At 42.3% G+C, this 144,179-nt stretch overlaps 3 protein-coding genes across 9 annotated transcripts in view; 2 read left to right on the top strand and 1 right to left on the bottom strand.

Moving 5' to 3' along the window:
• Positions 1-2,901, top strand: part of TMEM272 (transmembrane protein 272) — an 18,573-nt gene extending 15,672 nt beyond the window's left edge. The window contains exon 4 of the mRNA XM_074861005.1: positions 2,532-2,901. Coding sequence (XP_074717106.1) covers positions 2,532-2,894 — 363 coding nt within the window. The 3' untranslated portion in view covers positions 2,895-2,901. The remainder of the gene's footprint in view (positions 1-2,531) is intronic.
• An 11,537-nt stretch (positions 2,902-14,438) lies between these two features.
• DHRS12 (dehydrogenase/reductase 12) lies at positions 14,439-46,276 on the top strand. Of its 4 annotated transcripts, none has more exons than XM_074859745.1 (10): positions 14,439-14,578; positions 15,044-15,177; positions 18,838-18,920; positions 25,700-25,792; positions 27,198-27,279; positions 39,668-39,729; positions 40,448-40,552; positions 41,091-41,181; positions 43,119-43,253; positions 45,875-46,276. In XM_074859745.1, exons 1-10 carry the CDS (start codon positions 14,523-14,525, stop codon positions 46,000-46,002), a joined length of 969 nt encoding a protein of 322 aa, XP_074715846.1. In that variant the 5' UTR covers positions 14,439-14,522; the 3' UTR covers positions 46,003-46,276. The 4 variants fall into 4 exon arrangements, with proteins under 4 accessions (XP_074715846.1, XP_074715845.1, XP_074715849.1 ...); XM_074859744.1 differs by having other exon boundaries at positions 14,445-14,578; positions 43,116-43,253; XM_074859748.1 differs by lacking the exon at positions 15,044-15,177 and having other exon boundaries at positions 14,562-14,578; positions 43,116-43,253.
• Positions 46,277-50,428: 4,152 nt separating this feature from the next.
• Positions 50,429-125,471, bottom strand: WDFY2 (WD repeat and FYVE domain containing 2). 4 transcript variants are annotated; one of them, XR_012627673.1, is made up of 13 exons: positions 125,270-125,470; positions 90,937-91,004; positions 84,190-84,263; positions 76,239-76,293; positions 68,661-68,811; positions 65,834-65,946; positions 64,779-64,905; positions 62,767-62,872; positions 59,329-59,430; positions 57,449-57,579; positions 56,999-57,107; positions 56,312-56,551; positions 50,429-54,650 (listed from the first exon to the last, which is right to left on the bottom strand). XR_012627673.1 is itself a non-coding variant. In XM_074859742.1 (12 exons), exons 1-12 carry the CDS (start codon positions 125,404-125,406, stop codon positions 56,522-56,524), a joined length of 1,203 nt encoding a protein of 400 aa, XP_074715843.1. In that variant the 5' UTR covers positions 125,407-125,470; the 3' UTR covers positions 55,427-56,521. The 4 variants fall into 4 exon arrangements, 2 of the variants coding, with proteins under 2 accessions (XP_074715843.1, XP_074715844.1); XR_012627674.1 differs by having other exon boundaries at positions 50,429-54,646; XM_074859742.1 differs by lacking the exon at positions 50,429-54,650 and having other exon boundaries at positions 55,427-56,551.
• Positions 125,472-144,179: the final 18,708 nt, after the last annotated feature.

Below are 144,179 nucleotides of genomic sequence, written 5' to 3'. Positions count from 1 at the left end.
AGTTCGTTTAATAATAGTTTAGAAAAGGTTAGAGAAGAACTGAAAGAAAATCTTCATGCTAATGAATTGAAGCCTTCATCAAAAATGTTGACTGTTTCTTAGCTATAAAGTCAGTTTTTCTCACCCTAAATAAGGTGGTGAGTCAGTTAATATTCCTGCTGACGTCAAATAATGGCTTGAATTTGGCTTCAGTTGACAGCAAGACTACCTATTGTGCAGTCTGGCAATACATTTGGTCAGAATTAGATTGGCCTAATTCATGTGTCATCTCATAGTGCTTGACCTGCAGCCAAATTCCACCTGTTTCAACTCTGCCTTCTGTTATGTTTATCAGACTGCACCGACTTCACTGAGCAGTACATTTGCTTGACCTCTGAAAGTTAAAAGATCAGAGAAGGGGTACAAGATGAAGTCTGAATGAACACTGTCCTGTGATGGACATCATTTAATGGCAGATCATTCTGGCCCAGATCTGTACAGATTTGTAGGCTCCTCATCTATTTCTTTACCACCTCCAGTCTTTAAAAGGCAATGGTAACCTACAGATGTTCACCAAGCAACTGAACCATTTTACAGCATCCGGAGAGGCCAGCTGAATTCATCTCATGCTGCTCCATAAATGTATATTCAGCAATTATTAACAATGTGAGCAACTGCCAGAATTTGCTTCAATCACAGTTTGGCAAGGCAATATCCATAAGAATTAAATGCACTTTCCAAGAACTGGTGAGATGCAGTTGAGATCTATAAATCCACCTGGGAGGTTTCTCTGACTTCCTCAAAACCAATGTTCATCTGCCATTTAACCCCATTTGCATTGCTGAGCTTTTTGAAGCTTGAGTACAGGCAGCTGCCTATGTGCTGAGCTCACCTCAAAGCTAATGAACTGCGCAGAACTTCAGGTCAAGCCACAGGTCCCCATGTGGAAACCTCAGACCCACTGGCCAAGTAGGTTTATCCCTCCTGTGTGTCGTGAGCCTGCCTTAAATAAATGTTAACCTGAGAAGATGTTCTGCTGGTTTGAACAAGTCTACCAGTTTGAGAGTTCAGCTGGATGTGAAGCATCCAGTGGAAACACCATTTTTTTGCCTATGTTGGTGCTGGGACTTTAATCTCTGTTTTTCACAAACTGATGCCAACATCTGGGCTAGACAAACAGCTGGCTTTGTGAACAATTATTTAATCACTTATACATAATTGAACAGTTTTACAGGGAAGAGCAAGAGAATCCTCTTCCCAAGATGTCCTGGATCTTCTTGCTAAGCCTTGCCTCTAGAAAATGGGGTACACGGACTAAAATCTGAACCACACAGAACATAGACCCAAATGGGTTTTCCTTAGCCAGTGTTCTCACCATTAATCACTGACTAATGGAGAAGGGAGGGTGTAAAACAACAGGTGCTCTTCTCTCTCATTTCAAGCAGAAAAATGAGCACAGAATGTAAGTTTGGGAAAGAGAACATGGCTGAGAACCCCTGCTTGGACAGTAAATCGCTCCTCATAGACACTTGTAAATCCGCATCTTTTGCCTTTCCCTCTGAATTTCATTCCTGGTTGGACAAGGCAGCTTCCTGATCAGTTGGTTTCTTAGAGTCCCTTTCCCAAAGACACAGCTCGCTGCAGGGAGGCTTGCACAGGAACCTGAGTACCTAAAAATGGGGGTTGCGATTACAACAGCTAGTACCTTGAGGACTGGGACAAGTGTTTCAGGTGTAGCAAGATAACACAGGTTTCACAAAGTTTGGCCTTGTTGGGCCCTGTATATATGTCTCCTATAAATCTACCAAAATTAAGAAAGTCATTTAGGGGACAGAAATTTGAAAGCTTCTCTACACTGCAGTCAACCTACCTACAGACTTTGTATTGCCAAGACTAAACTAGAAATCTACGTTTTGCTGATGTTCTACTGCATTTCCCTGTAGACCAGACCTTCCTAACCTCACAGTATCATGGTATTCCACCTATTTCTCTGCCAGTTCTGACTGAAGACAGGAATGGAGCAATCTATCTGTGAAAATGATGCTTAACTGAAGAAAACTTGACAGAATCATTCCGAGTATCTGAAGCAATTTATTTGGGGTTTAGGTCAAAGTCTAGATCCTTCATAATTTTATTTATGCTGATTCACCTATATAGACATGGAAAAAAGAGTTAGGAGAGACAAATCCACCCACTACAAGGACGGAACTACTCTACTTAACTCATTTAGCAGTTACACTAATCTGTTCTTAAAAGTCTCCAGTGTGGGAGCTGCTGCCATCTCCCTACACAATCTGTTCTCATGCCTTTCCACCCTTACCATTGTCAAGTTTTTTCCAATGTCTGGCCTAAATCTCACTGGTGAATAAACTGTAGGGAAAAAATGCATTATTTTCCAGCAGGATCTGCCTCATTTGTAGCTCCTCAGCTTTCTCTTACATGATTTTCCCACACTCGGTTTTAATTTGGCCCAAAGGCTGGCAGTGGCCAGAAGGTGTTCAGACTTTCCACAGCCAATTAACTTATTCCCTTTCCTCCCTCAATGCCTCCAGGTGACTCTCCTGCTGTACGACTCAACCAGGATGAGGCAGCTGCTTTCCAAGTCTGTTGTGATTGATGATGATGATGACGATGAATATCCCTGGAGGCAGAATGCTCACAAGTACTACATCCATCTAACCCTCAGCCTTTTCCTCTTTCTCTGGTTCATTCTTGGGAACTACTGGGTTTTTTCTGTGTACCTGCCGAATTTCATCCCACCTTTCCATCAGCCTCAGGATTACTGTGACAAAACCTTGTACATTTTTGCTGTTGGTGTTCTCATTATTAGCCATACTGTTCTCTTTCTCCTTATCTTTTGTAGCTGCTGCATATATTGTTTTTCCAGGCAAAGATACTCTTCTGAGGAAGACTAAATGCCACATAAATAAAGCCCCAGATGTCTGGGAAAGAGTGTACAACAAAGAAGAGGCAATAATTCACCCTTGTGTACATCTTTGTTGTACTTTATATATGTATGATAGCAGTCAACTGCAAGATGAAATTGTAAAATACAGTGACAACTGGCAATAGCTAAACTGGAATACAGCATAGTCAATGTAAAATTGCTGCTACAGATGCCAGGGTGCACTCTTGCTAACTTCTACATCCCTTTTTTAACTCTTGGATATTCTGTCTGGATTAAGCTCTTGCAGATGCCAAACTCCTACAAAACCAGGTCCCCTTATGTTGCTTCAGCATAGTACATCTTTGTCTATAAAAGTAGCCATGTTATCCTCTTCACTGGGATCTGAACATCTCCGTAGCCTTGCTGAGGTATGTTATAGTCCCTGCATTACAGATGAGGGAGCTGAGAAAAAAAGATAAAGGGATGTATTCAGACCACCTTGCATGGCGCATGGACTTTGACAGTAACTTAGATACTCACTAAGGAGCTATTCAGGCCACTGTTAGTGTAGCTATGATAGCAATACGAGCATATGTAAAAGGCAGCCTGAATATGGCCCCCAGGTCTCTTCTGAACTTGGATTAGAAAGCATCTATATCTACCTTTGGTACTAAAACAGATAGTCTGAATATATCCATATATATCCAATACATCCAAACTGAGTCAAGGCCACTTTGCAAGTCTTCGGCAGAAGAAGGAACTGAGCTACTGAGTATCAGATCAGTGCTTTAACCAGGGCTCAGCATTCCCCAATCTGGGGAGACTTCTCTTCTCCACTTTTTGTATAGCAGTAATTTGTCAGTACCACATCAACACAAAGATGGTTGTCAAACCACTGTGATCAAGTTCATAGAAAAACTGATGATGCTATGTTGGTATTTTAAATATAAAACATGATAATAAGATATGGGCAGGATGTGAGAATTGCAGGCGGATGTGTTCACTACAGAAGTTCTCTGGTTGTCGTGTGAGTGTACATTTGATTTATTCACCTTGGTGCTGTACATATGGAAATCTCTACTTAATGGACAGACGTGGCACAACCAGTTTTTAAGTCAATGGCAGTGTCAGCTTTAAAAGCACCAGCATGCACAGAGACAATTGTTTTGTGACATGTAATGGAACAAGCCTATAACTAGTCTTGATAGATTGTTTTTTTCATGTGTTGATGAATGCAGTGTTAAAGTGCTCCTTCTGCTTTTGCTTTTTATGCACTTCTGTCAATATGGTCAAAATGAAGGGGCTCCTCTCTGTACAAGCATGAAGGTGGCCCCAGGCACAGGAAGAGGATGTGTGTTTTGGGTATTTTTTCTGTTAAAACCCACACAGCTGAAACCTATGTTTTAAGGAAACCTAAAAGTTATACAATGCCTGTTGAAGGGTGAGATCTGTAAAAGAACCTCAGCAATATGTCACAGCTGAACAGGCTCTGCTCAACCATCCTTCCTGGAACTGAGGCTGAACACAGTGTAACATCTGTGGGAACCACCCGTCTTCAACCGTGAACGTTTATCTCAGGGGCTATTGTATAGGTAACTACAGGTGCATTTGGACCATAGGGATTTTAATTCAGGCCTGGGCTTTAAGAATTGTTTATTTTCAGAAAACTAATTTTAGAAAGAAGGTAGAATAAAGGGTGAAATAATCTGACAAGAGGGCAGCATCAGTGTAGCATTCCCCTGCTCTGCAGCAGCCACTCAGAAGTCACAGCCGGGCTGTCCTTGCTCAGAAGTCCATGGAATAGGAATTACTAACACTGCTGGCTGACTTTGGCCATGCACAGTTGTATGTAGGGAGATACAGCCAATGGAAATCTTTCCATTTATTTGTGGGCCTCAGGTTGTGTCTGGGAGAAATCACAGATTGTGTTTTCCCAAGAGCTGCTCCACTCCACACTCTCCACTGCCTCTCTAAAGGTACTACACATTTCTGAAACATAACTGTTGCCAATGGTGGAATGCTAGAATTCCTCCTTCCCACCCCAAATACTTCACTAGGCTCCTGGATTTGAGTGTTCAGTTCTGAACTGATCTAAATGATTTCACTTCCAGTGGAGAGCATCTTTCATTCATTAAGATGCCGAAGTGTTTAAGAAATTGCTTATCAGCAGGCATAACTCCATCCATCACTCGAATGCAACAAAGCAGCTGTTTATCATTACACATGAACTTTACACAAAAGCTTGGAACAGGCATAAAAAAGAAAATTATACTCAGTTGATAATGCAAAAGAAATTTAACAGGAAAGTAGCTACATACACTCCACCCATAGGACTCCAGTACAAACTTCCCTGCTCTTGCAAAATGCTGCTAGAATCATTCTTGGTCACAAAGAATTAAGGGCTCATACTCCTGATTAAGTCCGAATTGATTCCCATGTCACTGTGCATCCAGTGATCTTGCAGCAAGTTATGATGTGTGTGCTCCTACCTGAGCAAATATAAGGTGATTTTAGTTCAGCCTGGGGAAGAGATGTAAGCTAAGTCACATTGCCTTGTGTCTTCTGTGTGCCTGTGTGAGTATAGTTACAGCAGCTGAGCAGATGTGCAATGATTTATCAAACTTCAGCCACACAACAGTAAGCCTGAGGCCTATGTCTCATTCATGGGAGGCTAAGACTGACTGATTCTCTACAGTTTACCATGGAGGCTTAATTCTTCAGGTATGAGAACCTGGTGCATTCACTGATATCTTGGGGAAGTGCTGCCAAATCACAGAGCTAGTGTTCAGCACATGGTTGGCACAAACGCAAAATGACAGAGGAGGTACTAATGAAACAAAAGGCATTTGTGAAACACTTTGAAGTTATACAGAGTAAACAAGAAGGTTTGTTAAGACTGGGAGAGGAAAATTCTGAATTGATAGTATTTACCTTTACTTGTGTACATCAGTAAGCTATGGCACATGCAAATCTGAATATCAACACCTCCAAAATTGTTGGAGCCATCAATTCTGTATCCAGCTAGATCTGAGCATGCCTTCTGCACTTTCACTGCTACTGCCTCCTTTGGCAGGCTGGAGCCATGCAGGTGTGGAGCACGGACACCTGGTTTTGGGCATATGATTAAATACAACTGCATACAGTGGTTTACTAAGTTACCACTCTTTTCCTGGCCCCCTATCAGCAGCACAGTTGCTCTTGGGTTGCTCCAATGGCTAAATGAAGCACTCAGCTTAAACACAAATGAAAGCGGTTTAATTGAAGGCACTTCATCTCACTTTGGGGTAAGCTAGGAACATGTGCATGGTCCACAGCACCTTAACTTGCAAGCAGCAACTTTTTAAATTGTCACAAACTGATGGTGTCCCAGACATATGCTCAGTGCCTGTAGAAGTAGGCACATTTCCTCAGCAAATAGCTGTGGGGAAATTAAGTCATTACAGCCCAAAGGTCAAATGGCTGAAAATACAATCTACACCTTGGTATTAAAATGCTTAATATTTTGCCACTAGACTAAAATTACAAATTGAAAGTGTTCTTCCCCCCTCCCCCCCCCCCCGCCCCCAGTAATATAAATGTCTTCTGGAAATTGAACAAAATTCACCCTTAAGCTAATTATTATGAACTCAGAAATGTGTTGACTACAATGCAGGAAACCAGCTGTAACTGTTCCAGTTAAATCATCTCCCTTCTTGAGAAACAAAGGTCTATTTCTAGCTTTTACAGGAAAAAATATACATGATTTCAATGGATAGACAGCCTGCTCACTGCTAGTAGTGGGTACTACAAAAATATAATAATATAAAGACACAAAGACATTTCTGCATGCACACACAGACTCTAGACATATACATATCATAAATGCAATGGTAGCAGACATGAAATAAATCACATTTATTACAGTTTATTGCCCACAGTATCTTTCTCCTCCCACTACTCCACCTTCTTTAGCAATGAGCATAATATTCCAAAGCTCTAGGGAACAGCTTCCCACAGCTATTTTAAAAGCTGCAGCCAGACAGGCAAATGCTTTGTTCCTTCATTCCAAATGTTGAACACAGACAGCTCCTACCTGCTGACCCAAAGAAGAGAGGAAACATGAGCATCAGATGTATCACAGACCTCATCTCCTCAGGAGTAGAAACAGGAACACTGTGCTGCTATTGGAGAAGAGAAGTAGATCTCTCACACAGCACTCGTTCTGAGCCTTATGAGGTCCCAAGACATCAGACTTTAAAACTACAAGGTGACTGTGCAGAAAAAAATAAAGAAGCAGAAGCTATTCTAGGTTATGTCAAGAGCTGTTTTGAATGTCTTAGATTCTGAAATGTGAACAGTTGGTGTAAACGAGCCTAAATGCTTTGACTTTACAGGCAAAGGGCTACCAAGATTAAACTGGTGATAACTTGCATACATTGTACAACACTCTAAACCAGATCAGTTTCTGTAAGTTATCTTGAATCTTATCTCCGATTATCCATCTTCCACAGATTCTAATTGATAGATTTTGATTGACTTTGATAGATTTTGATTGACAAATTGATAGATTTTGATCTAATTGATTGACTTTGCATCACAATTAGGACCCATGTTTGTTCTACATATAGTTTAGAAAGGATCATTACACCAGCACTGCAATATGAAATTGTTGCTTCTTAGCTTATGTTTCTTGAGGTTCCTGTTCACTGCTGGAGTACATGAAAGTCCCACAGGTGATAGCCAGAAGAGGAAAAAGAAAACATTTTTAGAAAGTATAATATTTTGAGGGAAAATAAAAAAGGCTGACAAGTGCCACCTGATATTTCATAGTACAAGAAAAAAAAGTACAAGAAAACTGCTAAAAAGAAAAATGTTATATTGCAAGAACAGGTTTCTGAGAAAATTTTATGAAGTTCTGAAAAATCACATACATATGTTTGTAACAGTGAATTTCTACCAAATGTCTCATTTGAATAAAAATGCAGGGAGGAAGATATTGACCAGTGTAAGTGCATGAGCCTATGTGATCAGAGTTTAAAAATTGAGGTACTTTACATTTACCAGTCATGCTAATTATAATCAACCCTGCTCCAATTTCATGGAGATGAATAGTTATAACAGAAAGTGATTTCGCCCACAGATCTGAATCTAAGCCATACTGACTCTTCTTCTGTATGATCATTAATACTCAAGCAAAGGGGGAATCTGCGACACCTTTCCTGGTGCTGCAGTATAGCAGCTCAAATGTGACAGATGCTCTGAGATGCAAACTGTGGGCCTTTTTTTAACAAGGTCCTCTTGATGTCCATGTGAGTTAGGTACTTGCATATCTTATGGATTTGATTCTCAGTCCTTTGGATAAAAATGTTAAGCCTTTCAGCATCAATATGAAACTAGTACACAGAGTGCAAACAGTGGAGGAAAAAAATCTGCTGCATACTTATTCACAATTTACTATACACAGCACTTTTTTATTATCACTGCTTATTTTTGCTCTTTGTACTGTTATTCTACTTCTGCATGGATTTCACATTAGTAGTTCATAAATTCTATTTATTTTCAAAATATATCAGAAAGAGTTGCTTCATTATTTTTAATGGAATTCTAAAAAATCTTGTCCAACAACAGGTGAAATAAGACTTTTAATAAACAGGTCTGGTGGTTATTTGCAGGGGACGGTTTGGCTCCATAGCTTTACGTGGATAAGTTTTACATATCTCTGTGGGTTCTTTTAGCACAGCACGTGACTGCTCACAGACACAAAACTTCAGTCCATTCCTTTGGCATTTGAACACAACACAGAGCAACCATATAAGCTGAGGTGCTCTGTGGGTTCTATTAGCACAGCATGTGGACTGCTCACAGACAAAAAACTTCAGTCCATTCCTTTAGCAGTTGAACACAATGTAGAGCAACCATATAAGCTGAGGTGTGTCTGTTGCCCTGCTTGTAGATATCTCTTGGTGGCTAGATACTAGTAGATAGGATCTGCAATTTGGTAACAACTGTGCTAGAATAAACAATGCTAATAAGCTGTAAGATTTGCAGAAAAAGAAAAATAAGAGAAAAGAACGGAGTATAGCAGAATTCACCTGAGTCAATAAACCCATGAGCATCCCTGTTCAATGGCTGGTAGTAAGAACAGTAAGATCCAGTAGAAGGGCAGCAAGAAGAGAAACAGGTAGCTGAAGAAAATATTAGTACAGATAACTGCATTACTCTCACAGCCTAGTTACAACCATGTGCATTCAAGCATGTTGCCTACTGTAAGGCCATAAAGATACTTTTTCAGTCATTGGAATCATAAAATTGATCTTTTATTGACTACAAATTTTATTTTCTAAGATGAAAATCAACTATAAAGCTCCTATTATTTTTAAAAGTTATATACTAAAGAATGAATAAACTAATTGATACATAGGAGATTAGTTATATTAGCAGCAGGTTTAGCTACTGCTCCCAGTGAATTCTTTTCACTTTGGGAGGACAATCAGTGGTCCTTCTCCTTGCCAGGACATGCCTGTCCCTGGGAGGCCCTGAGGGCTCTCAGAGACCAGGGCCCTTAGCAATTGATGGAGCAAACCTATACTTCTGCTAAGGCAAAGTAAGATTCGTTTTACTGGCTCCCGAGTAAAAAGGATTGATTGAGCTGAGCTGATGACATATTGCCACATTTGTTTCTCAAGAACAAAAGGCTATTTGGTCCGGGGAAAGCCTGACTGCTCATTGGAAACAACGCTGCTGATGACAGCGGTTGGCAAACTTACTGATGACTTGGGTTATAAGAGCACACAACAAAGAAAATACCCTACTGTTCATAAAAACACCACACATGCCAGAACTTTGACCACTCCCCGCATTCAGGATGAGCAGCTTTTGCTTTTCTTGCCCTGCTACTAGCAGAAGCACTTCAGACATGCCCCTGAGACCTCAGGGCCTGGATGTTCCTCTTCAACCACTCACCAAACCCTCTGCTTCAGATGGGCAAAAGGAAGAGTGCCAACTGCCTCTCCCCAGGCTGCTGACAGCTCTTAATTGCTATTACACTCACTGGGGCAGCGATAGTTTCTAAAGCTGGATTTTAGTGTTTTTCAAGTGTTCTGCACCCAGAGCTGAGGCCAGCGTAGCAAATGCAGGGCTGGGAGTGGCTACCACAGCAACAGTGGCTTGCACGTGGTTGTGACTTCCTTTGAAAACCTGGCCCCAATTATAGACGCTGAGCTTTTCTGCAAATCTGGCCCTTAAAGCCTGCTCCTGTTCCCATTGCAATCAGTGGCGATGTTCTGATTGATTTAATGGGGACAGGCACAGAGACTTAATTAGAAAATTGGTAACTGCAAGGAAAGGAGGGAATGAACAACAGCCTGCCAGATCTCTAGTAGGAAGCAAGCAAAGGAGCCAGTTGTCCTTAAGACAGATTTTAGTCTCTCTCTCTCTCAAAAAAAAAAGGGTAATAAAAGAGATTGGCAAGATGGCCTTGAAGCTGCTCTTAGACATCTTGTATAATATATAATTGCTTTTCAGATCTTGAGTACTCTATCTACCTTTTAGATCTGTCCCCTAGGAAGAAAATACAAAACATCCTGAAACATGCAGCCCTTAACAGCAATTGGTTCTTTCAACTTTTCTGTTGGGAGGCCATTAAAACTTTGCTTAAAACTCCTTGCTATTTGACAGATACAAAGACGGATCAAGTCAAAGGTGTGTTTTTCATGTGAGTCCAGCTGGAGGCCAGAGAGGCATTTTTCACCAGCTCTTGTGTTTTAAGAAAACATTGTTGAGGTTCTCAATTCATTACTGTATGAAAAACCCTAACATCTGGAGGCTCACAGTCACAACACTCCAGAATTTTTATTTGCTTTGAGGATTATCTGCATTCATGGAGGGCCTGCATAACAGACTTGGGGGCTAGTTCTACACTGATAAATGCATCTATCTGAAGGCGGGATCACCAGTGCTAAGACAAGCCGTGCAGTGTTAACCCTGGCGCAGTCTCATCCACGGTGCTTAGGAACGAATTATACCCTGAGGAAACTATCCCCCCTGACCATGTTTGAGCTTGTTTTGGACAGAAGTTTGCTTGGACATGCTATGAGTTATTTGATAGTGTAAATATACCTGAAGTATTGCTGTCCTCAAAGGGAACAGTTTACTTGGGTGCACTTTACCAAGGCTAAACACTGGCTTGTGTTTAGCCAGGGTGAAGCCATTTTGTTCTGTGCTCAAATGAGGGAAATGTCAAGAGCTCAACAGGCTCTCTTGATCCCCCCCTTCCAGTGGGGGAGCCAGGCTACACAGACATATCAGTTGCTGGCTGTGATAACTATCTGAGATGTTAGCTGCCAATCAAGGAGAAGAATTCCTTGTCTAAAAACCCCCCACATTCAGAGCAGTGTCCTATCAGAGTTTAATGCTAAGCTAGTAGCAGTCATGAAAGAAACCAAAAGCTATAACTTTCCAAATTTCCAAATCTCCAGAATGGATTCTAATTCAGCTAACAAGGTGTATCAACCTAGAATTCAGTACAAAAGGCAACATGCAGCCAACAGAAATTGGGAAGAAATTTTGCCTGTGAGAGTACTGCGAGGCAGGCCCTTCATTAGCACCAGCCAACTCCTGACAAAACAATGTCTTGCCTTTCTCCTGCACACAATCAACATTGCCTCATCACTGCAGTGGCTGGGTTAGCAGAGAGCAATCATACAATCTCTACAGTCTCCTGCCTCTGGAACAATACGAAAGCAAAACATCACAGAGGTAGCAGAAATATCTAGGTGTCAGGACAGCGTGCAAGAGCTTGCTTCTGATGTGAAAGCTGTTCAGACTGAGTGCTGCGACGACTCCTTTCTGGGTGCAAGCTTAGGCCCTTGTTATGGAAAAAGCAAGTGTTTCTAAGCAGAAATCTCTCAGCTGAGTGCGCTCAGGGATTGTTGCACTCTGGCAAGGGTATCATTTCTTGGCGTTTACAAAATCTCCTGAAAATGGCATTTGTTAGAAGGGTATGGCTATCATCATTGTAGTGGTGCTACAGTGTTTATGTAATATCCTCAGAGAATTTTGTGTGCATACCAGGGTGACACTGATTTCCAACTCTACATTCAAATGTCTTCCTAACAATCTTATCTCGTCTAATGTTAATAAGAGTAATATGCTGCAATTGCCCATTACTGCTCAAACCCCAAAATATTACGAGCTGCTCCCATTGTCCGGCTGCCATAATGTATTTTTGTATTTGACTCACTGACAGCTTCTGCCATGCATACTCACATTGGTTAGTTCCTCAGGGCTGCATCATCCAGCATCTTGCTGATTACAGTCCACATGGTTTAGCCTGCAAGGAATTCCGTGTATCTGCATACACCCCATTCACTTTTCAGACTGCAGGGTTGTATCCCCCAATTTATGAGAGCATAGACTGAAACTACAAACGAAACACATCAGAGCCATCATCTAGTTTTGCTTGTACTATGCCATAGTCTCAGTGCTTAAGAAATAAACATGGTAAACAAAGAAATGACAAGGTAATAAGCACAATGTGGCTTATTGCATTTACGCACAGAAGCTTCCACAGGGTTTTTGTTTTGTTTGGGGTTTGCTAATGTTTTTCAAACTGAAGCTGTATTTCCTGCAAAGAACGGAGCTAATTCTGTAGCATAAGCAACCGTGTAACATTATTATTCTCCTAACAGCACAGTGAGGTGCACCGATGGTTACAAAGCCCAAGGTGAGACATTCTCTAACTAGGATAAACATGTGGGGCAGCACTGCAGTTTTCTGCCTGGATATTCATAACAGCAGGCATGCTCACGTAATTCTTTGGTTTTCCCCTGCTGTGTATTTTCCCTGAGCCAGGGTTCAAGGAAAGTAACCAGGCAGACTTGTACAGGCTGTGAGGGGAAGGGAGAAGCTGAAGGGCTAGCAGGGCAAGGGATTCAAAGTAGGAAGAGAGGCCATTATCTCAGCCTGTACGCAAGACTTGCACAAGCCTAACAGCTGCTCTGTTCACAGCGAGTGTGATTATCTAACATCATTATAGCAGTCTAGGCTGTACAGTTTTGGTTGCTAATTGCACGTTGTGGGTGATGATCACAAAACTACTTCCATATAGCTCACAATTATATACTTACAGACATCATAGTATGTATCTGTATCTCAGGCTGCCATTCATTTTCCATTATAGGAAATAATGTTCTGCCTCTCACACTATTGCCAAGCTGTTCCTTTCTGGGCCAGAAGTCTCCATTTCAAGCATCAGAATCAGGATGAATTGTTTAGGAACACTTCAGTCAAAAACTCCTAGCCATTTCGAAGAACAAAATCAGTTAAAACTGACTCAGGCTGCTGGTTTTAAATAAATTCTTTCAACTGTTTTAATAAGAACAAGCATTTTCAGATTTCAGGCAAAGGTATGACATTTAGCTGGATGATCTCTGAATGGAAAAAAGTATCACTGTGAAAATGTGTCTTTTTGCCCTCTGAAAACTCTTATTTCACACACAATACCTAGTACAAGCGGACAGTGCTGAGTTCAAAAGTTTTAACTTCATGGTGGGAAGTACCTTTTGTGTGAGCCTAATACTCACACAACATGCTGAGAAAGTGGAAGACTTTAGTATGAGGCCTTTGCCAGAGTGAAGAGATTTAGAAAAAGAAGTACCAAGCTATCACACAGGGTCAAAAAAGACAGAATATTCTCATTCCTCCCCTATCTCTGCTATTGAAACCAGGTAACTTAAGCTCTTGAAAACTTAGATAGGGTTCCCAAAGTAGCATCTCTGCGTGTGGCCCTGCATACCACATAAAATATGTGCATTTATTTAACTTGCACACTGAACTTTGTAAGTGCATAGTCCTTTAATGTACTTAAAAACACAATCATACCCAAAATGACAATTTCTTTATGGCTAACATGGGCTGTGCAGATGTGCAACACCAACTAATTCTCTTGGGCTTCATAGCTCCAATGCACATACCCGATGAACTGAAAACACATTTTAAATTTCACTCCTACTGCAAGAGCCACTTGTGTACCCTTTCCTATTGGTGTAGGAGCTGCGAATTTCATGGGTTTGTTACATAAAATGCTACTTGGTGTGGCACAACATGGTTGTTTATGTTTCTGCAAGAGTGTCCCTTTGACAGCTTTCCAAGGCAGAGGATGCAGGCTCAGGTCCTGTAGCACTGCTCCCCATTCCCAAAACATGACACCCCAGTTTCCAGCCCCAGTTTGATTGACAGTAGCCTCTGTCCCGAGCAGGAGCCCTATGAAACTCTTCTTCCTCCCTCCCTCACCGCCTTCATCAGGCACTGCAGCCTCCAGTGTGGTACGGGCTAAGTGCGGTACTCACCACAATGCCCGGCGAGCTGCAAGCACCCAGGTCGGGTGGCTAAAAGTCACCTTGCTTGCTGACTGATGAAGGAGGGAGGGGAAATGGAAGGGATATGAAGAAACAATCCACAAGCCGCTGTGGGGGAGGAAGGGAACACCCCCACCCCCACCCCCCCCAAGACACACACCACCCTCCCTCGCACCCAGCCGAGTGCCAGTGAGTCATGGCGGGCAGGGCCAGGCAGGGCGGCCCCTCGGCCCTGACCCGACGGCGGGCAGGGCACGGCACGGCCGGGCCGGGCCGGGCGCCCTATATGAGGCAGAGGCGGGGCCGGCGCCAGCAGCGCCATGTCCTGGTACCGCGGCGCCGTGTGGTTCGTGAAGGGGCTGCGGGAGTACACGAGGTACGGGCGGCGGCTGCGCGGGGCGGGCGCTGCGGCCAGGCTGGGGGCGTTCCTGGGCCTCTGCGGGCGCTTAACCATTTCGAGGTGGTGGTGTTTTTTATATTTGTAATCGAAGCCTCTCCACCCCCGTCAGAGTGGACAAATTTCAACTCTGTGAATGCTGCCGGCGGCGCTGCCCGGGCACTCTCCGGCACCCGCCCCGGGGCAGCAGCCGGGCCGCCTCCCCAGCTCAAGCTTTGGGCTGTGTGGCTTGTGGCGGTCAAAGGCCTTGAGTTGTTGCTACATCACTCCTGGTAGTGTTACTGGGGCTATACGTGGCCTGTCCCAGGAGCACGGAGAGTAATGGGGTTGGGGGGGCATTTAGCGTATGTGGAGCTGTGAGGGGATAGTGCTTTTCAACCCTCCCCTGTGTTTTTTTCTAAGTACTTGCTTCTAGTTTCTCACAGGTGTCTCTGTTTTATTCAGGAGCGGCTATGAGGCTGCTTCCAAGCACTTCTGTCCAGCTGACGTGGAGGTGAATGTGGCTGGAAGATCCTTTCTGGTCACTGGTGCAAACAGTGGCATTGGCAAGGCCACAGCCAAAGAGATAGCAAGGAGAGGTGAGCTGGGCTGCAGTGAGGGGCCCTGAGGGGCCATCACAGGGAAGATGGAAGGAAGCAGGTTTGGCCTTCCAGTGCAAACACAATGACACAACTCCCTGTGGTGAGGGATCAGGTGTGTTATTTTACAGGGCTGTTAGTGTGGGTTAGAGGTTTAAGCCTGATGGGTGCTGTGAAAACTGGAAAAATGAAATAAAATTAGTGGAGAGGATCTGCAAAGTGTTTCTCAAGTACATGTTTACTGAAACTATCCGTGGTGACGGATCAAGGTCTAAGAATGATTCAGTACGAGTAGCAGCATGGCTGATTTTGAACTGTTTTGCAAATGTGTCATATGATGAAAGAAAACAATTGGTTTTGCTAAGTTGAGATGGCAGAGTATAAAATAACCAACGTTGCTGTGCTTGATCTTAGTGATAATAACCTGGAGTTTGTGCGCTTTAAGTGATTACATGCAACCATTTTTTCTGTTGCTCTTTGTAAGTAAGGAGATGGTATGAACTGGAACTAGCTACTGTTGAAGGATAGACCTAATCTCTTTCAGAGCTGACAAACAAAATAATTCCTGTTGTGCGTGAGTGATAGGAGTTTTGGCATGTAGAATAAAAGGGAGGAGCTTGCAACTCTTTGCTTTCTCTTTGTCTGCTTAGATTTCGTAATTATCTTACGAAGGAAAGTGGCAACTTGGTTAAATTACACTAATTCAAAATTATTAGCATCAAATAGCCTTCAGGTTAAAGATCCCCATCAGTGCCAGTATGTGATTGATTTCAAGTTCCCACTACTGCCATTACGTATAATAGCCTTATGTAAGTATTGCTTTGTCTGGTGACTGATTTGCTCACAAATGGATATGCCTGCCAGGTTTTGCAAGCTGTCAAGCTGACTGGATCTGCATAGGATTTGGCCACCATGTCTAGTATTTGGAGTCCAAAGAACAACCTTGGGCCCAGACTGCTTGTCTAATAGCAGTGTGGATGTTGCTGTGCATATGAAATTAAAATGTCTTAACAGTGTCTTCCTGATCCTATCCTTGCACGTGTTGCTCTGAAACTCGATGTCAGCTGTTGGGGCTCTGACTTCTAGTTGAATCTCATCAAGTACACCATGACAAGAAAATAAGGAATTAGGACTCAGCAAAAGAATAACCAAGCTATGTTGTCTTTACCTTTGTAAATAATGACGGTCTTGATGACAGTTTCTTCAGCCTGAATTCAGCTTTTCTCTGAATCGGTGTCTTGTGGGTATTGCAGATTTGGGCTTTCCTGTATGTCTTGTGAACTGCACTTCCAGTTTGATGCAGTCTTTTCCCAACCACTTTGGCAATTTCCATGTGTTAAGTTTGGATAATTTCAGTCTTCACCATGGAAAATATATTTAAATCCCTTCCCTAGCCCATAGGTCACACCAAAACTTCCCTCTCCTTAACAGCAAGAAAAGTTCATATTCAAAGCCCTTAAAATCTATCTCTATTTTCATTGAATGTTTTCTGTTGTAGACTATGAGAATGTTCCTGATCAGCTTGAAGGCCAGCTACTTCTTCCATGCGTTTAATTTGCATATATTACTTGTGTTTTAGGAAGAACTCCTTAAACATCTGCAATTAACTGCCTTCAGATCTGTAATTAAAACCCTCCTTTGCAGGGAAGCCCTCAGTCACTGTGAGAATGGCCAAAGAATTGAGCATCGGACACTGCTCCTTCTGATTGCCTGTTCTCTCACTCATGAAATCTGTTCTCCTTGGGGCTAAGACTGTTTTTCATTCTGATCTGAATATATTCCATGTCTGTGTGCATAGTCTCTTCCATGCATGGTATATGTGTAACACAAACTGAAGATGAAACTGTATTAAACATCAGTTAGTGTCATTTGTACGGTTATCCCAGATTTGGGAGTTTCCCACTGCTTGGTAAAAGTAGCCCAACCAACTCTGGTAGTGCAGTGAAGGAATCAGACCCTGTTAGAAGATATCAGAAGAACCTTGAGGCTTGTTGCCTGCATCAGCTATGTGACAAGTATACTTGCTGTAGTGGTGCTCAGTAGAAAAACCTCTCTTGCAGACAGAAAGTTTCATTATCAGACCCCAAACTGGGCTGTGCAGTGTATGACTGCTCTATCCCTAGGGTAGACTTGGTATCTTGCATTTGGGTTCTGGGCACTGGAAGAGTGACCTGGCACCGTTCTTTCTATTATCGATCCTTTGGGATTACGTTCCTTGAGCCTACTAGTAGTGGACTGCTAGCAACCCCTAAAACACCATTAACAATAGGCAGAAGTAAAGAGTGCAGATACTCCTGTGACTGAGATTAACACATTATTTGTAATGATCAGAGAAAACAAAGCATAAAAATAAAAAAGAACTATGCCTACCTGTACTTCAGTCCTCTTTTAGAAGGCTTTTATGAGGTCATGATAAGTATCAAGGCATTTGAGAGGAGCCTTGCCCTGCACATTCCTGTCATAGAAATGTTGGTTGGAAGGCATCTTTAGAGGTCATCGTGTCCAGCATCCCACTTGAAGCAAGACTGTTGTCAACAGTAGATCAAAGCAGCCATTGCTTTGTCTTGCTGGATCTTGAAACCCTCAAGAATGGGTATTACGCATCCTCTTGGGACAACCTGGTCTATTTAGAAGAAAACTAGTGAAAACTCTTTGCTTAATGCCTGACCTGAGCCTCCTAAGCTGCAATTTGTGGCTGTGGTCCTTGTCATACCCACTGCTGAGAATAATTCTGATATCTGTCATTTTTATTTCCTTTTCACAGAGCAATTCCAATCACTTGTGTTGTTCAAGCCCTTTCCTGAACTTTCTAAGGCATGTGTCAAAAGAAGCATTTATGATACAGATGCCTTAGCTTCAATTTCTAGTGTAGCTCTGACATTTTATCAACACTAAACATAATGTGCAGACTTGACAGAAAATGGTTTGAGGAGACAGTACCTAGAGTGCAGTGGCCTTTTCCATACATGCAGCCTTGCACAAAGACCTTGTTGCTGCATTATACTTTCTCCTTCCTGCCTGCCTTCATAGGGACCAAGCAGAAATCTTCCAGCTCTCTTATATCCACTCTTTGTGTCCCAAACCTTTTGTTTGAAGGACCTTTACCTCTGTTTTTTGACAGACCCTGTTGGGGTACTTGATGTGCCTGGTCTGCCAAATGGTACTGCTGGGTCCGTGCCATTTGTAGGGAATTTGACCCTGAGAATGGCCCAAGGCTGGTGGACTTGGGACTGCTATGGGGTGCTATGGCCCTAATCCTCTTCCTGCTGCCAGCTCATCAGCAAGTGTCACGGAAGCCCCGAGAGCTTCATGGACCTGAGCTTCAGCAGCATCGATGAAAAGCCACCGCTCAGCTCTTGGCAGCAGAGAAGTGGGACTGTTGGATCTGCTCAGCTCAGGAACATTCTGCCTGCTGGGAAGCTCCCGTGATATTTCGGTGACTGTCTGACCAGTATTGCCACTGCTACTAGCAGGCTATAGGTTTCCCACAAACTGGAATGTAATCACAAAAGGGTTTTTGTTCCATTTGGATTGTATCAAAAACTAACCCCAAACAAGGACTGCAAATTGCATATCACTTCCTGGCCCTCCCTCTGCTGATGCCTCCCAAACACAGTTAGTAATTAATTATCAAATGTGTTTCTTGCCGAAATCCACTAGGTGGCACAGTTCATCTGGTTTGCCGAAATAAGGAGCGGGCTGAGGTCGCCAAAGGAGAAATAGTGACAGAAACAGGTAATCAGGTGAGTTGTTTTTCAGTCTTGTGTTTACTCTTAGAAAGATTGTTAATATTAAAGACCTCATAGGTCTTGACATATTCTGTTTTGTCATTTTGGTGTTGTGTTTTTAATAGTATTTTCATATGGATATGGAAACATCTAGTAGTTCATCATCCATATGGTTTGAAGTGATTTAATTTCACTAGGTGATGTTTTCTGTGATTAATAGCATCACCAGCAGCATGCTGTTTTGTTTAATGTTTGTTGTCAATATGTTTTGTGATGTCCTACTTACTATTCCTAACTATGTGGCCAAGGCTTTTAAAAGTTAATGCATTGCAACACTCTTGCAACAACATTTATGAGTTTACAGCATTGGATCTGAAGGTTTTATGTGTCTGAATAACATGCTCTTGATTTGCTAAGGTTGGCTGCTCTGTGAAGTCCTGTGTGTGGTCCTAGTTCCATGCTCTACATACTTCTCCATCTCCTTTTCTTATAATATCTCTTCCTTACCTCCTCCCTTCTCTTACATATTATTCTTGCTTCTGCATATATCACTCTACAGTATACTCCTGTAGCTGTCAGTGTTGCTTTTGCCAATTATTCAGGCGGGTGTGCTTATGAAGAAGTGCAGTCATTGTCTTTCTATCTTGCTGTAGTGGTTTTGGCTGGGATAGAGTTAATTTTCTTCATAGCACCTCCCTATGGTGCTATGTTTTGGGTTTGTGACCAAAGCAGTGTTGACAACCCATGTTTTACTTACTGCTGAGCTGACTTACTGAGTACTTGCACAGCATCAGGGCCTTTTCTGGTTCTTATGTGGCCCCACCAGTGAGCTGGCTGGGGGTGCACAAGAAGTTGGGAGGGGACACACTGGGACAGCTGACCAAAGGGATATCCCAGACCATAGGATGTCAAGCTCAGCAATAAAAGCTGTGGGAAGAAGGAGGGACACTTGCAGTTATGGTGTTTTTCTTTCCAAATCACTGTTGCATGTGATGAAGCCCTGCTCTCCTGGGGATTGCTAAACACCTGCCTGACAATGGGAAGTAGTGAAGGAATTCCTTATTTTGCTTTGTTTGCACACACAGCTCTGCTTCACTTATTAAACTGTCTTTATCTTAACCCACAAGTTTTGCCTGTTTTATCCTTCCAGTTCTCTCCCCCATCCCACTGGGATGGGAGTGAGCAAGTAGTTGTATGGGGCTTAACTGCCAACTGGGGATTAACCCACAACACTTGGATGGAGAACTATCTTAATTTCAAATAGTGACTTGGCTCTTGAACACAGTGTTTGAATTCCAGTAATATTTTTTAATGTGGAACAAAAATTCTGAAAACTTTTTATGGTTAGAGATACCATATTGGCTAAATTTCTGCTCTTTGATTTTAGCTCCCTAGTGTGACACAAGCAGCATTACACTTCAGTTCTTTAATGGAGGTGAATTAGATCAGTCCTTATGTAGAAATAAATACTTTCCAGCTGTCTATAACTGTGTAATCCCATGGCTATAGTAAGGCTGGTGATTATCCGTGTTACCTCCTTTTCTAACTCTAGTCAGACAGCCTGGGAAGAGGGGTGAGTTTGATGACCTCTGAAGGTTCCTTCATGTTCTGTTTTCTGTCATTTGGTGAAACAAAAGTTGAGGCAAATAATGTTCTTCCTCTGAAAGCAGCACAATTACTGTGTTCCCACTTTTTGGTAGGCTGCAAACATGTAGTTTCTGTAGTCATGAAGGAGTATGAGGGCACTGCAGAGCTTGTTCATGACCCTGGGGACAGGGCACTTGTATAGAAAGCAGCATTCAGTGAAGTGTTAGATGAGCTGTACAAGAGGCCCTGTGGGACATGTGACTGCACTGGGAAGAGTCATTTTAATAAGGAGTCCACAAGAACATCCTTCTTTATAAGCACTCATTCAGAAGCCATCCAGGGAGATAATAAAATCCTTTATCTGCAACTTGACAAGCTGTATACAGACTTAACTTGCTCTTCCTGATTAACTGGATGGATATCCTGTTGTAGTATACGCCAAAGATTTTTTCTGTCTTCCACAGCAACACATGTCAGAGTTTGGTGCTGAAATGGAGTTATTATTCATCAGGGACCTCCACCTAGACCTGGGAACTGGAAAATTCTCCTAATCTGTTAAAGTAGATCTAGTCACAGAGATTAGGTTTCACTTTGAAAATGGCTTTGCTACCATCAAGGACTTTTATAGGGAACAGGCTTGTAGGTCCTTTTTCTGAGACAGTGTGGCAGTCTTCAGCAGATAGGTGTGGATTTAGATCTTTTTCAGTCTCTGGAATCATTTGTAATATTGAACATCTGCCCAAAAAACTTCAGCTCTTCTGCACCAGTAGATAATGGTAGTAGCTTTAAAAGTAGAAAGCCTTTAGAGAGGTATCCAGTTAGTAGAGCAGTGTCAAGTTTTTGGTCAGAAATGAACGTTACGATGAGAAAATTCTGACCTAACTCAACTAAGGAGCTGAAATCAAATGGCTAAAGAGAAAAAATGAGGTGTTTTTTTTATCTTGAGGGAAGCAGAACTGTAGGCAGGGAATAATGCCTTATAATTTTCTCAGCTTCTTCACTTACCTCATTTGCTTGTATAATGAGTATTTAAAGAAACAGCTTGGAAAGAGAGGAGGCCCTTTAATGATTATTTGTTGTTTTGCATGAGAACACATCCTTTGCATAATTATTTTAAAACTGCCTTTTCCTGGGATATGTCATAAGACTACTTGTGGTGCGTCTTTGAGACTAAGTGCTATCTGGAAGAAGAGTAGGAGCTGACATGCCTTTTGTATGCTGATAAATGCCACTGTGCTTGTACTAGGTAGAGCACAAATCTGCAAAAAGCAAAAGAATTGCCTGTAACAAACAGTAAAAGGTTTTTGATGTTTTGAAGAGAGGAAATATTTCTAGCTTTAGTGGTTTAGAAAATTACAACTTTTCTCTACGTCGAGCTTTTAGGTTTTTAGGGTTGGTTTTTTTTTTTATTCTATTACATTCACATTCCTGGCTGTAGCATTTCAAAACATCGCAAGACTATTGTGTCATGGGGTGGCTAACAAGGACTTAGCAGTTAACATGGAAGGGGGTGCAGAAGGCGCCTGACACTCTGAAGCAGCTGGAGTGGGCGCAGTGATGCACTTGAAAGTGTGCTCTGCTGCCCTGGTTGGAGCGACTGCGCCTGGCACGTGGGAGGCTGGCCCGGGCAGCGCTCCAGAGGAACGATGTGGCAGATGTCGGGCTGCAGGGAGTGACTGGTACTTTTCCCTGAGCCTGGGGCAGAGCGTGATGATGCCCTCATCTTTTGGTCCTGCTGTGGTCAAGGTGCTGGGCTGCCAGGTGAAGTGACTGCAGGAGATGAGCAGGCTGCATGGCTGTAAGGAACAGAAACAGGAGATTGACAGGGTCTTTGTGAGAGAAGAAGAGCACAAACCCCACATTGCGTGAAAGGAGGGACAGCTGGAAGCTATACTCAAATAGGAGGTGGATAGAGACTCCAAAGATGGGGAGGAATGGAAGCTTGTGACTGCTGGCAACAGAAGGCAAGCTTGTTCTCTGCCTGCAGATGTGCATTTATAGGATAAGTATAGTGCCATGGTAACAGATGAGGAAGAACAAGCTCTGTCAGGGGAGGTGTTGGAGACAGATGAGCCTGAACTGTTGTCGGCATTGGGAGGAAGTGGTGGGTGATACTGGCTGGAGGCTCCCGCCTGTTGGGGGTGGAGGCATCCATCTGCAGTCTTGGCTTGATGTCTTGAGAGGTTTGTCACTTGCAGGGGACTCAGACCTAGGGTAATTGTGGAGAGTCTGCTGAGGCTCATCTGGACCTTGGACTAGTACCTCTTGTTGCCCAACCACATGGGGCACCCATGACATTATGAGGGGTGACCTTGAGTTCATCAAGAGTGCTTATAGAGGGTGAAGGGCAGGGGGGCATGAGTAGTGCTATCCTAAATCCTGCCAGTGAAAGGGAAGGGCTTGGGTAGGAGCTTACGCACCCTGCAGGTCAACATCTGAATGTGCAGCTGGTGTCACTTTGACCTTTGTCACTTGTCTTTAGCCTTTATGATCTCTTTGACCTTCTCTGAGAAATGATTGCTCAGCGTTGCTGAGCAGGAATGACAAAATGGAGCAATGCATCTTTGCCAACAGGTTTGCTAAGCTAGTGAGGAGGTCTTTAAATTGGTTTCAAAACAAACTGGACCAAACCCAGAAGAGTAGTGGAGTCATGGGGACAGCAAGTATGTGTCTAGGGGACAGCCTCCAACAAACTGGAGGAGGGTCTCACAGTTCTTATGTAAAAACAACATGACTGGGAGCCCATCTCGGATGCCTGTACAAAATACACATGGCATAGGAAACACAGAAGTCCATGCATGGTTGTGGAGCTGTGATCTCACTGGGATTAGAGAGATATGGTTGGCATGACTAGGGTGCTGGAATGGATGTATATAGGCCCTTTTAGAAAGGCAGGCTGTGAAGACGAGGAGAAGTTGTGCTTTATGCAAAGGAGTGGCTTGAATGCATGGAGCTTTGCTCTGAAATGGGTAATGAGCCTGTTGAGAGCTCACGGGTAAGGCAGAGAGCTCAGATCAGTGTGGATGACATCATGGTGGGTGTCTGCTACACACTGCCTGATGAAGTAGAGGAAGTAGATGGAGCCTTTTTCAGAGTGCTAGGGAAGCCCCATGATCACAGATCCTGGTACTCATGGAGCACTTGAACAACCCTGATACCTGCTGGCAACACATCAGGGCATAAACAATTCAGAGGATTTCTGGAAAGCATCAATGACAGGTTTTTTTATGCAAGTGTTGGACAAGCCAGCTAAGGGTGATCTCTGCTGGACTTGCTATAAATAGCAGTCTTGAATAGCTGCCTTGGAAGTGGCCATGAAGTTGTGGAATTTAAGATCAAGACAGATAAGAAGGATGAGTATTAGAATTACAATCTTTGGTATTAGGAAAGCAGATTTTGTCTTCGTTATGGACCTGGTTGGGAGGATCCCATGGGAGACATCCATACAGAGCAAAAGGCCTTGGGAAAGCTGGTTGATCTTCAAGGGAAACTTCCTCAAAGAAGGAGATGCTTCCTGTTAACTGAAGAAGGCAAACCACTCATCTTCAAAAAAAGGCAAGCAAGATTTGGGGGACTACAGGCCAGTCAGCCTCACCTTGCTCTACGGGAAAACTATGGAGCAAATCCTCATAGAAGCCATGAAAGACAGGAAGGTGATTGAGAAAAAACAGTGTAGATTTGTCAAGGGAAAACCTGGCCTACCGTCCCGATCACTGCCTTTGGTGAGATGACTCTGCCTGTGGACAAGAGGAGAGCAGTGCTTTACACTTTCCTTAACTTTGCCAAAGCTTTTTACATGGTCTACCATAGTATCCTTTGAGCCAATTTGGAGAGATGTAGTTTGAACTGGTGGATGACAAGTTGGGTGGAAAACTGAAACGTTTGGCTCAGAAAGTAGCAATCAACAGTACAAAGCTGATCTATTAACAATTTTTTAGTGGCGTTCCCGGTGAGTCAATCCAGGGGCAAAAACTGTTTAATGTCTCTTTTAGCAACTTGGACAGTGAAGTGCAGCCTTTGTCAGATTGCAGATGATCTCCAATGATGTGGGGGGGAGCTGGAGATCAGAGCTGCTATTCAGAGGGATTTAACACATGAGGAAGTGGGCGGACATGAACCCTATGAAGTTCACCAAGAGAAGATGCACAGTCCTGCCCTGGGATGGAGTAACCCCATGGAGCAGTACAGGCTGGGACTAGCTGGAAAGCAGCTTTGCAGAAAAGGACCTGGGGGTGACAAGTTGTCCCTGAGTGAGTAGTATGCCATGGGGCAAGGAAGGCCAAGCACACCCTGAGTGTAGCCAGCAGGCTGAGGGAAGTGCATCTTCCTCTCTGCTAAGCCTTTGTGAGACCACAGCAGGAGTTGGTGCCAGTTTTGGGTTCCCCAGGACGACTCATCTATGTCCTGGAGCGAGTCCAATGGAGGGCTGCCAAGGTGATTAGGCAGATGTGACATGTGATGTGCAAGGAGAGGCTGAGAGGGCTGGTTTTGCTCAGTGTTAAGAAGGCTGAGTTGGGTCTTACTGTAGTCTACAGCAACATGATGGGTGGGTGTAGGGAAGGCAGTGCCGTGCTTCTGTTGGAGGTCTGCAGGAAAGGACAAGAGGCAGCAGATAGATTGTAAAAGGGAAAAATTTTGGCTAGATAATAGGACAGTTTTTCTTCACCGTGAGGGTGGTCAAACACTGGAGCAGGGTGCTCAGAGAGGCTGGTTTCCTGGACAACCTGATCTCGGTTACCTACCTTGAGACAGCAGTGGGACCAAGTGGCCTCCAGAAGTCCCTTCCAACCTGAATTATTCTTTAACACTGTGACCTTCAGCACTGCTTTGGAAACTTGATTCCAGCTAAAGAGGAAGATGCTGTCTGAATTGTTTAAACAGAAATTTTGCAAGCTCTGCAATATTTTTCTAGTTCTCTTCTATGCCTGACTATCTGTCACATATATTTGTCTGAGTAGGGCTCTCTTTTAATGAATTTTGCATTAAAAAACTATGGCTCAGAAACAACTGAATCAAGTGACTGTGCATGTTTTAAGGACTAGAAGTAGATTTCCCAGTTATGCATGTTAACCTAAGTGTTTCAGTTGTGTTCTGGAGATACTATTTTTTCATACTGCTTAAATACCTTTTTACCTAGACAGGTCGTAATAGTGAACAGGGTCTCTTCACTGTCCCTGTTGATTGTAACTTACTTTTTTTCCCTTTAGAATATCTTCTTGCATATTGTGGATATATCTCATCCCAAGGAAATCTGGAAGTTTGCTGAAAAATTCAAAAATGAACATAAATTAAATGTGTTGGTAAGTTTGCATACTTAAATCATGTGTCTGTCTTTGGAGTGTGTAGCCTATGAATTTGTCCAACAGGTAGTGTAGATTTCACAAATTTGGCCCACAATTCTCTGCTTAATTTTCTCTGAATGCTTTTGCAGTAGTCTCCATGGTCTGTTTGCTCTTGTCCATTCTTAGTTCATATACAGAGATATGCTACAAAAAAGAGAGAAAAGCAGTAATTTTTTAGCTGTATCTTTTGAGGTTCTTACCACACATTTTCTGTTTGACTTTCATTACTATATAGCCTCCTCCCTGTTAAAGTTAGTCCTTCTTAAAGATTAAACTTTTACAGAAAGTCTAGTTAGAGCAGTCTAAAACAGAGCCAGGGAGAGAACGAACAGTTAATTATCATGGCTGGTAAGGGGTTCAGTACACTTCCCCTTTATTTAGAAGTAAAAATTTGCTCTGGGGGCTGTACTGAAACTGAGGCACCTGAAGCAGTTGTTTTGGTGCTTACTAGATGAGGAAATTCTCACAGAAATGGGAAAATAGGTTTTTGAGGAGTGGCAGTGAATGAGCTGGAAGGTATGTAGGGGCAGATCTCTTTTTGAGGTGGGAAAGAAAAGCTCGAGCTTCCTCTGGAAGATAAGGCAGAGAAAGAAGTGTGTGTGAGAATATGCTAGCTGCACACAACTTGCAAGCTTCTGACTGTTCATGATTTTACCTTACAGTGCATCCATGCTGTGTGGTGCAGCGCTGTTTTAGCAATGTGTGAGTCAGGTGGGGTATCTGTGCAGGATTGCCTGGCAGAGAGAAAAGCTGAGGTCCTACAACCGGGGCACAGAGTCAGTATGAAGCACCTCCGCTGATAAGCTCTGCTCTTCTTAGGGATAATGAGGATGCAGCAATCTGCTGACCTAGCTAATCTGCCAAATTTGGAGCTAATTCTTTTAATTTGCTGAGGGTGGGAGTTCCTGCGGGCCACTCCACTGCATGTTGTGCAGCTTTCCGTAGTGAATTTTCCCCTGATGGAGAATACATCATAGCGTGGATGGTGTGGGGTCAGTGTGGTCTCTCAGATGAGACTAACAAACTATACTGCATGTTTATGTTCTAATATCTGCTCTACAACTTGCATATTACTTCCTGTGAGGAGAGAGCTTAAAAACATGGAGTAAGGCACTAAGAGGACTTTTGGCTCTTAGTGTGATACATCTGTGGTGAGCCATTTCTCCGAAGATCCTTTCTTTTGTGCAGAACCTTCATGATCAGTGACAGAGTAGTGTGACTTGGAATAGCGTGGTTTACTGAAACAGTTTGTAGGTTTGTGTTGCAGTGTGAAGACAGCAAACTAATATAGACTGCTTGTATGTGTGGTTTTGTTTGTAGATATTTGTATAGATCATTTGTGTTTACAGGAGTTGTCTTACAGATCAACAATGCAGGATGTATGGTGAATAACAGAGAGTTAACTGAAGATGGACTTGAAAAAAACTTTGCAACAAACACTTTGGGTCAGTATTGAAGGCTTAGTTCTGAAATATGCTTACTCTGGATACAGAAGTGTGTTTTTACAGCTGGGTTCATGAGGTATGTATTCCTGCTCAAAGAGAGATCATAACATTGCTATGCCAGAGAAGAAGCAGGAAAGGAAAAGAAGAAATATTACAGCTTATTTGGAGTGTCATTTTTTAATTTCTCCATTTTCTGTTGTTCTCTTATCAGTGCCTTTATTTGTCATAGCAGCAGTAGACAAATGCAGATACAATTTAATTAAATTGATTCTGAAATTTGCTAGGAAACTTTGTTCCAAGCAGTGCTGCTAATGATACTCTTTATAAGTGTGCTCCTGTGGCTTGGATAGAGCTTGGAGTGCATTCAGACATTTAAAAAGACATTCAAATGTTTCAGTAGGCTTGAACAGCCCTGTTTGATGTGGAAGTAGGAAGACTGTGCCTTATATAGTGCCCTGGACACTCTCAAACAGATGCAACATCAGGTCAAGTGATTGAGCAGTACTGATTAAGTCTTAGGCACTCCACATATAAGGAGTGTATCCCATGAACTGTGTGGTGGAGGTATCAGAGGGACAAACTAAAGGAAGCAAATAAAGGGGGAAAGGGGAGATGTGGATGAGTAGGGAAGACAGTGAGCAAAGTGGAAAGTTCCCCCATAAAAGCCTTGGAAAAGATGTGAGCAAACAGCCAGCCAGCAGAGAGAAGAGTTCTCTGCTGCCACTGATATCTGTAGGGCTGAAAGCTGCCCTTCTTGCAAAGAGAGATGTGGTACTTGCATCAACCAACAGGCCTGACTGTCTTTTCCCTCTGCTTCCATTCAGTGTAGGTGGCTTTCTCAAAAGACTGTCCTTAATATATACAGAACTGACACATTAAGGAGGAGCTGTGGTGCTTTGTTTCTGTGTTTTCCTCCTGTTCATCAGTATCTGGGACGAGGAAGGGAGAAGCTTAGGCTATAGAGATCAGGCATTTGTAGAACTCGTATAGTCTGGAAACCACTATTGGGTTTTATTTTTAGCCTTTTTCCTGTGTTACTCCTATTTACTTTTGAAAACTAACATCTGAGGTATAAAATGCTTGTGCTTAGCTGATATGGTGCATACAACTTGTAGTCAGACTTCCAGAAAAAACATTAAACTGACAGTTAATTCAAGTATAAAGGCACAGACTAATTTTCCTCAAATTAATCTTCTGCTAACATTCTTCTGTTTCTCATGGTCACAATCCAAAAGGAATTTTATTTTGCCATCAAATTTCCTCTGGCTGCAAAAGTACAAGAACTTCTACCTTGAGAAATTTATTCACCTTAAATTAGTTTAGTCCTCTTGTGGTCTTTCAGACAAAAATCCAGCAATGTGCAAAGGTGCAGTTCTTCCAGAGAAAAGCAGAGTGAAACAAATGCAACAGTCTGGACATGAAAGCATGTTTTGGTTTAGTTTTAAACATTTAGGAAATTAATTGCTTAGGAACTGTATTAGTGCATCACTTGAATTAGAATTTATCACACAAGTCTAAGCAGCAAGTTCTGCTTTCCCAGCTGTTAATCAGCATCACTAGAGATATACAGCTGCACAGAGGAAGCTGAATTACGATTGTAGTGAACTAGGAAAATGCCTGTATTATATCCTATGAATGTTATCTCCTTTATTAATTTTGTATCACTTGCTGCATGACTGTATAAGAAGGTCAAAGAGGTGATTGCACATCTGAGCAGATAAGGGAAAACAGGTAAGTCATCCTCTGTTGTCCAACTTCGGCAGACTTCAGACAAGGACTGGGTTGTTTGCTCAGACTGATTCTTTCTAAGCAACAATAAGGACTAAATTTTGAAGCTTTTAGAACAAAGTGGGACTTGGTTGGGCTAGAAGAGGCTGTCTATGCAAGAGAAAGCTTCTGTGTTTGCAGGTCAGACACACCTGAAGGACCAATGCTATCAACAGTGCAGGTATTTTCCTTCAAAGTCAGAAATGGGGTAATAAATCATATCTGCTGGAGTCATAGTAGGAGAAAGCTGTATGGAGAAATGTCTGTCAAAATAGATGCTGAGTTAAGTCATTTCCCTAAGCACTAGGGTGTGCTTTACTTTGGGGAAGTTATTTCTGTATCAGTAACTATCTGTGGTTATAGGTTCCCAGAGAAAAACTAACCCTAAATTAGTTGTGGCTGATACATAGATTGGCTGTAAACTAGAATGTGGTTTGAGAGAACAAACTAAATTCACCCTTCTGCCTCTTTCCCCAGAAAAGCTAAAACCTGAAGGGTGACATGGGCTCAGGGCCTCTGTTTTGAAAATCCACAGTTGTCCCCCTCATCAGCAGCAAGGAGTCAATAACTTATTTCTGCAGAAATCAGGCAGTCATAACATAGAATAATTTTTTTTTTTTCCCAGATCTTCACATGCAGAGTGTTCCTTCTATCTTTCTTTTCCAGTTTGTTTCTACCCTGGATCATAGCTCTGGTCTAGTAAAGGAGTGTGTAGGTTGTAACTGTCTAAGAATGCAAGACTCTGAACTATTACATGCTTTAAATGCCAGGCAAAGTCTTTGAATTCTGTATCCGATACCTAATTAACATTTATATAAGCTGTAGAATTGCTCATTTAGGTGTCTAAAATGCTGTGGAGCCTTTAGTTCCAGGCTAGGAATATTTTCCTCTTGACCGACTTGTTAATCTGTTTTCAAGCATAATGGATGTTAGAGTTCAGTTCTAATTGATCATCTGACTTGTGAAACATAGTTTATAACCTGATCCTTTCTTGGACATATATGGGACAAAAATGAATGCAGAAGTCCTCTGGTAGGTAAGACGAATATGTACAAGAACAGAAAGTAAACTTCCCTTAATGTGAAACACCACTGACTGGCTAATTGAGGACAGCTCATGAAATAGGAGGTGCAGAGTCCTCTGTGGCGTTGTCAGAATATACAGGTGGGTGAGGATCATGAGAATGCAAAATGCACGTTGATAGTTCAGGCTTTGTATGATTTGTCTAATATTCAAGTTCAAACTGTAAACTGCTTTAAGCAGGCAGCGGCAGCCATATCTGTGCTGGTGCCTAGTGTCCTTAAAATGGGGCTCAGACACAAATGCTGTGTAGCTTGTTGTGGTTCTGTTGTTGCTGTCACATGAAATATCTTACGTTTTTTCCCTGATAGATCCCTGAGAATTGTTGCTCTGATTGCTGGAGCTCAGTGAAGGTGTAGAGAGCAGAATAGCTGTGGAGCACTTACACTGTAATGTGGGAGCACTAGCCAGACACGAGTCTGAAATGGCACATTGCTGATTGAATCACACCTTCAGTATGAAACTGAGCGACTGACTGGCTTGGGGTAATGTGGGCAGATTTCCTGGGGAGCTGCCAATACTGATGGGCAGATTTTATTTGTGTATCTTTTAGCTTTTGTGTTGCCCTTTTTTCCTCCTGTGGGCTGGCCTTGTACTCAGAGTTGTATCCAGGAACTGGGCAGTGACAAGCAATCATTTCTGCTGACAAGACTTGCAGACTTCTGAGTCAACACTTCTTTTTCTTTTTTTTTTTTTTTTTCCAAATTTAATTTTATTTTGCTTGTTTTAGTAAAACTCCCAACAAAGACTATTCAAACTGGTAGTATTCGGTCATTTTGGAAAAAATCTGTCACCATTGGCAAGCAAGTGGAGGCAAAAGCAACATGTTCTTATTGAAGCACTAGACACTTAGTTGAAACAACCTCTGTTCCTCTCTTTTATAGCCTGCCTCACTTTACTTTTACTCAACACATCTTCTTGCTTGTCATGGAAAAATGGCATATATGTTACATTTTTATTGCTACTTACCAGCCAAGGGGATGCTAAAACACACTCAGAGATAAATAAGTGATGCTTCCAGTATGCATCTTTTCTTCAGCCTAAGTGCTCTCATGTTTTAATAATATAGCCATATACATTTACTCTCTGTGCAAGGAGGGGTAGGGCCAGAGGAAATAAGATGCTTTTCTACCGCAGTAACAGCATGGCAAATTGCCTAACCTGTATAGATATTTGCCAGTCCCTTCCCCACACATAAACCATATCTATCTGGTGTTTCACAGAAGCCAGCATGGCCTGGTGTATTGTGTTCTGAACTACTTGGAAGTCAGGCAGCTTGGATACCAGCTGTCAGTCTGCCATAAGGTCAGTGCCTGATCTTTGGCACGACAACCTTACCTGTGAAAAGGAGACTATGGTACCAGTTTTCTTTCCAAAGAGCTTTGAGACTTATGGATGAGAGGTGCTATGTGAAAGGATGAGTATAATTGCAAATCATCTAGCTCTACTGCAGCCTAGGTTCCCAGGACACAGACAAACCCTTATTGAGCTGAGCTTTGTAATTCAAGGGAAATATAAACCTTTGTTTTGCCTTTCATGTTCATTAGCTCTTCCCATACACTCTCAGTTACTGCTAGCGTGGTGGAATTGGCCCTCGGAGACAGCACACTAAAATTTTCATTCCTTATCGTGTACTCAGGGATGTCCCTTGGAACTGCATGAATTGAAGGCTTGAAAAGATAACCAGGTCAAGGAAGAATGTTAGTTTGTTTTTGGTGTGTTGGGTTTTTTTGAAGACTTGGACATAAGAAAAGCAAGCCAGTTAGCTGATTTTTACCAGATGAATGAGCCATTGAAATCTGTACAATAAAAGTTTGTTGTTTTTTTTTTCTGTTCCCACTTTTTTCACAGTTGAAATAACACTGCTCCTAATAATACTGCAAAGCTCAGGCAGATGGAAAACTTCACTGAATGTGGTGCTGGCTGCCTGCCCTTATCTGAATGTTAGCAGATTAAAAACCTCACCAACAATTTACCACTAATTGCCAAATAGAACATCAAGCAAAAACTATTCTAGAATCCACCAAGACACTTGGGTCTGCAATAATTGCATCATCAATTTGATGTTGTAAACAGGTAGTGGCTTTACAATATTACTTCTGCTGAAACCATAATTTTCTTCATAAATCAGTTTTAAAGTACAGGTTTTTGGGGTCACTTGAAATCTGTAAAGCAGATAGAAGTATGTGTTCATGTACTATTATTATATGTGATATCCTGTTGATTTCCAAATCTGAAATAGATGAATCCTAAGGTTTTTAGCAGGCTAAAGCTGAGTTACAACACCAGCATTTTGGAAATCTGCCTTCACGGTGTTTGCTTATATTTTCTGTTAGGGCTGTTCTATGTTTTGCTTAGTTTCATGTTCTAGTACAGAAAGATTTGTAGCTTTCTGTGGGAAAGACCAGTGTCTAATACACTGTAGACTTCTGTCCCTTGCATGGGGATAGTTTTCATCTTGGTTATGCTGTGATTGAGATGGTGAGATCCACGGTCAACTAACTGTTGCAAGAACGTGCAGAGCTACCTTCCCACAAGACCGAACAATAGTGTTTTCAATAGAGTCCCCTTGGCTTCTACTTCGGGTTGTGAGACAGGTAGCCCAGTTTTATTTAGGAGTTTATCATAGAATCATTCAGGTTGGAAAAGACCCTTGGCATCATCGAGTCCAACCATCAGCCCTACTCTACAAAGTTCTCCCCTACACCATATCCCCCAACATCTCATCTAAACGACCCTTAAACACATCCAGGGATGGTGACTCCACCACCTCCCTGGGCAGCCTATTCCACTGTCTGACCACTCTTCCTGTGAAAAATTTTTTCCTAATGTCCAGTCTAAACCTCCCCTCTTGTTCTGTCACTAATTACCTGTGAGAAGAGACCAGCACCAACCTCTCTACAATGTCCTTTCAGGTAGTTGTAGAGAGTGATGAGGTCTCTCTCAGCCTTCTCTTCCTCAAACTGAACAGTCCCAGCTCCCTCAATCTCTCCTCATAGGATTTGTTCTCCAGCCCTTCACCAACTTTGTTGCCCTCCTCTGCACTCACTCCAGCACCTCGATATCCCTCTTGTATTGAGGTGCCCAAAACTGGACACAATACTCCAGGTGTGGCCTCACCAGTGCAGAGTACAGGGGGACTATCACCTCCCTACTTCTGCCGGTCACACTATTTCTAATACAAGCCAGGATGCCGTTGGCTTTCTTGGCCACCTGGGCACACTGCTGGCTCATGTTCAGTTGCTTGTCAATTAGAACCCCCAGATCCTTCTCTTCCAGACAGCTCTCCAGCCACTCCTCCCCAAGCCTGTAGTGATGCGTGGGGTTGTTGTGGCCCAACTGCAGGACCTGGCACTTGGCCTTGTTGAAGGTCATCCTGTTAACGGCCCACTGATCCAATCTATCCAAGTCTCTCTGCAGAGCCTCCCTGTCTTCATGCAGATCAACACTCCAGCTTAACTTGGCATCATCTGCGAACTTACTGATGATACACTCTATGTCCTTATCAAGATCATCAATACAGATGTTGAACAGAAATGGTCCCAACACCGAGCCCTGAGGAACACCACTTGTGACCGGCCGCCAGCTGGATTTAGCTCCATTGACCACCACTCCCTGGGACCGTCCATCCAGCCAGTGCTTGACCCAGCAGACTGTTCGCTCATCCAGGCCATCGGCAGCCAGTTTTTCTATGAGAATCCTATGGGGAACTGTGTTGAATGCTTTTCGAAAATCTAGGTAGATAATATCCACAGCTTTTCCCTTGTCCAATAGTCGGGTCATTTTGTCATAGAAGGAGATCAGGTTTGTCAGGCAGGACCTGCCTTTCATAAACCCATGCTGACTAGGCCTGATCCCCTGGTTGTCCATTATATGACTTTTAATGGCACTCGAGATGACCTGCTCCATGACCTTCCCTGGCACCGAGATCAGACTGACAGGTCTATAGTTTCCTGGATTGTCCTTTCTGCCTTTCTTGTAGATGAGTGTTACATTTGCTACCCTCCAGTCCAATGGGACCTCCCCAGTTAGCCATGATTTCAGGTAAATCATGGAAAGCGGCTTGGCGAGCACATCTGCCAACTCTTTCAGCACCCTTGGGTGTAACCCATCCGGTCCCACAGACTTGTGTGCATCCAAGTGGTGTAGCAGGTCTCTGACCACCTCCTCTTCAACTGTGCTGACCTCATTCTGCTTCCCCTCCCCATCTCCCAGCTCATGAGGCTGGGTGTCCAGGGAACAGCCAGTTCCACTGCTAAAGACTGAGGCAAAGTAGGCGTTGAGCACCTCAGCCTTTTCCTCATCCTTAGTTACCATGTTTCCCTCTGCATCCAGTAAAGGAGGGAGATTTTCCCTAACCCTCCTTTTGCTGTTAATGACTTTATAGAAACATTTTTTGTTATCCTTAACAGCTGTAGCCAGGTTGACTCTAGCTGTGCCTTGGCTCTCCTTATGTTCTCCCTGCATAACTTCACTACATCTTTATAGTCTTCATGAGAGACCTGCCCCCTCTTCCAAAGGTGATAGATTCTCCTCTTGTTCTTGAGGTCCAGCCAAAGGTCCCTGTTTAGCCAGGCTGGTCTCCTTCCCTGCCTGCTTGTTTTTCGGGACACAGGAACAGCCTGCTCCTGTGCCTTTAAGACTTCGCTCTTGAAGGATGTCCAGCCTTCCTGGACTCCCATATTCTTCAAGGCAGCCTCCCAAGGGATTTTGTTAATCTGTCTTTTGAACAGGTCAAAGTCTGCCCTCCGGAAGTCTAAGGTGACAGTTTTACTAACCCCTCTCTTTGTTTCTCCAAGGATCAAAAACTCAATCATCTCATGATCACTGCACCCTAGACAGCCTCCAACCTTTACTTCCCCCACAAGCTCTTCCATGTTCACAAGAAGCAGGTCCAGGAGGGCACCTTCCCTGCTCGGCTCACTCACCAGCTGTGTGAGGAAGTTATCCTCCACACATTCCAGGAACCTCCTGGATTGTTCCCTCTCTGCTGAAGCAGACGGGCTGATTTTTGCAGGTGTTTTTATTTAAAAAAAAAAGTTAGTGTAGTATTTATTTATCTCCATAACAGCTCCTCATTTTCCACACTTGCATGATTAAAGTTTCATTCTGTGATTGTGAAACTGCTGAATTACGGGTCATCCAGGTTGACAGAGGAGTTCACTGTATGGAGTTAAAAATGGGAGTTATTAATTAGAGCATAATATCAGATTACTCAACTAAGTTGAGAAGATTTTTGGATCAAGTGGAGCAATTACAAAACCGGCCATGAGGGAATGCATGGTGATTCAATTTTGTTTTTTGGGGAGGCAAGTAAACATGAAACTTGAGAAAACATTAATGTGATAAGCACTTGAGAGGGAGTGTGTATGAACAAAGTGTGTTCTCATTAAGTGCCATGCTCATTGCTTTTACTGAAATTACCATGTGTAATGCACAGACTGACAACCCACACTGTCTAATCTACCATATGATAGAGCTGGTTGAATGGTGTGTAATGGTGGAGTTGCTGTATCCTTATAGGAAGATTTTAATTACATGGTATTATACATGATTTCCTATTATGTGAGCTCAGCTTCAAGATATAAAACTTACAGGAATTTTTCCAAAGAAAAGCAAATGTTGAGAGGATGTTTATCTTTAAAAGAAATTGTGCATCAATCCCAGGAGCCTCTTTAACTGGACAAAACATGGCCAGCAAGTACTGTGTCAAACTTCATTACACAGAACAGGGCTGTAGTTTGTCCAGTAGGTTTCTCCAGTCAACTTTTCACCTCAGCAGAGTTCAGCAAGGGCAAGATGAAATCCTGTATGTGGGGGTGATAGACTGGATGGTTACTTGCCCCCTTCTGCATTCCTGCTGCTTCTGAGCAAAATCCTGAATTCATCTTGCTGGACTCCTTTGTGGCACAGCAAATACTCCTTTTCAAAGGGAAGCGTTATATACCATTTCACTGCAATTTATTATTTTTTTTCCCCCACCATTACACCAGTGGGATTCAAGGTTTCAGGCCATGTAGACAGTATACCTTTCAGTGGCAGAAAAAAGTGATGTGTAAGAGTCTGGCCTGTCACACAGTCACAGATGCAGGTAGTACAGCTGTATGTCCAGCACTGCCTTGTAGGTGTACTCATAGCTCCCTGCCTCCTGGGTCTGAGATGAGTGTGAGAGAGAGGCTGCTGCTCAAGTTTCTGCTGTGTGAGTAATTCAAAGTAGTCTGCTTTTTTCCACAGGCACTCAGACCTGTGCAAGAAATGGACCATAGTCCAGGAGAACTGTTCAGGCAGAAACATCCTGCTCCCAGTGCGATCTGTCCCAGAGGGCTCTCTGTTCCTCCTGTGTCATGGGTGCAACTGCTGTGGAACAGGCACTGGGAAACTGGTGGCCTCAAGGCTGAGCATCTCCATTGACAAAGTATCTGCTTGAGACAAGGACATGCTTCCTCCAGAATCCCACCAGAGTAGTGGCAGTTCTTGTTTTCTTGGAAGAAGGGTCTTCCTTTGCTTCTGGCAGAATCCTCCTAGGTCCTCTCAGAGGAGGGTCAGGATCACCACGATACCTTAATGTTTTCAGTGCAAGGCACATCACTGTTGATCATTGCTTTTCCCTCCATGCACCTTTGTGTTCTCTTGTGTTCTCTTTAAACAATTAAAAGAAACCTCCAAAAATCTGTACAGTTTGAACACAGTGATAATTAAACATTGATCATATTTGATATGCTTTATCATTTTTAACTAAGCTCTATGGAAGGAGGTTTCTCCTTTAACAGACAAAAATTATTTTTGTGTCAAGGAAATGTACTAGAATGCTGAAGTGTTCATTTTGGAAAGGCAGCTGTCTAGTACACTGATATTAGTAATAAATTATTGGCAAAAAGGTATGCAATTTAGATGTTATTTTGATTTCCTTAAGTGCGGGGAGAGGGGACTGTAGTTTTTTCTATCAAATCAGTCTTAGTTTTCCTTGCAAAATTTTTTTTACTAAAAATAAAATTTTCCCTTTTTGTTTTTATACTGTTAATACAATTCATGTTTTTATAAGGACTGTGGCAGGCAGTGCATTCATTTGTAGCTTCCCCTTTTAGTTAGAAATTAATTTTTGTATTATTGCATGCTGCAATACAGCTGTGCTTGGCAAACTACATGCCATGAGGTACGTGGCTGTGCCAGGCCTCTACACTGGCTGTACTTAGCATTCTTCCTATTTGTTTGATCACAACTATCAAACTGTGTGCCAGCCTTTATGTGAATAAAAATGTGAAGGTTTCAGTTGATGATGATGTATTCCAGCCAACACTATACCTTATTAATAAGGCATATCTATTCTACTATTATTGTACTAAATTTCTTGTCCAGGCTGTTTTGCCTGACAGACCAGCTCATGCAAATAAGAATGTATAATATTCAGGTATATTTGTTAAAGGAGTTTGTGTTCAAACACTTAAAATGGGCAATAGTTGGTGAAATATTTAGTAGTGGGAGAGATGAAATGCTGCAGTCTTAATGCCTGATCCATTGCATCTGTGTGTGTTTTGAGATACTAGTGCTTACCATAGGAAGCTGGGATTAAAACTAGTCTTTTTGTGTTGTGTCAAAACAAATGAGCAAGTGGTTTTGTGGGGCAAAAAGATGGAGTGCTCTGACTCTGTGGGATTTACTGAATTCTTAATAAACTTGAGGAAGAGAGGAGACTCTGGCTTTGCAGTTAGTTTGTGGTTTTAAATAAGCGCATAAACTTCTGACAAGCTGTAGTTGCTATAAGCAGGATTTTTGACATTGAACATTTCTCTCATCCTGCTGGAAAACAAAACAAAATGTTAATAAGGCAATGTTAGTGCATTCATCTCTGCATCCCTTTAGAATTAACAAATCAACATGAAGCCCCTTAAATCTGTAAATTAATCTGTGGGACAGTAAAATCAAGCATTGTCATAGCTGGTGCATTGCAGCTCTGCCTTTAGGAGATGCAGTTTATTTAACCAAGACATGATGTGACTTTGCATTTAAAGAATCCATAGCAAATCAAAATTTAATCCAGGCTCTCAGCTTGTACTGAAGTGATTTTTTTATTTTTTAATTTTTTTTTACATCGTGGCAGTCTCCCATGACAATCAGCAGTAGTTCTTGTCCTAATGATGTCATCGTTCAGTCTCCCCGCCACTACCAGGGGAGATGTACGGACTCTTGTTATTCACTGGCAACTGCCTTTGCTTGCATTTTCTGCTGAAGGCAGGCTGCATTTACTCATCTGCTGTGCATTCGCTTTGTTTGATTTGCCAAGGTTTTAAATATATTGTGTGCATATGGGTGTCCCTCTGATTATATAGAGAAAATGAAGACTGCTGTGACTGACGGGGGAACTGAACAGTTTGTTCACCAAGCATGTAACACGTTTGTTTTTGGTAGCATATTTATAAACATGCTGTATTTTAACTGGGTGATCTCATTGCCGCGTGGAAGAGAGGTTATAAAGACACATGCTGAAGTCTTCATGTCTAGTGAAAAACATGGCCTCGGTAGCTCATGGAAAAAATATGTTTATCGCTGACATAGAATTGTTGAACTAAAGCCATTTGTGAAGAGATGAGAGGGAAGTATTATACTCAGTGCAGAAACACTAGACTAAATGGGGCTAAAATAATTTTGAATTAAACAAATTTTAAAATACAGTTTAAAGAGAAAAACCAAAAAATATTTCTGAAGAGATAAAAACAAACAAAAATCCCCGTGTTGCAGTTGAGCGGGTGAAACATCACTAGGTGTGTCTGAATCAAATACACTAGCAGTTGAACAGTGTTTTGAATAACAAACTTTGCTGGTCATGGTAACAGCTGTAAGGGAATATATTTGTGCAGTGTGTACACATCTATGCTAAATGGATGTGATAAAAGTGGGGAAGGACACAGTTACGTTTCCCCAAGTAATCTTAGCTCAGCCTTGGGCACGCAACATTAATATTTTTCCCTGCAAGGTTCCTTTATCTTCTGTAATAGTCATGCTGGGGGTTTAAGAGGCAGTCTTTGTGTGCAACACGAAAGTGTCAGTGTACTCTGAGTGGTTTCACAATGAGAAGGCAAAAATGGATGAGTTTTAAGTGCATGTGTAAGGGCCTAAGAAACACAAAAGTGTTGAAGCACGGTTTCCTTCTCTTGTTCGTGACCTGGCATAGATATGCCACACATGGAGGGGAAACGCATTCTGGGTTTCTTCACTGGCATCACCTCACCCCCAAGGAAATCCATACCTGAGCCATTTTGCCTTCAGAGTCATAGCTGAATGTAATGGGCAGTTTTCTCTGTAGGTACAATTCATAAAAGTCTATTGAATAACTGGTGTGCCTTTTGGTAAGTATGCAGCCACGTGGACCGCTACAAGTTGAGTTGGCATATTGCAGATAAAGCAGCAAAAAAACCCCATCATTAAATTCAGATCAAGTTTCAGAAATAAAGAGACTTTGGGTTTTGAGTTGTTGTAGAGGGTGGGGAGAGAAGAAAGCTGGTTTGAAAATAAAAGTTAATATTGGTGCTTGTCTGTCTTTTAGGTACCTACATTCTGACAACTGCCCTGCTGCCCCTCCTGGAAAAAGAAGCTGATGCCAGAGTGGTGAGTCTGCGATGCTGTTGAAAAGTGATGTTTTACTATTCTCACTTTCTGGTTTGTGACAGCATTTCTTTGACTGTGCTAGCAATGCAGGATTAGTTATAATGCTGTAAGTATCTCTAGAATCCTCTTGGATTTTGCTAACAACCTCCTTCTCCAAGGCAAAGCTTGTGCTTGCTACTCTCATCCCTTCGTTGGAAATCAGAGTAAAACACTTCCTTTGGAAACTTCCCCTTCTGCTTTCCCTGGGGCAAATTATCTCATGCAGCATAGTGCAAAATACCTATACAGGAATATAGGCTTAAAAGAACCTTACAGATCTTGGTGTAAAATAGAACAGCACATACATTTTTTTAAATTAAATTTCCCAAGTTTATTACAGCCTCTTGTTTTCTAATTAGCTGCTATAAATGCTAAGCATACAAAATACAAACAGTGCTATTTTCTTTCTCTCAATTACTTTTCAAAAGGAAGAAGCACAAAGTTCCCTGAAGGAGGCAACACCACTTTGAATGAAAATCACTTTCTAAAAAAAAATTCTGTTTCTTCCACCTCATCTCCAGGTATGCTCTACACATGAGCACAAGCATAGTGCAAAGAGTATGTAGAGGAATCCTGCTCCCGAGGGACTTCCAGATGTGGCCTGAGGACCACATTACATCCATGAGTGCAATTGTGGGGAGTTCCTGGTTTTGTTAATTTGCTTTTCATTCAATTACAGATAACTGTCTCTTCTGGGGGCATGCTAGTTCAAAAATTAAACATATCTGACTTGCAGTCGGGAAACGGGACATTTGATGGAACTATGGTGTATGCACAAAACAAGGTACAGTCCATGGTTTTGAAAACAAAGCCCAGCACTTGTTTGCTAGGCAGCTTATACCATCTGCTTTGCAAAAGGCCTGTTGTTCACTGTTGTTTTCCTATTTCATCCAGCCTGTGCAGAGACTCACAGGCAATAATCTCCAGGAGTATGATAGCGTGCACTTACAAGTGCATACCATCTTGCACAGAGAGCATGGCTAGACTTTCATTTGACTTGATGTAAGTCTCAAGGGGGAAGACTGTCTTTAGCTGACAAATCCTCTCTGCCCGCTTAGTTCTTACATGTAGATGTGGTCAGTAAAAGCAGTGTAACTGCTTTAAAAGAAAGCTTGTGGCCAGGATATGGATTGCAATGACCATGGTGGTGTCTGACAAAATTATCCAGTAAATCCAGTCAGGATGAGCAAGGGTATATTTCTGCTATACATAAATGCCTTGGTATTTACAGCATATTTGATCTAGTTTATCTCCCTGGGAACTAACTTGGTGGACAGGCTATTGAACTTGATGCTAGTCTGGCTCTTTTTGCTCTACCCTAGAGACAGCAAGTTGTCTTGACAGAACAATGGGCAAAAGCTCACAGAAACATCCATTTCTCTGTTATGCATCCTGGCTGGGCAGACACTCCAGGTAACATCTGCTTGATACTGACTATATTTTTTTTTTTTTCAGGATTAGTCTAAAAGCAAAGATAAATGAAACTTTCTGGTAGATTTCTCCAACAGGTGCAGTGATTTCTTGGCTTCAAACTGGTGTCTGAAGTTGTTTTGTACCCCCTTGGTAGCTCTGTTCTGCAGTGTCTGCTATCTGTGTATATCTGGAGAATAATAATGTGCAATGAATGGTTCCAGCCCCACACAAATGCGCAGCAGAGCCATAATGCTTTAAGCTAACTTTGAAGTTACATTTGTAGTGGGACTGTTAAATACACAGATAGAGCTTATGCCTCTGTAAGTACCAACATGCAGACATTGGGAATTGGTGAAGACATATAGGAAAATGGAGCACACACCATTGTGCAAGACCTGTTCCTCTGCTCTTCCTCTAAACATTTACTGCCGTTGAGAAGCAGCGTGTTTGGCCAGACAGCTCTTTGTCTGAGCTGCAGCTGTTCTTCAGTGACTGTGTCTCAGCAGGTGGGCCAGCATCAATTATCCAGTATGCATGTTGCATTCTGCAAAATGTTACCAGCCCCTAACACCCAAGTTTGGGGTGCAGACTAGCAATCCGATCTCTAGGTCTTTTCTAGGGATGCAGTTTTGCAGATTTGGTTCTGATGACAGAAGCACTGCCCCATCTACTTTATGCTTGAAAACTGCCCTTTCCAACTAAATATCCTGGTAATTCTTTTTCTTCAAAATACATTTATTTTTGCTCATCCTTTGTGGATTTCAAACCTAATGAACCATAGTTATCCCACCTTAAAGTTCAAGGACTCTCCAACCTCCAAAAATAAACAGCTGCAGGAGATAGACCTTCAATCATCACCTGTGTTGTGGTTTTGGCTGAGATGGAGCTAATATTTTTTTTTCTCCTCCTTAGTAGCTAGAATAGTGCTGTGTTTTGGATTCAGTATGGGATTTGATATGAGAAGAATGTTGATAATGTACTGATGTTTTTAGCTGTTGCTAAGAAATCAAGGACTTTTCAACTTCTCATGTCCTGCTAGTGCACAGGTACACAAGAAGCTGGGAGGGAGTGTAGCCAAAACAACAAACCCAAACTGGCCAATGGAATATTCCATATCATCTAACATCATGCTCAGTATATAGATAAGGGTTGATCGGAAAGCTCATGCTGGCTTCTGGGATTGTGGCTTCAGGATTCTTCTCTGAGACCAAAAGCCAAGAACGGGCTGGGCATTGGTCAGCGGGTGATGAGCAGTCACATTGTGCATTACTTGTTTGTGTTTTCTGTTATTACTATTATTATTATTATTTTATTTCAATTATTAAATTGTTTTTATCTCAACCTGTGAGTCTCCTTACCCTTACCCCTTCAATTCTTCCCCCATTCCCTGGGGGTGGGGGAGAGTCAATGAGCAGCTGTGTGGTGTTTGGCTGCCAGCTGGGTTTAAACCACCACAACGTGTTGGACAAAATAAAAAGAAACCAGAGTTTAAATGTTTATGTAGTTGGTTTAGGTACTGTTCACTGTACAGTTTCTAAATACAATGCTGCAACTGATTTTCTAAAACTGGTGAGGAAATAAGAGTTAAAAATCCTGTTAGAATACCTGGGTTTTGGTATTTCTGATTCCCCCATGTCTAACTTCTTTGCAGTTTAGAATGAAATTGGCTCAGGAACCTCTTGCCAATCCTGTTCTCAGTTCCTACTAGTTTTGTCCCTGTAATTTGACCCAAACAACTGGTGGATCATCTGGCAGTTTAGCACTATTCCACCACATGTCATCATACTCCTAGCTATGGGGAGATACTTGTTCTCTTCCGGAAACTCTGGGATGCCTTCTCTTCCTCCTACACTCACAATGGCATTTTAAGCTCTCTTTTTTTAAAATAAAAAGTCTCGCATGGCAGACCACTATTCCATTGTTGTTCTTTCTAGCAGTGAGATCATCAATGCCAGACTTCCATCAGAAGATGAAGAATACCCTGCGCACAGAGACCCAGGGAGCTGATACTGTTGTATGGTTGGCAGTATCATCTGAAGCCACAAAGTTACCAAGTGGCTTGTTCTTCCAAGGTAAGGCAGCAACGTCTTACATTGCATAGCAGTGGAGATCCCTAAGCTGCCTGAACTGTAGAATCCCCATCTGGCCTGGAAGGGGATGAAGGCTCCACTAAGCAACCCTTGTTCAAAGGATAAAGTATTTCTCAAAATTGTTCCAAGACTAAAGGTTCAAGTGAGCATTGTGCAACCAGAGAATGACTGTGTTAAGTTGTTATGTTCCTGCTTTTGTCCTCTAAAGTAGCTGATAGAGACTTCAAAGCATTTCTTTAGGATGGATTGGGTTTTTTTTAAATGAAAATGGCTGTATGCAGGACTGTGCCAAGGGAGGGTGAGTCAGAGGAGTCAAACAGCATCTTTTATGATCTGGGAAACTAGCATCTTTCTCACAGAGCACTGGGGGTTGGCTTTGCTTTGACAGGCTCTTCCTACCATTCCATGCTGGTTAAAACTGCCAGTTCCCCCTTTCTCTAATGCTGGGCAGAGATTTGAGCACAGTGGCATTTTTGGCACTGTAAGCATAGGTGATGGAAAAACAGGGCAGAGCCTTTCATTTCTCCCAGGCTAATGACAGGCATCTTAGGAGCAGCAGGAAGCATGGACGTCTTAATGGTGATGCAGGTCAGTCCAGAAGGAGAAGGACAAAGCTCAGAGTAATTGCTTACAGAAGCTCAGTACTTTTGTGGGATGTGGCACTCAAATCCTGATTCACTGAATTTCTAGGTGGAGCAAGCAGGAAGTTCAGACTTTTCCAGAGTTGGGTTGACTTTGTCCCTTCTGTCCCCTCCCAGACAGTCACACAGGGTTGGTTGACAGATATTTACCCAGACCTTTTTCATGTCATAATGTGGTGCATGCAGAAACCCCACATCCCAGCTGGTCAGTCGTCTTTGTAGAACCAGGCTTTGCCTTTTGCGTACTCCTATCACCTTCTTCCTGTTCTAATGCTTTTGCTTACTTGTTCTTTCTCTAGATCATAATTCCACCAGGCTCTTGCCTTTGGCCTTTGTCTACCCCCAGCTTTAGTAAACAGGGAACATGCCTTGGCTCTTTAGCTGTAGCTATTGACTTCTGAGAGCTTTTGCTTGGCATGACTGCTCTTAAGGCTGCAAGAGAAGTTCTGTGTCTGTGTCCTGTGCTTATCAAACAGTGATGACGTCAGTTATTTCTCTCTCCTACTGCCCTTTGGATACCACCATTTAGTATGGGCCCCGTTCAGGCCCTTTCAGTAAGGGGCTTTGTGTGCAGGAGCACTTTACCACAGACCCTGCTCGTCTGGTCCTGGACGGTCATTTTCTGAATCAGTCACACCTTCCCTCCATTTCCTCAGTTCTCTTTTATTCTGTTCCCTTTGAGTGCAAACCAAAGCCAGCAATTTTTTTTTTCCCTGAGGAAAAAAATTGGGAAACAAGAACATGACTTGTACAACCAGAATTCTCTGCATCTGCCGAAATAAATAAAAAACATTTGAGAGAGTCCTACTTTCCAAAGACTAGAAGCATCTTCTCCGTGATGCTAAACTTCGTTTTCACACATAGTTCCCAAACTTTAGCACAGGCTACTGGAAGCACAACAGTTAGGCAGAAAGCAGTTCCTATTCAGTGATGGAGAAGGGAGTGTTCCTCTGCATGTTTCTCTCTCTTCAGTTTTCCATGCGCAGAGGTTATGTGGTGTGTGCAGCCAGTTACAACATTTGCTCTTAAGAGAGCAAGTATCTCTGCTCCCCTGGGAAGCCTGATGGCAGCCTGATAGGTTTTCAGAGAAATCTGCTGCCCAGTGCTGCAACAGCTTGTTCTTTCAGTCTTAGCTGGCTACTGCAGAAGTTGAACTTTATAGACTAACAGTGTGGCACCAGTGCTCTGATGGTTGTTTCATAGATGTCTGAGAGCACTATCATAAGGTTCACAGGCTCTAGATACCATGTTTTTGGAGAGAAAAATCCCTTAGAACGGATGGTGATACAGCTCTATTTACACAGAGTGAGGGAGGAATACGAGATATGGAAAACCAAGCAAAGCATCAAATTGAGCAAATCTGGTCAGACATCTTTATGTTCGATACATGCTACTTATGGTGATTGAGCAATTAGCTTAAGTTCTTTAGCATTTAGAATTTAACTATTATTTTTAAGGATGAAAGCATTTTAAGATTGAAAGTAATCCAAACTACGAAGACCCAGATGGGGAATTTGTGTAGCAGTTAGAAACATTACGTAGCAGGCAAGGAAAAACCCTGTCTCCTGATGCAAAAGCAACCTCTGCATGCAACAACAATCTCAAGTTATTGGTCTTTGTCTACCGGAGTTGCACTAGTGACAGGAATCATGTGTAACCCCACAATAAGGCCTTCCTTTATCTACGCTGTCCCCAGCTGAAAATGAGGTCTTGCTCCCCAGTCTAAGTCATATCGTGCTAAAGGACAGTCACTAGTTCCAGAATACATATGAAATTGGTTTAATTTCTGGTTTGGAAGAAATGCTTAACTAACATTGTTTACAGATACATAGAAGGTAAGTTTCCTGGCTTCAAGACCATGAGGTATATTTGGGCAGTATAGAGCCTAGCAGAAAAATCTGTGCCAGCAGAGGTAGTTAAATGTACCCATAAGGATTTTTATTTTTATTTTTTCTCTTCCAGACAGGCAACCAGTCCCTACACACTTACCCCTGGCAAGCACCCACAGTTCACCAGAGGATGAGGAGAAGCTAATGGAGGTGCTGGAAGAGTTCTCCCAGAAGTTTAAATCCAATTCTCCAGGAACTTAGTGTCACTGCTGGCACAGTGTAACCACAAAGCTTCTAATTACACAGTAACAGTACTGTAGTGTGCCTGCTGTTGAGGGGAAGTAGGATGCCATAGGCCTGTTAGAAATAAATTGGGTTCAGGTGTTCTCATCATGGGGGAGAGTGGTGCCTGCAACATTTTTTTTCTGCTGCCAAGAGTCTCTCTCATTGTGAATATGCACCTGCTGTCTCAAGGTTGTGTTCTTTGAATTGGAAGAATTGGGAGGCATTAAAATAAAACTCAAGGCTTTGTGAAGTTGCCCAAAATCATTTAAAACACTTGGCATAGAGAAATGCAGAGGAGTGTAGCTTCAGTAGCCCTTGTGATGGACTTCAGGAAGGAAGTAGTAAATGTTTTAAACAGTGTATTTGACAGGTTGGTGGCTTCCTTCACTGCATGAGGGTGACTGGCCTCCAGCCTGTAACTGGGAATGCAGAAACTCTTGCATTGCCTGCTTAGTTTAAATGGAAGGATTCCTCATGGCCTTCAGTTTCTGTAAATCAATGCTGGTATGCAGAATTGATCTGCTTCCTCATGTTTAAACAGCAAGAATTTAGGAACACTGCCAAATGCCTTCCACATTACTTTATGGAGCCAGGGCTGAATATTATCCCATTTATGTCAAGCCACCATGAAGTAGGTGGTTTCAGCACCTACCACACCCAGACATGGCTGAATCCAGCAGAGAAATGGCTGTGTGACTCTAGACATGAAAAGAAATAACATGCCAAGCTGTATGTGCTTGCCATTTCTGTGAACATAAAAGGGAATTGCTTTATCATTATTAATGAGTTAAGAGGGGGAAGGGAACACTGTGGGGCACATGATTTACAGGAGTCGTCCACCTCCTGATGAGAGGGTTGTATTTTGCCTGGAACTGTTTATGTCCAGATGCAGAGGATGGGATTTGTCTTACCTGACCTGTGGACATTTAAATTACTCATTGGGATTCTCACTGTAAATCAGTAGAGAGAAAACAGGCCTTTTTCACAGTGATTTAGTGGATCTAGTTTAAGAAACACCATCTACATCTTTCTACTGATGGTGAAGACAGCTCAGACTAAGACATTCAGGTGGGATTCATTTTGTCTTACGTATTTCAGATTTACTGCAAAGCCAAGACTATTAATAACAATAGCGGTAACACATTTTCTCCTGTGTTTGATAGCAAGCAGCGTACAGAACCCAACCAAGTTGCACTACTGTTTTACACATGGCTGCAGACTAGTGTGGTAGGACAAAAGACCTAGACACAAATATAACAAACACAGGCTTTCTTGAGCTCTCTACAGTGACTAGTAGCTAAAGGCCATGCTGCTGGGCAGAGGAGAACTCGTTATGTCTGCTTTACATAATTTAGTTTCCCAAATGATATCCTACTGGCTGATGGCATTTACTACTCATTATTCAGACATCCTATTAAGTGTCAGTTTAGGAAAAAACCTTCTCTCTTCAGCCTATTGTCAGGCTCCTTGGAAATAAAAGCTTTACTGTCAGAGAGGCCCTGAAATAAGTTTTCCCATGATAAGCAGTGCTGAGACAAGTCAGGCTGTCACAGCTCTTCCTGAAGAGGCTGGATCAGCATTCAAACTATTGCTTAATTTTAGAAACTTAACTTCTCGCATTACAGTGAAAGAAAACAACAACAAGGCTTGTACAGATGTTTATTTCCTAGAAGCCTGGTATTAACATTTTACACGGTTCAAACTGTTAAATACAGTTACTGAAAACAAGAGCATGGCTGGAAGCATATATAGTAACTACATTTCTCAATCCAGTAGCTGCAAGGCTAATATAAACATTTGCATACTTGAGTATTTAAGTCAAGTTGCTTCTCAGCTCTGCAGTAGAGAAGGAAAGTTTAATGACTGGTATTTAAATAGTTCATCAAAATAACTAAAAGTGCACAATATATATATATAACACATATATTTTAGTCAACATTCTGTACTGATGTATTTGAATAGCCTATATTTTTCTTTTTAGTCACAGTTTAAAAATGAAGCCAAAGGTATGAAAACTGCTTTAATCAAAGTTTGGTCACAGTGTAAAAGAGCCAGATAGTATGGTTTAAGAGCACTTGTGATTTAAAAAGAATTAAAACACCGAACAACAATTAGAAACAAAGTCCAGAGTCTCCCACGCTTTGGTATTATGGTCCCATTGATGCTTTATTTCAGCCCTTTTCCACAAGAGCAAGTGCAGCCTGTGGCTGTAAAGCCAGCAAGATGCTTTGTGCTAATGCAATTCAGAATGACTTGGACCTGCATGTAAGCAAATACATTTAGTGCCACCTATAAAATTTTAGGGGCAAGAGAAAAACAGCACCCAGTGACAGATTACCAGAAATAGAAGGTGGTGCAAATTCTTGCGAAGCAGTGCATGCTGAGGACTTCAGTACACACCTGGTTTATAGGAGCCGAATGACAAGCACAGCAGCTGTTCTTACTGCCCTTCCCTTTCCACGCTCAGCCCAACACTTCTTGTGTCAGCTTTCAGGCTTACATGACTCTGACCTCAGTTGTTTTAACTGTTCACATTCTGAAGGCTTTTGAATTTTTCTTCATTTTGTGAAGTCACCTAGTCGGAAGGCTTTTGCTCTCGGGGATTTTGCACAAAGAGGAATGTAGCGCCACAGACCACACGTAGAGTCATTTCCCCATGTCCTGATGGGAAGGCACGGCCCATCAGCAGAGCAGTGGGACTGACTGCGGTGATGGAGGGGCCCCTGGAACATTTCTTTGTCTTGGGTGAAAATTTTGGCAGTCAGTATAACGGATATCAGACAATTTTGTAAGCTGCACTTCCTCTTCTCCTAAGTTTTATTTCTAGGCCATGTTTATTCTTTGTAAAAAAAACAAAATGAGACAACCTGTGGTTGATTAAAGGTATAAACAATTGTTTGTGTCTGCCTTTGAATAGCAGGGCATTCCCATATATACCTCACTATTTTGGAGTAAATTGCAAATACCCAATCAGGTGGGAAGTTGAACATGCCCTGCCTGGGCTCAAGGAGGGGAGTTTTACTGTAGACTTCAATGTAGACAGATTTAAGTCAGTGCTGAAAAAGTCGGTGTAAACAATTTATTTGGTGGGACACAACCCTGGGCCAGACATTTCAATTCAAACACTGAGCATTTTTAAAAACCATAGCAGTAGGAGCAGTGCTAGTTTTCATTAACCAGTGTTTAATCTGGTGGTCATTGACCCCAGTGGAGAAGGGCAGCTATAAATCAGTTTAATCCATAAGTTCCTTTTGCCCATGACCTTCTCCTATTCCCTGTGTGTGTTGTGCTCTCACACTCCCTGCAAAAATAAAGCACCCCTTCTCATGACACCAGATCCTACTTACCTAAAATTAGTGCTGGTCAGCATCCACCACTGTCTTTTTAAACAAGCTGTTACCACTCTGACTGGCAACGGGAAGCTTCAGATCTCTCCTGGCTCAGCTCAGAGTATTTCCCTTTTTGTCTATCAATCAGGCTTACATCTCCTTCTTTTGTTGGGAGAGGTAGTTCTGGGTGTGTTTGGGCAGACCCAGTGACTGATTACAGGAGATAATTTTGAAATGCAAATAAGACGACTTGAAAACTCTCTATTCCTGCAGTCATCCTAACAGCACTGGTCTAGACAATGAGAGAAAGAAGGCATTGAAAAGGGGAGGAGTCTGATGGGGAGCAAGTGTAACAAAAACACTTCTGGGACTAAAAGTGACCAAATCCAAGAACTTCAGTTTGTGAAGTAGGTCAGTGTTTATGTTCCTCTCTAGAGGGAGCCATCAGATAAACGTTAGGAAAAATGATGTATTCTTGTAAAGGAAACTTGTTCTCTCTCAAGACAAAAGCTGATGCACAGCCTTACAAAGAGACATGGTGTCAGCCTGGCCAAAGGTCTGCATCAGGCCAGGTTTTCAGCCTGCCGTTGTGAGAAACACCTCAAACCTTTGCTGTGCCAGCAGTGACAGGGGTATCTCACAGATAAAAACATTGTCAGAAGAGAAGAAGAAGGGTAAAAGCTGCACTGGTGCAAACTTCAGGGAGGGAGCTCCCAGGAAGTGGCATTTTCCTTGATGGTTAAAATTCATCTTCCTGAGCATCTCCCCTTTACTTTCCAGTTGAGAATCCGCAATCCACAGGGAGCCTTGGGGTGATGCAGAAAATTGTGTGATTCTTTCACTGCCCAAACATCCTGCTTCCCTTGGCTGCTCACCCGCTGCCGGGCGGTCGGAGGGAGAATTTGTCATGGCAAAGGAATGACCCTGCGTGCCCATACAATAGTGGTCAGGTTTATGCCAACTCACAGAGCAGGTAGAAGAATGGTCCAGTCAGAACTCAGTAACCCAAATTCCTCATTACAGATCAACATACACAGAGAGAAGGAAAAGTAATAGCCAGAAACTGATAGAAATTAATTTAGTGGTGTTCAGCTAGCACAATTTATTCAGTTATGTTGGGAATAACTTCTTTACATAGTGGAACAGAACTAGAAAGTGTTATACTATAATTAGCAGAAAAGATGGTCAAACTGCTGAGCAGTATTCCTAGAAAACACTGACCCGAACAAAAGCCAGTAGAAGGATTTTATGTTAAAAAAGCCTTATGCCAAAAGACAACAAAGCCCACAAGATGCTGGTCAATATGGTGAAGTTAACTTACCAATTAGTGAGTCAGAAGCAATGCTCAGCCTTTGGAAGACTAAACCATACTTGAAACTAGTGGTAACAACAGAGATGAATCAAGTTTGTGTAACTCATTTCTTTCTGAAACTTTCTTGATTACTTGGTGGTGGCAACCCCACCGAATTTCCTTAGAAGAGGACAAAGTAGAGGTGTTAATGATGGGTCTTTCACGTCTGAGGGAAGCCCTGACCTGTTATGAAATGCTTGTATTTTGTTAGTATCTGCAAAGGTGCTGATATCAGTGAACTGGGATGAACAAATTGTGCAAAGAAGCCTGGAAAGTACAAAGGTGATAAAACTTTTCATAAATTCAGATTATTTAATGTATAGGGAACAAGTATCTGGAGAGAGGCAAAAACTATCTTCGTAAGGCCTGACACCTCTTCTGCACCGTATCAATAGTGATGTGACTCTTCCCCATCATTTTAATGTTGAAGTGCTTACACATTTAATGCATTTCTCACCACACTACTTAAGGTAGATAAATACTATTGGGCAATTAAACCAAAGAACAAGAAATTGAAGTCAGATCTTCATAGACTCAATCTACTATCCCATCACTAGAACAACTCTATCTTCTCATGGCTTCTGGATCCTCACCAGGGCTGCTGGTCAGCTTACAGTGCTGGGACAGGGGATGGCTCAGCTTTGTACAGTTCTGATGAATATTCATTTCTACACTACTGGCTCTTTTTGTATGCTGATAACATTCTCTCTTGGCATCCCTTATCGCAAAGACTTTGCCAGTAAACTGTGCTCTCTTGTTTACATTTTGTTTGGTTTGAGTTCAATGTCCCCACATGGTACCAATTTCAAGGCCTTTGAACTCAACCTCTTTCTGTTCTTAGCAGCACAATGCTGTTCTGCAGCACACAAAATTTCAGAGATGGCCAAAGACAGGTCACAAGGGAAAATCCCCCAAACTGGGAAAATGCAATGAAAAGTCACATGTGACCACACAGAGTTAATCTCAAACTTAAAATTCCAGAACTTCAGGTTATTGTCAAACTAGGGACCACTTTTTTCTGAGGAGCAAAGATTTCCTGCCAAATTTCACATGCAATTTTGAAGAGAAAAATCTGTTTCTTCCTCAATATTACACGAGGTCAATGCTGAAGGGATTTAGCACATTAATCCAGCCTGAAAAAAGGATCAAGTTTGTTGTTACTGCTGCATGCTGTTGTCACATATAGAAATAAGTCTCCTAAATCCTAATTGAAAACATGCCATGTGCTCAATGTGGTCTCCTGGAAAGGACATGGCCCTGTAAAACCACACATTGTAGATCTACTTCCTGTGTGCTACGAAACAGAATTTCAGTTGTTCTTACCCAAATCCTACTGGGAACAACGACGACAGATATATGTAGCACTTGCTAATTTGTTAGTATCCCTAGTACTTTAGATTTAAAGAAAGAGATATTTTGCTTTTTTAAGCTTTTTTTTTTTTTTTTTAAATTTACTAACCCATGCAGTAGACACAGACATTAAGTGGACTTTGAATTACAGAATGGTTGAGGTTGGCAGGGACCTCTGGAGGCCATCTGGTCCAACCTCTCATGCTCAAGCAGGGACACCTACAGCCAGTTTCCCAGGACCATGCCCAGTCAGCTTTTGAAGACCTTCAAGGATGGAGACTCCACAACGTCCCTGGACAACCTGTTCCAGTGCTCGGTCACCCCCACAGTGGAAAAGTGTTTCCTGATGTTCAGAGGGAACCTCCTGTGTTTCAGTTTTGTGCTCATTGCCTCTGGTCCTGATGCTGGACACCACTGGAAAGAACCTGACTCCATTCTCTTTGCATTCTTCCCTCAGGTATTTATATACATTGATGAGATCCTCCCTGAGCCTTCTGTTTTCCAGGCTGAACACTCCCAGTTCTCTCAGCCTTTCCTCATAGGAGAGATGCTCCAGTCCCTTCATCATCTTTGTGGCCCTTTGTTGGATTTTATCCAGTAGGTTCATCTCTCTCTTGTACTGGGGACCCCAGCACCGGACACAGTTGGGAAAAAAAGGTTGCACAGTCCTCTCCAACAGTGATTTCCTCAGCAGGCATAAAGCAAACTTTTTTTCCCCTTACATCTTTTTTGGATCGCGCACAATCCTTTTTGTGCATCCAGCTATTCACCTTCTTATCAGCAACCAACCCCACGCAGAGGGAACGCATCCCTCCTTTTCCCAGTACTGGAGACACTTGTGCCACCCTCTCAGGCAAAGCGCAGCTATCGCTTTTGACGTGCTAAGAGTCAATGTGCTGACATTCAGGTGATGGCCTCAAGTTCAAGAGGACAAGGTGGGGCGGTCACCTGGGCTTCACTGTGAAGAGTAGCACTCTTGTCTACAGCTGACAGCCGAGCACTCTAATGTCACCATTTGGAACTATGCTCCGTCACACTGGCTGACTTTTAGCCCTATGCACTACCCTGTTTCAACCATCTCTAACCATGGTGCTAGTCTCCTGCAGACGGAAGGACCATCAGTGCTATCGTTGCAAGCAGTTGCCCACATACTTTTCCTTTTACTTAAGTATTTTCAGCTTAAAAATACTGAAGTTTGGGGCTCAGGTTGATCCTCCTTCAGCCACCTGGAACACAAGTGGCTCAAGTCAGCTGCTCAGGCACTGCGTATGTGACCAGTGCCTGCCCCATCACCTGCCTAAGTGCTACAGATACTGTTCATTTTAAAGCCAAGAATGGCAGATAGATGCTCTGAAGAACATTGCTTCCTCCCCCAAGGAAACACCAGCTAAGAGAGAAATGAAAATCAATTTTTCTGAAGTGAAGAGCAGAGAAAGGCCAACATTGTTTGTATGCCCCTTGGCACAGCAGGAGATATCACTAAAAGCCTGCTGCTGCACTTCAGCAGCCCGGGGGAAAAAGGGACTTTGCTCCACTTGAGTGTGTGGGGGTGTGCGTGTGGGGGTGCTGCATAGTTTACATCTGTACCAAAAGATATACCCCACCCCCCAAATAATGCAATTTATAAAAATAGCTCAGATTTGTTATTCAGCAACTAAAATGGAAAGAAAAGGAGCAGGCAACAGGAATCCCTTTTTGTGCAGGTCTAGAAGACAGAAGAAACTGAGATTGTTACCTTAACAAGGCAGAACAGGAAGGCAGGTGTTTTAACTCTCTCAACATCAAATCCTTCTTGTTTCATCTGGGAGGTAAAGGAATTATTGTTTGAATTAGACACACCTATTTTCCCTTTATATCTCTGCATTATGGCTCTTAAGGTCACAACAAAGGGACAAACTTCCCTTTCCCCCTCAGCTTCACTTTCAGCTTATATAATTTTCTAAGCCAAGACCAGTTTGTCCTGAGACTGCAAAATAAGGGGATGTTCAGCTTAAATTCAGAAAACCCTGCAGGTAGTTTAGTCAGAAAGAACAGCAAGGGAAATTTAGCAAAATGTATTTGTATACCTAACATCCACTCAGAAGCAACACTGAAATCACAACTCCTTGGAAGAGAAGGGAGGGTGGCCAAAAGTTTACTGCAGAGCAGTCCAAATGCACCTTGCTCCCAAATTTAGTCTCCTGTGGAGCCAGTTCCTCACCTTCGTTTGATCATTATATGTTCAAAAGGACTAGGTCTTGACCCAGGGGCAGATCCTCAGCTTGCTGACTCCACTGTTCCATCAATTCATGCTGGAGTTCCAGGCTTGTTGCAACAGTGATTTAAGTTCACTCTGGTGCTCCCATGTTTCTGCCACTGCAAGAGATACTCTCTGCACAGCAAAGCAAGTCAGGTCTTTGGCCAAAAGCCCCTGAGCGCAAGGTAACGTGGCACACCATAGTCCAGCAAAGTTTCATACATCTTCTTCAGCTGAAATGAAATATTGGCAGGCAACTTGCTCATCTTGCATAGCTTCGTCAGCCAAGTACACTTCAGTCATCAGAAAACATGCACAGGTGTAATGAAAAGCCTTCCCAGAGGAAACAAGCACCTAGCTTCCAGGAGAGAAAGTGGGAAAACTTAGAAAACAGTTAACATTCAAGTTGGAAAGAGAATCTTTTTAGTGCTGTGTGAATTATGTTTGAAAATATGCTTTGAAATATGCTGCCTAGAGGGAAACCAACTACAGGCTGTATGACCAGGAAAGTCAACGTGACATCATTTCAGAGAAAAAGACTGCAAAATGCTTAAGCACAGCTTATAGGATGTTTGAAATGAGAATTTTCCCTGAAAATACGTAGCAGTCCTGCAACATGCACACAGAAGTCCACTCACCCTTTACTGTGGCAGCTCAGCAGTCTAGAATTAATGCCATGGACTGTGTAACATTTTTGTTTCCTCAAAAGTGAATTACTGCTGTGCAAACAAAGGAGAAGCTTCATTTGCTTTTGGCATTATCACTCAAGCAAAACATAAGGCTTCTCTAGGTAGTAATGTGCTCTGTAGTGGTAAACATTGTGGCCTCCCCACTTTAGAGTGGAAAAGTAAAGTCCAAAATGGGTCAAGACCGAGCACCACTGACTTGCTGTCACAGCAGCTACAGACCACAAGGTCTGCTTAAATAGAAGATACAGGAAAGCCCTAGGTCTGGTCTTTGGTTCTATTCTCTACACCAGTTTCTTTGAAGCACATCAGCAATAGCCTGCTGAAAAGTGAAATGGATTAAAGGAAGAGAGAGTTGACTCTTCAGAGAAGATCCCTTTGGAAAAAAGGGCTTTTTTAATTCATTCATCTTGACAACGTCCTTCTAAAAAGGTAATTTGGGTCAATCCAGGTTTTTAAATACTTTTTATTTTTAAAAGAAACTGTAAAATATGACAACAGGAAAATGGGCATCGTTCAGCAATATCAGTTTCTGGTCTATAAAGGAAATGAATAAAAAACATCAGCATTTTAAAAAATAAATATGACTAACCATATGGAAAACGAATCAAATTCATCTTCAACAACACAGACAGGTATAAATGCTGAAATGTTGCTGCACAAGGTAGAGGTAGAGGTAAACCAGACTTTTCAGACCTAGACCAGTTTTAGATCTGCCCCCCGCCCCCCGCCATGCACACACTCCCAAAAGTTCCTCTTGCCAATAATTTAATTTGAATCAGCCTGTCAGCCTCATCAAACTCAAACAGGTCTGTGTGCTCCTTGTAATGCTCTGAGCTGGAAAACTCTTCCAGCTTTTGCAGAAATGAGTTGCTAAGCAACCTGGCCCCCTGGTTTTGCAATTTGTGCAGCAAGGAAAGAGGCAGGAAGCTGGATTTTTGCTACTACAAACCAATAAAATGCTCTCCAGATGATGTCCGCTAGGACAAGTAGATGTTAGAGCCCTTTTAGGAACTGCAATAGTCCATCAGCTGCTCGGTGATGCACCCAGAGAACATGCAGTGCTGTCCTGGAGTTCCTTCACTGAAGAGAACATGGTCAGCAGAAACATCCCAAATCAATAGGTACTTGCTGCAGGGAGAGCTGATTGCCTTATACAGTATGTTGATACTGAAAACTCACATGGTAAAACACAACCCAAGAACCCTCTGTACAAAGCAGCAAGTATCTTGACATAGTGAAATAGAACTGAAAATTGCACCACACACAGATTTTCCAAACAAACTCAAGACAACCGAAGTCAGATTGTACAAACCATTAGTTAAAAAAATACCTTCTTGTATATTTTGAGAATAAGTGGAAAGAGTCTTCGTGCAAATGTTCAGCCTTGATCAAGCAGAGGACGTAAGATCGTTGTAAACACATTAGTTCCTTTCTCATCTGCTGTATGCGCCCCACGTTGTCTATCTTCTGCAGTATGATTAACGTTAGGATATCTGTTTCTTCCATAAATATCACCTTTTCAAGTTCCACTGATGTACCATCAAGACACTACTGGTGTCATATCCCACAACTGTTAATAATAAAATATAACAACATAGTGAATAATGGTAAAATATAAAATAATATATAATGTCATCTCTAAATAATTTGCACTTTGTTTTTTTTGCTTGAGAGGCTACATAGTTAGAGGTAGATGCAGCAAGTCTGAAGAAGTTTGATTTCGTTTTCCAGCACTCATGTCAGACTGATCAAATGACCAGCTGATCAAATGACATTCTGTATGTCACTACACTTTACCCTTATGAACCGTGTTCATAGCTGGCCTTAAGAGAAACCAAAAAAACCCCACATTTTATTGCTAACTTGAATGATTAGCATAGTCATAACACATTGTGAGGTGTTTGTTTTTTAGTGGGAGGTCTCTGGGTAGAAGAAAGCAGGTAGGACATACCTGCAACCATGTGGGAGAGGAAGGGGAAATGAAATACAGAAGCTAGAGCAACCTCCTCGCTCCTACCTTAATAACCTTGTCTGTCCCTGAGGTCAACAGCCATCCCCTGGTGGCATCAAAGTGTACGTGAACAATGTTGTGCTTACTGTCGTGGAAAGTAGCTGTGGGTGCCCGTCTGAAGAAAGAAATCCAACAATCAGCAAGGTCTGTGACTGCAGGATTTTCCCCAAAAATGTTCTCTATTGAGGAAATAAGTATTTGAATGCTGCTGTAAGTCATTAATTCAGCAGCCTCTCTGTAAACTCCACTTTAAGACCTTTCCAGCATGAGAGGAGCAGGGGTGGAAGGCTCTATCCCTCCCAGTTTGGCAGGCACCACAGAGGCTTATCTTGCTGAAAGAGCCCAAGGACCACCCCGCCGGGCTACCTGCTCCCAGAGCTTTGCATCCCCCCGGACCTCCCAGATGCAGGAGTTTTGACCCACTCCAGTGAAAGTTGGCTCAGCATCCACACTTACTCCTCATCCGTTATGGATTCATGACAGCTATCGCAGACTCTCACTTCAAACTCGAACCCCATCAGCGGGATGGAGGAGCGCTTGGAGCTGCATTTGCCACACACGGCTTTCCCACACTTCCGGCAGTGATGCTGTAGGAGACAACACGCGGAAAGACATCTTCAGCCACAAACCCCAATCACTGCTCAGGTCACTCACTGGCTCTACCATCTCACTCCAGCAAGACACAGCTGATGCTGCAGCAAACAGGAAGGTGTCTCTTCCAGGAAAGATGAAGGAAAACAGGCAAGGACTTCAGAGTCAATGGCAAGGGTGGGATCTTACTTCTTTTTTTCTCCTCCTCCACTACCTGGGGCAAGCAGCAGCTGATCACTAGCATGGACACTGGGAAGTGGCAGATAAAGCACCACCCAGGCTAAATGGACTCTACTTCTCTTCCATGCTCCAGAGTGACACCATAGACCACCCAGTAAATCATCTCCACCTCCCCCACTTGGCATCTGTGGATGTAGCTGTGGGTCAGGGCTTCTACACTGAGTGTGACCAGTGTAACAGGGAGTTTTCAACAGGGTAGAAGGCAGAAGAAGGAAGTTCCAAGCTGTCCTCTTTTTGTTAGCATGGCAAACAGGATGGGACAGGACAAAGAGCCTCGCTACACACCCAGGAGATGTGTCCCAGCCAGGCAGGCATCTGCTGCAGGGCTGGGAGCTACAATTACCCCTGTCCCTGGGAGTCTCACTTTGGGGGTGTAGGGGATGAATGACATCATCACTCAGCAGCATGTGACACATTAAGACATCTCCAGGTCGAGGCAGGATAGGGCTACACTAGCACAGTGTCATTCTGGAGTCCCATCCCAGCCTCTAAGTATAAACATCTAACACCTAATAATCTTGGTCCACTCCTTTGGCCATTTTCAGCCCCAGAAGCACTAGTGTTTCTGCATTTTGATGCTACCCGCCTCGCGTTTTCTCAGGCACTGTCTGTGTAGGACTGCAAGGCTGCCTTGCTGGCCACAGGACGGCCAGGCTCTGTGGTGATGAGCATTACCTAAAGAGGAGATGCAGCTCAGCTCTGTCCCAGACACCTGATTTCTCCAAGCTCCATGAAAACATCCCTTTCAACATTTTTACGCCCCTCCCCCAAAAGTCTGTGATCTGCAGCCCTCTCCTGCTGGGCAGGAAAAACGCAGCATCATGTTCCAAGCAAATAAGCCTTTTCCAACACAGCCTGAGCAGTTACAGATGTTTACCCAACCTCATTGAAAACAGCTTTGGTTCCAGCATAATCTCCAAAAATCAGCTGCAACTTTCTTTCTACAACACATTCAACTAACAATAAGCAAAATCCCACATGGCTAAAGCCATAGAAGGCCCAAAACCAATTTACTCAGCCCAAGGCCTATTACGTGCATTTGCTGTTGGGACTAGCTGGGGAAAAAAAAAAAGAAAAAAAAAAAAGAAAAAAGAAAGAAAAAAGAAAGAAAAAAGAAAAAAAAAGAAAAAAAAGAAAAAAAAAGAAAAAAAAAAGAAAAAAAAGAAAAAAGAAGAAAAAAAGAAAAAAGAAAAAAAGAAAAAAAAAGAAAAAAAAGAAAAAAAAGAAAAAAAAGAAAAAAAAGAAAAAAAAGAAAAAAAAGAAAAAAAAGAAAAAAAAAGAAAAAAAAAGAAAAAAAAGAGAGAAGGTAAAATAGACGAAAAAGAAGAGTGTACCTCCTGATGACAAAATCAAGCCTCAGAGGGGAGCCCATTGTCGTACTATCAAGCACTCAGTGGAAAAACAAAGTGCAAGTTCTCAAAGCTTTAGGGGAAAAAAGTTACCATGATCTATTGAGAGAAAAGCCTAATTGCACCACGTTAACACACCAAAGGACACATACAAACCTGCCTGAGGCCTATTTTCTTACTGTCCCACATTTGCTTGAAGTTCCAGAAGAAAGGCTGGTCACATTTCTGACAGGAGTCACTATCCAGCCACTCTGGAGTCTGCAACACACACACACACACACACACACACACATAAATGCAAAGTGAGAGTGAGCACCAAACAGAAAAGCCTCCAGTGGAGCCTAGAGACAGGACAAGAAAGATGTATTGGGGTGCAGTAATGTGGCCAACTAAACTTAGTTGAAAATCCCCATTTTCATAAGATGTCATTTTGTTCCCTGGGAACAGCTCTGAGCCTCAAAGGACACAGGAGGAACACTTCTCAGCCAAACCATGAAGCAGAGTATGATTATAAGACCATAAAAATTACCCAGGAACAAACAAGCCTCCCCCACCTCTCCAAGTCTTGAATTAAGCATATTCTGTCCTGCCCTGCGTGGATGGCATTTACTATCTGCTATTGCCTCTGGTGGGAACCAGGGACAATTAGTATTTCCAATAGCCAAGCCACTCATCTAGAGGGAAGGGGAAGGTATCTGAAATGCTGATGTGTTTTGGGTTTTTTTATTTTATTTTATTTTTTTATTTTTTATTTAATACTGTAAGAAGCATTCCCACTGTCAGAGGTATCTGTGCTACAAATCACACATAGAGGTGAGAAAGATGAAATTCACCCAAACAAGCCTAAAACCCGAACCAGCTCTTTTCCCTGCTTTTACACAAAGATGATGGAAGGAAGGTCTTCTATTTCCTAACATGGTGTGTAGCTTTGCCCTCACGCTGTGGATGAAGCGGGTAAGAAGATTTAAAGAAAAGAAACAAAATATTGAAGGCATTTCCTGCAGCCAGGTTTTGCTGTGCAGAGAAGCATGGACCAGATGCCCTGTAGGGAAGAGCAAGTCTTGCCAGACCCTGAAAGAGCTCAGAAAATGCCTGAAGTGACAGAAGAGCACATGGAGGGGGTAGTCAACCTCCTCCCCTACATCTGGGTCCCCCAACACTTGTCTTGCACTGAGCTGCTGGGGGACACGCAGTGCATCTCCCCACAGTGTTTAGGAAACCCTCTAGGGGACGTGAGACTTGGGAAGAGTCTTGATTCTTGACACCTTTCCAGCTGGCTGTCAGTCTGTCTGTCCTAATCTGGCCTAGCAAGAGGGACACTCCTTCCGAGCAAATGACCTGCTCCTTTCTCCACCCCATCAGGACAAGAACTCATCCCAAAGCTGGTGCTGGCAAGCAGGTCCATCTTGTCTCACCAGAGAGGCAGCCCCAGCCAGACCAGGACAGCCCTGCCAGCACTGCCTTGGCACCACTGCAACACACTCCCACCAGCCCCACCAATCCCATGAGATAAACACTAAATAATGTTTAATACTTTGTGAGGAAGTGATATTAGCAAACTGCAGTTGTCTTATCAGAGCCACTGGCTTCTCACATGCTGCAATTTAAAATGGCAAGAAACACAGCTGAGAGTAAGAATTAAAAATAATACAAAAGCCAGGCAAAGATAAAGTAAGACTGATGGAAACTCTCAGCTCCCAGGATAGCTTTGATCCCCAGCAATAAAGCAACCACCTGGTTCAGCTCCTTCTGCCAGTTACTCTGAAGGCAGTTCATTCTGCTTGGGCAAATCCTTGTCTCTTCTACCCACAACAGTCTTTCTGTTTAATGTCTACAGATTTACATCTGCTTGTATAAGTTTTCATCTCTTAAGCATCTGAACATTATAGATGAAGAAGACATTTTGCTTGTGACAAGTAACCACTTTGTAGTCAAATAGAAACACAGCTTCTAGCATCTTTCAGATAGTCTTCTTACAGCTTTTTTAAAAAAGAGATTAAAATAAAGAATCACAGGCTAAAATGGCTTAATTCACTGTAATGCAATCTCAGAGATGTGGGAAAATCTGATAGCATCAAAGTGCGTACTGAACACACATCACATGGACTAAACCCTTAAAAAAGGGCAAAAATACCAAAGCCAAAATCCAAAAGAAAATGCTCTAGGACCCCAAACCAAGGTTTGATATTAAAATCTCAAAGGTTCATGTTTTGGGGGTGGTTTAGCACCGTGAATATCCTATTGTTACTGATAACATGAAGAAGTCCACATAGCCATAGTCAGAGAAAGCAGTGCACCCATTAGCACCTGCTGCTAAGCCCTCATTTAGCTAATTATCTTTCTCTTCCACTTTTTAAACCAGCCTTCCCACAGCATTGCTGCCTGTTTTGAGACAAGCCAGCCTTAACCCTTACTGTAGCCTATTGAAGGCAGCAAATAAATAAAGGTTTTCATTTCTGGATGTTCAAGTTGCAGCAAAAAGGAAACATCTGTTGGGAAGGAGGAAGCCGCTCTGCTTTCGTTTCGCATTTGGAGCTGATGACATAATTGGCCATTAGATTAGCAATTAAAGAGAGCCAACTGGAATGCTAATTCACATAAAAAAGGGAGCTCAGTTCCTGCCTGTGCCTATTTCAGTAGTTTTTTTAAATCCAATTTTCCACTTAGCTTTCCTCCTTGCTCAAGGGAGACACACACAACCCGGGGAGGCCAAAACCCTTGAGAACCAGCAAAGCTGGTGAAAGCCCATTGCTGCCAAAAGACTTGCTCAGACCTACCCACTGCAGGGTCTTGGTGTGCCTTCCTAGACCCTGCAGCAACAGGGCAGAGATTTGCCCTGACTCATGTTACCAGGATTTGCCACACTGCCGAGCAGGGCTGATGCCTGACTCACTCAGCACAGCGCTCGCTCCCCCTCTCTGAGTCAGGTCTCAGAAATTGCCGAGCGGAGGCTGCTCCCACAGCGCCAAAGACCCGGGGTGCGTTTTTGCACCCGCTTACATTCGTTGGCCATGCAGCACAAAAGCAATTAGGAGTGCGTGGGTGAAATCTTACTGTCTGGATTGGCAAAGTCATCATTTACCCCGCTTCTACGTGGTTATACCAGAGGGAAGCAAGACCAAGCAGCTGGTGAGATTGAAGCCCTTGTTAAATGTCTTTTTAGCAAGAACAGGAAAAAACCCTGGGCTGTAGGTTTCCAGAGATGACAAAGAGCTTTCTTGTTTTGTTTTCTTAAAACCCCCTAATAATTATCAATCCATCCATTTACCTCTGAACTGATAATATTTCTCACGATGTGCTGAAAAACAAAGCAGAGCATCTCACAATACCCTCCTTAGAGGACGTCTTTTGGAGCAGTAATGTAAAGGGTAAGACCCATTTAGCAGCCGACTTCATACACATTTTCTGCCAGCCAATTTCCCCTGTACCATATTATCAAAGGCACAGCACAATTGCTGTATAACAACTGGAGCATGTCCAAAAATATTTTTAAAGCCTGGAATGATCTTGTTCAGGTTGAAAGTTGCACATTTTAGAAAGGCCCCTTCTTCCCAAGAGTGTTTCAGACCAAACTGACAAGAACCGAGTATCTACCTCCTGCCTCTCAACATCCATGTTCCAGACGACGATTCCCCCATCTGCACCACAGGAGATGAGCTGCCGAGTGTGGTGAGCATAGGAGAGAGACTGAACTTTATCACTGAAAGAGAAACAAGACAGTTACTAATCAACCATCTATGGCTAGTACACAAGTAAGCATAGAATATACAATAAAGCAATACAGACCACTTGTTTGTCCATATGTTTCCCTCCCCCCTCACTGTGCATGGCATCCATTGAATGCAAATCAAGTCTTCACTGCCCAGCTGGGACCAGAACCAGAGAGTTGCTCATGCGGGCAGCAAGCACAAAAGCAAAGACCTGTTCTGATAACTGCCTTTGCTGATCCTGAGATGGGAAGTACCAGCTGCACTAGGAAGCCAGAACAGAGCTGCAGCTCTGGGCCTCTCCGAAGGCACATCTGGATGAATAAACACAGCCCTGGTAAGGTACCTTTCTGTCAAAGTCAGTAACAACTTTGTTTTCATAAATCTCTGCAACATCTAGGAACAAAGCACTGAGGAACTACCGAAGATTTTATTTTAGCACTAACAAGGATAGAGAGTTTCAATAATAATATAGGAAGCATTAAATTGTTCCTAAGCCTTCCCAAGGTAGAGGTGGAAGATTTAGGAGCTTTTGCTTCTTCTTCTAAGGAAAAAGCAACATGGGAGAAATAATTCAGTTGAAACCCCCAAAGCTGTGCTCATTCCTTCATAAAAAAAAGAAAACCAGGCCTCATTTCAAGCTATTTACAACCCTGGAAACAAATACCATACAACACTGTTATGGAAAAAACAAAATTATGAAGAGACAGTAACAGAGCATATGACTGGAAATAATCCACAAAATTTTATTTACTTTGCTACTACCACTGGTCTGGTCTATCCAAAGGACTTTCATGCTAATGCATATGCTTGTGCATATGGCTGCTCCTCCAGAGGCAAACGTGTTTACGGGACAGTTTGGTAGAACACACGCTCCCTTCACAGCACCCGCCTGCCAACACTGGTGGCACCATCAGTTAAAATGTTTCTTAAGTCTCTTAGGACCAGATCTCTGTGCTGTACAGTGCCAGCCAACAGTCATGCCACAGATTAAGATCCAGAGGCTAACTTTGTATTAGGAGACCTGATTTCCTGAGCAATAAATCTAGCATTAGCAAGCACTACTGGTAGGGTACACGGGCCACCTGGGAATTTCAGCAAGAGCTCTGCAGTGCTCTGAAATCCCAGCGGCATCCAAATCGCTCAGCAGAGTGCAGCATCACTCAAAAAAAAATGTATGAATATGTAAGAAACTGTTAGACCAAAACCACCATGGGATTTTGCCTCTCCAGACCTGAGCCTGGCACGCAAGTCCCGCATATATGCACTCCCAATACACTGAAACAAACTTGTTGCATTGCCAGTGTTAAAAGGCTAGGAGGACAGTGCAACTAGAGCCATCTGATCTCTACTCAACACCCAGCACAGGTTTATTCTTCTTCAAAGGCATCTACTATGCCTTGCAAATATGAAGCCTCTTTGCATTGAGGAGATGGTGAAGGCCCCTACGGGTAAAGCACATTACTTAGAATTTAAGTGGTAGGTAAAAGGGTATAGAAAGTTAAGAGTGAAGGAAAAAGGGACTAATTGTCCAAGCCTGATGCTCCCTCTAGGGGAAGGAAAGACCTTGACACCTAAAAAGCAAGAATTTCCTTGCAGTTGTTCTCATTTGAGGACCCCCTCTTTCCAACAAAGGTGCGAGCTCTGGCATAACACATTTAGGACTATAGATACTGTGTTTTCCTTCACCACCCCTGCAGACTCTCCAACCAGCCTGTGGGTCCAACGTTGAAAAACTTACTATAAGCATCTTATTCTAGTTGTATATGGACCACAGGGAGTCACACATACAAGCTTGAAGCATTTGAAGACTGTAACTTTTGGGTTGTTTGTTTCCAGATGTGGCTTCTGCCTCTAGCTTTTCTCCCATAAAAGCAGGAGGAAGGGCTTTAAACGTACTTATGTCCTTGCAGTTCAATGGCTGTTCCTTTTCTTCCTCCAATATCCCACATTATAATGGAATGATCAGAACTCCCCGAAAATAAAACTCGCTGTATTGGGTCCCAACAGAGAGCAGTGACACCACCTGAAATAAGAGATGCATACAACAGTCATTTCGTTACAGAAAGTGGAAGACAGGAATGTAGATAAATATATATATATATATAAAGATAGACCCAAAAATACAGAGAGAGGGTGATTAAAATGCAGGTTTCTCTAGCAAAGGTCATGACCGCCTGCCAGTTGAAAACAGTCTAGAAAACCTACTGAAGTTCCACCCTGCCCTTCTGCGGGCAGAGGTCTCTGCCACCACTCACACAGATGAACCCACTGAGCAGCATAGCCTGGTAGAAGGATGGTCATGGTGTGACCACACAGCTTTTCATCTCCATCATTCCCAGGAGATTACAAAAGAGAAGCAAGTGTGGAATATTATGGGCATCTTCACAGTATCCTAGCATGAGGACTGAACTGCCTTGGTGCTACCTCATGCTACCTGGTGACTGAGCTATTAGTGTTCAATCAGAGGAGGGATATGGAGAGAAAATGCTGAGGAATGACTACCATTTCTTCTGTTAGATGGCAGGATCACATCCCAGGGTTGCTGTTTTTAAAATGTGGTGGGGCACAAGTCCCAGCAGTGAAACAAGCAGTTAGTGCCTCCAAGACGTGTCTATTTCACTTGGGCAAAAGTATCTGCCAATATGGGTCTTTCCCTGAGAAGCATCCCTTCCCCCTAGAATTACCACAACTCATTCTAGTCTCACTCTGCTTTAATTAGCAGCTACTCATGGTGGCATTTTCTGCCATAGAAATTTTTTGCACAGAAATCTGATCACTCATTTTTACCAATAAAGAATAAACTTCCCTGAGCTGTAGTGACAGTTTAAGGTCTATCTCTTTTCCATGCTATTCACTGACACAAGCCATCCTAGTGTTTCACATGAGAGTCAAACCACCATGACACTGAGCACAGATGAAGAACGAAATTGTGTCTCCTCCTGAGATCTTACCTGTGTGTCCCTTAAATGTCGTAACAAGGCTGCAGGACTCTTGCTCTAGTTTGAGTATGGTCACTTGCCCCGAATGATCACCCACAAACACATGCCGGGTTTCCACATCGAATCTGAAGGATAAATGCTGAGGAAAATACATTGCTTATACAAGCTTTGCATTCCTTTCATGACCTGTTAATTCTTTTAACATAAGTATACTGCAACCTTGTGAATAGTACTCCAGTCTCAAGGAGGTATTCAGAGCATACTTTTAGGCATCAAGCTCATACCTGTTTATACTAATAATGCAGTCTCCCTGAGTAAACTAGAGTGAGAAAAAATGAGACTATCCAGAGGACACAATTTGTGTTTTTGTTATGAAACACCTTTGAAGTAGCCCTTCACCATGAACAGAGGAGTTATCTACCCAGGCTCTCTAACTTGGTGCTAGAGTTGGATGGTGTCCACTGTCTCCTTTCTTTTTCTCTTCTTCCCAAAATTGTATAAAATAACTATTTCTGCTTGTATTGGGTTTGTGTGGCGAAGTTTTGGTAGCAGCAGAGCTACAGAAGTGGCTTCTGTGAGAAGCTTCCCCCATGTCCAATAGAACCAACTCCAGGTGGGTCCAAGACAGACCCACTGCTGGCCAAGGCCGAGTCCATCAATGACAGTGGTAGTGCCTCTGGGATAACATATTTAAGAAGGGGGAAAAATACCCTGTGCAACAGCAACTGCAGCTGGAGAGAGGAGTGAGAATATGAGAGCAACAACTCTGCAGACACCAAGGTCAGTGAAGAAGGAGGGGCAGAAGGTGCTCCAGGCACCAGAGCAGAGATTCCCCTGCAGCCTGTGGTGCAGCCCATGGTGAGGCAGGCTGTGCCCCTGCAGCCCAGGGAAGTTAACGAGAACCCCATGCCAGAACAGGTGGATGCCCGAAGGAGGCTGTGACCCTGTGGGAAGCCCACACTGGAGCAGGCTCCTGGCAGGAGCTGTGGACCTGTGGAGAGAGGAGCCCACGCTGGAGCAGGTTTGCTGGCAGGACTTGTGACCCTGCGGGGGACCCACACTGGAGCAGCCTGTTCCTGAAGGACTGAACCCCATGGGAGGGACCCACGCTGTAGCAGTTTGTGAAGAGCTGCAGCCTGTGGGAGGGACCCATGTTGGAGAAGTTCATGGAGGACTGTCTCCCCCTGAGGAGGAAGGAGAAGCAAAGACAATGTGTGATGAACTGACCACAACCCCCATTCCCCATCACCCTGCACTGCTGGAGGGGAGGAGGTAGAGAAATCAGGAGTGAAGTTAAGCCTGGGAAGAAGGGAGGGGTGGGGGGGGGAGGTGTTTTAAGATTTAGTTTTTATTTTCTCATTATCCTACTCTGATTTGATTGCTAATAAATTAAACTATTTCCCCAAGTCAAGTCTGTTTTGCCCTTGACAGTAATTGTGAGTGATCTCTCCCTGTCCTTATCTCAACCCATGAGCCTTTTGCTATATTTTCTCTCTCCTGTACAGTTGAAAAGGGGGATTGATAGAGCAGCTTGGTGGGCACCTGGCATCCAGTCAGGGTCAGTCCACCACGTTGCTTCTTCATTATATTTAAGTTTACAAATACAATTAAAGGGTATTTTCTTATGTCATATTTGGGGAAGTGTCAGCTACATCAGGTGCATCACACATCATATTCTAAACTGAATAACATCTGGACCCATTCAACCACCTGCTGGAACCACCTAACTGGACAGATTCTGACCTCTTCATCCAGTTTCATCCCACATTGAGTCCATATTGGATATTTAAGGAGCAAATGCTTAGCACTGATTTTATGCACACAGGACACTGGGGAAAAAAAACCTAAACCACATTCCTGGTTCTGCCAAGCTTTTTGCAATATTTGTGAATAATTCTCCCTTCCCCTGCCCTCTGCCAGCATGATCTGATGACACAAATTAAAGTGTCCTCCAAATTTTGAATCACTTAAAACAGCCTGTTTTCTAGAGAGATTTAGGAAATACAGGGCAAATTCCTGCATCACACTTCCAAAAGTATTTATCAATCATTTAATTAAAAATTAAGTTTAGTTTTTATGCCATTTAGATTGGCTGAATGACCAGATGATATAAAGCAAGTCCATGTTCAGACAGTAATTTTGAGTCAGTCTCACCTCCCATGGAACTAGCAAAACACACACCATCTATACCACGTACACTATGGGGCACTAAAAAGTCTGTTTATGCTAACCCCTGGTTTCAGCCTAAGAGCTCATACTTTTCTACTTCCCTTTTCATTTGCAATGAAGCTGAATTAATATTTCTTTTATTGTCAGGCAGCTGGAGCAGCTGTAGGTGAATAAGCCACTTGAGTGCCATTTCTGGAGCCATTTACTCTTTAGTTAACCCAAATTCCCAATACATAGTGGGCTGTTCCAGAGTGAAGGACAAGTATTCATTATTTTATATTAAAGCCATTTAATTTTTACCATGCATACACACAAGCACACTACTGACCTGATCACTGACCTACTTTGCTACCATTAATTCTTAGAAGAAAGCATGCGCTGCATGTTTAAATGAAGGCCCTGTCCATATTTATTACAATAGCAGATCACAACAGGTTGCAGATCACCCATTGTTTTGCTCAAAAATGCTTAGACCTAAATATGCCACTGTGCATTAAGGAGACAAAGCAAGGAGAACAGACAGTTTTTTAAATTGGCTTTAAATAACAGTTTCACAAAGCACTGAACCTACATAGGGCATAAAATCTGGAGGACAACTAGAAAAATAAACTAAAAGGGCTGTTTGAGTGCCAAAGAGCAGAAATAAAACTGAGAGCTCAGCAAAGGATACTGCAGGCCACAGGCGCCTGCGCTGGTGCGGTACCCTCCCAGCCGCTGCCCGCTCTCCGAACAGTGCCACGTGAAGTGTTTGTCTTGTCCGGTGCTCAACACCCACTCCATCTCCAGGACAAACAGAATCATTATGACCCTGCTTTGATGAGCTGAAAATTAAGCAGACAGACATATAATCACATTGTGGAGAAGAACACTGGGGCAGAAGACCACTGCAAATACCAATTGCACCCAACTCCTCCACTCCCTACTTACCCACTCACCCTTCCCTGCACCAGAAGCAGCTGGTGTTTAATAACCCCGTTGACTCGAGCTACCATGTAAGCTTGTAAGGTCCCTGCTCTGCATGTTCAGCGTTTGCATGAGAAAGAGCAGAAGCAAGACTTAATTCCTTCCATGCCTATTGCAGCCATTTATCTTCTACAGTAGCACAAGTCTTCCTTCCATCATTGTATTGTCACCAACAAAGCTGCCATTGTGGAAAGGACTCTGGGCTCTACTTAAACCTCTTTTGAGCTGGTTTTATGACAGCAGTGCAGATGCCTACGCTGCTGCTCCTCCCGCTGTGAGGTCTGGTGAATCTGGGCTGCAGATTGTGGTACCTCAGCAGAACGATAAGTTACAGCACAGGCACAACACTGCACCAAAGGGAAGTTTTAGCTTTGCATGTAAATCAGCTAAAAAGGAAATTGGAATAAAATAAAATTAAAAAAATAAAAATAAAAAGAAAAATATCACAGCTGGGCAAGATGAATAAAACAGCTGAAGGAATAAATTTCTACTGCTACCTAAATAAAGCCATCAAAAGCTTTTCATTAAAACAAGGGAACCCAGGCTTGTACAGACGGGTTTTTGTATGAATGACCAGTCGGCTTGGTCGTGAAGTGCTGATTGAGCCAACTTTTTAATAAAACAAGTGGCTGGAAAGACATGCAAAATTATTCTCAGCTGTAATTTACCAGCAAATGCCATACTCCTCAATCCACAGCCCTACTGGTTTATTACTGTTCTGAGACCAGGCAACATGTGTCACACAAAGCAGGCTGCTTGTATTTGTTTGTATGACACACTGGAAAGATTAAATATCTTTGGAAGCTTAAAAACCAGCCTGAAACCTCCATTTGAAATGCAGAGAAATTCCTCAGAACAGTATGGGAAGATTGCTGCCTGACCGATACAAATATACAGCACAGATGAGAGCTGTGTTCAAATCCTATGAGAAGGAACTAGTTGTAGCAAAGAATAGGAGGCTTGCACAAGCCAACATCAGCCCCTCATTGACAATGCTTTTTAGACCCAGATTCCCTAAGGAGAAAAGTCAATAGATGCATTGACACAAGTTGCCATAAGTGTGACTGGCAGCTAGACCTGTTTACAGTGTCAGACATGAACTGTGCCCAGATGCTTTCACCCTTGTCCATAGAAGAGCTCAGATTTTGGCTCTCATTTCCACATACTTTTAAACTCCAGGTTTGTAATCAAGACAGAAGGACGGGGACCACCCTGGAGTCACTTTTAAACAGATTCTCTCTCTCCTCTCAATTCTCTGGATTTCTCTGGGAAGAAATTCAGTGACCCCATGGGTGACTAATGTGCTTGTCTTCACCTATCTGTTGGTCTCCGCTGGAGCAGCTGCACTAGCTGGTGGAGTGGTGCACTGCAGAAAGGGCCACGATGGGATGCATAGTGCTACAAGCACCTGATGGGCTTGTATATACGTCCCAGGGGCTTGTGTGCACCAGCAGTGCCGTAGACAAGACCCATACACTTCCATGGGATGTGCAAAGCTGGCTGAGATCAGGCTGTTCAAGGCCTGTCCAGGAACGTTTTCTCAGTACATGGCAACTGCTACTCTTAGTGTCAGCTTCTCATTGTTTGAACTGGGGATAGCTGGTACCACCCAACTCTCCTAAATCTCCTCCAATCTCCTCCTAAAACCTCTTCTAAAAGGCAGGGCTTTTGCTACCTTTTGCTAGAAGTACTGCCTGTGGATGGTGAGGCAGTTCTCTCTGGCAAGTAAGGAATAGACATTAAAGAAATGTGTACATGCCAAGAGGTGGAAGGGGTGTGCGTGATAACTTTGTTTATCCTTCCTCCCTCAAAATAGATTTCAATTCAGCACTCTGTTGTCTATCTGCAAGTGATGCACATATTAGCTGGTGCCACCACACACATGCTGATGGCAGAAATCCCTGAACCAAGTGAAAGAGCACAGTGGAGGTCATCTAAGAAAAGGAGGAAAGAGAGGACAAGTGCAAATAGAAAGTCGCTTGTCATTTAGAAGGAAATTGACCCATGTAAGGCTTAAAGAAGCAAAATGTCAGAAGGTTGGAAGTTGATAGTGGAGCAAGGAAGAGGTCTGGGCCCTAAGATTAACACAGGTTCAGGGTCATGAAGTAGCAAACAAAAAGCTGGTCCTTCATGGAAAGTTTGATCACCATTTGTGTGCAGAAAAAAAGTGAAGTAAACACTTCCAAAGCTGCTCAATGCAACAAGAGCAGGATGGAGATAGCAGGATGGAGGGTGATGTGGTCACAGTACAGAAAAAGCCACAGCAAGCACCAGGCAAAAGCAGATCCCTGTAAGCCAGCATGAGAACAGAGCCCATGTGCAGGGGAAGATTACACTGTACAGAAGGTAGAGAAGGAGCAGACAGGAGAAGGGAGCAGGTCCATCTACAGCTGAAGGGTCAGAGGGAGCAGGGGAGCTGCACTCCTGCTATGAGAAAGCAGCAGCCAGCACTGTGCAAAGAGCAGGTTGGAAAGAGGATGAAAGGGTTGTGCCTAGAGAAAAGCAGCTGCAGCCAGGAGGTGCACGCTGAGATGCCGGCAGTGAGCGCAGGGGAAAGGAGGGTCTGTACTGTGTGTAAAGGCAAAGGTCGAGAAACACAGCCAGTGCATGGCCACGCATAGTGCATGGCAAGAAGCTGTGCTGGGAGAAAGGGACAGTTACAACAGTGAAAAGCAGCAGCAAACACCAAAAGAGAGGTGGAAGTTAGTAGTAAGAATGAAAGGTTTAGCATGTGCAAGAAAAGCACAAGAAGTTGTGCGTAGGGGAAAGCAGAAGTAATGGCTTGGTGTGAGCTGGCCTGAAAACAAGGAGACAGGGTGACACCCCCAAAATGGGCAGGCTGAAGAAAGCATGGGCAGAAGCAGGTCTACAAATCCTGCTCGGCAGAACAAGCACATGTTAAATAAATTTAAAACAAAAGTATTAAAAAAGCAGGAGCTGTTATATCATCCAGAGGGGGCACAGACTGGAAATGTGGCCCCTGGCAAGAAGGCGCAGCTGCAAGGAGCAGGGTGGAGAAGGTTGTGCAGAGTGGGAAGCAGCCACAGTCATGCAGCTGGACCAGCCTGTGAGGGGCTGGAGGGGGCTCAGCCGAGGCTGCTGAGGGGAGGGAAGGGTTTCTTCAACACCCACAGTCTCACAGGAGCATGAGAGGTGTTGCCAGGGGAAAGAGAAAGTTGCTATGAGCAGAGGTGGTCCATGCCTGCAGCTGGTGCTGTGGCTGAAGAGGGGACTGTGATAGACCAACGAAAGACCAACACAGAATGAAAAGTTTAATTTCCAAGAGCATCTCAAATAGCACCGTCCAAACACTTGCACTACCCCTCCTCACGCAAGGGAAGGAGTTAGTGCCTGTAGTAGGCCAATGCTCTGTGACACACCCCAGAGTTCTGACTACTGATACTGTGTCACATCCCCAATCTCTATGTTTTGATTCGTTTCAAGAAACAGAAGATTTCACAACTCCAGACACAGCATCACAGCAAAACATCCACAGAGCACATCCAGCCATGTATGCTGCCAGTGCCGGGCTGCTGTATGACACTGGACCTGGCCGCAGACCCCTGCCAAGACCAAAGCACAGCCTATGCACATGCTGTCATTCTCTGTCACTAGCAGATCATTTGGCAAACATAATCATGACCTTTCAAGACACAAATAATGTTCTTTAATCACTACAATAGCTTCAGCTACTTATAATACCTTGTTGTGGGAGATGACTGATAGCCCACCAGTCACTGGGCATGGTGCTACTTTTAAGAGCACTGCTGAACATTTACAAAGCTAGCACACACAAAAACAGCCAGCATGGCTAAGCTGGGTAGCCCCTTGGTAGGCTAAAATGATTTACTCCTGCTAAAATAAAGAATATAAAGGCCTTATTTGAAAACTTTAAACAAAACCAACACTTTTTAAAAGTAAGGTTTTTACAAACGAACCACTAGAAGGCCACCATACCCAACAAAACTTCATGTTCCTTTTTAATTATGTTTTTCCTTGTGCCATGGCTTTGCCAAGATGCTTATGTCAACCCCTATACCTTGGTATGGCCACGTGAGGAAGGTGTACTACAGGGATGGGATTGTGGAGGGGAGTCCTTCTGGACCAGGTGAGGAAAGTTCAACTCTGTTGAATCATATATCTACCCAAAGGACTATGTGGCCCTTCTCTGCATAATCTCCCAGAGAGCAAGATGAACGTGGGTCTCTCTCCTCCTTGTTGTGTCCCAGCAGCACCTCTGGACTCTGTAAGCCCAGATCCTGTGTCCTGGATGGAGGTAACTGTAGGAAGAGGAGCATGGAATTGCCTACAGCTGCGTGATCTGATGGAACTGCAGGAACCCATGACTGACAGCAGCTGTCAGTGCATTTTGCTTTTGTGATGTATCCCCAGCACCCCAGAGCTCCAGTACGGGTCCAGCCAAGCCTAGGGTACTGGTAGAGGGGGTACTCCACTCCCCCACCAACATGCGGCATGAAGAGCAGAGAATCAGGAAGCATGTCTCTATGGATGGGGGCTGGTGGCAGGCACTGTGCTGCAGAGCAGCAGGCAGCCTCAGGACATTGGTGCACTACAAACAGTGGGGAATCTCTGTTTTGTTTTCCTCCCTTGCACCATCAAAACCCTGCTCTCTGCAATTGCCCCTTGGGACTTTCCAATGAAGCTGAGGCAACCAGAGATTGACCCTGGGTTGCTGTAACCTACTCAGTGCCATGTCATTTCTGGTCTTGACAGAGGAGTGGTCCAGAAAGGTTTGTGTAGCTCAGTGTGGGTTGCCAGCACTGTTGGTAAGCTGGGCAGAGCACGTCTTTATTATACACAAGCTCTCCTCCATTCCCATGTCCTGCCTAGCTGTGTTATGGCAGCTGTTGACAGTTGTTCCAGGGAAAGCTTCCTACCGAAACTGAATGGCCCTTCACTGTGTCTTGTCACTCCTGTAGCAATGATTTGGGACCTGTCTTTCCCTGAGCCTGGTCGCCATCTCCAGTTGCAGCACTAGCAGCAGTCTGGCTTTCCTAAGCTAGCAGTGGGGGGAGAAAAAAAGCATATCCAGCAGTACCTGAGGGGAAACCAAACTTTTGCCCATGCAGTTGGCAATGTGCAGAAAGCAGAACACCAGCCCTAATGCTTCTTTAACCCTTGCACAGAGGGGATTACTATACAGACACCCCGACACACATGAATTTGGGGGATCCCAGCAGCCTGGTATCACCACACTTTCTTTCCACTCCCAAAACTAGGCCACTTGCACACTGCCACTATTTTTTAAATTAGGGGAATACAGTTTTCATCAGCTTAAACAAGGAAAAGACCAAACAAACTCTGGAAGCAAGGGAGCAAAACAGGGCAGGAGCTCCATGTCCCTGAGGGACACAGCATCAGTGGGCATCACATGCACTGGTTTAAGCACCTGAAATCAGACACCATCTACTGTCAGCAACTGCTGTGGTTTGGGCTAGAACTGAAATTATGCCTATTCTGGGCACAAGTATTGCTTCTCTTACCCTAAAATAAGTGCACAGCTTTCAGATAAAAATCTTCTAGCACATTATCTGAGAGTCCTGGCACAAAATGACCAGAACTGATCAAAAACCTTCCCATGCTGAGACAGGCAGTCTAGGAAGGAGGCAACTCAGTTTGGGACTGTGGTCAGTAGTACTGCCTCTCTACTGATGTTAATGGACCCTCATTAGACTCCTTTGTTGTCCAACATATGGGGGATGCCATCTGAACTCCATAAAAACACGGAGGTTTTCCGTGGCCTCTTCCTTTCCAAAGGCCACCTCTAATGCTGTGCAACAGCAATCTAGCACACTGCAACAGAAGGCCATAAGAACATCCTTCATTATCCTTCCTGTTTTTTTTTTTTTAATTTTATTTTTATGAGGGGTGCTCCCCAGGCCTTGAGTGGGCTGACACAGCTAACTGGCTATTCTGCCATACTGCCAAGATATACATTCCCCCCTTGCAAAATTTTCAGCCTTTTGCCTGAAGAACTCATCAAGAAAGGTGGTCTCATGCATATGTTGTTCTGCACATGCAGAGGAAAAGACTTCTGTTTACCCTTCCTAGGCTGTGATTAGCGTGCAAGATTGAATCTAAGCACACAAATGGATGAGCTAATAACAAAAGGGGCTACAGATCAGTCAGTAGGACTGTTCAGTGCAACAAACCTTAAATATGAAACATAGGTGTGTCAAACTTCGGTGATTATGGAGCAATTGCAAATTCGGATACCAAAGACTTGCACAGTCAGACTGCAGAAATCTTATTTAAGATTCACATACATATTTTATCATCACTGGATATTTTTCTTCAGTTTTTACAAGCTAAGAAAAAATGCAGGCATTCTAGCTTAATTTTACAACACAGCAGGCATTCATGAAAGAGCTGAAGTAAACCACTCAAAAGCCAACGCATGTTAGCCATGCTCTGCAAAAATCAAGATTCTCTTCATATTTATAAAATTTAAATGCTACAGAGTGATTCCCCAGAGCCTCCATTTAGAGATTTAAATTATCCTCTCAACATTTCAAGGTATAACCTCAAAATATATGAATAAATACATATTTTAAAATGTGAGAAATCTCAAGCCAACATGTCAGAGGCTCCTACACAGAAACAATGCTTAGCATATAATATCATATCACCTCTTAGTCTGACAGCAAAAGAGATATAAGAATAAATTTTTGCATGTATTTGTTACTTTCGTAAGAATACCTGTCCCAAGTGGAGTGTCCTTTAAAGGTTTGACAGGGATAAAAAGCTAGGTTTCTCAAAACATCACATTAGTAAATACCAGAATATAATTACAAAAGGCACGGATTAGCATTTCTTGACCTTTTACTATGACAGGTATTCACTGATAATCTTGAGATTACTGGAGCCGACAGTTATTGAAATATAACCAGACTAACCCCAAAAGCTACAGTCCTAGACACCTCAGCCCTAAAAGATGGTTTAGTTTCCAAAAGAAACTAAAGATTAAAAATTAATACTACTCTTCCCAAACGTGGTCTGGATTTTGGACAGTTTGGTGTCTACAGTAATATTCCAAAGGAACATTTAAAAGGAAAAACAGAACATGAAACAGCTCTTTAAAAGTCTTGCAATCTCAGAACAAAGCACATTATTGATCTATTGATAGAACCATCATTTACATCAGTTTAAAAAAAAAAAAAATCAATCACTGTAAAGGAAACTTCTCTCCATTCACACTCCTTAAGAGAACATTAACAAAAATTAATGACAATACAAACCAATTAACACAGATCATGATTCTTACCCTGGTAACTTTTCACTAGTGTCATCTTGTTGTAATCTTCTGATAAAATGAATTCCTGAGGGAGGAGAAAGAAAAAACAAAAGAAACAGTGCTTAGAGATGTAAAGTGTTTGAGTGTTTTCATTTGAATTCCTTACCAAGGTAAATTCTCCCTTGTTTGCAACCATAGCCCTGTCTACTTTTGCTAATTTTGAGTACCTCCATCTAAAAAACTAAATTATTTCACTTCTTAAAGCTGCCTAAGAAACAACATCAAGAGTGCTTCTGAACAGAATGGCGGAGATAAGCGAGCTATTAAAAAAGAAGTCAAAAAAGCTGACATAAATGGTTGGCTATGAGCCGAGTTACCACAAAATGAGACCTGAGATCTGGCATGTAGCAAACTCTTATTGCTCACTACCTCCTGGGCAGAAGCCTGCATGTGTACACAGTTACATGTGTACACAGTTATGTGCGCACACACGTGGATGTGTGTATACACATGTATCCATATGTCTGCATACACTACACCCCAACCTGAACACTCAGGAGACCCAATAAATATGTAAGAGCCCCCTGAAGTTGCTCAATCCAAACTAGGTACTAATAAACCATGATGTGAATACATTTAAGGTTCCCGTTCAGAAGTCTCAGTGCTTCAGACAAACAGAAATCCAGACTTTTTTCCCCTTTGATTTTATCCCACTATTGGTTAATATTTATTCTGGTATCTCAAAAGGACGTTCTTACTTTGCTACTGCTTTGCTGTGGCTATCAAGCAGTTGTTTGTGGGATGGAGAGTTTAGCACAGGCTGGGGTTGCCTGGGGAGAGTGTGTGGTGTGAGCAGCAGGGCTCGCTCCTGCAGCCAGGGAAGACCACACCTATGGGGACTGGTTCTGCAGTCCTGATGCCTTGGTGCTGCTGTTTAACCACCAATATGGCTTTTGCACAAGGAAATGATGAAAACAGCAGCTACGAGTCTGCACGGCAGCCTCGGCTCCTGGAAAAACCCTATGTGGTTAAACTGACTGAGCACCTGTGTGTCTCTGCCACTTTTTTGAAAAGCAGACTTGCTCAAAGCTGGGGAAACAGAATGGCCACAACAAAACCCCTGCAACATCTCTCTAGAGGAAACACTCAGGCAAAAGGTAGGCTCTGTGGCATCACTGCAGGAAGAAAGGCAACCATATCCTGCGCTGTGTCAAGAGAAGTGTGGCCAGCAGGTCGAGGGAGGTTATTCTCTCCCTCTACTCTGCTCTTGGGAGACCCCACCTGCAGTGCTGTGTCCAGCTCTGGGGCCTGCAACATAAGACAGACATGGACCTAGTCGAGCAGGTCCAGGAGACCACAAAGATGATCAGGGGGCTGGAGAACCTCCCTTATGAGGACAGGCTGAGAGAGTTGGGGTTGTTCAGCCTGGAGAAGAGAAGGCTCCAGGGAGACCTTATAGCAGCATTCCAGTACTTAAAGGGGGCTACAGGAAAGATGGGGAGGGACTCTTTTTCAGGGAATGTAGTGATAGGATGAGGGGTAACTGCTTTAAACTGAAAGAGGGTAGATTCAGATTAGATAGAGGGAAGAAATTCTTCCCTGTGAGGGTGGTGAGGCACTGGCACAGGTTGCCCAGAGAAGCTGTGGCTGCCCCCTCCCTGGCAGTGTTCAAGGCCAGGTTGGACGGGGCTTTGAGCAACCTGGTCTAGTGGAAGGTGTCCCTGCCCATGGCAGGGGGGTTGGAACTAGATGATCTTCAATGTCCCTTCTAACCCAAACCATTCTATGATTCTATGAAATGCCAAAGAAACTTAAGTGTTATAGACAACGTTGGCAGACTAGCAAAAGGGCAACTGCAGCCCAGGAACAGACTAAAAGTAGATCATAGAACTGATGTCTTTCAAGAGAATTAGCTTTCAGGCTGCTGTCAGGTATCTACATGTGTACACCATGTACTCAGAGAAATAAAGAAAAATGAAGGAGTGTAAAACCACATCATATTAATAATTTATAGCAAACTACACAGAAACTCCCTGAGCTAAATCTAGCCAGAGGACAGAAGAAGTAAAATCTAACTCATTTAATCTGAAATAGGCTGAAAAAATAAAAGAAATGTTACAAACACAAGATAACATAAATTTTAAAGCATACAGTTGTGAAATGTTCTGTATAAGCATTGCCAAAAGCACTATGCAAGAGTAGAGAAGACTGGACTTCAGGAGCCTATAGAATATATTTAAGGCAAACCAAATGTTTAGTGCAAATGAGCATGAAGAGACATTCTAACCACAAAAACTGGTATTTATCCAGTTTCCAAACCGGAATTAAAAGAGAAGTCACTCTACATTTTCTGCAGGGTCACTGTAGGCAATCTGCACAGCCTTCCAGCACCAAGATTACCCTAACACATCACATCTACTGCTTGGCACCAACATGGAGAGGCTACATCTGTGGAACATCTACAGATCCCAGCTTCCAGGAAAACAACTGTGAGTGATTTGAGGCAGCTATGTATTTTGCTGTTACTAGGTTTCTGTTCATAAGTTAGTTATAAATATGTTCTCTTGAATTGCTCTACTTCATCTTCCTTTCCTTAATCTGCTCCACCTCCCATTAGCTTTCTGCTGGCATCTGAGGATTACAGTGGGGAGTGTTATTTAAACAGCAGTAACAAATCAGTTTCAAGTCAGCTGGACATACCAGGGACACCTTAACTCTACAAACCACAGAACATTAGAAATCTGCTATACCTCCCTAGCTACTTACAGGGGAAGTGGTTTTCATTAACCACTGCCTGAAGAACACTAAACCACCGCATGAAATGCTTTATATAAAGCCTACTTGAAGCAAGGCCCTTTGCTATGAATGCTAACTTTCTGCTGTCATTACCTAAAGAGAAATGGCTTCAATTGCTACAACACATGGTGGGAGAATATGTCTGCCTTTCCCACCAATTTGGCTGTCCCCAGGTTTGACTGTGGTGGCACACAGATGCTGGTGACTTTGGGTGGGATGAAAAGCATGTTTTGCGTTCTCATTTTTCTTTGCATTTTTCCTTGCATTTTTCCCTTGATAAATTTGATGTGGCCATTCTGTTTCATGATCTGAACAGTCCCACAGTTTCAGTGGAAGACTGAAAAGCCTTTTGAGTCTCTCCATTGTAATACAGTGAATCAAACACAACGGCAGTTTCTAAGGTTTACCCAAGTATTGATTAGCTCTGTAAGCTTTAATGCAAACCACAGCTATGTACTATTAATACAGCACTACATCCAAAGAGATAAACAAATACAGTATAAAATAAACAGTTCCAATTAACCTGAATACAATTTTTTCTTCTTTTTTTTTTCCCCTGAAGACTTCTTGCTTCTCATTTTCTTCTTTGAAAGCATATGATAATTTGTGATGCACTTTTTTGTTTTGCATTTTCTAATCTTTCTCCGGGTATTTTACTCTCTGGTCCCCTTTACACTATCATGTGTTCTTCCACTGCACTCATTTCCCTCTCTCTCTCTCAAGGCCACGTGTATTAGTTGCGTCAATAGACAGGTATTTTAGCACAGGGCACCTTGCTCAAGAAATTCATGCCCTATTGCACATACATTGTGTCATCTGCACTACAAAAACACCGACTACATCTCTTTAACATTGTACCAGCAGAAACTGTTTTTCTATCCTTCCATATGTAGATGTTTGCTCCTCTCAGAGCTGCTAACGCTCAGTTCTCATTAGGCAGCTTTTTGGCTCTTCTTAATGAGCTAGAAAGGCTGGGGTCACCCACACAGCTCAGTCGGTGCTTGTTAATAGAACGGAGAAAGATTTCTGAGTCCTGCGTGAGCCCTTTTGCGCAGGAGGGGCTGGGATATATTAGAGCACTCAGGACGGCAAAACCAAATCCCTCCCTGCAGGGATTAAAAACATTTTTTCTGGCAAGACCGCTCTTTGCTCTTCAGAGGTTTTTTTGGAGCTACCTTACTGCCTTTTTTACCATACTGAAAATGTTAGTGATCAGTCTTGGCTGTTTCAATAAGCTTATTATTACAATAATGACTTGGTACCATGAAAACCTTCACAAAGCAGAAAGGAGAATTCTTGAGTATCTGAAAAGACTGTCCAGTCTAGTGCCCACTGTTGTACAAAGACTCTCAACTATACCTTCATGGAGCATACTTCCTTCACACTGAAACATGCAGCCACCACAAACTTGAGCCTAAGACCTCTGTAAATCCTCATCCTGGAAATATTAGTAGCATCTTGTTTCAAATGACTCTTGTTAAGGCAAACAAAACCCATAGTCAGGTGTGTGCCATTTCTGAGTCCTTGGCCATGGGGCCAGCTGGCAAGGCCCAAGGTCTAAGGAAGACCCATGTCTTTTCAAAGCTGCAGGTGGATGACAACTGATGTATCCCAAAATAGCACTAGAGACCTCAGCTTAGGCAACTGAAGCAATTTCTCAGAGTCAATAATCTTTATATATTAGTTATGTGTTACTCACTCACAACCTAGTTCCCAGTCTGCACTCTGATAGACGATGTCATTTTGACAGCACACTGTGAATCTCCTTAAAGACTTGACTTCATCCTGTTCACACAAGTGGTTGACAGCACTCTCATGTCTTCCAGAGAACAATAAAGCCGCTTCAGAAATGGAAGAGAATGAAGACTCTTAAATCTACTGTCAGACCCTACATCTATGTCTGTTGCAAAGAAAGCTCTATAAAATGATTACAGCGTTTTCACTTTATAAAGCATAACTAGGAGAAAACAGAAACTATCATGTAGTTTTCTTGAAGGAAAAAATAGTAAACTTCCCACAGTGGCAGAGGGGAAAGGTAGACATCAGCAGGCAGAGCCTGACTCAGTTTCAGGTATTCAAAGTGCTGTTTATGGCCAAACTTGTAGAAACCTGCAAGATCAGGTGATGTGGAAGATGAATTTGCCTTAATAAGTACCATCCCCAAGGAAGAATTCTGAAGGGGTTATTCTGGAGCCCTGTCGTCCTTGTAGCCCTACTTGAAGTGTGTAACAGCTTCATCTAGACGCAAGCGTGGTCAGCAAAAAAGATCAATTTAATTAAGTTTCAGCTACCTAAAAACTAAATCCCTCATTTAAATCTCCCCCAAAATGGGGAGAGAGATTTATGCCATTCTAAAACAGTTTCTAAGGTAAGCAACGTGGGTGTCTCCAAAGACAATTCACCTCTCCTTACTGGATGCAGAACTTAATGGTTAACTTTATCTAGGAAGCTAACTTTCAGGTGGATGAAATTAGGTAAGGAGTCTCATCTTGGCTGTGGAAGTCTCATGTCTATTGCAAGTCACAGACCTTTCCTGTTTGTTCTTGTTGTGGTAACTTGAGAGACTTGCACCCGTTAAAGCAGGTTTTTCTCCACTTCAGAGCAAGGAATTTATGACCATGATAAAGTGTTTTGACTTCCAAAAGGGACCTCAGGCAGTCCCTAAGACATAAAGTAACAGAAATATCATTTCTTCTCAGAAAAGGTTTGCAAAGTGTAAAAAAAATGCTAGATTTTTTTTTCTTTACTTACCACTGCTCTCAAGCAAGATGCTAGACAACCTTTTGCTCAAGAGAATGGTCTACTGTGTTGCACAAATGTTTGTGCAGTCTTCATGTTGAGAAGTTACAAAAGGTTGAAAGCAATCTCTTCATCTCTGTAGAAGCAAAAATTGTCACCCTGTTTCATAAGGAAAGGTGGCTATACAAGCTCACCTCATGGTGGCTTTGCTGGAACATCTTTCTATGGCAATAACATTGCTGCCCATCCTTCTCAAAATGCACCGTACACATTTCTGAGGCTCATAACCAAAATTCATACAGTTTACAAAAATTTCATGTAAAAGAAAAAAGACAGTTCTACTTTCTTATCCCCGTTTACGTCAGAAAGTAAAAGCAGTACTTCCTTGAACTGCAAAAAGATTAGTTTGAGATTATGTGGCGCTGTCATGAGCATCATATCAGCTTACAGCCCTTGCCTGGAGCGCTTTCCTTCAACACAGCCAAAGTGAAGATGCAGAATGATTTTCAGCATTTTTTGGTCCTGCACCCAGTGTACACAAGGGTGCTAGGTGTCACCAGAAGTGCTAATATGGAACAGCTGACAAATTCCCAAATATTTCAAGCTGCTCGAGTAAATTACCTGTACTTTCCCTTTGAGGGTCACACAATTAAAAGTAAGGGCACTAAGGTCACCTTGTTGCAGTAAATTCTTATTTTTTGGTCAGTGTGCCCTGTTTGAATACTCCTGTGCTAAACTAATCATCATAGCTGTGCCCAGGAAGGAAAAATTATTCTTTCCTCCAGAGGGTGGTTGTAACCCACTTTCAAGTACCTCGGGATTTTCTCTAACACCCCAATATTGCTGGGACTTGAATATGGGGCTACCCTTGCTGCTCTTCTATTCCCACATCCACTGCTTCTTGTAGCACATTACAGTTGTCATTTCTCTTACAAGCCTTAGGTTTGCTACAGAGGGAAACATTTCATCGCTGGTGGAAGCTTGTGGAGCACAATCTGTTTTCTGCACAATCCTCTACCACACCACTGCCTGCAGCTACAGGGGACTAAATCAAGCAACAGATGAGCCCTTCCCCCCTCCTATGTACTTGTATCCAGAAGACTGGGAAAAGAAAAGCCCAGCTTAGCAACAAATAGACATAGCAATATATACCTGTAAGTACCTAAAGTCACATGTTGGTTTATCACCTGCATATCTCATTTACCTTCTTTAGCTTCAGAATGGAAAATATTTGACTCAATTCAGACTCAAGCACCCCCTGACTCTTCAAGGCAAAATGCCCCGAAGACAAAAGACACATCTCTTCCATCATGCCAGAGTATTTAAATGCCTTATTTACAGTCGCCTTTACATTCCTCAAAGGCCTGGTGAAAACAAAAGTGCTACGTAGTAGGAGTGGCAAATTACAGCTATTTCAAAGAGTGGGAAGGAGGGAATTTCAGAGGTGCAGGGGATTCTCAGGCAGCTGTCCCATCTCCTAGATACAAAAGCAGAAATCTCCTACAGGCACAAAAAAAAAATCTCTGCTACTAGCCATTAATAGCTTTCTAGGTCAAAACCTTCACATCTTTGATACAGCTCACAGGCAACAACTAAAAGAGTCACACATCCTTTCCCAAATACCATCCTAGCTTTAGTGGAGACAGCTGCCCTTATGTCAACCTGCAAACACTCATTCAGTTATAAAGTCCGTAAGGCAGAGACAACAGCAGTAAAAATCTGAAATTATGGTAAAATGCTCTTAAACTGGAAGAGGAGTCTATTGATGAGGCATAGGTGAAAAATACCTCTCTGACCCATGACTGTTCCACAAAGTGATATAGCTCTTTACTTATCATTGCACAAGACAAACCCAATGAATTAAAGTCAACTGCTACCCTCTGTCCCAGATCTAAAAGATAGACTCTTGTTTTAATACCCTGCTTCCTTTTCACACACACGTATCTCCGATATAATGAACCAAATCTTTCAGCAACAGCACTGACAGTTAGGAGCAACTCCTCTGAAGGAAGTGAGAGGAAAACAAAATCTGAACCCTAAAGTTTGGAAAAGCAGCTAGATATGGAACAGAAATCCACCTTCTGCCTCTCAGTAGATGATTTTTCCCCTCTTAATTGCTGCTTTCAGAAAACTTTGGTGTGGTATGATTAACAAGGCACTCAAATTTAATAAAACAACAGCTGTTTTTCTGTGTTACTTTTAAAGATATATGCAAATTAAGACTGTTTGTTGAGTGCCTAATAAATATTGTAAACTCCACTCAATCTCTTTGTGGCAGTTGGAATGAAATTCGTAATAATCTGCCATTTTCTACACTACAGCTTCAGTTCCACTAGCAGTAAAAAGTCTCTCTCCCAAACACTAGCAAAAATATCCTCACCACAACATCACACATATACTTCTCAAAAGGGAAGCATTTCAACTAGAAATCTTTGGATGTACTTACTGAGATTGTACCATTGTCTAGACCTATGGACAGCCTTCTGGTTTCCGGGTTAAAAGACATGCATGAACATGGAGCTGAAAAAAATGAACATGTTGATGAAGTTAACAAAACTGTGATTCTCATTTTCTTGAAGTTCTGGAAAGCCTAAAACTAGCTAACATGCTTTATGATGCTGTTCAGCATTTTGCCCCTTCCAATAGACAAGCATTAAAAAAAAAAAGTGTTCTTGCAATTCATTCAACCTTATCCTATTAGGACATGGAACAATGGCTATGTCTTGCTCCAGCTCCTTCATTTTTTCTTATTAGTTATCTGAAAACAGGCATGTCATACAAGAGCAGTGATGGTGTTTTAATACAAGAGGCACCTGACATTTCAGTTTAAATCTGAGAGATTACTTATCCGAATAATTTAGTTTTTTACATTTTCCTGAACTTTAGTGACAATAAAAGAAAATACTGTATTATGTCAGAGGCTTGTATCCTATACCTGCAGTAAGAAAGTTAACCTGTAGGAATCAACATATAGGCCAATAATAAGGACTGTGAGTCTTAATTGTCCCCTACTCCAGTTTCACCACAGACAACACTATGACAGTACCACATACTATGGCCAAAATAAAAGATTGTATCGAAAACTAGCCATTGTTTTATTATATCAATATTACTTTAATAAACATCAGGATGTACTCTTAAATTGCAGACAAGTCAGTCATATTATGGTCTCTCAAGGATCTGGCAGGGTTCACATCAAGGGTAAAACCAGAATTTTCTTGCAAGAATTCAAGAGCTACGCTTGGTTTAACTGAGAAATAGTGAAGTTGCATTCAGAAGGCAGGGATTGTTTTTACTGTTCAACACAGCAGCATGCAGCTGGGAGTCCTGCTGTCCCAACAGAAACCTTCAGGAATTATTTTTCAGCAGCAATTGCCAACTGCATCTAAGGGCAGGCATTCTTGCTCCTTTGACAGTGATAAGAGTGTTTTTTAAACCATATCCTTGTGATAAATATAGAATACAGCCAGATGTGCTTTTAGTTCTGCTTTTTTCCCTCCTCTTGGTTTCTACTCTCCATTGTGACTACTCACAGTGTTTTAGTTACTAACAAGCTCGGAGTCCTCTCTTTTGCAGTACTGTATATCTGCCATATTCTCAATTTGTGTAATGTCTCACTTAGGATTAAACAGCCCATAGCTCAGCAAATCTTCCTCGATAGTTTAGTTGGCAGAAAAGCTATATGACGAAGAGGTGAGTCTATGCTGACTGTTAAACAAAACTCGTTCTACCTTCAGTATTGACTCCCCCTTGAAACACTTCCTAAAGGACAACCAACCACAAACCGAAAGCCTACCAGATCCACATCCAGGAAGGCACCTCGATTTATTTCTTTCCTGGAAGGATCGACTGAGTTAATGCAAATAAAATACTTCAGTTCAGGGAAACAGCCAGAAAGGAAACACAAATTAGGGCTACTAACAGTGACAAAATTGCTCCTTCCCATACCTCCTCCTCAGAAAAGGCAATCTCAAATCATCCCTTCGGATGGTGGTGCCTTACTATTATATTGAGGCTTCTAGGGTCGTAGCAGAATGAGGCAGTTGTAGGAAAAAAAAAAAAGCAATTCTAAGCAGAATAAACATCAAATGCTTTTAAAGGCACTTATGTCAGAACGGGCATATTCTACATATCAGCTTTCAAACACTGTGCATACATTGAAAGAGCTACTAGTAACTCTGAAGGCAATAAACAGCTCGCAGACAAGAAGTCTCAGGTAAATTAGCTATTTGAAGTATGCTTTTCCCAAGTAGCCTGAAACACTTCAGACACAAAAGGTGCAAGCAACTGCTTGACACGGGCTGATTGCAAAAAAAGTAACTTCTAAATTCCAGACCTGTGTGTGTACACAGTCATAGCAGTATGAAGATACTTAAATCATTTTCCTAAGGGAATTCTTCAGTAACACATGCTCTTGGAAAAATCATTATGCCAGCACTAAAATTACATTCGCACTAGCTACGCTAATGTAGTTAAAGTGATGCCATTTGTAACAAGACTGCACCGGCTTACACTTTAGTGAAAATAAGATGATATTCAGATATTCAAGAACTTAGGCTCATTAAGAAGAGGGGAAGAGAAAAAAAAACCAACCACCACCCCTCCCCCTCCCAACCCCTAAGCTTCTGAAATGTTTAAGATCCTTTTAAAATAACATCCAGGAAAAATAACAGCACTCTGAAGGCCCCTTACTTCAGTATTAACTATGATTTGGATTTCAGATTGGAAAAATATTGATCTGAACTACTACAGGTGACAGGTAAGATATTCCTGATGCAGAAATCTGGCTGCAGTCTTTATCTTAAATATAGGGCAAATACACACAGATGTTAGCCTTTGGAAAATGAATTCTGGAGGAAAAGCCCAATTACATACTTCATGCTCTCAACAGCATGTCACCTCTATTAGAGGCTGACAGAAGTAGAAGAGAAACACAAACTTTGTACCTGCAGTTTCAGGGACCCCTTTTTGAGGTGCCTAAAAGTGGCATAGTTTAAGACTGAAGGATCATGTTTTGCTTTGCAGTCTTTCTACCCTCTTGTTCAAAGCAAAGTGTTAGCTATGAAAACCATCATAAGACACACAGTGTATTATCTGCCTTAAAGACTGGATACTGCACTGTTCCTCACTACAATAAATCCTTTACTCCATTCCTCCATCTGTGGGAGGTTTTTTGTTTGGTTGGGTTTGGGTATTTGTATGGTGCTTTTTTTTTTGGCAAAGCTTACTTCCCTTTTCCTTTCATAAATTTGTGTTGATTAAGTTGGGGTTTTTTTCTCCTATACAGACACTGCCCAAAAGTCACACATCTAACCGTGGTTACATGTCTATAATCTGTGTTACATATGTGTAACCAAGGGTATACATCTGTATCGGGTCTGGCTGAGCCAGAATTGGTTTTCCCCTGTAGCAGCCCTCATGGTGCTGTGTTTTATGCTGGGAGCTGGCAGGGTGTTGATAGCACACTGGTGTTGTGGCTACTGCTGAGTAGTGCTTACACAGCACCAAGGCTCTTTCTGACATTTCCCCCCCCACAGTGGGACGGGGTGGGCAAGATCTTGGGAGGGGACACAACCAGGACAGCTGACCCAAACTGACCAAAGGGATATTCCATACCATATGACGTCTGCTCAGTATAAAGCTGGGAGAAAGGAGGAAGGGGGCGGGGTCACCCTTGGTCCTCCGAGGCAACCGCTACGCGTATTGGAGCCCTGCTTCCTGAGAAGGCCCAACATCGCCTGTTCATGGGAAGTAGAGAATAAATCTGTTTTCTTTTTTTGCTTCCGCGCGCGGACCTTTGCTTCGCTTTGCTTATATTAAAACTGCTGTTGTTTTACCCACAAGGGTTGTTTTGTTTTCCTATCTTATTTTCTTTCCCTTCTTTGCCCTATTGAGGAAAAAAAGGGGAAAGGGGGGGAAGTGATAGAGCGACTTGGTGGGTACCTGGCATTTAGCCAAGGTCAAACCACCACAACATCTAAACCATTAAGAGGGTAAACACGCTCATCAGAGGTCTGTTGATACAGTTGTTGAGACAATGCTGGAGTGAAGGAGATGCGTTAGCTAGGTTTCCAGCTTACTTAGTTTGCCTTACTGACAATATAACAGTGTGTTTAACACCCGTGGTTCTTTCTATCTCAAGGATTTTCTCATGGAGGAGATGATTTAGGGAGGCTCTGCAGAGAGACCTAGACAGGCTGGAGCGATGGGCTAAGGCCAACTGTATGAATTTCAATAAGGCCAAATGCCGGGTGCTGCACTTGGGCCACAACAACCCCCAGCAGCGCTACAGGCTTGGGGAGGAGTGGCTGGAGAGCTGTCAGTCAGAGAGGGACCTGGGGGTGTTGATTGACAGCCGGCTGAACATGAGCCAGCAGTGTGCCCAGGTGGCCAAGAAGACCAATGGCATCCTGGCTTGTATCAGAAATAGCGTGGCCAGCAGGGACAGGGAAGGGATCTTACCCCTGGACTCAGCACTGGGGAGGCCGCACCTCGATGACTGTGTTCAGTTTTGGGCCCCTCACTACAAAAAGGACATTGAATTACTTGAGCGTGTCCAGAGAAGGGCAACAAAGCTGGTGAAGGGTCTGGAGCACATGTCGTACGAGGAGCGGCTGAGGGAACTGGGGTTGTTTAGTTTGGAGAAGAGGAGGCTGAGGGGAGACCTCATCGCCCTCTACAACTACCTGAAAGGAGGTTGCAGAGAGCTGGGGATGAGTCTCTTTAACCAAGTAATAAGCAATAGGACAAGAGGGAATGGCCTCAAGTTGCACCAGGGAAGGTTTAGACTGGATATTAGGAAGCATTTCTTTACAGAACGGGTTGTTAGGCGTTGGAATGGGCTGCCCAGGGAAGTGGTGGGGTCCCCATCCCTGGAGGTGTTTAAGAGTTGGGTTGACATAGCGCTGAGGGATATGGTGTAGTTGGGAACTGTCAATGTTAGGTTAATGGTTGGACTAGATAATCTTCAAGGTCCTTTCCAACCTAGACGATTCTGTGATCAAAAATGTGGTCATGATGTTGTCTGGAATTTTTCAACCACAGAAACACCAATAGGCAGGGCATAAAACTTTCTAATTGGGGAAATCCCACTGCTAAAGAGCAGCAAGTATCCCTACTCAGAAGAGATGATCTACAATCTTGATCTTTTTTCCAGATATTTAATGGGTTTCATGTTCAGAATGCACTGGTGGTCCCACTTGGGTATAGAGCTTGACCAAAGCATATGGCCAGCTCAGCCCAACTCCTCATCCTCTTTATGTCCCAGAGTAACCAGGGCACAAGATCAGTTATTAAGGCTACCTGATATCAAATCATTAAATGGTGTAGGTTATGCACCATCAAAGTCACAAGTCATGCTAACAAGGTATCTATAGGTGGGACCTCCACTCATAGCTTGCTAAGCAGCACAAAGGCACCATCATGCCTACTACATTTTTACACAGAGAACCTCTGGGCAGTCGTTGTTCCCTAAACAACAAAACCCAGTATGAACCTAAAGCAGAGGACCATCAAAAAGGTGATCCACACAGAAAGAGACACAACGATCATTTCCAGTCAAGAGCAGACTTGTGCAGAGGCTGACTCAGAGCCCTTCCTATGATTTCCAAGCTTAAAGCCATGGCTGGTAACAATGTAACTGGCATTGTTCCAGTCATCAATTATACCAGATCACTCTTGAAATTGGTGAATATCACAGCACAGTTTTAATATCCTATGGCTCAAAAGTTTACCAGCCTTCCAAGCGAAGGAGCTGTGTCAGGTGTTCAAATTTATGAACGGACTTTAAAATAGTCCCCTTTTAGTAGATCCGGATCTACTCCATCATTTCCAGTGAAGCTGTTATTACTGGCAATAATGCAGCCTTGCTGAGACCAGAGGAGGACCTAAGACTTTAAAATGCAAATGTATGCAAAAACACCACACAGAAAAATAGAAGTATTAATGCCAAACTGCTATAATAGCCATTTCTTAACAGTTTGACTGGGGAAAGCAAACAACTCTTAGGACAGGTCAAGGGAACTCAGGCCACTGTTAGCGATTGTGACAGAGCTTCACAGACTGCTACATCATTAGCTGGTTTCCAATACCTTTTTGTGCAAACTCTTGAGCAGAAAATACCTTTGAGGCTTGACATATTCTTATGAGCTAGTCCATCACCAAAGGAAGAAGACAGATCCTCTTCTCTACCAAATGAACACTTTCTTAGAGGAGGCAGTCAAACACTATGGCCACTCTAAAGTCCCAAGTTGATGTTGTGGTACTAAAACTTATATCTAGTAAATATTTTACGTATCATGGAGATAGATATCTCTTTCAAATCTAGCTATCTTAGCTGAAAATAATTATTTCTCCAGACAGTAAGAATACCTCGATGGGACTTGATAAATGCTCCCCAATCTGTGGGTTTAAGGTCAGCTTCATAAGCTTTCCAAAGACAGCCTAACCTAGCACATCTGAAGCTGACTGAAGAACATCAGCATACCTTTGCTGCTGGTGACCTGCAGGCTTATACTCCTGCACTCAACACAGGGGTTATGACAAATAGCTAGGGCTGTGATTTCTTCAACTGTCTCTTGGAAAAATGGACATCAATCTGCAGTTTCTTTTAAAGTGTGAACAGTCTTTAGGAGAGGAGACATACAGCAGACCATACTGGAGGGATCCATTACAGAGATTTGGTTTTGCACATTTAATTGCAGGGGTAAAATGATTCTGCTTCTCCACTGGAAGAGTTGCCTTCCCTGTCCAGTATCCTCTCCATCATATTAGCTGACAGGATATTAAGTTCTTACCAAATAAAACCATTTACCATTGCACTCTAATGGACTGAGCACATGCAGTAGGAAGGGCAGAGTGATTTATACTGGAGACTTACAAAGCTTTATGGACTCCATTAGTGGCAGAATGCAAGACTACTTTTTGAGCTCCACACTTTTTAATCTATGTTTGCATTAAATGTTCATCCCTTGCCAGCATATCTGTATCCTTTTGCTGCTGTAATCCCTGATGTCTCTCAGAAGCATTAGCATGCAACTTAGTAAAGCTTCACAGAAACCAAGAGGATTGTTCAAGAATAATATTTAATACGAAGTGGTAAGCTTGCAAATGGTCAAAAACATGAAGTTTCATCATAATGAGAAAACCCATTTTACAAATACCCAGTAGATAGCGAACATCTCCTTATACTTACATGGCATTGCATGGTATATGCTGGGCCAGTACTGCCCACTGTCTCTCTTCAGCCAGACACGAACTGTTCTACAAAAGAAAAACCACAGCACACACATGAGGAAGAGTGAAAAAGGAACCATGAATGAAAACAAAGTGGTGACATTGAACGCACAAACCCTTCTTCAAAATTAAATTATTTTGCTGAGAGGGAAATAAGCGTGTAATCTCCTACAATAGCCTTATACATTAGCCTCAGATTAACCTCTGTAAAATGATGACAGTAGCCCATTTCTTGGTTCCATGTCATACTCAACATCTTGGCTGCACACACCACAACAGTATTTGGAAACTGCTATGGCTTTTTGCCAGACTGGAACACAACTGTTCATTAGCCCAGGTAAGCACTCCTGTTTCAGCCCATCCAGCAGGAAGCCTTCTTCCTGCTCTCAGGGTAGGCCTTGGTCCATCTGCTGCCTGCTGTTTCATTGTTCTACTTCAGGAAAACCTCTAAGCAAAGGAATGAGGTTCTGAGATTTTCAGCTTCTATTTACTCAGATTATGTCCATTTGTGCCAACAATGAGCTCTTCAGTTTCAGAATCTTCCCCTTCCCTCAGTGAACTCAGAATGCTATCAGATGCCCACTGAGCATCAGGCTGAAGAAGACATACTCTTGTCCTTCTCTGAAGAGAATGATCAAGGCAACAGGCAGCCTTGCAGTGTGCCACCCGTTTGGAGTTGCTGTCCTCAAATAGAGGCACCTAGAACCATGCAGTGCCCCAGGCCTCCCCACAAACACGAGCGTTTCCTCTCTGCTAGATCTTCCCAGTGTATCTCAGGATTCCTTTTGCTTTCTCGTAATCATATCATACTGGCAGCTCCCTGTCTCTCAATCCGTGACCTTCACACGCTTGAGATGCTTGTTGCTTCTTGTTTCCTGAGCAGAGAATCTGGACTGATGTACCATCTGGGTCACTAAATTTTTATTATTTCAGTCTCCATTGTCATTTGCTTGTTTTGTCCAATCTCTGAAGCCTCTTTCTAATTGAGGCTCTCTCTTAACTTTAGTTCATCAGCTAATTTCATCGAAACATGCCTAGTAACAGTGTCACCAGTTAAAGCAGCAGGCAACCAGTAATCTCCTGCTTGTTCCTGCATAGCCCACTGTCATCCCGATTACAGTCAACTGTTACCTGCCCTACTGTTCCTCAAACCCTTACCATCTCCAATTTTAACTAGTAAACTCTTCATATAATACTGTATTCCATGCTTTACACCAAACATATTAACCTCTTCTAGAAAATTTAGTTACCCAAGACAGCATTGTGTTGGTGTAGCACACTAACCCATCACCCACTTCTGTTTATTTTCCACCAAAATTAGTATGCAATAGTAGGTATGAGAGATCTAAAAGACTAATGAGACTATTGTTAAACATAAATCTTATTTTCCTGTAACAAAACTATAACCTGCCCTTGATAGGAAGGAAAAAAAAAAAATCAACAAAAAAAACAAGAAAAAGAATTGCTCTTTCCAGTTCATGAAACGTGGAAACACAGCTTATGGAGAAGACCACGTGGTCATTCCTACTGTTACCTCATTTTCATGGAAAAGCAGATTTCAGCCCTTTTTAGCCAGTAAAAGTTTAGAGCAATACTAATATAATATAATAATTGATCTAAGATATTACATACACAAGTCTTAACAGAGATGCCATGTAATATAATAAAGCAATTCAAGAACTAGTTATCTATCCTGCAAACTTCAAGCTAAGGGCTGCACCACTATGTGTTCCTGGATTGCCTATATCCAAAACCTGGTTTCTGATCATTCTACCCTGCATGCAAACTCATTTTTTAGCAAATAATTCAGACACCTGTGTTGGGCACTACACAAGCTGTATCATCTTAGAAATGTCTCATGCATACACTTTGACACAGTATGCTGCTCTAAAATCTAACATTTCACTGGGTCAAGTCCCACAGTTAGAAAGCTCTCACAAATGTCTCAAAAAATACAAAATTCAGCATAATTACCTCCTAAATCTAACAGCCTTTTTGCAACAAACATGTCAGCAGCTCTTTACCAGATCTGAAGCAAAACCATCAATACTTTTTCAGGGACAATTCATCAGCTGATAGCAACGTTATCGCATTTTGAATAGTGAGAGCGCCAAATCCTTCAGTCATTTCTTGCTGTAGCTAACCGTAGCTGTTGTCAGAGCAGTGCTCTGCATCTGGACCTCAGCACACAGTTCTGGGAAGACGTCCACAGCCACGGGGCTGTACATCAGGTTTGCAACAGGGTCCAAAACCTTTGGATCCACCTTTGGTAAGAAGGTGGTCACTGTAATTCTGAAAGGAGATCAGCCGCTCTGTTTCCCAAACACAAGAGCTCTTACTAATGTGTTTATCCTTGACAAATTAAGTTATTGTGGGAATGAATGAGTGTGCAGAAAAAAATAATGGGATGAATCACAGGGAGATGAAATAACTCTATATGAAACAGCCCTGTGGAGGTGCACCAATATCCTGTGAGAGACTTGTCTTTCTTGACCATCCCAATCTATATAATCAGTGCTACTGGTTTCAAAACTCCCAGGCTTTGAAAAAGTTGCCTCCTCTCCACTTCGAGGCTCTGGCAAATAATAAATCCAGTCCAACATCTTACAGATAATTCAGCTCGTTAAAAGAAGACTACGTACATGAAAAGGTCTTTCAAAAGCTGGAGGAAATAAAAATCAATTTTGTTTGCAAAAATGGCAGTAATTTGGATGCTTTGGGTTGTTTTTGCTGTTGTTTTTTAAACTGTACCCACTGCAGACTTACTAATTAATTTGACAATTATGTCAACATTAAGACTGCTAGATGAATGATATTGAAACAAAAAATATTTTCTACTTAAGCTTAAAAAAAACCCCCACCAAACCAAAAATCTGGTGGAGGTTCCTAGTTAAGAGCGAAACTACTTTTACTAGTGTAGGCCACTTCTGTATGTATGTGTGTAGGCCACAGTATGCTCATTTCTTTATGTAGTCAAATATATTTCCATTCAATGACTAATTCATGCAAAATGAGAAACAAAGCATTCTAAGAATAAAAGTACTATGAAAAGATGTTATCTAACTCTAAGGTGTGTGAAAGGGAACATAACCAGCAAGTCAGTTCATGTAACTCATTACAGAAATACTTATTTCCCCAGTAAATTATTTTAAATAAAGGAAAAAAAAGATCTTGTAAACAATTTATTTTAAAACTAAGGATGATTACTATACATATGATTAAAACAAGCATTTAAAAGTTATGTTAAGCATTATAATGGAATTCTAATATCTATGTGTAAGCTGATGTAAAAGCAAAATAATTCTTATGTCAGGAAACAATGACTCATGATTTTCTTCTCTTAAAATCACTGTATTAGATTAGGTATTTTATTGAAAGAGGAAAAACTGACTTCAGTTCATTAAACTTTTCTGGGTAACTTTTTCCCAAAGTAGATTTGGGCTAAAGAACAAAATGTGACAACAACTGAACTTGGGAGAAGCCAAATGTTCTTGGAAGAGAGTGTGTCTTTTTTTTCAGCTGCAGTTCTGCACATTTTTGTATACTTCTTAACATAATACTACCCACTAGACGTGAAACCCAGAGCTTTTGAAGCTTCTAAAGAATGCAAAGAAAAAAACCCAAGCATGAATGAAAATAAGCTTTTTTTATGGCTATATAGCACGAAGAGTACTTGCTGTTTGCATGGTTATTGGACTTAAACACAGCACCCACCCAGATCAGGATCCATTCTTCAACTGCTCTAGAGTGATTCAGTCAGCATCACCATGGAAATGAGTTGCCCCTTCATTCTGTTGCCAGTGAATCGGCTTGGAAAGATTTTTAGAACCTGTCAAATCAATGGATACTCTTCTAGTCTTTTCATAACAGAGATGATTTATTTTTAAATGAGACAGGCTATACAGAAATATTTCTGCCATGCAAAAGACAGGCTACATCTTCATATATTAAGGGGATGTGAAAAACGTATAGTTTAAAAGAAAAATTGCTTCTCTCTGTTGTGCTCAAGAGCACGTGTCTCAAGTCCAGGTGGCTGTGGTTGTACTGGCAGGTCTCAGATGCACTGCTAGGCTGTGCACATGTGCAGGAGGCAGGCTTCATCTGAGCACCTACTACTCACAGCGGTGCCTATGTCAACAGCAGCACATCCACCTCAGCATGGCAGCTCTGCACTTCACCATCTACAGAAACTTAGTTCAGTCAGTGGTACATGCCATGACATCTTCTTTCTGATAAAGCCATTTTGCTCATACAAATCCTAGTTTGTGCATTTAGGTTGCAGCGTGCTCCATGAAAGTCTGCACAATGCTGCCAGGCTGGATGGAAGATTTTCTACTTGATACCTAGTCTGGCTTGAGCAGTCATCTCATTACTGGAAAACTCAGCGTTGCTTGGAGCTGTGGAGTTGAGTCTCTGTGACTGACTCATAGGCAGGGCGCTTGTCTTTGCTCCTTGGAGCCTTGGGTGAAATTAAGGCAAAAGACAAATACTGGTGTTGCATATAGTACAGACATATTAGACATGCCTAAGCCCTGTCCCAAGATGTTTGCATGTTACAATACTATGAACTCTGTTGCAGAGATCCAACACCACCATTACTCAAGAAACACGTTATCCCTATTCCACTCCACTTCTCCAGAATATCCATAAAACCACCAGTTCTAGTTGTACAGTGTGAGTGAAGAAATCAGATATATCAGTTTCCTATAACAGATCCCTCCTCTGCTGTTTGTGAATGTTTTCATTCCTCACTCCTGCCTTTTTAAACATTTCTCTTCACGGAGATGCACTTGTGTAACACACTATCGCCTTCACGCCCCAGCCATACGTCAGCTGTATAACAGAGCAGAGGTAAACCTCAACACATACAATTTACTACAGTATTTTGTAGGTATTCTTGGGCTTCAGAAAATTGTTTTTAATGGCATTTTAACATATTCCTTGTTGTTTATACCTTGGACCATATATTGTGGATTTTTTTAATCTCCTGTCTTGCTGAGGGACCAAGAAGGTAAGCATCAAACCCAGTACAAGGTGTGCAGTTAGTTTTAAATGGCAATTTAATATACTCCTCATTATTGTTTATATCTTGGATCATATATTGTGAGTTTTTTTGATCTCCTGTCTTGTTCAGAGACCAAGAGGGGTCAGCATCAAACCCAGTACAAGGTGTGAAATGAGTTTTATTCCTATTTGTAGTGAGGTACAGAAATTTTTATCTGTCACTTTCTAAAGTTGTATCAGGCTCATGCAGAGATCAACGCCTGCCCTGTGTGCATTATTGCTCCTTGGGAAGGGGAGGTAGGTCATCAGTGCAAGTGACATTACATGGTTAAAAATAAAGCCATCCCCTTCTGTCAGCTATTCTAACCACAGAACTGATTTAACAGAGTTACAGAACAGTTTCCAAATAGGAAAAGGAAGACACTAAACTATTCTGGAAAATTCTTTAAAATGCTCATCTAGCTATTTAATTGACTGAAGAAAGAAAAAGAGATTAAGATAATACTATATCCAGGGTTAGTGCAATCTGTGAGGTTTCAGGCATACCTAATGGAGTATTAACACATATTCTCACCATCAATATATTGAAGTCTTCTTTAGTGTTGAAACAAAAAATTTAAAAAGTCCACCTGTTCCTAAATATCCAATAATAGACAATTCAGAAGTATTCAAAAGCCATGTCTCCCTGGCAACAGCAAAAGCCTTATCTGCTGTCATTAAATAAACATGACAATAGCAGTATTTGAAGTCCAAGTACAGCATTGACAGTTTTACTGCCTTTAACAGAGAGACACTGTCATTAGAAGTGGGATAAGGAAAACTATTTAACAACTGCATTAAAGATACTACAATACTATAAACCCCCAACTTCTCCAGGGACTTTTGTGGGCAAGAGATGTTAAGAGATTCTGGCTCCCACCAATTAATGACATGAGCTGCTACTGGGATTTTCTGAAAGAATAAAAGATCTTTCACATTTAGTGGCAGCTCATGAGCCACTGCCAGCGTACTGGAACCAGCAATGAGGAATTTCATTGCTCTGATAAATTTTGAAAGAAAATACATGAAAGCAAAAGTCAAAACTAGAACCAGTTTCTGAGCCAGCCTGTGTTTCAGGGAAAACAAAAAGAAATTTAATAGCAGAGTGCCAAAGCCTCAGGCACCAAGATGACTTTATCTAACAGGTCCTCATGCTATGTTTTCCTGAAAAAAAAAAACTAAAACAAACCAAAGCAAAGCCAAATCAACTCAAAACACCTACACTTCTACACCACCACCACACCCAAACCCAGCTGTAAAGATCCAGGGAGGTGCATGACTGTCTCTCAGGCTCACCTATGTTAGTCCCCCCAGAGACCATCACACAACTCTGACAGAGGGTTCTGCATAAACCCCACAATTTTGGGGCACATTCCAGGTTCTACCTCACTTTCGCTGGTTTTGATGAACAAATGTGAGATTTAAACTGAACTATTCAAGGGTTTACTCACTGGACTCTTTCTAAGACTATGAGACAGTGTTGTTCAGCTAGCTATACATCACTGTGCATCTGTTCCAATTGCCTTCATATTACAGAAGGGCAGGTTTGGTTTCTAAAATGAAAGTGCAAGAGCTACTAGTTCAGAAAAGGGGGACAATGCATGGGGAAAAGATTAAAGAGTTTTGAAGAATGGGCTTTATTTCAGGGCTGTTTTAGAGAGGTTCTCTCTTAGCAGCAATCACATAAGGGCAATTTCTAGAAGATACAATATCTTCATTGTAACCTCAGTCTGTAACTCAAGCATCAGGCTTCCTATGAAGTAAAAGACTTTTGAGCAATAATTGCACTCTTTACTCTGTATGACTCAAGCCCTGCAACAAAGCCATAGGAGTGGTAAGGTCTGGCTTCAAGAGGAAGCTGGGCCAGCTCTCAACAGCCAACACCTTTGACATCCTGCTGTTGGATCTGAAATGCTGTTGCCATTGCTGCCAGTCCAGCAGCTCTCATGCACAAAGCTCAGAAGCACGAGAGAAAAATGATTGCTGAAAGGAACATGAACCAAATAACAGCTGCATGCAGTCCTAGACATGAACAGCACAGGGAGCACACCTAAAACCACGTGGAGGCAGCTGGATCTGGCAGCAGTAGCTCAGACACCAATGGTGCAGGAGGAAGGAGTCTGATGAGTCCTTGAACGTTCAAATGCACTGTCAATCCCACCCAGTGATATAAAATGCCACTGCTTTGATTTTATTTATGCCTAGGCTAGCAGAGAATGTTTTAGGTGAGGTTCATGACTACAGCAAGCTCCATGATAATGATCTACACAGCATTTGTCAGACATGGGTCAATAGAAGTCCAGACAACGCAGGCACCCACCTGATATGGAACAGGGACCTCAGGAGCAACTCTGCAGCCTGGTGTAAAGAGTAGGGTAGGGGAGAAATGCACAAGGGGACTCACATACGTACTTTTTTGACCATCAGCTGGCAGCAATGAATCTGATTTTTGCTACTTTTAACGATTCTTCTTATTAAATCTAAATAGCCTTATTTGCTCTCCTTCATAATCCTCCCCTGCAAACGTCTCTTGCCTCATCTGTTCTCAGAGTCACAAGTATAGTTTCTTGCCATGGACCCCAGCAAGACCCTGGATCCCACAAAAGTTAAAGTATATATGTTATATAAAAATTTTGATCATGAATAATCTCATTTTGAGCCAACATCTCCAGATAAGACAGGAAATGAGCTAGTAAAGTGTTGTGCAAACTAAGCTCAGAGGTTAATGATCTTTCAGAGCACTTTACTAGTTCTTTTCTGCTTAGGAGGAACGTGGTGGAAAAGTCCTGGAGTGAAGCTCAGTGCAAAGGTACACGAGGGAAGAAACTGTGAATCTGAAGTACTGTACATTTACCATCTATCTTCAGAAAAAAGCATTGCACAAAACAGTACAACAAGCAAGCAGGCAAACGGACCGAAAGGCAGAAATTTTTTCACAGAAAGCTTACACTACATCCTAGCTCAAACCAAACTTTATAAGTTATTTCCCTGTTTAATTCATGCTGCTGTAAACTCAATGCAAATGCATAATGCATGACAGGGAAAATGTTGAAGTTTTAGTAGGTTATATCAGCTATAGAACTGCATGGGTTTGTCAGGGAAAAACTATTATAATAGTCAGTGGTACTTAGACCTAAAAGAAAGAGACACCACTTTATTTAACACAGTTTTGGTTTACAGGGAAGGCTTTTTGAGGATTTTGTGGGAAGTAACTAGAAAACAAAGATTCATAGAAGACAATCTCAGAAGAAATGGATTTTTATGACTCAAAAAAAATGATAACAACATGACAGTTTTACTACTCAGCTATGAAACAGTTTCCACCCATTTTTCAGTTTTCTGGACAATAAGCAATGCAGTTCAGTGATTTTTCCAGTTACCCGAGCGCATATGCCTGGAAGCAGTGCATGCTCTGCTGTTCAGGCACTGAACCAAAATCAGATTCTGCCCACTTTCCATTGCAGAAGCTTCAGGCAAGTAAAGAGAGACCAAAAAAAATGAACCATAAGTCACAACCACAGAAAAATATTGTGTTACCTTGAGGTTACTAGCACATGGTTCAGAGAGCCGAGCTGCCTCATGTCTTCAGCAGCTCCACAAAAGCACTGCTCATCATGTGTCATATGAAGCAGTGCAGTGACTACACCACATTCCAGCATAAATGCCATAAGGAAGGTAATTTTATCTGCAAATGTAGGTAAATGCAGGGCTGGAATTCTCAGTGAGCATCAATCTACAGCTTTGGAAATTATTAAACAATGACTGTTATATCACAGTAGGATTTTTTTTTTTTTCAAGCAAAGTTTCAAAATTAACTCCCTCATTATGACCTGTGCATCAGTCTTCCTTACAGAGCTTTGGGGTAACAAAATGATCTTCATCCCTCCCTCTTACACACAGACCTCCCCCACCTGCACCCCACCAAATGATTTCTCTTCCAGAACAGATGCAGCTTTGGTGCTTCTTGTACTGATCAATTCCTGTTTGCATTCAGGAAGCATAAACACAACCTTTTGAAGGTAATCTCATTGGATGATTTAATTATTGCAATCCAATTACTTTCACCTCCTTCCCACATTCAAAAGTTTCCGTAATTGAAGTTATTAGAAAGATTCTCATTAGATTAAAATACAGGCCTGCTATGCAATAAGTGACTCAGTGAAACCATGCTAAAAATACCTAGTAGATCCATGATTTGCAAGAAAGCAACCCTCCAGCTCCCCTCTAAGTTGTCCACGTAGCAAAGGCAAAGAATGTGAACCTACCAGGTCACCAGCCTGCTTCCAGCTGCCCAGTAGGAACATCTGTTCAGCAGAACACAACACACTTGTTTTTTTCCAAAACTGCTATGCGCTATCAACCAAGTAAATGATAATTTTTAAGTTATTCATCCTTCACTCTGCATAAAAATGAATTAATTATTCAACAGACTTAAAAGTAAGCTTATGCTTTTGAACCTATGAAGTAAAAGCTGGACATACCCATTTTCAATATACATACCACCAGTATGACATTTCTAAGAAATAATATTCATATCATAGAATCATAGAATGATTAAAGATCATCTAGTTCCAACCCCCCTGCCATGGGCAGGGACACCTTCCACTAGACCAGGTTGCTCAAAGCCCCATCCAACCTGGCCTTGAACACTGCCAGGGAGGGGACATCCACAACTTCTCTGGGCAACCTGTGCCAGTGCCTCACCACCCTCACAGGGAAGAATTTCTTCCTTCTATCTAATCTGAATCTACCCTCTTTCAGTTTAAAACCATTACCCCTCATCCTATCACTACACTCCCTGAAAAAGAGTCCCTCCCCATCTTTCCTGTAGGCCCCCCTTAAGTACTGGAAGGCTGCTGTAAGGTCTCCCTGAAGCCTTCTGTTCTCCAGCTTGAACAATCCCAACTCTCTCAGCCTGTCCTCATAGGGGAGGTTCTCCAGCCCCCTGATCATATCTGTGGCCTCCTCTGGACCCGCTCAAGCAAGTCCATGTCTTTCTTATATAGGGGGGTCCAGAGCTGGACACAGTACTCCAAGTATAGGAGTTCTATATAAGTTAATTTACAGGGAAAGATTGTTATTCTATCACAAACACTAAATTAAGTCCCTAGCTGGAATTTACAACAAACGTAAATGCTAGTATGCTGGAGTAGAAAGAATTTCCTCAGTTTCACCCTTCTTTCCAATTCTGCTCTGAAATGATACCACGACCTCAGTAAGAAAACAGCACAGCACCTGGGAGGAAAGATGAATGCAGAAGGAAAAAGTTTGCAAGTTATAGAGGGATATGGAGGAAGGTGAGAGATCCAGGCTCAAACAGATACCCTTAGGCCTCAATTTATTTTTCATATAAATGTTTTCCTTGGTTGACTATACAGTGCAGCATCTAGTAAATTATGCCTTTACTGTAGGGGAAGGAACACACATTTCCACATCCATAGGACGATGCTCTCTCTTTCCATTTTAATTTCTGGATGTTAAGTCATCTGCATCATCCATTACAAAAGACTAAATGAAATCATTAACTATTTCAGTGCTTCTAGGAGGATATTTGTATGTATTAAACAGGTTATAACCATTCATTGCAGAGAATTCTAGTCTAAGGAAAATAGGGTCCCAGCTGCAAAAAGACAAGAGCATGCACAACCTGTAAAGTGTTATTTTCCACTGACAGTATACTTATCACGGTCAGTCAGAAAGCACCTAACATTTAATTCATACAACACAAAGATGTAGGGGAAAACCTGTGCTTCTTGGATTTTGAGAAGAGCATCAGTCATATCTCAACACAAATGAAGCCCTTCCCAAGTAAGCAGCTGGTAATTTCTAACATCCACACAGTTCCCATGAAGTTGTTACCCCTCAATTTGCACATTTATTTATGTCACTGTATGAACTTTCACTTTAATTAATTGTTTCTCTGGTTTTGTTCTTTGTGCAAAAAAAACCCAAACCCAACCCAAAGCCCAACCCAATCCTCATACCAGCACAGTATATGTAAGTTCCTTAGCCAACAAATAGGACAATCAGCTGGTCACATGTGGCTGCTGATGCTAAAGGCTTATTGAAACACCCTCTGTAAGAACAGACAGGCTTTTGGTTTTCAAATACTGATGAATAATTATGGCACTGTTTTTTCCAGAGACAGCAAACGCATCTACTTGGAATGTATTTGCGTGCTCTGCACCACACAAAGATGCCTCTGGAAATGCTCTCCTTGAGGCATCAAGAACTTTCTGCTGAGAAATCCCATTTCCAGTTCCTCCAGTTTACCATTGAACTTGAACAATGATTCACAGGTGATAAAATATTCCTTCAGCTTTTCTGCTCATTGCTATTTTCCTCTCAGGGCAGCCTGACTCAGAGATATTTTCACTGTCCTCACACAAACCCAACTCCTACCTTCTTTGATCTGCTGGAGAAGGCAAGAAGCCACTCTTGCTCTGACCCAAAAGGACAACTTTGGCTTGGCAGTCACAGTACCCTCTGGGAAGGAAAGCAGGAAGCCCAGCAGCTTTAGTGCTAGAAAAAGGGATGAAGAAAGCAGGGCAAAGCAATGCAAACCCAACCCCGTCCTGAAAGGTTTGTTCTTCAGCTGCAAAAGAACTGCAGCCCTGAAGTGCCTTGCCAGGGGTTCTCAGATTTCTTCTTATCACACATAGTGAGGAGTGCCTTGTGAGGTGCCAGCAAAGCCCAAACCTCTGATTTTGTAATTTAGAGGTGATCTGGCATTTCAAGGGCTTACAAGACAGTCAGTTTGTCACCTCTGCATTCTTATGGGGGTTGCGTGGGGAGATGGAAATCGACACAAGTGAATAGAAACTGTCTTCCAACCTGTATCGCAAGACTGAACATCACATCCTAAACTTTAGGTTTTATTATTAAAAAAATCCATCTCAAACATGCAGTGCCTCTTCACATCCAGCTACTTCTTTCATATAGCCTCGTTACAGCTTTCCCTTTCTTCAGCATTCAACTTCATAGAGTGCCAATTTTATTCTATCATCTTTAAGGTAGTTAACTGTAAATTTCAATGAACATCCTCTTGATCTTGTGTTACAAGATTAGGGGTTTCTGTTCTCTACTTTCTCCACTGGTTAGTTGCTGTGCATACTCCTATCATTTCTTACATGCTTCCTCTTTAAGGTAATCAATCTTTCCAGTCTCTTGGGAAAGCTGTTCTTGTGTCCTGTTCTCCTTACCTGTCTTCCAATCCCTCTAATGAGGCAATATCCTGTCTGAACTGGCATCTTCTGTACTAAATGCAGCAATCCAGACACAGACAAACCTGCTGAATTATAAGAGCATTATCATTCTTTTCTTTATCCATCTTCTCCCCATACATACCCTAGCAGCATTTGCTTATTTAGCAGCAGCTGTACATGGCTTTTATTCACACTGTCATGATTTAGAAACTTACAAAATATGGATGAGAGAAAAATGTATATTTATCAATATTAGATTCTCTGTGCCACACTTCTAACCACTTACTACGTTCTCTTGCAGTTTTTCACATCTCTCCAGACCCCATCAGCTTATCTGCTAATTTGGGGTAGACGACCAGCCCAGACTGCACTGGTAGGGGAGGAAACAGAGGATTTGTCAGCTACAGTTCCTAGAGGCCCATGTTCCTGATAAGAGAGGTGGAAAGAAAATGATGAAGGAAAGCAATGGGCAGAGGCAATCACATGCCAGGGAAAACCTTGAAAGTATAAATCACACTTTCTCCTTGTGAAGACAGGACAAGAAAGCCATGTCTATTGCATAAGAGTAGGGAGGACACAAGACCAACTCTCTCCTCAGGTATGGAAAAATATATTATTTAAATATGTGAAATGGTGCAATATATTACAGTGCAGCTTTGTAAAGACACCTGGTGGAATTGTATACTGACAGGATGCTGCTGCTTAGGTGACTGCTACCCATCCACCAAACCAATAAAGCCTGTAGCAGCTTCCGTTCATTTATCTAGTCATCATTGCCTTATAGGTAACTTCTACTTTGCAATAAGGGACAGCTTCCAGTTCATGGCAAAAGCATCAAACATTATTAAAGTATCTCTGCTGACACCTTCTTACTAGCTTACTTTACTGACTTGTTTTTCTCTAGAGGGTTACAAGAAGAGTCCTTTGCAATTCCTGTCCAGATGCTGTCTCAGCTTGCATTCTCCAGATCTTTACTGTTGCCATTCATAGGGGAAGTATCAGTATTATCTTGGATGAAACAGATTTGAGGTTGTGAGATAAAAATCAGCTCTAAAGGTCTGCTTCTTTGTTTTACAGCACCTCACATTTAAATCTTATTCCAAGCTAATACAAAAGGCAACATCCTCAAGTTCAAAAGTAGTAAGTTCTTACTAGGTCATGCTATTGGACAGGGTGATCACAATAAAAGTGTCAATATTTATGTATTCCCAGGAGTTGGGGATTCGAGACAGAATACTTTCAAAGCAAGGGCTTTCAACATCATTGTCAATTTAACTACTGAGCAATTGCACGTGATCACTGGAAAATGCTGATCAGCTTTCCCCATTCTGAATAAAGATGAAATTCCTTACAAGGGAGCTTCTTTTCAGTAATCTCCCACACCAGCCTGCCCACATTCAGACAGGTAAGGATTCCTGAATCACATAAAAGAACACTCAGAGCTGACAGTTACGGAGATTACAATAGATGCAAAGCACTTTATAACATGTACCACAGAGCTGGCCTACAACAGCATCACAGTGCATATGTGGGTATGAAGAGCACATCATCCTCTCTGCTACATTGTCAGAGACAGTGTATGCTGCAAGTAAGCACTGTACCACCCATCCCTGTCATGGTCAGGATGGTGCCATGCCTGTTACTACTACTAATAGACCAGGCAATCCTCTTTAAAGAATAGTAAAGATTCAGAGAGTAAAGGTGTAGGAGATTAAGCTAGTAACAAGAGGATTATTTGTACAGTTTCTTTTTAGGAAATGGTAACTTGGTGCTAACCAAGACACTGCACATCACTGATTTTTGAGTTAAGTAATATTTTCACAGTGGCCTGAGTTACCTGCAGAGGAGTTGCATGCACATGAACACAGCTTGTTCTTCATTCAGAGATGTTGCCTTCCAGCAGAAAACTGTTAGTTAACATACGCATGGACAGTACGAAGAAAGGTGTCTGAAGTACTGACTTTGGGCTATTCGAGGGCCGTTGGAAGCAGAGGATGGCAGCAGATTGAAGCAGACTAGATCTATCACTGACCTTGGCAGGGGACACCAGATTTTAAATGGTAATACAAGGTAGAAGACGGCTAGAGACCACCCATTGGGCAAGTAAATCCTTGTGCTATTAGTTAAAGCATAAAATCAGCTCACAGCATCTGCCAGGGAAAAAGATGAGCTGAGATGGGGTAACTGCAGTAAATAAGGGAAGGGTCCTTTTTGATCCTGTTGCCTTGCAGGCTCAGCACTGTCTGAAAAATTAAAATCAGGTTTGTAATTCCGGCTCAGCTATTCACATGATTGCTTCTTACATGGAAGGCAGGGAGACGAGGAACAGCTTTCCTTGCAGACAGTTAAGCTACTGCGCAAAAAGGCTTAGATGATATGGCCAGTTACCTCAAGCCATGAGATGCATTTCCCACAAACTAAAACCAACTCTTTTGGTTTCAAAATCCATGTGTGTTCTGCTGTGACAAGCAGTTCCTCCTCCCACTCTCCTGTTCTGGTATATGAGACATGCTGAAAACATCTAGGTTGAATGACCTGACAGTCCAGTAAGTCTCTTCCACATGTCATATCCAATACAAGTGAATTGTGTCTTCTTATCAAACACACACAGTGAGCTTTGGAGGGATATATGCAATTTGTGAGCAGTTATCAAGCAATGTAAATTATTAACAATCTGCAGCAGATTAAGCAGTTTACTTAATTCAGAGATGTCTCAACTACTGAGCAGCCAGAGGGAGGCAGCACACATGGAGGGCAGTATTTTAATAATTTACTCAGAGGCCAGTGGCAGATAACAATTTTTATAATCAATTTTTATTCCAGTTGGAGGGAAAGAGGGAGAAGAGATTAGATAGAGCTGTCCTGTGGACAGGATCTGGCCCCTAAAACAGACCAGCTGGACAGCTTGCTCTAAATAATACCAATAAGCTGTAACAGCAAGTTTACAAGAAAGACCCAGAACAGTTATGACCTTGAACACTGCAGTGAACAAATGGGTTGCTCTGGAAATATGCACAAACTTTCATCATCTGCACTGCACAGTAGAAATAAATGCAAGCTAACAAAGGCTCTTCGAAATGCAACAACCAGATCATTTCACAAATGCATGTTCTTCCCCCTGGCACTGCAGCTTTAAAATACTTGCTTCACTCACGTAAGTTTGAAAGGTCAAGGTTTGTCTTTGCTTTTCCCACTCACTTGATTTTTCATTTTGCCAGAGCATTTAATGGTTTTGTTTGATCAATTTTTGAAAGGAAATTATTTCTGTAGAAGGAAACATGGTATGGCAGCTACATGCTAATTAGAAGGCACTGAACACTGAGGATCTATGTCTCAGCTTTCCCAGAGGCCAACCAGTAGCCCCTACTTAAGACGTAGGAACCAAAGAAGACAGTCCAATAGCCTACTTCTAAATCATGCACTTAAAAGCTTAAGACACATTTTCCTGTACTCCCATCAGTTCTCCCAGTCATCCCACACTGTCTGCTCCTCTGGCACCCTTCATTTTTATGCACATTGCAACCACGCTATTTCTCTCCCCAGAGTTTTGGCTCCAGCAAGAGCTGACAGTGATTTACAAGTCCTGCTAGACTTGGCCTTTTAAAAATACGCTATTGGCAAGAACATAAGCTTCAGATGTGTATGTGTGTGTGGGAAAGGTGCAGATACTCCCTCCGCATCCCAGTCCTCCTGTTTTCAGAAACACCCATTAACCAGCAGGTACCAGACTACCAAGGTCACCTCTCCTTGGCAGTAGCAAGCCTTCAGCATTTGTGCACCTCCAAGGAACTGCAGAGGTAGCTCACATACCTGCTCAAGCATCTGTTGTCTCCTTCCCCACCAAGTCAATTGTGGCTTTGAAGCGGTGAGACAAAGGCATTCCCTCCACCTCACTGCAAAGGCAAGAATCTCTTCCCATTTGATTTCCATTTCTCTACTGCTTGTATCACAGCCCACTCCCTGTTGCCTGAGAAGCATCACACATTCACTGTCTCTCAATTACTCAAAACAATTGAATGCATTTTAATAATATTTAAATAGGTTAAAAAAATCCAGTAATAAACTGGAAATTACTATGGACTGCTGCTGGGAAAGGAGCTGCTGGAACACAGAATAATACAGTGGGTACTGCAGGTTTTCAGAAGGCAGTATCTGGCAGATAAAAACAGCTGAACACACCAAACACCCTTCACAACACCACAAGGTGTTTTTTACCAGATTTCTGGTGACAGTGTTTTTCTCTATCCAAGCTGCCCCATTCCACTTTCATGTCAGATGACTGCTGGATATTGGTATTTAACAGCATTCAGTGTTAGCAGGCATGTGCAGCTGCTCCAAACTCATGCAGGAAGGAGACAGCCTGCCTTTTTTGAATTCCAAATTGATAAGAGGAGGTCACTGAATGAATTAATAAACAGGAAGGTGAGGAAATGAGAGAGTAAGTCTAGAGGAGTTGTGTTAGAGATAAAACATAAATAGGAAGAATAAGCAGTAGGGAACAGGTTACAAAGTACAAATGATACAAAGCCTGCAGTAAGGACAGCAGTGAGCATCTGGTTCAGTAATCCCCAGACAAGAAAACTGAAAGAGCACTGTGTTTTGGTAATAATAGATCTATCCAAATGGAAGCAACAGGCTGAAGACAAACCCTTCAAACCCCAAGACTCTCCCTGCACCCCAATCACTGTAGTATCAAGGTGGCTTTGTGCATGAGGTCAACAGAAGGAAGGGAGAAGTTCAGCTCCACACTACATTTAAGAAGCAGCCTGCTGGTGACATACACGGTAATGAAAACCCTCCCAGCTGCACTCAACAACTGAGCTTTTCCTTGCATGTAACCTCCAAATATGTAACATGGAAAGTATTTCCCACATGAAGGCTTCTCCGGGTACTGCTCTTGCACTTACCTCGGTACCTGACAGATATGAAGCTCTTGCTCTGCTACTTGGGACACTAAATCCATTAGGCTGTATCAGTTTTCTCTTAAGAGACAGGACTTTTTTTCTGGCATTTAAGACAAACAAAGGGTCACTATCACTGTGAAATAAGCGTAGAGGAAAATACACAATAGTTTGAAAAAGGAAGTCATGACCAACACAGACTATTTGAATTCAAGTTCAAGTGATCTTTTCCCCATTGCATACTGCAGAATTTGTACTTGAAAGAAAACATTTTCACTGTACAATTTTTCAGGGAGAGAAAAAGCTCCACTTCAGTTGGCTTCCCCCGCAGTGCTCATGGAAAGTTTCAAGTCCCAGCACTGGCTCTTAGCAAGTTCCTACTCTTGTTTCTTCCCCAACTTGAGTCAAGTTACTACTGGGTCTCAAGAATAAAACATTTTTTTTCTCAAAGCAGCTTAGCTTTTGAATAAACAAACACATGGAATCAAACTTGGTCCTGTTCTGAAAATATTTACAAAATATTAATATTAGTCAAAAATAAAAACCATGTGTTTGAGATGCTTCTAAATCAATCCTGGACAGGTAGAGAAAGCAGCACCATGACCCAGCTCCACAAGAGAACTTAAGGTCAGTGATACCAAACACCAGCAGGTCTAAGGTAAGTGCACAGGTCTGGGAGTACTGTTCCCAGTAAAGAGGTAGGTACTGAAAAATGGAACTCTCATTAAACATGGCAGTTCAAGCCAACCAACACAAAATGCCAAAAAGACATTTGAAATCCCACATCCTCCTCAGCCCCAGACACACTCCTGCAATCCTACCTTGGACTTCTTAGACTGTGTAAGCACCTGAATCCCAAACTCTAGCCTCATGACACACATTTTTACTACATAACAGCTTAGCTGTAAAAGAACTCAACTAAGAGGACAAGGCAGGCTATAAGATCTGAGCACGCAGGGATTTACACCACCCTCCCCAGAATCTCATCTCAAACACAAGTCTGGGGGGAAAAAATAAATTTTGATAAACAGTTGATCCCCTGGTAGGATGTCCATCTCCTGGTAGGATGGACATTAGCCTGGCCATTTTCTCCCCAGGAGATTCAGAAGTCAGCTGTACCTGCTAAGTTCTTACAACAGCAACTCACCACTATACAAACTTATCAAAGATGTAGCAGTTTTACATAGCATCAAGAATGGATACACACCAATTGAACAAGAATTAAACTTCTCTGCAAGGCAGGATGGACAATCACATATTTTCTCCATTCCCTCCCTCTACAAAGAAACTTTCCATTTCAACTTTCAGCTTCAGCAATTGATTTTTTTTCCCCCCAATTGTCTAATTTTTTTGGATAATACATAATCATAACACATTGCCAAAGGGCAATGCCAGTGTCACTTACCTGTGATTTCAGGAAACAATATCAATTTAGTTTTGTAGGAGGAAGGGGAGCCAGGTTAGACATCTTGTTCTGTTTAATTTTATGTTACTTCTGCATAATTGATAGCTATTCATAATTTAAGTTTATTTGACTCCAAATCAGCTCCTCTCTCTTAGTATCTGGTTAAAATTGTTGTTTCCACAAGATTTTACGCAATGGAGGCCAAGCAGAATATCTATTTGTGTTCAGAGTAAGAAAGTGCAATCTTGTGGTACAGCAAAAGCAGCAAATTTTGTAGAAATGTGCTATAAAGACTGTTGTAAAATCCTTAGGTCCTGAGTATACAAAGTAGATGTGATTCTAAGGAGATTTTGTGGCTTTCTTGATCCTCTGATCTTGGACCTTAGAAACACAATCATAGTCTTATAACATTTTAGGGCTGGGCTGAAATAATCTGACACAATTTCCTCAATATCAGAGGACCCGTACCAGAGGATAATTTCAGACCAACCATCCTGAGAACAGTTAAAGTGATATTAAAAACTAAACAAGAAAGTTTTAATAGAAAAGTTGTAAACACAAAAGGCTCCTACAACAAGACACTCCACACAAGAAACCCGAACTAGAATATATAAATTCCCTCACAACCCAGGAGGGAACAATAACATACTGTGAAAGATGAGGAAAGCCCAACACTCCCTACCACTGGAAAGCCTGGCTCCAAGACACAAAACACAGCTTAGCAACTTGGGCCAAGCTCAGGAGTAGAAGGAAAACACACCATGCCAGAATGTCACATCAACGATTCTACATCTAGCATGTTTTTTCTGACTCCACCACTGCCCCATCCCAATTATTGTGACAGTGACAGCTAAGGGACACACATCATCCTTCTGCCTACCACAGCAGCTGTAGATGCACTCCTTCAGTAATGCAAATATCAGCTGCACTTCTGAAGCACTCGTCTGATCCTGCTCACAATGAGGTCAGCAGCAAAACTCTCAAATGACACTGTAGCAGGATGAAACCAACTGTGATAATTTTAGTGCTTGTCTATATATTGAAGCAAAAGCAACTACTACTTCTTCCTAATGGGTGACACCTCAGTGTCCCCACATCAGTGGGTAAAGAGGAGAAAAAAAAAAAAAGAACTGAAATAAATATCATGTTAATCCTCAACCAGATACCCAAACGGAAAGAGCTCGTACAAAAATAAGCTATGTAAGCCTAAGGAAGAGAGACTTTCTCTTCATAAACCTTTGTCCCAGTGACATATATGTAACTTCTGTTACATTATCAGTGTCAGGTAAACTGGGCAAGGCAGAAGGACCTATGCAATACTTACAGAACAAGCATCTCTAGGTGTACAGGGCTTTCTATTGCAAATGTGCTTTGAAGATTAATTTAATTATTGTACCTGAAGTTTCCTATGCTTTTCTCAGGTAGAGAAGCTCACAAGCTACTGAAGTAGCACATTTCCTCTTTTGGTTCCTTTGTGGCATCACGGTTTTACTAGCAAATGAAAGTTTCTAATCTTCTGTCCATCTTGAAGTTTTAATACAACCTACAGATCCTATTAACGTTTTCCATAGTCATTTGGCAGCAACACCAGAGATCTTACTGAAGCCTTGGTTACATGAAAAGATAAGTGGGTGGAAAACAATGCTTGGAGTAAGGGCTGTGGTGACTGCATACCCAACTTATTTCAAGTATTTTAGAGACTTAAAGGAGCAGAAATGTCATTTTTATGACTGAAGGTCTTTTCAAAGATGAAAAGCTTAGGTAAAGCCTCTCTGCAGAGGGTCTCTGGACTTCCTTGATCTTGTCCAAGCTTTGCTCTACATTTGTATTACCCCAGTGAAGAATCCTCTCTCCAGCACATAACACCCAATTTATGTGTTTCAAAATGGTAGATGGTTAGTGGCTTATAGTTCAAAATTGGTCATTGCTACAGCATAGCACTGTTCTACGGCTTCAAAAAGGACCAAAGCTTTCACTTGGCCTGAAACAGTTGAGGGACTGTCACACTTATCAGAACTGAAGCCTGGGCTCTTCTACTGGCAGCCTGTGGAGCAGCCCCAGTGCAGCTGCAATGACACCAAGCCCACTGGAAGGATGTCACCCCAGGATGGTGTAAGCAGGAGACAAGCTGGCATGTAAAGAAGCATTCCTGTCCCATCTCCCAGACCTACAGGACATGATGAAGCAACGCTCTGCTCAAACCAAGTCAAAGATACTTCCTTGGGTGTCAGAAGCAAAGGCTTCTGGAGACAGATTATCTTGACAGCTGTTGAGGAGCGTGAGGAGATGTACTCACACAGATTACAGATACAATGCTTGGGCCTCTGGTGGTGCAGTGAGTGAACACAGGAGTCTGACAGGAGGACTTGTCCACAGATGTCATGAGTGGCACCTCAGTGCTTCAGCTGGGTTCCTGCCCTGCAGCCCTGCAGATCACTGGCCAATGTCGCACACAGGAATTTGGCAGCATGTGCACTTCTGTTCAGCGTTGCGGCCCTGGGAGACCTGTCCTCTCCCAAACATCTGGTTGAAGTTAGCCTTAAGAATCTCAAACTATTTTTGGTCTCAAATTCAGGCTTTTTAAACTTATTGTTACAGATCTCAAACCAGCAGAAATGTTTACAGGCATCACCCATTTTAAGGCTTGTGTCATGTTTAAACCAGTGGCTTAATTTGTTGATTTTTCTTTTAAATCACAAAACCAATTTCCCATAGGCTATCTGACACCCCACCAGCAGGGACAGCCACACGATCCGGGTGCCCCGGTGATGTGAAACACACCTAGAATAAACGGCACAGGCCTGGGACCAGTCTGTGGCAGCAAGGCCACATGGCATAGAAACCAGCAGATACATCCAAGCTGCATAGTGGGAATGGTCCCTGGTCCAAGCTGACTCCTAAACCCTGCCTGGGGACTGTTTGACGCTGTGCAAATTGGCCCATGGCAAGAACAGTGCCTGATACAAACAACCATACCGTACAGCCAGCCAGATCCCCGTGCTTGAAAACATACCCTTGTGCTATTTAATTTGTTAGGAATACAGTCATTATAGCAACTGGCCCTGAGCTGTTTCTCCCAGCTGGATCATGCAGTCATTGAGAAGAGGAAACAACATTGACCATGCCGAAGTCTGCCCTACATACACCACCCTGTGCAATACTGGGCTTGTTTAGAAGAACTGGAAAGTCAGAACAAGCAGGGGTTTGCTGTCTTTGCTCACAAGAGCACTCCTTTCTTGTTACATTGTACACTCCAATATCTCAAGGTGGTCCATATTTTCCCACTTTCCCTCCATTTTTATTAGCCTGAGGTCAGTGTAAAGGCACTGGCCAGCAACTGAATAAACAGCAATTTCTGGCTTAGAGTCATCATACACAACAATAAACAAAATCAAACTCAAAACAAAAAGATGACCACTGCCAGGATAATGCTTCAGAGTTCACAATGGCTGGGCTTGCAAATTAGGAGCCTGCCTGCAAACACAGGCAGTAACATTTATTTCTGGAAAAATTGACCCATTGAGAGTGAGATGTCAATACACGCACGCACACTGCTTTTCAAAACCACTGTTTGCACTTTTCAATCCACATGCAAAACACTCAAACACAGATCACTAAGCAATTTCTCATGTCATTTGCTTTTCCCACATCCAGAATTTTTGTCAAAATGGCTATTTATCTACTTCTCCCATAACACTTTGTACACAAAACACTTGCCGATATAGTTCATAGTCCATGTTTTGTGATTAAGAGCTGAATAACACTTACACTCATTTCTGAAAGAATCTGTCTCTTCAAACCATGTAAAAATGCCTGTTCATGTCAAAAAGCGCACGTGAACACAAGCTCAGTTTTAGAGTAAAGAGAAGACCATGGAAGACGCTGACTGAGGCAGACCAAGCCATTTTTGTTAGGTTTATCCAAGCTTCCTGCTGGTGACCTCAATATTTGATGTCCTTGGGTCATTCATCCAGATGTGTTCACACCTCATAAAAAGCAGACAACTATGTTCATTCCTGATTCCTCAAAGAAGAGGTTTTTTTAAGTCATTGGGTTTTTAGAAGGATGAACATAAGCTGTGACCAAAAGGATGCTGTAGATGAAACTAGTTGGGGATGGAGACTTCTTGGCTTTGTTTTCTGTTAATGAAAACTTATTAAGGAAATCCTCACTAAGCTTATCTCTCATCTACCAAAGAACTTACTGAGGAGGAGGGAAAGGGGTAAAAGCATCCTAAATCACAGAGGACCTTTCACAATTCAGATAAAGTTCATGCATTTTCAGTCACTACAGCATGTAAATTTTTTTTAAACAATCAGTACATTCATAACTCCCTTTCCCTACTGCTTTCTCTGGTATCTAATATGGGTTAGCTCCAGTATTTGAGGAAAAGTTAACTGCTGGAAACGCAAGGACCATCACCACCAGTATTTACAGCATTCCTTGCTTAACAAAAAAAAAAAAAACCACCTTTGCTTTTAATCTTCCACTCCAAAACCAGCACTTTGGAACTGAATTAGTGGTACAAACTACTGTGGGATTTCCTACCTTCCCACTGGTCATGTGCTCTCCAACCATGCTAGCAACCATAAAGAGTGTACAAAGGGGAAGATGAGGTGCCAAACAACAGAGGTCCCAAATGTCCCCCACAGACACGTCTGCAGCTGTGCAGCCCACAGAAACCCTGCCTGCAGCAGGGTTGAGAGCATGTCTCTGCAACCGCCCGTCACACTCAACATGGCTCCTCATCTGCTGGTGCTCTGCAGCTCAGGCTGCCATGGGACTCCAAGCACCACAGCACGCTCTTCAAAATTTTATGTGCTTTTGCTTTTTGGCTACAAATAAACCTAGCAACAACAGGAATCAGAACGTGAACCTGACAGTTCAGTGAATGTTTGTATGGGTCTGAGCTGATGTCCCTGCTGGAAGTTCTGCAGGATCATTCACCAGTTGATATTTTGAAAGCATGATGATGGATTCATCTATTCCCACTCATTTACTGGCAGTTGCAGAAGTTAGCAAGAAGAGATTTGTTTATGAAGCCTGATTCATTTCCTGAAGGGAAGAGACTGCGCTCTTCTTCGGAAATGGATTAGTGCCTATATGTTGTGTAACCAACCCCGGCTGCATAACAACTGTGCCAAGTACAGTGGTCTACCACCCATTGCAGTTGATATTCTTAAGCTAGCTGCTTTCCCTGCTTTCTCCAGCCTGAAGAAATCCAGCACATGTCCACTCTTAGCCAGCAATGGCAGCTACTGCAATCACAAAAACTCCTAATACTTTGGACTTCAGATGCAACACAACTTAGAAAACATGGGGTAATATCAGACAGGCATTTTCTCTTCAGACAGCACTAAAAGCCTCAGCTGCTAAGGCAGCACACAGAATGGCCCGGGCAAGGCTCTGGTAGACCCAATACACACTTTTGGAGCCTAATTATAGTTATTCTGATGGAACAGAACATAAAATAGGGCTCAGCAAGACAGAATAAAGTGCATAATTTCACTGCAGCAAAAGTATCAACTTCTTAATTCCAGCCATTAAATAACTTTAGTCCAGGCCTAGGGTACAATAAAGCCAAAGGTGTCAATTTTGACTTGACAGATATATTATCTTCTCACCCTCCTCCCTCAGCACAATTAATGTTGAGCCAGCTTTAGTCTCCCCTTCCCCATGTTAGTTCTACTGCACTGCCCTACTTTGATCTCTAGTTTTCATCAGCATCTGCTTCTGCCTGTGCTAAAGTAAACCGTTATCATGGCATATTAAAAGCATAGAGATCATTCATCTCTTGAAGCTGAATGCAGGGCTGTTCAGCAAAGACCCTTTCACCTTCCCTCAAGCTCCTGGCCAGCAGAAAGCAGGCTACACTGAGGCTGCTGCCTGATCAAGGTCTCCTATGCCACAGCAGTTTGAAGCAATGGGACCACCAGGACAAGAGCTTGCACAAGGGCTGTATGCCTGATGTCAGAGAACAGCACAGGCGTGAGCTTTCCTACTGGGTTTCCAGTAATTGCAGAAGAGCAACCAGCATTTGACAGCAGCTTATTGCTGGCAGAGCTGCTGAAATGGCCAGTGAAGCAAAGGCATGATCCGTAAATCCAGCCAAAACACTGTGTAGAGGATCTCCCCTGCCACCAGAATGCTGCAGCTGTCAATACTGTACGCAGCCAATCCTGCATGCAGTAAAAACTAGGCTGGACCACAGGCTAGGTCTCTGCCATCAAAGCAGAAAGCATCTCAAATTCTACTTTCATTCCAGCTCATGCACATGGCGCTGCAAAACATGAGGCGTTCACAATGTCAATTTGAACCACTCGTTGTATGACTCCATAGCTGACATTTTCTCTAGCAAAACACAGAGCTGAGAGGGGGGACAGAATTTCTCTGTATCAAAGGGGAAAACAGGGATGGAGTAGGGGAATGAGAAGATACAGCTTAATAACACTAAGGATGAAGAATAAAATATGTAAAGTAAGGATAATTCAACACATAAGCAAAATGAGTGCAAACTAGTTACAAGTAAAATGTAAGCCATCATTTTCAGTTTCATGGCACAGATTCCTAAAGTTTCCAACATACATAAAGGGGGCAAAATACTTAATGAGGACCTGTCTCTTAAAAGGGATTACATTACATGGTTTTCTGAGATAAGGGGCAATTGTATTAAATGAAAAGGCAATCCCTTCTGGATCTCTGTGTAATAAACTGGGCTAGAAACATGCATATAGGCAAATAGCTTACAGAATACTGAGTTCAACACTTGACCTTGCAGTGTCAGCTGACATCTGCAAGGAAAGAAATCTCAGTGTAGGTGTTCTTGGAGAAGCATCCAAATCAGAAGAGACATCTGTAAGATAAGCTTTGCTGTACTGCTTCAGAAATGCTAAACAACAAGAAGGAGGAAAGCATCAGAACAGGCTAATTTTCAGTGGTCTCCTTCATCCTATCTTGCTTCACAATAAACCTACTGGATTTCCTCTTTCAGTCACTGCCTATATGTTTTTCAATCCAAGCCACAGATAAGTGGTGTGGAAGTTGGAGACTGTTGGTACCTATAGATCTAAATCTTGAAATCATTGTGCCAGGAGGATATGTACACTGCTCTGAAACAACACCAAAATCCTCTCTCATCTCCCATCCTCTAGCATGCATTAGCTTGCATAAATGTAATTATGTTTTTGCTCTACCTTATTACCTTTTAAGCGAAACTAAAAGCTTTAGCACCAACTCATGATTAGACCTTACTAGAGCTTTAAAAAAAAGGCTGTTTACTTTAAGACCCTAAAGTACTCCACAAGGCAGATGCACCCCATGCTTAAGAATACAATTAAGCCTTATTTGCTATTATAAGTGAATTCAAAGCTGAAGGTAAATTTGTCAAATTTGCACTAACTGCTGGAGGTGCAAAATCTCATTATCTGTCACATTCTAAACACAGGTAAGGATCTTCTCTCCCTATCCCTTCAAGATGGGCCACTGTATCTGCTCTATCACATGAATCCAGATAATGCTAATCCAGATAAATCAGCCTTCTGGCAAAACAGACCAATTCACATTAGGACAGCTTTTTCTCAGACTTCTCTCCTCGGGACTCAACTCCTAAGGAAACTACTATTACAGACTTGTAAAGGTCAAAAGCATTACCTTCTGGGGCTGATTAATCACTACTGTTATTTCAAAAAACCTGCTAAGAACATTGATCTTCTGCCTCACAGTAAGAGGGAACGATACAGGATTTGGGGAATAAAAGACAATGTTAGATCAAACTTCTTGGTAAACTTGGCAGCAGAACAGTAGCACTCTTCTACCCAGAACTATGCTTTGGCATCGCCTTTGATTCAGTGCTCAAAACCTTGAGAGTTCCCTGAAAAACTTAATTTAAGTGGTGAATACACATGGTATGAGAAGCAAAGCCCATATGCTCAAAGTCTAGCCAAGGTTAGTTACACAACGCTATTTCCTGCAGCCTGACTAGGAGAAAAATTAAAACACCACTTTTTAACCCAGCCTCCACAACTGTTCTCCCTCTCATGAGGATGAAGGCTGTATTTTGTCCATCTAAAATTTCAGCACAATCTAATTTGCAAAATTTACTACCTGCTTTCTGATAGCCAAATATCCATTTTGGCTGTTATTTATGCACAGTTTCAAGCCATCAGGCACACAGTCTGTGACATATGAAGAACCCTGAGAGGTGCATATGGTTTCGTGATTATGTAAAGCTCCCTCCCTGGAGGGTTGCCTGGTAAACTTACCCTCTCCTGCTTCTCCTTTCATGAAATTGCCCTTTTCCTTCTCCAGGCTTGGTCACTTGCCCAATCTGTTTGCTGGGGTACTTGCCATGTCCGTGCGGATGCTTGTTATGTAGTTTTCCCATTTAAATTATTTCATACTTCACCTCACAAAGGTATAAAGAAGGAAGTTTTATTTTCTCTTTCCTAAAATGACCCACATAGGACAAGGCTCTGCTGAACAGGATGCATCCCACTGCATGTGGCTATTCTCAGCACCCCATGACCACTGCTCTCATCCCCTCCCATGGTACCCCATCCCAGTCTGCCGCATCCTACAGCACCACGGCTGCATCCATCACTCCCTCACGCCATATGCAGAGAGAAAACAGCTGTGGTGTTCCTTGATCCCGACCTTACAACAGACTATGATAGGGACTGGTGCAATTCTCATCAAATCCCTGGGCAAATACATGCAGATTCTAGCAGAGTTTTATATAAAACCACTCATATTTGACAGGTGTGTGATGGAAGCACCATGGGCAACGCAACCAAACACAGCTTCTGGGGTGCTTTTATGTGAATGGCCGTCCAAAATCCAAGAGGTTATGGGGCACAGAACACAGTGATGCACAGAAGATACTTGTGCAAGAGCCAATTGCTCTCCTTAGGGCATTGCACATCTTTTACAAAGCTGTTAGAACTCCCCAGCGCAAGAGCATGCGTGTGCTTGCATTATGCCCTCCCATTCTCTCCTTCCCATTTGTTCTCTGAGCCACCAAGTATATTGTCTTCTCTGACGACTGTTACAAACAACATTTTACAAAACTTGTGCCACTTTCGAGAAGTTCTCTTGCATGTATTATCACATAGCTGAAAGATGTTGCCGGGAAACCTGTGCACAGATTACTATCTGCAGATACCATGCAGGAAACAGTGCAGCTGGAGAGATGGAAAAAAAAAAAAAAAAAAGAGTCTGCCTCAGTAACCAAAATCCTATAAGGTAGGTCAAACTGACATATTTCTATTGTGCTACAACTTCACATGCTATTTGAGACCTTCAGTCTGTTAAGTGACTCAACTAGCATGGTAGCTTCAAGACTGTTGTAATTCCTTTACTTTAAGGAATATTGCAGCCATTTAATGCTGCAGCATCACTGCCTCCTCTAGTCATCTTTAACTTTATGAGAAAAGCCAACAAGTTTTCTGCAACAGCACATTTTTAGTTATACGTTGACTCTGTATTCCACATACTTCATAAGCGGCATTTGTTTTTCTTCCAGGGGCTGTGGGGCACACACAGAGGTGGCATTGTGCAGTCGCCTCTCAGCGAGGAGCGTTGTTCAGCTGCAGAACTGGAGAGACTGCAGGGGAAGGTCACCAAGCCTGACAGACACGCTGATGAGAGATCCAGTCTCTGTGTAAGCAGATGCCAGTGAAATTAAAACGGGGTCAGGGAAGACAAGAAGAAAAATGAGAACTGTTTAATATAGAAGGCAGATACACCATCTCGAAACTTGCTGCAACTCAAGAGCATTGTTCAGCAACTGGCAGAAAAAGGCTACCATAAAGAAAACAGAAGGTATAGTAAGTACCTCTCCTCATTCCAAATAACGCTCATAACATAAGATACATGCATCTACACCTTTTATATAAAGAATAATCTCTAAAACAGAGAGGCAAGCAAAAACCACTGCATCTCTGATGCTAAATGCTCAAGCACCTAATGTTCCACTCCATTGTGATGCCTAACTGCGCTGCTGAAACTGGGTCTGTACAAGTCGTGGTCCAAGCCACGTCATATCACATTTTTGCAGCTGTCACCTTGCAGTTAAGACATGATCTTAATACAACTGCAGGAATTGCGCGGATTTGTGCATTGACCTACATGAGCTAGCAGTTGCAAGATACTTCAGATCAGAAAGACAAGACTAAGTGCTTGTGCTTTAAATCTTTAACTGACACTAAGTACTCGGGGAAGACCATTGTAGGCAAGGGAATATACAAGCCTGGGCAAACTTCAAGTTATCTCCTGGTGGCACAAAGTGCTGCAGGGGGTTAAAAAAAATATACTTTGCAAGGTCACCCACAAGTTACTAAGTAGTGTTTATCATCCCCCAAAAGTCCTCAGCAAAACATTTTATGTGCTAGTCCCAGGATTTTGGCATCTCAACAGGATACATGTTAGTCAGATCAGGAACAGTTACTTTTCAACATCTGCAACAATTTCTCATTCCAAGAGCTTTTGGACCTCCTGTCTTAAGCCTCTTGCCAGCATCCACTTCTTTTACTCAAACAGCCAGCACTAACCTCCACCCTGAACTTTATTCCAAACACAGTCATCAAGTTGCAACACATCAAATTAGTTTAAAAAAATTCAGAGCAAATAAGTTGCATCTACAGCAATAGGTCTCTTAGGAACCTTTGCACTGCTAGTGTTGTGTTCCTTCATTTCTTCTCAACAATTTTATCAGTGACTGTTTTTATCAAAATTTAAAGAACTTTCAGGCACAGACAAGTCTTTTTACACCTGTGAAGAGCATTCACACCTTCTGCACTGCTTGAACTACTGCTCATGCGGCAATAAACTGGGTGTGAAACCTACAGGTTTAAACTGATAAACATACACAAACAGCCAGCATCAAAATCAGTTCTTACACCACCTGCACTTCTGCTGTAAACCAACAGACACACACAAAGCAGAGCAGCCGTCAGTGACATAACCCTGTGCTTAGATGAGAATTACAGACCTGTATTGCAGCCACACTGCTGAGCAAAGCAATCACTTTCTACCATTCTACCACAGGAGAAAGGAATCCCAGAGAGTTTACCAAGGGTCTGTGGTTCCCTTATGTCCTGCCTGGATGTAGCACTGAGTGCAGTACCCCACCTTTCGATTAGAGGCATTTCACAGGCGTTAACTATAATACTATGTGCTTTATGCACTAGATATGGACAAGAAAACCATAAGGAGCAAAAGATAGCTTTTGATAGATTTAAGGGTGAAAAGATCACACTTCTCCACGCTAGAAGGCATGTCAGCGGGATGCCAAAGACAACACCCACATTTCTTGTCATATATGCCCATTCCCATTCCTAGTTCACCATTAGTTTAGTGAAGTCTGCTCATCTACACAAGTCAGTCATTAATTTTTTGTACTCCCTAAAAAACCTGCTAGTTAGCATACTCAGAAGACAAGACTTGGACAACAGCTTAAGTGCACATCTGCATTAAAAAACCTCTTCAGTACATATCTGCATTTAAAAATCTCAAAGTAAACCAAACCTAGCAACACAAGCTCTGTAGTTTTCCCTATGTGAGATGAAGACACTAATATGAATGTACATGACAGTCTGGGCTCAGTTTATACATTATCCATATAAAGAAGCTGAGATATCTTAGTTCAAAAGGAACTTAAGATGATACAAGGTAGTGGAGAAGACAAAGGTCTCTGTTCCCTTAATTTAAAAAAAAAAAAAAAATCTATGGCATAAATATTTTTCTCATAGGTTTTGTCACCATCTAGGAGACTAGAATGCCTGTTTTTTAAAAATAAAGGATTTTGACAATTTTCGGTTGACTATGAAAGCTTTTGAGTTCCCGTGAATACTTTAAGGAGAACACTTCTTGACTGCAACACCTACACTTCCAAGATCTGTAGCATGGAAGTGAGCACAGAACTCCCACCCAAAATAGGGCACAGACCAGAGTCCATAATTATCAGGAAAGTTGCCTACACCAGCACATATCTAAGATTTGCTCATCTACAATATAGCTAGTGGCAAAAAAGATGGCTAGTGGCAAAGTGCAGGTTGACCACGATGACACCTAGCCCCCCCCCCTCCTGCTAGTCTTGCATGGTGACACAGGATCAGCACATCGGACACCCAGATGAATTAGCACTCACTCCTCTGGCAGGCTCTTGAGAAACATAGGAGTGTGCCAACACCAAGCAGAACTGCTTGCACTGAAAGCTGGGTGAGTCAGTGCACTTCTCTCACCATATCCCCGTGCTCAGGTAAGATTAATGACACTAAATCTTCTCTGGAGTGCAGAGTTAGATATGTCTGAACTTGACATGCCAGTGACCTACTTTTCAGACATGCCCAACACCCACATCTCCCTCTGAAGGCAAAAAAAGACAAGGACGCTCAGCAATTTTGAAAAGGTAGCACATGCTTTTAACACACAGAAAGCTGATGACAACTAAAGGCCAGCTGTGTACATTAGAAAAATCCCACTTTAGCTTCACATGTAGCACCTAGGGCATTCAATGCTATGGATCACTCAAGACTCTACATGTTTGGATATATGTGTCTGTTAATTCCACCCATTTGCTGGCAGGTGAAAGAGCATGGATGAAAGCTAATAATTTCTTTCTTGTAGCCCTCCTGCATCAGAGTTATACATTCTTGGATAACAAATGCTGCTTCATCTTTAACTCTCACCTACCTAGACAGGTGCATCCCTTTTCCTTAGAAGAAAAATAAAATTATATCCTATCCCTCCTAATGCACACCAACTGTACTGTAAAGAGATACAGGCTCAGTCTATTTTGCCCTAGTAAGGAATCAGGCAAAACAACTAAGATTAGGACACAATGCACATTGTTCAACTAATGTGACTGAGTAGGATTCAGAAGAGAAAAATCTGTAGAGCATACAGATGATGCACACTGAGAAGAAACTCCAACCTTGCAGATTATGTGAAGTTTAGATAAACTAGTTAAATATGTAAAACCCATCCCCAATTGATTCTTTCCTCCTCTATGCCATTCTTTATGATAAATAACCACACTCTCTATTATTGTTATTTTATTTCTTAAAATATGTGCATAGATGTGCTACAAATACAACGATTCAGAGCTATATAATGCATAACTATGTCTGCAAGCTATAGCTAAAACCACTTCCGTGTCTTTTAAAACCAGATAAAACCACTGGTGCCATAAAAAATAGACTAGAGACTGAGCTCCTGCTTTGAAGGGTTTATAGGTATAGAACCACATCATGCCCTAAAGAAAACCTTTAAAGCGGTGCCTAGTTGTTGTGTATGTTAAGACTACTAGCAACTTCAACAATGATATGTTCAGCCATTAGCCAGTGAACTGATGGAGAACTCCCTCCGCTTCATCTCCAGAAGACGTCCTCCCCCAGCCTGAAGCAAGTGCTGGAGATGGTAAGTCGTTTCAGCTGAAGTTCTCTGCAAAAGTTTCAGAACATTTCTCTCATATGAGCAGTACATATCACAGTCTGGTAAACGAGGCCAAAACTCACTTATTTGACTAACAAGAGACAAATAACATCTCCATAACCATCCTTTACAGTTTCCAGGGATCTCTAAAAGCCCTCCGCATTCCAAGGCCATTAAACAACCATTAAGTCAACATTAGCACTAGAAGCCAGGTCCAAACAAAAAAAGGTACTGCAAAGATCTGCACAAGCCTAAGCCACAGGTATTGAGAGTCTGAGAAACTATGCTTCCACCCCAAGTATCCTGAAACCTCCAAGTTTGACTCCCAACCTGCTATACCTTCCAAGTAAGTTTAGACTCTGAAACTTTTAACTACAATAAAAGTTAATGCAGATGGAAAATGAAGGGAAAAGCCATCAATCAGCATCTTTGTGCCTAAAGAAATAAAAGGCACGATCATAGCTTACAGCATCTCCAAGACACCACAAACCAGTCCCACAAGCAGGCAAATTACCTGGTTAGCACCTTTAAACAGAAAATAACCTGGGAACCTCCAGACTTACTACAGTATTTTAATGTTCATAGAGCTATCCTGTATCAGCAGCAAAGCTTTAGACATCTATCAGCACATCTAAAAGCCGATTTCTTTACTGGTTTCATCAGTAAGTAGGACGTAACTGAGCTACCCCAGGGGGTTGCTCTGGGATGGGAAGGGCTAGAGTGGTGCTCATGAACTAGCAGTTTCTTAGTGGGAAACCCCAGGTTTCTGCTTCACCACTTGTTTCTTGAACCTGACATCTCGATTATTAGTGAAACAAAGATCTCTCACCAATGCCTTTCTCTACAGAGAAATGACAACTTGGAGCATCAACCTATTCTCAACAATTCATACCTGCTAAACCAGCAGAAGCTACTTATTTTTTCTAAAGTGGGGGGAGAGGCAGAGATTGTGATACAGACATATACAAGAGCAACTGAATTTCAGGAATACTTTCTTAAAGATAGAAAGAATTGATTGAGTAAACCTAACAAGCTACAGTGAGCCAAAACATACTCGAGCTTTATTCAGTTTCACAACAAATAAGTAAAAAATGTAAAGAAAATGAAATCGTGGCAATGTAGCAATGTAAGCCTGCTTAAAGTCCCTTTTACAGTGTACTTGCTTTAAGTAGCTCAGCTTCTCTTGCTATGAGGCATGAGAGTTCACCTGGAGAGCACAGCTTAGCCGAACTTACATGATCTTAAATTTGCACGTATTTGACATCTAGCTGAAAACTAACGCATAGTGAGGACAAAGAAAAAAGATGAAAGACATACTGACAGTTTTCCGGAAAGCTAGCAGAGACATAAAAGCAGACCCTCAACAGGGTAACAGGCATCCAAGAGAAAAAGTCCACCAGAAAAACCCTTGAGAATCAAAACATATTCTCACATTGGTCAACATTTTGTCTTTCAAGCTAGGGACACAGGTTACACACCGTGCACCCGAGTTGCAAAGAAACTCAGCTTAAAATAATTATTTATAGAGTCCGCAAGAAAGATGAGCTCTTACTTTAAAGGCAGGCACCTTCAGGATGGAGTTTTGAAGCTCCAGCTGCAGGGCTGAATTAAGTTTGAGCTCTTTCAAAAGAGAAAAAGCTGCCTCTGGGCAGCCTCAGACCCTGCACAGCCCAGCTAAACGGCCTGAAAACATTCTCCCCTTTGGCAGCTTTACAACACGGGATTTAACTCCAAGATCTTATCGCTGATACATGGTATTTTAAACAATTACCAAGAAACGTTTGGAGAGGAGAAACGGGAACCAAAACTTCCTGATTTAGCCAACGCCACCGCAATCTTTACGCGAGGTCAGAGATCTCCACAGCCTTCCCGGCAATTCTTGTGATGGAGGCAATCTCAAATCCCATTTTACCCACGTTAAGAAAAGTCACTCAAGTCTTGCAAGTTCCAGCAGCGCCCCAGCCTACTCACCGCCCTGACCCACACGGCGGTGGAGGAGGAGATGGGCACCAAGCAGGAGACCCCTGCCCCAAGCTCGTTGCCCTCCGGGACCAGATGTGGCTGCCTAAAGCCATGTCCCCATGCTGGACCACCGCGACCCTGACGCTCGCCCAGACTTCAGTGATGGAGTCTACAGGCGCATCAGTGATGGCCGGTGGTCTGTCATCACCGGTCTGTCCGCCGGTGATGGTGGTGGACCACCACGGCAGGACCTGTCACCTCCCACCATCACTCGTCGGTGGTGGTGGTAGGTGGCAGACCACCGCCACGGCCCCGCGGGACCTGTGGATGCCCGCTCCCCGGTACCTGTCCTCGGAGACGCTGATGACCCCGTCCTCCTTGGGCACTATCGCTGCCATGTTCACCACCTCCTGCGAGCCCTCCACTTTGTTGAGCAGGAGGGGCTTGCGAGTCAGCGCCTTGGGCTGAGGCTCCGCCGCCATGGGCGCCGCGGGGCCGGCGGGCACCGCCGCTGCGGTCGGAGGAGGCTACGGCCGGGGGAGGCGGCCCGCACTGCCGAGGCGGAGGAGGGACTTGCCAGAGCCGGGCACGGCCGCGGGCTCCCTGGGAAGCAGGAACCAACGCGGCGGCGGCGGCGGCGGCGGCAGCAGCGGCGGCACCGCCCCCGAGCCGGGCTGGGCCGGGCGGGGCGGGGCGCGGCGGTCTGAGGGGGGGAAAATGGCGGCAGCCCGCCGCCATCTCGCACTGTTGGTTTGCCGCGCCGCGCCTTTGCTAGGGAAAACTTTTGGGCAGGCGGTGGTTTAAACATATCTCTCCTTCAATGGCCGCCCTCCCAGGGCAGCGGGCTGCCGGGGCCGAGGGCGGGTACGCCTCAGAGGGCAGCCAGGGAAACGTGTCCTGCTTCTGACAAGTGCCTAGTGCTCCTCTCTTGGCACGGCTTTACTCTCCGCCCCGTAGTCACATCGCTGTGAATCCTTTTGCGAAAGAAAGGGGAGCAAAGATTAAAGGGGGCGATTGCTTCCCTCTGTTTACATTACTTCCTATCTGAGTTTATCTTGGGACTGAAGGTCAGCACGTGAGGTAAAGACAGGATTTCTGCTGCTATGTGAGACAGTGGGACCTTGTATTAAACTTTCTGTAGTTTCTGCATCACACAACGTTTACATAATTGAACAATTTCTATGTGAATTTCAGTATTTGGTGTTAAAAATGGGTGAAATAAAATGCGGAGGGTTGGTACAAGTTTTGCAGCAGGTGTGGGTTGGTAGCAGGTTTGCAGCACGACAGGGCTGCTTGTGCGATGGCAGTAGAAATTCATCATCGGAGAGTTTATTCCTAATAGAAAAGCAACAGACCTCCAGCAGCTTCTTTTCAGCAAGATGCTACTTTTGACTCACTTTTCTGGATGGATTCACTGAGGTCCGAGAAGGTCAGATCACTTACCCAAGGCTCTGTGCTAAAGCCATTATAAAAGCACTTCCTCCTGAAGTATATGCCAAACTTTCATAATCTGTCTCAAAAGATTCTGAAAAATCATGCTCAATGTCTGAACTGTTGTCCTACATTGCAGAAGTTGTCAGCAGATTGGAAACCGTTATTTCAGCTCTAACTTTAAATTCACCCACACTAAGCCGATGAGCAGCAGTTCTCCGTGAAAAAATTCAGTGCTCCTGCCCATCAGCAGAAAAACTGAGGAGACTTGTAAGAGTTCAGGTATGAAAAACTCAAAGATCAGGAGTATACTTTTTCTCTGGGAGTAACATAGAGCAGCATCAGCCACGGAACAAATCTTGGTTGTCAACTCAGCACTTATGTTGCCTATGTAGTAGATATAAGTAACAGACAAAAGATACAGTAAACTCTTTGGGGCAGAAACTAAATTTTCACAATGTTTAGAAATCTGTGTTATGCTAAACAAACAAGCAGTATCTGCAGGACCACAGCAAGATATTTAAACTTTACTTGACTGGAGCACATGTCTTATGAGGAGCGACTGAGGGAACTGGGGTTGTTTAGTTTGGAGAAGAGGAGGCTGAGGGGAGACCTCATCGCCCTCTACAACTACCTGAAGGGAGGTTGCAGAGAGCTGGGGATGAGTCTCTTTAACCAAGTAACAAGTGATAGGACAAGAGGTAATGGCCTCGAGTTGTGCCAGGGAAGGTTTAGACTGGATATTAGGAAGCATTTCTTTATAGAATGAGTTGTTAGGTGTTGGAATGGGCTGCCCAGAGCAGTGGTGGAGTCCCCATCCCTGAAGGTGTTTAAGAGTCGGGTTGACATAGCGCTGAGGGATATGGAGTAGTTGAGAATGGTCAGTGTTAGGTCAATGGTTGGACTAGATGATCTTCAAGGTCTTTTCCAACCTAGATGATTCTGTGATTCTGTAAACTATTTGAGGTTCACAAGTGTACTGTGGAGGGAAAGGTCCAGCCAGCAACAGCTGATGGCTGTATAATGGCTTATAGGAAATGAATCTGCAGTCTCAAACTATTTCCCAGAGCATGTGTGATTCCATTAGATAACATCTCTTTCTCACAGTTCTTAGAACAGCACTACTACCAAAGAGGCAAAGACCAATCCTCTTACCTCTGTGGATGATTCTGAAGTCCTAGGCTAGACCTACAAATAGAAATGCTTGTCTTGCTACTTGATGAGATGTGTGAGATAGTCTTTGAAGATGTCGATATACTTGATAGTTTTCAGAATGGACATGTATCTAAGAATATCTTTTAAAACTGAAGTCTGGCGAGATCTGTTGTCTTTGCAGTTGTCTGCATTCAAGGCTGAGCACCGTGCATCGCTGAAAGATAAACAGGGTCTGAGAGTATGCTGGAGACAACAGACTGCAGGCTCTTGGGAGACCCAGAATACTTTTTGCCAAACAGGCCTTTAAGGAAGTAAGTAATGGAGAAAATGAGTGTCTTGATAGGCAAAGGTGTGATTCACAGGACGGGAAGTAGGTCCTACGTATCCCCCAAATTAGCTGGATTTTCTTCAGTTGCCCATTGAGACATACTACATTTCCCTATTAACCTTGTCTCACCTATATCCTTAAACAGTTTCAGGTCTAACAATACTCCTTCAAGGTTTAAGACACTGTTTGGAGGAAAACACTGAAAGGTGGGCATGCATTTTGGGCCAAGGCCAAATAATAATATGCTGAAATCAAATATATGCTTTATATAAAGGTTTGATGTTTGGAAATAAGTGACTCTTTGAGGAAAAAAAAAGGCAACACAATGCAAGAAAGGCTCCAGTGGCCAGTCAAGATAAAAATCTTAAGGGCATGTTTTAAAGCTTATCTGTAATGGTGACTTCCTCCACAAGACCAGGAAGGCATGTGAATAACAGAAAGGTGTCCTGAGGTCTAGTACATCACTTTACCAGGTGTCCAAACTTGGGATCAGTGCTCTACTTTTCCTTATAAGATGGAGAAATATGGTTGGGAAATTATTACACAAAGGCAGTTTTGCTATGACTGAGGGAAGAAAAAGTAATGCATGGAAAACTGGGGAGAGGAGGAAGGGAAATGGAGAAGAAATAGATTTCAAAGTAAAACAGGAACCTGGAGCTTCCTCATGCATCACACCCAATGGGCTAGAAGAATATTGTTATAATAGTGGAAGAGGCATTGAAAAGACCAACAAAACTCGAGTGTTCTCACAAATCTACTGTTGTTACATACAGTTCAATCAAACCTTTTAAAAACAATTTTCCCATTAAAAAAACAACTAATGGACAAGAAGACTTCAAGTTAGAATCGCTGTAGACATCAAGTTTAATGAGTACCTACAGAAGCAAACTTAGGGTAGTTTAGAAAAGTATTTCTCCATAAAATTGAAAAAAAAAATCAGGAAAATAAATCTTATAAATACTTCTTAGCAGATTTTTTTTTCATTTTATGTCATAGCTTTCAGGTCAAATTGCATGAATTAAAAATATTGCTAAGACCAAAAGCAAGATGACTTACTAACTGAATTTGAAGCCAAGAAAAGCAAGCTTATTCAGTTCTTTTTCTACATTAAAAAAATTGCAGGGTTAAGAATTATATGGTGCTCCTCTGGTATGTGCTTTTTGCAGGTAATCACAAAAATTACAAGGAAGGAAATTTATATAATGACTTCATTTAAAGGTTCTTTTTTCTTGTTAACATAAATTCTGAATTGGTAGAAAGTGTGGTTACTGGTATAGTATGCTTGGATTATTTAAACTTTTTTGGAAGAATATGTCTGTCAGTAACAGTGAAAAACAAGCTGAAAAATGCAGCTTACTTTATATTGAATTAATATTACCTCATCCTTGTTTCTTAGCATCATTTATCTTACTCTGCGTTTTGGCATGCCACCATGGTAAATGAAACATCCTTCCCTCTGTTAGTTTTGGCCTTTATTTTCTTGGTGCGATTTGACTTTCACTCCTTTGATTTGGATGGAGCAGAATTAGGCTGCCTGCCCGTGAACAATAATAGCAGTTTGCGTATTCAGGTACAGGATGACGACCGAAGACCTCTGGGAGGAAGCAGTGCTGGTTGAACCGATGCGTTCACACACAGTGGAGCCACCTTCCATGCCCTCCTACCGCACCAGAGTCTTGGAGGTCTTTCTCCAATTCCTCATCTGCAATCTTGTTTGAAGTTTAGGAATTGGAGCAAATTGAAGTCCCCATCTTCTCCGGCAATTTGCTTTAAAAGCTGCTCTCTGGCTCCATCTTCTGTTTTGTTTGTTGGTTTGGGGATTGATTTTAAAAAATATATTTATTTTGGTTTATCAAGGTGAAAGTCTTCCGAGTTTTGCAAACTAAATTTGTTTAAAATAGTAGGTAATCACATCTTGTGTGCCAGTTCGGACAAGCTGGAGAGAATCCCGACCTGCAGGAGAAAAGGGTGGCCCAGAGAGGAGGCAGCTGGAGGGTCTCCACTGGAGGGTCTCCAGCTCTGCTGTCAGCCCTGTGTTTAGATACTCCTATCTGCGAAGTTGTTACTTCTGTTACAAGAGGAGTAACAGAATTGGCCAAAAAGCACAGCAATATGTTCTGTTTTGGCATCATTCTAATTTTTCTGCAAAATTGTGATCATTACATGATCTGGTAACATAGTGACATCTCGCATACCTTTCAGCTAAAACTGACAAGCATTGGGGCCACTGAGTAGGAGAGGGACAATTTAAGAAACAGGTTGGCCTCTTTGCAGATACTAAGGAAAACAATCCTTTTATAAAGTGCTCAACAATAATAAGAGTAATATTAATAATCCCAAGAACAGGCCTTTAATAAAGAAAAATATTTTATGGAGATTAAATTTTAGGCCCAAACTCTTCAACACATGCCCCTTTCAGCCATTAAGTAATCTGATTCCAGTTGCTCTCACTCTGCAAGAGGGGGACTAGTGTGGGAGCGAAACTGCACTTTGACTGATTCAGTGCTTAAATTTAAAACTGCTTTGTTGACAGCGAGCCAGATTTCGGCTTCTGAGGCCTCTTCCTCAATCACCCATGCAAAACCGAAGAACTTATATACACAAAAGATAACCACATAAAAAAGGTAAAACCACTTGGCAACAAGTAGAGCTGCCTCTCAATAGCTGTCAAATGTGGCAGTGCTTTATTCTCCCATGCTTTTCTTCTCCGCCTGTTTGTAAACTGAATGTTTTCCAGCTTTACAGTATACGGGATTTACAATTTCTTCAAAACTTGCACTTCTATGCAACTGCAAAAATGTGTGTTTAAAATTCTCTCCTTCTCTTGTTTTGTCAGCAGTGATAGCCTTCATAAGATAGTTACTGAAAAATATTTTTAATTTCAGATACTACATCATTCTTGGAAGCATGTGGGAAACAAATATAGATGAGCTCTTTATATAGAAAGGCAAACTTCACAGATCACCAAAAATGTTCTGTGGAAAATTCGCTTGTCCATCTTGCTTAAAAACACAAAACTTGTTATAAAAATGCACCCTCAATTTTAGACATTGCTCCTTATTTTGCTCCAGGTATTTAGCAGTCACACAATGAATAGTACTGCCTATCACATTTCTATTAATAAGCCCTACATGCTCATTATGACAGTTTCCTTCTATATTTCATTAGTCTTGTTTCATGTGGGCATTCAGAAAATGAAGACCTATCAGAAACACAGCTGGAATCTGCTGTAGGTCAAAGTTATGGAGAAAAAGATTAGCTTTAAAAAATATGCATGGCAGTATCACTGTGTAGCACCTTATCGAGAAGAAATACACTCATTTTTAGCTGCCATGGAAGTGCTGTTGGCTTTGTAACTGACTGTGAACATGTGAGAACAAAAAAAGTGATGCTGTGTCAGTGTGTGGGCTGCAAATGAGAACTCCTGGCTCATACATTTTGCCCCATAAGCAGTTCTGGCATTGTATGCAGTCTTATTGCTGTTTCCTTTGTCCTCATTGATCCTGCTATAGTATTACTCACATTTTGGGCTCCCGACTTGCTGCAAAAAAACCTCTGTAATTTAATTCACTGTCTTTTTGGTGGAACTTTCTGACCACTAATTCTTCTAAGCTCATTATTCTTGTATTTTTCTAGGCCTTAGGACTCCAGAACCATTTTTTTTTTTTCCTAAATTTTTCTTCCTTCTGTGATACTGAAGAATCATGGAGTATCATCCATAAGTACATTTTCTATTTGGGAAATGTATTAAAATCACCTATCTAACCTGCTTGAAAGGAAAATAAATTTCTCTTACATGATGCACAAACTACATGAAAGCTTTGAAGTATTTCCTTTTCTTTCATCTAAAGTGTACAATTAAGAACATGTCCAGGGAATATCAAGGAACATTTTCTTACAACTTTTGTCGTTTACCTTTACTACACATGGGCTTACAGTGCATGTTGTTAGACTGACAAAATGCTTCCAACCATCTGAAACCTCATGAAGTTCAAGAAGGCCAAGTGCAAGTCCTGCACCTGGGTCAGGGCAATCCCCCATATCAATGCAGACTCGGGGATGAATGGATTGAGAACAGTCCTGAGGAGAAGGTCTTGGGGGTACTAGCAGATGAAAAATTGGACATGAATCAGCAATGTGTGCTTGCAGCCCAGAAAGCCAACCTTTCTTTCTGGCCTGCATATTCTTTCTGGGCTGCATCAAAAGCAGCGTGGCCAGCGGGTCGAGGGAGGTGATTCTCCCCCTCTACTCCACTCTGGTGAGACCCCACCTGGAGTGCTGTGTCCAGCTGGGACCCTCAGTACAGGAAAGACAAGGACCTGCTTGAGTGGGTCCAGAGGAGGGCCATGAAAATGATCAGAGGGCTGGAGCACCTCCCTTATGAGGACAGGCTGAGAGAGTTGGGGTTGTTCAGCCTGGAGAAGGGAAGGCTCCAGGGAGACCTTATTGCAGCATTTCAATATATAAAGGGGGTTTATAAGAAAGACAGATATTTTACCAAGGCCTGTAAGACAAGTGGCAACGATTTTAAACTGAAGGAGGGTATGTCTAGATTGGACATAAGAAGAAATTTTTTTATGAGGAGTGTGGTGAGACACTGGAACAGGTTGCCCAGAGAAGCTGCGGATGCCCCCTCCCTGGAAGTGTTCAAGGCCAGTTTGGATGAGGCTTTGAGCAATCTGGTCTAGTTGAAGGATCCCCCCCACTAGGTGATCTTTAAAGGTCCTTTCCAACCCAAACCATTCTGTTATTCTATGATCTGAGCATATAAAGAGAAAACCAAACAAGAAAACTACTATTAAATTACTAAACACTGGGTTTTGCTTGCTAATATTGAAAGTACTTCAGAAGTAGGAATGAAGGAATATTTTACAAAAAAAGTCTGATACAACTTATGGCCTAAAAGATCCTAACAGTGCTATTGTTAACAAAGCTCTAACGTAATTTTAATACACATTCTTCAATAGAAAGTTTTTTGAGCTGGGCAGTTTTCTTGAAGTCAAGCCATTTTGTAGATTACCCTTACTGCAATTACATGGAAAGCTTCATATTGTACAAAACAAGCACCTGAGTCTCTAAAAAAATAGGTAGATACTCACTAAATCTGCTGATTTTTGTTGACTCAAACCTGTGACAAAAGATTGCTTTAAAAGCTTGCAGTTCCTGAAGCAGGGTGACTGAACTCATCCTTTCTGTGGAAAACGATTCCTGCAAAGAAGTCCTGAGAAGCAGCTTGAGAGCAAAATTGCAGAAGTTTCAGCGTGTACAGGGACTTATGACTCAGTACCATAGGGCTGTTTGAGGAGTTAAAAAAGAATCCCAGATTGTCTAATCAAACTTTTTCATGTTTTGTGCTGTGCAAATGTTATGAGTCACCTTCACTTTAGCAGGTAAGTCAGCATTTCTGGCCATCACCGCAGAAAGGGGTTCTTCAGCCTGTAAGCACATATATACGTCCCAGCGATGTCACATTTAGATGGGCACTATCATGGATAGTGTTTGGAGCATTTGGTTCCAATTACCTCACGGCCATTCCTGATAAGCGTCATTTTTATTCTAGATAGATTACAGCCAGAACGTCTGATTGCTTTGAACATCTTGCACAGTAGTAGGCCCATATGTCTGTAGTCAGAATCTACAGAGTGCCCTTTGATTTTGAAGAGGGAACCATATCTGAGTCAGGTTTAGCTGCTTTGGGGAGACATCCTTTGGGACAAGAGTGGGTGTGGAAGCACTGGCCCATTCCAGGACAGACACCAAATGAGAAAATTCATGAAAGTGGGAGAAATACTCTTTATTTGTGAAATAGTAAATGCTCTAGAGACAAGAGGACACACATGTTTGTAGGGTAAAACCAATTATTCACTCATGTGCCCATATGTAACATGGTGACCTCCTTTTGTAAAAATATCGCCTGAAAAGATAGTAGAAATACCTCTGTGAAGACTGAGGAACTGGTGAATGTACATCTTGTACCTCTGAAAGTGGATGAGGAAACTCCAAATGGGAAAACAAAGAAAACCCCCAAGTCAGCTCTCAACTGACTGAGAAAACCCCCAACTGACTGAAAAAAAATCTGACATTCTTAGTAGTTTTGATTAGCCCCTCATGTTGAGGCTAACTGGCCCCCGAATAGCCTCTGTATTGTATGCTTAATATGAGCACAGGACAATTTTCACACAGAGGCTCTAAATCAGGTATCAGTGTCAAAAACAAAGGTGCTCAAAAAGCTCCATATGAGACTGAGTAATGCTCTTGAAGTCAAAAGAACTTTTCTGGTGTGTTAGATCGGTTCCCAGTAATAGGAGGAAATGAGGGCAATAGTTACTTTTCACTGAACCACAACAAGAAACACTGTAAGAATTGGCCATATTAGTGCTCCCAAAGTGTTCAAGTGAGAAGACATTGGAGAAGCAACAGGCAGTGATTAAGAACATGTAAAGACCCTCAAATTTTAAGGAATGGAAATAGGTTTCTCCATCTGAAAAGCCACAGAGGTAGGTATGCATGTATGCACATACTTAAAAAAACCAAAAAACCCCAAAACAAAACTAAAAAAGAAACCTTTCCCTAAAGCTAGAGAGTCTGAGGCCAAAACTGTAGCAAGAAATTCTGGTACCTGCTCCAGTATGGGTCCAGCTCTATTAGCTCATAGAACAGACCAGAGATTGTTCTTTGGGTTCTGAGGCCAGTCTGTCCCAGCTTGTATCACAGAACTACATTTTCTTCTTCCCCCAAGAAAGAGTGAGGATGTAAAACTGCCTTTGGGGAAATGGTGCCTGCTCCACCCTGTCCTCCAAGCCATGTCCAGGTACCATCTGAGAAGCTGTGTGCCAAAACTGCCAGGTAATGTGCTTACAATGTAAGACCTCTGCGTAACAGTGCCGGAGTGTTGGCCTCTGAACCTTACCAGTGTAGATCCAGCTGATGAAGCTTTCTCCAGGGTTTTGGTACCTTCCAATCCAGCAATTTGGCCACAATGACCTTTCCACTGTAGCAGCAGATACCAACAAGACATCTAGCAAACTTCTTGGCATTCAGGAGCTACATGATGGGAGTCCCAGGCAGCTGCTGGGAATCTGATTGCTACAGGAGCACTTGTGTGTGGGCAGTGCAGCTTCTCTCCTTCACAGTGGCACACAGTGAAGTATGAACCATCCTCTCAAGCACTTCATTGTGCAGATTTATGTTCTAGGGACTTCGGCATCTGTCTTGCAGAATCCCTCCATAGGGATGTCTGACTGGACCTGTATCAATCAGCATTCAATTCCTTGAGCCCCTCCCCTGCGAGAGGAGTACCAGATGTTAGGGACTCTCTTACCTCCTCTTTGATACAAGCCTGCCCAATAGTTTTGCTCTCCCAAGTGCCAATAACTGAAAAGAGAGAAAAAAAAAAAAACAGAACAGAAACTAGGACAACTTTCCTATGCAGGGATGGACTTGAGCCTGATCTGAATGGGGAGGCGTAAAGAGGGAATGGTTGTGCAGCTGCAGCATGATTTCATACTGTGAACACATCACTGGCCGGCAGTAGTGATCTGGCTCCAGTGCTTCCAAATCCTCTTGTAAGACTACATTTGCCATATGTGTAAAAGTGACAGTCAAAGAGGCTTTCCTACCATGGATTTTTCTAGGCATCTACCCTTTTCCCAACTTGAAGGCTGGCAGTGTCAGTTCTGACTTGTATTTATGGAAGTACTTTTTCTTTGAAATGATATTTTGATTAATTTCAGGGGGTTTTATTCATGTCCTTTGTTTTTGGCCAGAAAAATACGGAACTATATGCGTTTATGTATGCAGCCATTCATGAACATAAAGATTCAAAACAGAATGAGGGAGAAATACCACTTCTGACTAGGCATAACAATTCTGAAGGGAAAATTTACACACATTTTATGCTTTTGTTTTTTAATAAGAGGTGACATGCTGCCCTAGTGCTCACTTGTAGCAGAAGAGATTAAAAATTCTTGGACTGTCAGTAGCAAGAAATCACAGGGCTGTACTTACAGAGGTCATTAACTGTCCAGACATCTGTTGGGTAACAAATTCTGCTAAACATAGATCATGAAACGGTTCTTGAATTATGCAGAGGATAATTTCACAATCCAGAAAACAGAGAATTCAAGCAGAGAAAAAGCCGTGTAAGACCTTCTTTTTGCCAGTTGGGGAGGAATTCGCTATGATGTCAGAATTACAGGAAAGTTTGGTGCTAGTGGCAGTGGCCTGCTGGATTGCTACCAGTATGATAAGGAACAGATTTAGATGATGGTCACAATTACAGTTACATACTCCACAAAGTAACTGACATTATAGCAAAATTGGCCATATTACTTAGAAGCACACTGTGACAAAGGTGTCCAGCTAACTAGACAAAAGTAAAAAAATCCAAAAGTCTCAGTGAAAACTACTGTAAAACATGTTAACACACAAGTAATAGATTTCAGTATAAAAAAAGGAGTTAGGAAACAATGAGCAGATGCAGCAATGGAAAAAAATGGTGCTATGGTGGAAACAGGCTGGAGCATTCCAAACAATGTCTAAATTAAAGCATAACAGACCTTAATTCCCCTTGAAAAAGGAATAGTGTCCCATTCCCCATAACTGTAGTAGCAGGTTGGTAGAGTGAGTCCAATTATGCTGCACTGGACTGTAATTTGGTTAAAGGGCTGTCACCTCTGAAACGAGAGCTCAAGTGATATCTGTCTACCTTTGGAATCAGGAGTTACTCTGGAATCAAGAGTTACTTATTAGCTGCTGCAGAAGTCAAGCACACAGAACAACCAAACATCAAAACCACAGAGAGTGAAACACTTGTCAGGGCAAATGAGTAGTTTTGGCTTTTTTCCTTGGGCCATCTGAGGAGAGCCATACTGAATGTCTAAGTAGAAATGTCAAGAAAAACATATTGTAACTTTTTCTGAAGGAAGAGACAAGATAAAGAGAACCTGAAATGGAAGACATGAAGAAAAATAAGAATTGATCAAGGAAAATAAAATACAAAAAAAACCCCCAACCCCTGCAATACCTTGAAAGTAAATAGAATGGATATAATAGTTAAAAGCCTGATTTTTTGTCTCCTTTGCATTGTTACGTTTCATCTTCCTTCAAGACCCCAGTTATATATCACTGTTAGCTGTGTATTCACAAGTCACATAAACCAGCCATCATGAATGCATATAACAGTGTCAAGGCCCTAGGAAAACAGAAATAACAGAAAATAGAAATGCCTTAAAGGAGGGAAGGAGCAGGAGAATCTCAGAGAAAATGTTACATTCATCACACAACTAGTGTACACAACACACTCTGCCAAACCTGGAGAAGCGTACACTTAGTGTCAGCCTGAATTATGGGATGGGCTTTCTTGGACTTTTTATTTTGGACACATGCTTGGAAAATAACCATAAACCGTATATTGCCTTAAAAATGGCTTACCAACAGGAAAATATTAGAACTGATCCCGAAATGTTCGAGGCTTTCCGATTGCAACATCATGAAATTGAAAGCCATCTCCAACAACAAAAGAACTCATCGCTGACCAAAATAGCACTGCTTAGTGAAGACTGTTGTTACGAAAAAAGGTTACACTTGTAATTCAAGGTTCGTTATAAGCTGGTCTCAAGTCAGTTCTAAATTTTTCCTAACGAGGAATGCTTTTGTAATCTCAACTTTGTAAGAATTATCCTTTTGTGCTTTTCAAAGCCATGTTTTAAGTGTCCTTCCTTCCCATTTGAAATATTTCTAAAACAAGACACTATTTTTCTGCAAGTTGGTGCAAGACAGATTTGCCTACTGTGGCATCCATTCAAGTTTTCTGTAACAAACAGGCCTTATATCAGGGCTTCAACATGTGCACAAAAGTAGAAAAAACCCCTCTCATTTAATTTTAACTGTATCTTTCAAATAACATGCTCAGCAAACGGTCCCAAACACCTTGCCAAAGGTGCTTGAAGTCAAGGAATACAGATGAACAGGTTTCTTCCCTGGATGAAAGAGGCTTTATCAGGTTTGTTTTATTTTAGAAGACCTAAGTGTGTGCTTTATAGATGGCTTTTGTAGAGATTTCCAATTAGCTACTAGTTGAGATTTGGTAAGTTTTCATTAACTGCTAAGTGGCAAAAGACAGACCAACTGGTCTATATTCCTTTTGACACCAGTCATGCCAGCTGCTTTGCAGAGAGCAATCAAGCGCATCTTTCTTTTAGAGTGTGTTTTGATTTGGGGCAAAAGATGGCAATGCATAATAGTCACATGTAGAGTAAAAGCTAGATAATAAACTTCTACAGTGTGGCAATATTTTAAAGAAAGAGCTCCCAGCTCTCAAATACCACATGCAGGTGTGATACCTCAGTGGGAAGCAATTTAGGGATGAATGAATAATTCTGTCCTCTTGTTTACCAAGACTATACCCATTATATTGGCCATTAAAAAAGAAAAAGAAAAAAAAAAGAAGAAAAATACACCTCATTGTTTTGCCTCCCTGGGAAGTGCTTGTAGACTATCTTTTAGCTGTAACTGCTTTATACTCCAAGCTGACTGTTGCTGGAATTGGTGTCCCTTAGCCACTCGATTAGTTAGATAAATTCTGCACGCCTGTGTCTGGGATCCATGGTAATGGAGTTACGTTGCTATGCTATGAAATGTGCGGGAGGGTCCAGCTCTTTGGGAAGGATATGATTTCCGGGGCTACTGAAACTTGGTAGTGTAGGCAAGAAGGAATGCTTGGAGGAATGAACAAAAGCAATTGCTGGAATGGTGACAGGGGATTGCTCAGGTCAGCGGGTACGGGCAGGGCACTGATGCCCCAGGAAAGCTTCCCTGGGAGGGATATAACAACCATCTGAAAGGTTGTTTGAAAGTAGTGTTGTGGGAGAAGAATATCCTAGTTCTGTTCCTGTCATCCGGAGGAGAGCCTGCATGGCAACATTGTGTGTTACAGGTATTTGTGTGAAGAACTGCATTAACCCCTTACACACAGAGGAGCTTTTAACCAGGGCTACAGAAGAGAAAGCTAAACAAAACCAGGGTGGACTGCTACAGATGATCTCTCTCAAACTATCTGATAGATATAACTATTATCTCTGGCCATCCTGACAAGAGAGGATTATTTTTTTTCCCCCGGCATAATAAGCAAAGGTCTCATCAGACTTGTTTTTTTAGCGAATGCAGAAGACTCCTGTCCTCACAGCCTGGGGGGGGTGGAGGGAAGATGAGAAATCTGTACCAGTAATTTTTTTCCTAGGCACTCTGGTGTTATCAAGTGGACTGCTGCTGCCTGTTGCTACCAGCATCTCAAGGATGAAAAATAAGTTCAAGAAGACGGAAGGGAAGGGAAGGGAAGGGAAGGGAAGGGAAGGGAAGGGAAGGGAAGGGAAGGGAAGGGAAGGGAAGGGAAGGGAAGGGAAGGGAAGGGAAGGGAAGGGAAGGGAAGGGAAGGGAAGGGAAGGGAAGGGAAGGGAAGGGAAGGGAAGGGAAGGGAAGGGAAGGGAAGGGAAGGGAAGGGAAGGGAAGGGAAGGGAAGGGAAGGGAAGGGAAGGAAAGGAAAGGAAAGGAAAGGAAAGGAAAGGAAAGGAAAGGAAAGGAAAGGAAAGGAAAGGAAAGGAAAGGAAAGGAAAGGAAAGGAAAGGAAAGGAAAGGAAAGGAAAGGAAAGGAAAGGTAAAATATCTTAGCTTTTGTATGCTAGAGGGTGTTTTCTGTTCTCTTTGGGTCTTGACATGCCAGCTGAGATACCCAAGAGATGGAATAAATTTAAAGGCCCAGAGCTGAGACAGATTTTTGTTCTTGACCAGTCCTACCTTAAGCGAAAGGAGCAATGTAAGACATCAAGAAGGATCTATAAGAACTGTAACTCTATTTGAATTCTCATATGTATTACCTTATTACAACTGTAATTTTGAAATGTTTTAAGCAGCTTTCTTCATGTTAGATTTAATATTCCCCCATGGTACCAAATAGGAGAGCTCCTCCTCTGTTAAATACATATGAAGACAACTCACAGCCTAGAATACCTAGGCCAGTAATACTAAAGGAAAAGCATGTATCAAACATACAGTTTGATTTTAATGACAAAAGCCTCCTTATCTTCTATTCAGGTGCCTTGCAACCTCTCCATCATTAATTGACTGACTTCTGCTGTCACAGCACAGATGGTCCTCAAAGAGATTAGTTTTTCCTCTGAAAATGATCTTACTGTGCACTTCTATCATAAATTTCTTTGGAAGAGCCTAAGTACTTCACAAATATTCATGAACTTAGTCTTCCAGCACCCACATTCAGTCTGTACAGTTAGAAAACAAACTATATCAAACTACTATAATACCCGTTTCCTTGCATTTCCACATTAACTATTCTTCCCCTGGATGGTAGACTGCTGTTCACTGCGGTTCCAACTCCCGAGCCAGGAAACAGCAAGGGATTTGGTTGACTGGAGGAGTGGTGGGGAATACAAAAATCCCTAGGAAGCTTCAAAGGCTATCCTCTGGGTTTCCCGATGGACGGACAATGAAATGGAGGCTGTCTTTGAAGATGGGCCAAGAGAAGCCAGAATGCAACTTCTTTTAGAGGTCATTGTTCTGCAAAGGGATGTAGTTTTGCTGTGTTCTGGTGCTGGGGAAGCCAAAGTACAGACTTCTAAAAGGTGCTAGACAGTTTCAAAGGAAGGCAGCTGCCTCTGCAAATTTTAGAAAAATAGGGATCCTCAGTCCAAGTCCTAGAATATACATAAAAAACTGAGATCCAGTTATCTTAATGTCACTTTTCTGAAAAATTTTTGAGGCTACATCTTATCTGATCCCAGCTTTCTCAGTAATTACTCAGTCTAGGATGAGTTTTATATTTTTACCTAAGCTACCTGAATTATAAGATTAAATCAATTTCTCTTTGGTAACAATTTCAGGAAGAGAAAAAAAAAAAGTAGGATCAAAACCCTAAACTAGTAAAAACAACCAAAAACCCCACCAATATGAGCTGCCATATATGCCAGACAAGTGAAAAAAAATTTATTTTTTAAAAAAAGCAATTAAGTTGAATGCACAGAACTTGGCTAAGGGAAGACTAAAGGGAATAGGACACAAATATTAAAAGATAATAAACTGAAACTCAGAAAGCTGTATAAAGATATATATTTTAATGATAAGCAGTAACATAAAATTAGGCAATGGAAAATATAAGACTTTTAAACAGGGAAAAAAAGTTTAATGGTGACAATCTACAAGGCTACTGAATGTATTCGAAAGGAAGCTCTGAAAAATCTACCTGTGTCATTAAAACCTGGACGGACCAAGATCTTGAAATATTCTTTGTGAAACAAGAAGGAGAAAGCCAAGTAAAAAAAAAAAAAAAAACTGTCAGTTTTAGTTCTCAGACCTGCTTGAAGGTCTTTAGCATAATGTCTTCCATTCAGACTTGTAGTTTAGGACAAAATAAGGCTAACACTATGTGATAATACAACAAAAATCTCACAAATACCGACTGGGAGAAGAAACTGTTTAAGGAAAAAATACAGTAACAGCAAATGATACCAAACATGCTCTTCAATTTTTTCATATGATTTTATTTCAGGTATATTTTCATACTTGTATTTGAGTTTTGATGTATTGACTTAGCATTCAAATTTAAAGTGAAATTTGAGTTTTTAATACCTTCTTATTTTTCCCTAAATGGACAACACCCGTTCTGAAGATCAGAATATGAATATTCTTAGACATAGATACACGTTCATGCTTCCTCACGGATGCACGACAGATAAGAATCAAAACTGTATGAAAGTAGCTGGAATCCTTGTCATCATCAGGACAGCAAGACTATTCCTCCAGACAGAACCGTACTGAAACCATTCATCTGGATTTAGGAGAAAAGGTAGAACTGGCTCATTTAGACTACGCATGTGGTATAACTTTGCCCACCATATAAAAAGCTGAAAGCAAAGTAAGATGCATCTGTTTTCAGTGACAGCCTCAAGCTCTCTCGCTGCTCAGCTGTGTCAGCTCTACCAGTAATGAGCATAAGTACTAATATAACTGGGTTTTGTTCCTTTGCAGCAAATCTCCCGTATTTATAAATGTGACTCTGATGGCAGTACCATTATGACTCTCACATCAAGAGGCTGATACACACTTAAGGCTTGGGTTGATTATCTATCTTCGAAAGAATCTTTCTCAATATTAATCAAATTGTCCAGCTCCCAGCAGAAAAGTACTAATGCCTACCACAGACAACACACACCCAGCCTTGATTCTGCCCTATAGGGGATGTAATATGGCCCTAATACAAGATGCACAGGAGTGGGAAGAACGGAATGTTCCAAATGGCTTCAAAGATAACAGCAAAAAGCAAGTACGTACAGAAAACTACAGTAAAGTGGTTTTGCTTGTATAAATCCCATTGGAACTGCATGTAAGTTTTGTCTGTGGGATTCTTCTATCAGTAATAATCACCAGGGCTGAGGGGTAGAGTGGGCCCAGCTGTTTCGGTTCCACCTTCCTCTTGTGTTGGTATGAAAATTACAGCATGCCTACAGCTTGCAATTTTCAAAGTTGATACAGAATTCATGCTGGTTTATGACCGATTCTACCACTAAGAGTTAACATGGCTTTTTTTATCCCCCCTCTTGCTTCATTTACTAGCAACAAAACTTAAAAATTCCAAATGACCCTCCAGGATTTATGCAAAGTCTCCATGGCCCAGGCTGCCTTTCACCATGACATTTTCCTGGTAGGGCAATGGCTCTAAAATGCCTTTTTTCCAGCACTTTGGAGAAGGAACTATTCCAGAAGTTTCCCATTTTTAGGATGCTCTCCAAGAAGATACATGATACTTGACACGTAAAAGTGATGCTGTTTTTATTAGGATAGTCAATGAAACATCAGCAACATACGAAAAGAAGATAGCATGTCTGAAGAGTATGCCTATCTCAGAGATTTAAAAGGAAGCCAATTAGAGGCCGACATCATACACTCACTCAACATTACTCCCCAATGAAGTTACTAATCCCAAGGCATGATTTGTTAAAGCAGCACTGCAGCCTTTACTTAACAACTTGAATCCCACCACCTCAGGGAGACAATTACTACTCTAGCAGCAGCCAGTCTTGCTTGACCTTAGGAGCTGCAGAAGATACCTGCAACTTTCCATGGGGAGCTGAAGGGAAGAAAGGTGTCCCAAAACACTTCTGTAGAGAGAAAACGACTGTGAACCAAGCCTCTCTGATAGTCCGAATGTTTTACTGTGTAACGGGGGCTGGCATGCAGCTAGACAATCCAGCAATGTGGCCTCTGGGGCACCTGCTGGGTTGCTTCCTCTGACAGCAGGGATTCAGATTAACCAGTAGAACCTGGACCATAACAGTCTTGCTGCCGGTCATGAGACACAGCACCACTGCTGGAGCTATAACACTGGACTGCTGGAAAGATACAAACAGCTCAAGAGCTGCTGGGTGCACATGAGCTTGGCTACTCTTATCACCACCAGCAAGCTTCACACTAAGAAATATTCATAGTAAAAGATGTTGCTTCCAAATTTGAAACCCAGTTACCATAATTTGGTCTGTATCAGCTCCAAGTCTTCCTTCCCAGCTCTCATGGTATCCTTGAGACTGGAGATTTCTTAATGGCCTTGAATGGGGAACTGGGCTGAAAGGGAAGCGTCCCTGACTTCACCCCAATGCCTGAGAAGGGATGGCACAGGCCACAGATGCAGCCCCGACAGGAAAGCCAAAATAAACTGCTCGCAGGCATAAGAATGCATACCAATCTGTAATGGAAATATGATTCTATCCCTCTCTCTTCCTAGAAACTAAATGCTAATCTTTCATTAGTCTAAAAAAAAAAAAAAAAAAAGCCCAAACCAGCTCTTGCCTAACAACAGAAATCTTGCCTGGAAGAGCAAGATGAATCAAACCAGGACACTGCCAATTTTATCTTGAGAGAAGGAAGGAGCACAGTGGCTTCATACCTTCTAGAGCAGTGGCTATGGGAGCACATCAGCTGGATCAGGCAAAAAAATATCAGTCAGATAGGAAGCAGAGCAATCTCTTGAACAGATTATGCTAAGAAATGGCTCCAGAGTTAATGCTCCAAGGCTATGAGAGCAGAAACAACTGAGACTGAACTGCTGGGGGAAAAAAAAGAAACCCAAATCACCAAACAAACAACAACTGAGAACAGAGATCTTCGTCATTAATTGGTTGGAAACACTCCACAATTATATGCTTTATAGGAAGTAAATTTGGAGTGCCTTAGCGTGGATCAAAGAAACATTAATCTCTGCCTGTATGTAGGGGAAAAGGTCACAGCTAGGGCTAGCCAAGTTTTTAAATTTTTTTTTTCCTAAGCATCGAGTGAAAG

The sequence above is a fragment of the Strix uralensis genome, chromosome 2, assembly GCF_047716275.1.
Source record: "Strix uralensis isolate ZFMK-TIS-50842 chromosome 2, bStrUra1, whole genome shotgun sequence".
Lineage (NCBI taxonomy): Eukaryota > Metazoa > Chordata > Aves > Strigiformes > Strigidae > Strix > Strix uralensis.
Note: the sequence above shows the minus strand (reverse complement) of the source record. Positions and strands in the feature narration are given on the sequence as shown.

Excerpts from the sequence above, each read along its gene's own strand:
- DHRS12 (XM_074859744.1), top strand. The coding sequence starts at position 14,523 with ATGTCCTGGTACCGCGGCGCCGTGTGGTTCGTGAAGGGGCTGCGGGAG. Across the intron at positions 18,921-25,699 it reads TGACAGAAACAGGTAATCAG|AATATCTTCTTGCATATTGT; the intron begins GTGAGTTGTTTT and ends TTTTCCCTTTAG. Across the intron at positions 43,254-45,874 it reads AAGTGGCTTGTTCTTCCAAG|ACAGGCAACCAGTCCCTACA; the intron begins GTAAGGCAGCAA and ends TTTCTCTTCCAG.
- WDFY2 (XM_074859742.1), bottom strand. The coding sequence starts at position 125,406 with ATGGCGGCGGAGCCTCAGCCCAAGGCGCTGACTCGCAAGCCCCTCCTG. Across the intron at positions 59,431-62,766 it reads TGGATGTTGAGAGGCAGGAG|ACTCCAGAGTGGCTGGATAG; the intron begins GTAGATACTCGG and ends TGTGTGTTGCAG. Across the intron at positions 57,108-57,448 it reads GAATCCATAACGGATGAGGA|ACGGGCACCCACAGCTACTT; the intron begins GTAAGTGTGGAT and ends TTCTTTCTTCAG.